Source organism: Molothrus ater, chromosome 28, assembly GCF_012460135.2.
Source record: "Molothrus ater isolate BHLD 08-10-18 breed brown headed cowbird chromosome 28, BPBGC_Mater_1.1, whole genome shotgun sequence".
Classification (NCBI taxonomy): Eukaryota; Metazoa; Chordata; class Aves; order Passeriformes; family Icteridae; genus Molothrus; species Molothrus ater.
In genome coordinates this window covers 593,617-734,741 of record NC_050505.2, presented here as the reverse complement: position 1 = coordinate 734,741, position 141,125 = coordinate 593,617, and the positions used below count along the sequence as shown (strand labels likewise).

At 48.7% G+C, this 141,125-nt stretch overlaps 2 protein-coding genes across 2 annotated transcripts; one reads left to right on the top strand and one right to left on the bottom strand.

Annotated features, from left to right (window-relative positions):
• Positions 1 to 4,301: 4,301 nt before the first annotated feature.
• Positions 4,302 to 8,974, bottom strand: NEFL (neurofilament light chain). Its single transcript, XM_036396651.2, has 4 exons — positions 7,909 to 8,974; positions 6,651 to 6,775; positions 5,587 to 5,903; positions 4,302 to 4,868 (listed from the first exon to the last, which is right to left on the bottom strand). The coding sequence occupies exons 1-4, from the start codon at positions 8,956 to 8,958 to the stop codon at positions 4,681 to 4,683; spliced, it is 1,680 nt and encodes a 559-aa protein (XP_036252544.1). The 5' UTR covers positions 8,959 to 8,974; the 3' UTR covers positions 4,302 to 4,680.
• A 45,176-nt stretch (positions 8,975 to 54,150) lies between these two features.
• Positions 54,151 to 137,115, top strand: DOCK5 (dedicator of cytokinesis 5). Its single transcript, XM_036396555.1, has 52 exons — positions 54,151 to 54,223; positions 69,867 to 69,950; positions 77,024 to 77,064; positions 77,941 to 77,996; positions 78,777 to 78,873; positions 82,858 to 83,006; positions 83,772 to 83,907; positions 84,058 to 84,215; positions 84,857 to 84,938; positions 85,873 to 86,002; positions 86,860 to 86,932; positions 88,391 to 88,533; positions 89,135 to 89,260; positions 89,787 to 89,911; positions 90,000 to 90,098; positions 91,272 to 91,344; positions 92,146 to 92,249; positions 92,525 to 92,717; positions 93,487 to 93,584; positions 95,225 to 95,314; positions 95,663 to 95,763; positions 96,564 to 96,698; positions 97,400 to 97,511; positions 97,798 to 97,868; positions 99,164 to 99,270; positions 99,915 to 100,051; positions 100,724 to 100,819; positions 102,394 to 102,492; positions 104,639 to 104,733; positions 105,541 to 105,619; positions 106,647 to 106,747; positions 107,526 to 107,584; positions 108,049 to 108,203; positions 109,736 to 109,821; positions 111,371 to 111,527; positions 112,756 to 112,796; positions 112,880 to 112,970; positions 113,437 to 113,556; positions 114,577 to 114,666; positions 115,420 to 115,524; positions 116,806 to 116,947; positions 119,806 to 119,887; positions 120,071 to 120,155; positions 121,255 to 121,341; positions 121,774 to 121,950; positions 124,464 to 124,547; positions 124,949 to 125,086; positions 126,192 to 126,358; positions 128,568 to 128,745; positions 132,163 to 132,301; positions 134,224 to 134,321; positions 137,014 to 137,115. Exons 1-52 carry the CDS (start codon positions 54,181 to 54,183, stop codon positions 137,113 to 137,115), a joined length of 5,616 nt encoding a protein of 1,871 aa, XP_036252448.1. The 5' UTR covers positions 54,151 to 54,180.
• Positions 137,116 to 141,125: the final 4,010 nt, after the last annotated feature.

Sequence of the window (141,125 nt, the reverse complement as noted above, 5' to 3'; positions counted from 1 at the left end):
AAAGGAAAATGAAGATTGCAGCTGCTGCCCCACCTCCCATAACTCCCAAAGAAATGCAAATAATTTTCATGCCTGGATTCAGGCCGTGGACTACCCTGAAATCTGTTGCCTGACTGAGGGTCTGATCAAAATCTAGAACTTCCATGTGCCTTCACCCCATCAATAATTGAAGATCAAGGAGTTTTTAATTGAAAGTGTTCAGCACATTCTTCACTGGAGAAGTGGTGGAGAGCCCACAGCAGATAAGGCTTCCAAATAAATCTGTGTGTCTTTGTGGAGCAAACCAATGGATGTTTCTCCTGCTGCTATCAATAATGGGAATCTGTGCTCAGCAGCTTGGCTGCTGAGTGATGTTTAATTAAAGCAGAATTAACAAATTAAACAGCAGCTTCTCTGTAGTCCTGTGTGGGTGTGACACAAAAATAACTTTACCTTTAGGGATAAGGAGTTCAGCACTCCCCTGTTTTTTGGTATCTACATCAAATTGTGTCAAAACACAAAGTGCCCAAAGGTTTGTGCAAATTGAAGGTGTTTTCCCCTTAGATTTAAACACAATTTTCAAGAGAACACCAGCATTAAACCAGAGACCAATATTTAACATGGAATTATGTGTATGTGCTTCCAAATAAGTTCTAGAAGCCACTGAAATGTCCAGAACTGCCAAGCCCATCCCTCACAGTGGAAACGGGGACTGCAGCACGGAGAGGAGGGGTCACCCTGCACGGGGATTCCGTGTTGGTGTCAGCAGGAGACTGGGGAACATCGAACCCGTGCAGCTGGGATCCCAGCCAGGCTGCTTCTCATGCTGGGATTCCTTTCCAGCTTCTTCCTCCCCAGTCCTGGCAGGACACAGCTCCAGGGACCCCAAAATAATGATTTGTGTGGGTTTGGTCCCGTTTGCACTCGGGCAATCCAGGATTGCTCCTGGGATGAGGGGCTGGGCTAACCCAGGGTACATCCATCCCCTCGGTGGTTTGGGGAGGCAGACCCTTGGCATGATGTCTTTCACAACATCCTCATTTCACCTCTTTCCCACCCAAAACATCTCACAGCTTTCAGTTATTACCCACAAGTGTATTTTTCCCCCTGCTCCAACACACTGGATTTGTGTGTTTAGCCCATTCCCCACTGCAGATGTTCCCAGCAAGTCCTAAGAGGAACAAGCAAGTGGTTAACACATTTCTAAATGTTTATAAAACTGTAAGAACTGATTAATATTTAGTAGTACCAAGAGGTTTTGTCTACTGACATCTGCAATCAAACAGTTTCAAAGGAGAGCACCATTCCCAGGCAGAGAGGCATAAATAGGATGTTATTTGCCTGTTCTGCACCAATTACTCCTCCAGACTGCACAGAACCAGTGATGGGAATAATTATTTTCAGACAGAGAAGTTCATTAAACAATAGGGAAAAAATCCATGCAGGGAAAAATAATAATTAAAGGAATTTACAGTGAAGATTTCTGCATCTTTTTTAAGGTGGGATATTTAGACCACCGTGGCTTCAAGAGCTGGAGGGCTCTAAACAGGATCTTTCTCCTGTGCTGGGTTGTGGAGATGCCAGAGTTATTTTTCAGCATCCCAGAACAAAATTCCAGGTGGGAACAAACTGAGAAGCGTTACAAAACACAAACAGGATGCATTTGCCAGGGAGCTGAGTCAGACACCAGAATTTTCTCCAGCCCTCAGGGTTTGTGCTCTCCTGATACACACTTGGGCTTTATTGCTGCTTTTTCAGGATTAAAGTATCCTTAATTAATCTGGGGTGGCAGGAAATGCTGGACTGTTAATTGTTGAGTTATTAAAGGTGAATTTCTGGGCTGTGGGTGTTCTGTACAGGTGTTCCCCTTGTGAGGGGGTGTGTGTGAGGGGGTGTGTGTGCATCTCAGGGAAAGCATCCAGCACCTCCCTGGGCGTTCCCTGCCATGAGAACTCAGCCTGATCCACACCCAAAGAGCAGGAACGACCCTCAGGACACTTCTGGCTTCACTTGCAGCTGCAACTGGGGTGAAAGTTTCTCCTGAGCCTCCCAGTGCCAGCTTTTACTGCATTGCGTCAAAGGCAGCGCCTGGGTTCTCCAAGGTAAGGAAAGTGCTGGCAGCAGGATCCATCCCCAGCCCTGGGAGCTGCTGGGGCACGGGAGCCCAGCCCAGGCTGCCCCCTCCAGGCTGGGCTGCAGGGCAGGAGTGGGGGCCCAGCCTTGTGGCCCCTGCAGAGTCAGCCCTGCTGCAGCTCCTGCTGGGGCTGACTCAGCCCTGCGGAGCTGCAACGCATTAAAAATAACCCAGGGAGCAGGGACCAGCCTGGGAACGCTGCAGGAGAGAGGGGAGAGCTGCTGGGGTTCTGTGGGTGCTGCTCTGAAACAGCCCTGGCTGCACAGGGAGCTTCACTTCCCAAAACCAAGAGGGATGCAGAGGGCTGAGGGAAGGAGGAGTTTGTCAGCAAAAAAAACACCATGAAAGGGGATGAAAATTTGGGGTTGGAAGAGTTAAGGAGCTCAGAGTGCTTGGAGAAAGGCAGGATTTGATAAATATGGAATGGTTTGGGTTGGAAGGGGCCTTAAAGCCCATCCAGTCCCACCTGCCCATGGGCAGGGACTCCTCCCACTGTCCCAGGCTGCTCCAAGCCCTGTCCAGCCTGGCCTTGGGATCCAGGGGCAGCCCCAGCTTCTCTGGGAATTCCATCCCAGCCCCTCAAGACCCTCTGAATAAGGAATTCCTTCCCAATATCCCACCTAAACCTCCTCCCTGTCCGTTTGAAGCCATTCCCCCCTGTCCTGTCCCTCCAGCCCTGGTCTGTGCTCTCTCCAGCCGAGCTGTCCAGCTCTGCTCTGCCTTTGATGCTCCTGGTGGGCTCTGACCAGGGCTGGAACGGGATTTTCCTCCTCAGGAGCAGCCCCTCTCCCCCAGCTGAGTGCCAGGTGTCCCTTCCTGCACTTGGGCAGTTCCCAGAAGCAGCTGCCATTTCTGAGAAGCTGCTCCCATTTCTTATCTCTGAGCAGCAGCCCCAACAGTCTGCCGGGGGAGCTGGGGCTGTCACACCCCCAGAACAGCTCCCTCCATCCCCTCACGGCTCTGAAAGCTCTCTCTGAAGAGCTCTGCAGGTTCCCCCAGTTCTCCTCACCCCCGTCCTGCAGAGGGAAAATAAAATCTGCTTTGTAACAAATGCTCTGCATAAACACAGGGAGAAAAATCTCCATGAAAATGATACTGGAACCAGAGATACTGGATGAGTTACTGGAATTACTGCTTTTCTGAATGGTTTGACCAACCTTCTTTTTCTTTCTCTTGCTGTTTGTCTTGGGAATGTGGAAGAAAATAATAATCTTAAGAGCTTGCTTCATCCATCATAATCTTTTTCATCACCCTTTAAACATGGAAAAGGGAGATGCTTTTGGTACTCCCCTAAGACTTGTATAAAAAAGAGATTTCCTTTCTCTCTGAACAAAGCCATTGAGGAGAACCAATGCAAACCAACTGATACCACATCACCAGTGCATAAAATCAAGTTACCCCAAAATCCTGTGCAAAACCTCATCCAGACAAATTTATCTGCAAAGTTTAGTGCAGCCATTAATGCCTATTTTAACTCAAATTTCCTTGGGTTTAGTTTATTTAAACTGGTTTTATTTGCAGCATTGGCCCAGTGCTTGTCCTTTGCAAGGTTTAATTTTCTCTATCAGCTGTAGGCAATTGAACATTGACAGGCTCAGAGCACAGGACATGGCTTGTGGAACTGCCAGGCTGTGCTGCTCTTGAGATGCTCCTTTTTTTGTGCCTTTTTTTAGCTCAGTCAAAACTTTAAAAGGCCCTGGGAAGTTCTCAGAAGAAAATGAGACAGGGCCTTCAGCCAGGGCTGAGTTCAGACAGCGCCTGGGGGAGAGGCAGCTCCTCCCCCTGCACCATCCACCCTTCTCACTGCTCATCATGTTCTGATTTTAATGTGATTTTTGAAGATAGGCTTTGCTCCAAGCCTCACCTACACCCTGAAATTGTTCTTCCCCCTCCTCACTGACCCTGCAGACACTGAACAACCTCCTGCCACAATTTAACTGCCACATTTGCTTTTCCCCTCTCTGTTGGTTTGGTAAAATTCCCCTTTTTCAGAAGGGAGCTCGTGCTTGTTGCACCCTCAGCCAGTGAGACCCATCCCAGCCACCACCACACCCCAGGGCATTGCTATAAAATGTGTGAAATTTTACACCCCCAAGAGATTTTTCCCACTTCTCATTCACAAGAAGAGTGGGATAAAGCCTTTATCAACCTTTTAAGGGCATCAGTGACACAGGACATGCACGAGGAATCCGTGTAAGCATTTCTGAACTTTATTGACAGCTTTATTGCACGTACTTAATGAAGCCTCCATCATTTCCCCCACCCACCGTTTCCAGAATTAATTTAAATGCAAGTTAAAGGTAACCTTTCATTCCCAGCACTTCTTTCCCCCCCATTTGAAATGTTAAGGTTCTGGGTCACCCAGGAAGGACAGAAGCCCTGAACTCATACGTGGAACCATGCGGCACTCGGGGAGCAAGCCTTGGGTGCTCTGCAAGCAAACTCAGACTCTGCACAGGGAGAAACATCATAATCATGAACTGGAACTCAGTGGTCACTGAATTAAATAGGTGAGACTGCAGCTGGAGCTCAGTCAGTCGTTGTTCTGATGGAAAGCTGCCCTCAGATCAAGCCTTCTTCTTGCCTTCGCTCTCTTCCTTTCCTGCTGCTTCCTTCTCTTCCTTCTCCTCCTTCTCCTCCTCAGCAGCTTCCTCAGCAGCTTCCTGGGACTCCTCCCCTTCTTCTGCTGCTGTTTCTTCCCCTTCTCCTTCCTCTTCCTCGCCCTCTTTGGCTTCTTCTGATTCCTCCTTAGCACCTGTGAAGGACACAAAGATATTTCACATCCAGGTACAATTCCTGATGCCAGTTCAGTGGGAATCCCCTTCAACCCCACCCATTTTGGCAGCTACAGCAGAACTGCACAAGCAGCTTCTCCTGGATTTCAGGGGGACTGAAACACTTCATAAAAACAAATCATGGCTTTGAAAAATATCAGTTCTGGACTCACTCAGTGCTTAAAGCCTTATCCACAGACCTGAATTATCTTTCACTGCTCTCCAATTGGTTCTTTAATTAGCTGTAATTTCACTATAATCAAACTTTACAGTAATGAACCCCTCACAGTTCAATGGCCACCAATGCCTGGCAGAGCAGTGATGGTGCCATGTACTGAACCCAGTGATTCCAGCCCCACACATCAGCTGATGTTCCCATTATCTCGGGCTGCTCTCTGGAAATTCATATTTAGCTCAGCATGTCCTTGGTCCTTCTTTCTGAGGATGTCTGTAACACCTGAGCGTTATCATAGGGGGTTTTGGAAACCTATAATCTGCCTGATTTGAACATTTGACCTTATCTCCCATTCAATATTCACTTTTAAATTCCATGTGCTTAACCCCACCATCCTTTGGCTCACAGGAGTTGGAAGGGAAAGAGCTTTAATCATTAGATTTAATCATTGGGATTTCTGGGGTTTATCCCATAGGAGCAGGGTGCAGCATGAATAAAAGGGATTTAAAAGTAACCCTAAGTACCTTCCTCCTCTTCTTCAGCCTCTTCTCCTGCTTCTTCCTCTCCTTCCTCTTTCTCCTCCTCCTCACCCTCTTCTGCAGGAGCTGCCTTGGCCTCTCCTGCTTTAGCAGCCTCGATGGTTTCCTCGATTTCAATCTGCTCCTCCTGCACGTGGCTGGAGTAGTAGGTGGGGAAGGAGCGGGCGCTCATCAGGTAGGAGCTGGCCTGGAGGCCGCTGTAGGCAGACCTGCCAAAGGTGGGGGCACTCTGGCTGTAGCCACTGGTGATGCTGCCCACGCTGGTGAAGCTCAGCCGGGTCTCCTCCCCCTCCAGCAGTTTCCTGGCAGGGAGAAATAAAAGTGAGGGCAAATGAGTTGGTTGTGCTGCAGCAGGAGCCCTGCAGACTGCACATGTGCTTATTAATGCAGGGCTGGTTGTGCACATTGTGCCAATGCCTCCCTATTCTCTTGGAATAATTTCTCCCGACGTGCACATTGTGGGGGAATTAATGCCTTTCTTTAAAATACCTTTCCTTAAAACCTCTCTAGAACCAGGTGCCCTCTGGCAAGTGAAACTAGAGGTGTGTTTTGCCACCCTGCAGCTGTAACCATTTGCTGCTGAGCTGTCAGACAAGGCTTGGAGCTGCTCTCTCAGTATTCCCCCTTGTGGCTTCCACAGAAATTCTGTTCCAGCATCAAAATCGCTCAGTATCTGAGACAAAATATCACAGTTATTTAGCAGCAACTCTACTGGAAAATATTTAATTTGTAGATTTACAAGTTAGAAAAAATCCCTATTCTTGAGGGTATTTGAGGGATTTCCCATTTTGAGAATGAGCCAATGGTATTGAGGAGTTCCACTGATATAAAACCTCTTCCCCGAGTACAGAACAGGTACTTTTATCTGTCAGGATGGACAACTGAGATAAATTATTGCCAAACTAAAAATTCTGTGTGCACATAGAGAGGAACTGATTAAACTCTGCCACAGATCTCTGAAAATTTCTGCTGGGGGAATGATAAATACCCTGAATTCTCCTGAAGAGAATGGGAACAGCTCTGGCTCATTAGAACATCCCCCACCATACCTATAAGCTGCAATTTCGATGTCCAGGGCCATTTTCACATTGAGCAGGTCCTGATATTCCTTCAAGTACCGAGCCATCTCACTCTTTGTGGTTCTCAGCTCATTCTCCAATTTGTTGATTGTATCCTGTTGGATGGAACAATATTGACAGCATAAAATTCTGGTCTCTCAAGTCTAGCAATAATCACAAGGAATTTCTCCAATCCTTTTAATTTAATCTTGCTCTAGCAGACAGAAACTGCACAGCTCCCACTCCAGCCTCAGCCAAAAAGCATCATTTAACACCTTCCTGGCAGGTTTTCTTCTCCACATTATTCCAGTCCTATTTAACACAGAGCCCAATTTTCTGGTACCCAAGTGCTAAAGCATCCGTGAAATCTGTGTATTGTTTAATTTTGATTTTGGCCTCTATGAGCTTTCTCTCATTTTAGCTTAGGGATATCCATTGATGATCCTTGTGGGTCCTTTCCAAGTCGGGATATTCCATGATATTTTAGGCTGAATCAGAACATGGACACATGGATACTGGGCTTTATCAGGGGCATTTTGCATTCTGATTTTATAACACCTCACATTTTAGATAAGCAGTGTCCCTGGTATGATTTTGGTCATTCAGATCCTGATTTGGGTCTGTATTTCCACACCGCATGCTGCTTTAGAGCTCTGTGCCATTCTGCACTGTGATTGCAGGATGCCTTATCTGCAGCACAGGCACAGCATGAACCAGGAGTGATGCCCCAGACAACCCCCCCAACCTGATCCCCTCATCTGGGAGACTGCAGACCCCAACTCCCCTCACCTGCAGAGCCCAGCAAACCCTGAGCCCCCTCACCTGCAGAACCCTTCAAACCCCGACATCCATCCCTTCACACCCCAATGTCCATCCCTTCACCTGCAGAGCCCAGAAAACCCTGAAACCCCTCACCAGCAGAACCCTGTAAAAACTGACCCCTGTTGCCTGCAGAGCCCTGCAAACCCCACCATCCCTCACCTGCAGAGCCCTTCAAACCCCACCATCCCTCACCTGCAGAACCCTTCAAACCCCACCATCCCCACATCTTCAGAACCCTTCAAACCCCACCATCCCCACATCTTCAGAACCCTTCAAACCCCAGCTTCTCCTGACCTGCAGAGCCGCCCAAACCCCATCATCCCCGCATCCTCAGGACTCTTCAAACCCCAACTTCTCCCGACCTGCAGAACTCTGCACACCCCATCATCCCCTCTCCTGCGGGACCCTTCCAGCCCCCACCCCTCACCTGCAGGGCGGAGATATCCGCGCTCTGCTTCTCTTCCAGCTCCTGCAGCTGCTTCTCCAGCGCCTCGTTCATGCCGCGGGTGGCCTCGATCTCCAGGGTCTTGGCTTTGAGCAGGCGGCGGCTCTCGGACACCTCGTCCTTGGCGGCTCGCACGGCGTCCGTGTTCTTGGCGGCGCTCTCGCTGAGCACGGTGAAGCGGCTGCGGAACCACTCCTCGGCGTTCTGCATGTTGCGCGCCGCCAGCTTCTCGTACTGGGCGCGGATGTCGCGCAGCGCGGCCGACAGGTCGGGCTTGGCCGACACGTCCATCTCCACGGACAGGTGCGCGTACTGGATCTGCGCCTGCAGCTCGGCCAGCTCCTCCTCGTGCACCTTCTTGAGGAAGGCCAGCTCGTCCAGCAGGCTGTCCACGCGCTTCTCCAGCTCCGCCCGCGCCAGCGCCGCCTCGTCCGCGCCCTTGCGCACCTCGAGCAGCCGCGCCTCGGCGTCCTCGCGGCTCAGCACCTCCTCCTCGTAGCGCGCCTGCAGCCCGCGCAGCGTCTCCTCCAGGCTCTCCCGCTCGCCCTGCAGCGCCTGCTTCTCGCTCGTCGCCTCCTCCGCGGCCAGGCGCAGCTCGCGGATCTCCTGCTCGTACAGCGCTCGGAAGCGGGAGGGCTCGGCGTGCTTCTGCCGCAGCACCAGCAGCTCGGCCTCCAGCACCTTGTTCTGCTGCTCCAGCTCGTGGACGCGCTCGATGAAGCAGGCGAAGCGGTCGTTGAGGTCCTGCAGCTGCGCTCGCTCCTGGCTGCGGATGGACTTGAGGTCGTTGCTGATGGCGGCCACCTGGCTCAGGTCCAGGCTGTCCACGGAGTGCAGCAGCGAGCTGGAGGCGCTGGAGGTGGCGTAGCTGCGGCGCACGGACACGGAGGACACGGGCGCGGACAGGCTGGAGTACGCGGAGCGCGCCGAGCCGAAGCCGCCGCCGCTGCGCACCGACACATGGATGCGCGGGCTGTCCGCGTAGCGCCGCTTGTAGGACGGGAAGAACGGATCGTAGCCGTACGAGCTCATGGCTGCGGGGGCTCCGGCGACGGCTCTGCGGCGGGCACCGCCCGCAGCCCGGTATTTATGCGCGGGGAGGGCGGGCGGAGCGGGGACGGGGCGGGGCGCGGCGACATCGCCAGGGGTGGCGACGCCCGGACTGGTCCAGCTCCGCCGCGGGGAGGGGATGCCCGGAGTGATCCAGCCATTCATTCCCTCTCTCACTGCTGCGATGCCCTGAGCGGCACGGGCCGGACCTCGCCCCGGTGATGCCTGGACAGCTGCGTGCATGAACGCAGGGAACGGATGCCTGGACAGCTCCAGGCGTGACGGCAGGGAAGGGATGTCTGGACAGCTCCAGGCATGAACGCATCAAAGGGATGCCTGGACAGCTCCGGGCATGAACGCAGGGAAGGGATGCCTGGACAGCTCCGGGCATGAACGCAGGGAAGGGATGTCTGGACAGCTCCGGGCATGAACGCAGGGAAGGGATGTCTGGACAGCTCCGGGCACGACCACAGGGAAGGGATGTCTGGACAGCTCCAGGCATGAACGCATCAAAGGGATGTCTGGACAGCTCCGGGCATGCCCGCGGGTGTGGGGGCTGTGACCGGCCCGCTCTGGACCAGCCCTGGCTCGGCCCTGCCTCATCGGCTCAGGCCCGGCTCAGCCCTGTCTCAGCCCCCCTTGGGCACAGCCTCAGGCCCTCCTGGGGCATCTCCCGGCCCCCCTTCGGGCCCACCTCTGCCCTTTCAGATCCAGCTCCCCTCAGGTCTATCTGCACCCCCCAGGCTGTGTTTAACACCCTGCTCTGCCTCTCCACAGCTGCCCTGGCAGAAGCTTCAGGAATGTACTGAAAGCCCCAGCCTGTGGCTGAGGTTGCCTCGGTGAGGCTGGGGGACACCCAACCCTGGCTGCAGCTCAGAACCTCCAGACATGTAAATAGTATATTAGTATATATTTTTTTCCCTTCAGTTTTTAGTTAGCACAAGGCATGAGTGCTTTCTGAGCCCCTGCATCCTCCCCACATCCTTTGTTATAAGTGGTCCATAATAACCAGGTCCCTAATAACAGCAGCACGGAATTGTTTGGGTTGGAAGGGACCTTAAAGCCCATCCAGTCCCACCCTGCCATGGGCATGGACACCTCCCACTGTCCCAGGTTGCTCCAAGCCCTCTCCAACCTGGCCTTGGACACTTCAGGGGAAGCCTGGCAGTGTCATTTGTCCTTTCATTACATGAAAGCAGCAGCAGCAGGCACAGGTGGTTCTCAGTCCTGGCAGAACATGCTGAGACCTTCTTCCTTGAGATTCCCTGGAGCTGAGTCTGTCTGAGACATGGATCACAGGGACAGGATATTTATCCTTGTCTAATCTGGCTAATACAGAGATTAGATTGGACAGCTGCATTGCAGCTACCTCTGGGCCAGGCTATTACCACTGGTTGATTAAAACAAAGCAGCATTTATGTAGTAGAGATTTATCAGAGCTAAATTAGAGATGTATTGAGCACAGATTGCATGGGAGGCTCAAAAAGACAATGAGAATCCATCTCTTGGAGTCAGAAGGGAAAATATATCACAAAAAAAAAGTTTTCTCAAGGAAGGAATAAAAGTCAGTAAAGACTGGGGGACATCTATTAGACAGATACCACGAAAGGCTGAGGTGCGTCCCAAAGAAAGGGGAAGGACTTATTAATGTGTATGAATTAATGTGGCTGTCAGTAATTGCAGTGCTAATTGGGTATTTCTGGCACAAATAAATGTTTATTTAATAGCAACCTTTTAGGAAAGGTAGAGCAGGGTGGATTTAATGTATTTCCTGCTATTTTCCAGTGACCTCACACAGAACATCACCTGTTGTGTGACAGCTTCTCCCTAAGTCCATAAGTTTCAGGGAATTTAAACACAAGAATCATTGAGCTGTGAAGGGCAACAGCTTCTCAGAGGTACAGAGCTGCAGTCCCTGCTCATTCTGGGTGGAATGAACTGCACCAAGAGCTCATCAAGGCTGAAGTGTCTCTTATATCCCAGCAGAGCTGCTGGGAGACTTTATTCTGCAAATCTGCAGAGTCCTCCTGAAGATCAGTGCAGCTGCTCTCAGCAGCCAGCACTGCACACTCGGCTTCTGCCTGAATTTTTATTCACCATTTGTTTTTAAATTGAGTCCTGGCTGCTTTCATGCATGTCAGAGCAGCCATTTATTATTCAGAACATGCAGAGGTAGAGTCTTCTGTGCTAATCTATTTAATCTTTAGCAGAGATTGGGCTTGAAAGGGTGAGAAATGAGGAATAGAGACACTGTAGAGAGGAGGATTCCCAGCATGTTGGTCAGGGATTCAGCGAGCTGATATTTTCTGGGATATTTTCTCAGCTCCTGCAAACTGAAATACCTTGTTTCATGCCAATGGATTTATGCTAATCTGCCCTACAGCAACCTGAGCACAAGATTTAATTATTAATGCTATCATTTCTTATGCCATGTATTAATAAAGGAATGTACCTCAGCTTGTAAAAACCACTGTGCCTCAGATCCCAGCAAAACAAGCCTTGTAAATGGGGGCAGTTAATATTCCTTCTCACATCTTTTTGAGTGGAAAATCCTTTGCTGTGTGCCAGGAGCATGGGGAGGAGGATGGGTGTCTGCAGCCAGCCCTGCAGTGTGGAACCTCCGTAGAACTCAGGGTGAGGATGGAGCTTTGGTACTCCAAGGAAAAGAAAGGCACTCCTGAAGTGCATTCCAGGCACAGGGCAGTGCTGCCAGATTCCACCATTCCCTTTGTGTCCCTTTTGCTGCTTTCTGACTTAATGCAGAGGATAATGAAGCCCCTGGACGTGTGTTAGAAAAATCAATATTGTGAGCAGAGGAAGGGGATCAAGCAGGGCTGGTTCCAGCCAGGATGGAGTGGCCTGTGCCACTTGTCTCACCTGCAGCAGCTCAGCACTGTCCTCCTTTGCCCTGGTGGACATGAAGATGTTCCCTTACTGCTTGTGAGTGTCCCCAGGTCACCAACACTTCAGGCAGAGAATCCCAAACCCAGCTTCACCTCTTGAAAACTTTCCCTGAAATAATAATGCAAATTATACTGAGGGATGATGCAGAAATGGAAAGGCAGCTGTGCCCCATCCCTGGAAGTGTCCAAGGTCAGGTTGGAGCAGCCTGGGACAGTGGGAGGATGTTGGGACCCAGGACATTGCTCTGGCTGCCCTGGGTGATTCCAGACCCTGGCAGGGGCTCAGAGACCTTGGCACAGAGTCACAAACACCTGTGCCTTGGATTTTAGCCCATGGAAACAATTCCCAACTTTGGGTGAAGGTTTACAAGCCACAAGGGTTTGAGTAGAATGATAGTGAATTTATCACTGGGTGAAAAAGTAGAATTTTGGGGATTTAGAATGAGAAGAGGCAAGATGGAGGAATCTGGCCATGTCCTGTCCTTTTCCTTCTTCTTCTTCTTCTTCTTCTTCTTCTTCTTCTTCTTCTTCTTCTTCTTCTTCTTGACACTTTTGGATTGGTTTAGAGCAGAGACAGACTGTCTAACACAGGTGATGGGTATTGGGAAGTTATTGTAAATAAAGCACAGGCAGTTCTTAGTATGAAAAGCCAACACCACCCCAAGGGCAGGGACTGTGCCACAGCCCGACCTGCTGGACAGATCTCAGCAGGTCAGAGAAGGAATGGGAAAGATGAGAGAAAATAAACAACCTTGAAAAACAGAACCGACCAATCTCGACTTCTTCTTTGGTTGTGGGGCTGGGATAAAAGACTCTTTAATACCACAGGAGCCATTTCAGCAACACAAAACCCAAGAGGAGGTGTCCCTGCTCATGGTAGGGGATGGCACTGCATGAATTTTGAGGTCCCTCCCAACCCAACCCATTCCGTGATTCTAAATCCCACTGCTGCCCGAGGAAAAGCAGCAACTCTCCAGCAAAGCATCCCTGTTCATTCCTTTTCCTCTGCTGCATCCAAAAATAGCACATCCCCACCTGCAGCTGGCATTTCCTCAAGGAACAGCTCAGACCTGAGCCCTGGGCTGGGCCTCACTGAGCACCAGGAAATTACCTGAATGCCCCCAGTGAACTCTGGGGGGTTTGCCTTTTTATCCTTTTATAAACAAAGAATTTCCCATCAGAAACTGCAACAGGGGCATTTCAGGTAGAGTCTTCATTGCTGCTCCTTTTATTGCAGAAGCACAGAAGGAGCTGAGCCTGCTTAGCTGGGATTTACACAGAGATCAAGCAGTCCTGAGTATAAAAAAAAGCAAAAACATTGGTTTTCCTTTTTTAAAATATTATTTCTACCTCATAAAAGCTCTGAGGGAGTGAAGAATCAGGCACTTCCACAGCTAAATATGATCAATAGCTCTGATGTCAGGTCTCATGTATATATCTAAAATTATATCAAAGTGTCTGGATGAGTTGAATTAAAACAGGCAAAAGAAATTGCTCTGATCTATCTTGATGAATTGGAACAAAATCTCACATTTTAGGAACTCCTCTTCCTGTATTCCAAGCAGTCCTTTTAATACGAGGCAACACTCACAGGAATTTCCAAACCAAAGCAGAATTTTGTCTGCAAGGACTGAACTACAGTCTCTGGGAGACTCAGAAGAAATGCAAATAAGTGTTTAATTTATCTCCTTTGAACCACTATTTGCTTTGTTGGTGCCAGATATAGCAAATGCCTGGGCAGCTTTCATTATTTTATTATTATTTACAGCAATTTCTGCACACAGTAGCAGCAATTTGCTCACTTTGAGTTTGTTCTGTCTCTTGATTACAGGAGCTGGAGGAAGCAGGCAGCCAATCCTTTCATCTGAGCTGTATCAGGGAACACTTAATTAGAAGATTCATTAATTAGCTTTGTTTACTTGTTGGATCAGGCCTCCAAACTAGGCCTCAACATCTGATGGCAGCTCCCAGGGCTGGTTCTTATCTCCCAGAATCAATTAAATTGATGTTCTGCTTTTGCTTCTAGCAATTAATCATCAACTGAGTGGGGTTTTGGCCAAATCCTGGAGTGCTTTGGGTGGAAAGGACCTTAAAAAAGATCTTTATTCCACCCCCTGCCATGGGCCCTTCCTGCAGGCCAAGCCCGGCCTTGGGCACTGCCAGGGATGGGGCAGCTTCTCCAGACAAATCAAACTCCTGACAAAAACCTCCCAGCCCATTTGGAAGGAGAGTTTAGAAATTTGCAGTCTCGTTGCTTTAATTGCATTTCTGCCCATGTGAGGAAACAGCCCCAGGGCAGCACCAGGAGCTGGGTTTTAGCTGGTCCTGACTTTAGGCCTCACTGCAGTCCCCACTTAAGGCCACCTGATGATCTCAGCTGAGCTGAGCTTTATTGGACCCTAAAAAGCTGCTCTGGGAACCCTGCAAAGATATAAGTGGTCTTTTACAATAATTCTGGTTACAATTGGTGTTGGTTGAGGGCTGGCTGCTGAAGGAACATGTGCTTGAACAACTACAACTGGTTCAACAGGAGAAATTTCATCTCCTTCATGTTTTGGGAGTTGCATCCTCATAGCAGCAGCAATATCCAGACTGAAACAGTGAAATATTTCCTATTTTCCCATTTTTGCTGTGTCAGCTTAAGTAAGTCCTGTTGGTGACAGGGTGAAGAGAGAAAACTGCATTTACAACACAGCTGAGAGCACATGAAGGCTCATAATGACTCCATTTCCTTCCCAAAAATTTCCAGGATGAATGAAAATGAAGATAAAACACAGGTCCAAAAGAGCATTTATTTGTGGGCTGCATGGACAATTAAAAAGCAGAGAGATTTCAGAGTTGTGGTTTTGTCTGCATGGAGCTGAAGCAGAGAATTCCAGGATGTTCTTCCTTTGGTCACAGAAAGGGGATGAACAGCTCAGGAATTCATTCCCTATAATTCAGTTATTTCAGTCTTTGGATATTTTTTCCTCTTGCTGCAGAGGCAGCAGTAAAATCCATGTAGGGTGTTCACAAAGGCACCCTGGAGTGAGTGAATCATATCCCCACAGGCACAAGTCAAAAGCATTTCTTGGGAAGATGTAAAAATCCCTTTATTTCCCAGTCTGGCACGAGCTGCTGCCCATAAAACACAGATCCCAGGGAGAAATAAAGGTGGGAGAGCTTTGCTGCAGTGAGGTGGCTCAAGGCAGCTGAATGTGCTCAGCTCTGCAGTCTGTGAATAAAAATCCCTGAATTCTGCAGCCAAAGCAGCTCACCTGTCACCCCAGCCCTCCCTGCAGGCTGCACACTCCTGTGCTGTCCTCAGGGACGGGAGCCCAGGATTTCTGTGGGATGGAAGAGGAACCACCCCCATCACTCTGTGTTTATTTTAATAGCATCACTTAATTGGAAGGTTTGCAGAGGTCTGCAAATACTCATCTCCATTCCAGCTATTTCATCCCTGGCACTTCTCCTCCTGGAAAGAAAAGGGCTTTGCACCACTCTGAGGCAGAGATTAAATTATAAATTACCCAGCCTGCATGAGAGGTTACTGGGAGAATCAGGGTTTTTATTGGCACTACTGATAAGTGAAGATAAGGAGTTGCTGGTTTTAAATTTTGCAAATTTTTTTTTGAGGGAAATATTTTTGTCTATTTTTCTCTGTGCAATTTTTTTGACAAATACTTCACTTCCATTTAAACTGCAGCTGGGTTTTCCTTTTTTTCTCTCTTTAACATCTCTATCTCTTAGTCCTTTCTATAGCCCTCGATAAAACTATAAATGGTAAAATCTTGAGTATTAAACCTTCTGTTTCAGACATTTCATTTGGATCCTTAAATCATGTTCACATGAATAAATCTTTACCAATTCTTTTCAGTTGGTTTCATCATCATAATAATATTTTTTCTGGTTTGTTAAATATACATTTATTATTCTTCCCACAATTTTTCTTCTGTCCAATCTCATTCCCAAGGTGTTTTCTCTAGACTTAATTGATGCCAAAAGGAGTTCAGAGCCTGTTTTTCTGGACAAGAATTTAAGGATATTCAGTATATTTTAGTATTCCAGCATTTGCATTGTGACAATTTCAGACCCTTTAAAAGCCTTCAGCTTGGTAGAAATTACAGCATCAATTTGGCTTTTATAGAAAAGAAATGTATTATTGAAATTGGTGCCAGTAATTAACTAACAGGGAAGTGGGACATTAATTGTGGGACATTTCCCAGGCTGGCCCATGGCACTGGGGTGAAATTCCCCCAGCAGTGCAAGGGCTGCAGTTTTGAGGCCTCCACAGCAAAAAAATCAGAGCTAAATCTTCAAGGCTCTGCTGATTCCTGAACAGGGCTATCAGAACTGCTTGGAAATGCTTTAACTCTGCTTTTCTGGGAGAACAACCTTTGACTCTGCTTTTCCAGAACAACCTTTGACTCTGCTTTTCCAGAACAGCCTCTAACTCTGCTATTCCAGAAAATCTAATTCTGCTTTTCCAGAAAATCTTTAATTCTGCTTTTCCAGAACAGCCTTTGACTCTGCTTTTCCAGAGCAACCTTTAACTCTGCTTTTCCAGGAGAACAGCCTTTGATGCTGCCTTTCCAGAAGAACCTTTGACCTTCCAGAGCAACCTTTGCTGCTGCTTTTCCAGGAGAACAGCCTTTAACCCTACTTTTCCAGAACAGCCTTTAACTCTGCTTTTCCAGAACAACCTTTAACTCTGCTTCTCCAGAACCTTGAATTCTGCTTTTCCAGGAGAACAACCTGGCCATTTGTCCTGTTCCTCCAGGACAAGGCACCTGAGCTGGGGCTGCAGAGGGTAGGCAGGGGATTGGGAAGGAAGAGGCAGATTTCTCCTTTATTTCCCATTTTCCTACTTCTCCCCTGGGATCCATGAGAGGCTGTTTGTACGGCTGTAAAAAGGACATTTCAAAGGCTGAGGGAAGCAGGGAAGGTCCTGTTTCACCTTCCACTACACAATAAAGCAGCTGGGCAGCATTGTTGGTTTGCAGGGGAAGTTTTGGGGTGGATTCTCCCTGGTTTGTGCCTGGTGCAGCTGCAATGACCTTTGGGAAAGCTGAGAGAGCTCCCTGACCCACAGCACTGAACTGCAGCGTTCCAGTGGCCCTGGAACAAAGCTCTTTTGGGAGGATAAAGGTACCAAAGTGATAAAGCAATGGGAGCAAGAAATAACCAGGAGAGAAGAGATGGCAGCAAAGGGTTTTCAAGTGATGAATTCACTGAATATCAAACCAGGAGGGTTTGTGCCGCGGTCTGAGTTGCTACATGTGCATTATATATCCAGCCAAGGTCCTCTCTCCCAGTTCTGTGCCTTGGACTGGAATTCCTGGAAATCTTCAGCTGGTAAAGGATAAAACACCTGAAGATTTTTGAGTTGTTGAGAAGGAGAGGTTTGCATCTCTCTGTGACACTACAGAAGGGCTGGGGAGGGTCATGAGCTGGCTCTGTGTTAGAGGAAAATCCTGTGTGGTTTGGGAAATGTTTCCTTGGTGTTCAGAGGCTCAGGAGGCCTCTCATACCCTGAAAAAAGCAGATGTGAGTTCACAGACACCCCAGAAATGGCTGTGAGCAGATTGAAGGAGAACTTTGGGCGAGTCAGTCACTCCTCACACACGTTCACAGCTGCTCTGCAAAGCAGCAGTGTCAGAGCCCAGGACATTGCTCTGGCTGCCCTGGGTGATTCCAGACCCTGGCAGGGGCTCAGAGCCCTTGGCACAGAGTCACAAACACCTGTGCCTTGGATTTTAGCCCATGGAAACAATTCCCAACTTTGGGTGAGGATGTACAAGCCACAAGAGTTTGAGTAGAATGACAGTGAATTTATCACAGGGTGAAAAAGTAGAATTTTGGGGATTTAGAATGAGAAGAGGCAAGATGGAGGAATCTGGGCATGTCCTGTCCTCCTCCTCCTCCTCCTCCTTCTTCTTCGTCTTCTTCTTCTTCTTCTTCTTCTTCTTCTTCTTCTTCTTCTTCTTCTTCTTCTTCTTCTTCTTCTTCTTCTTCTTCTTCTTCTTCTTCTTCTTCTTCTTCTCCTTCTCCTTCTCCTTCTCCTCCATCCTCTGCTGTGTTGGTGCCACTTTTATACAGGTTTAGAGCAGAGACAGACTGTCTAACATAGGTGATGGGTATTGGGAAGTTATTGTAAATAAAGCACAGGTAATTCTTAGTATAAAAAGCCAACACCACCCCAAGGGCAGGGACTGTGCCACAGCCCGACCTGCTGGACAGATCTCAGCAGGTCAGAGAAGGAATGGGATAGATGAGAGAAAATAAACAACCTTGAAAAACAGAACCGACCAATCTCGACTTCTTCTTTGGTTGTGGGGCTGAGAAAAAGAGACTTTCTAACACCTTAGGGTCATCCCAACCACAGAAACCCGAGGCAGCAGCTCTGCTGTCTCTGTTTTCTGGTGAACATTTCCCCTTCCCAGCTTCTCCTTCCCTAACTCCACTGCAGGCTCTCTATCAGAATTTGTGCCCCCACAGTCTCCACATGACTGACATGGCCCTGCAGTGTGTGGCAGTAACAATGAGCATGGAGGTGGCATCCATGGCCAGTTGGGACAGAGGTTTGGCATCCTGAGGGGAAATGCTATTTAGGAGGTGTCAGGGAAGATTTTGTACAGGCTGCAGTTTTGAAGTACTGGGAAAAAGATTTCAAAATTGCTTCTTATGATTTCAAGCTAAATTTTTAGATTTCAGGAAAAGAGGCTTTGCTTTTTATGACAGTAGCACAACATGGAAAGCAATTTCTTGAATACTTTTTGGGGGTTGATTTGTTTGATTTTACTTTGGTTACAAGCAACTTGTTTTCCATCTCCCCTTCACTTTTCAGTGTGCAGGTGAAGAGAGAAAAGAGGAAATGTTCCCATTCTCCTGACACATCTCTGTGAGGTTGTGTTGCTCTTTCTGCTGGATTTATTGGTTTGGGAGTGTGGCAGAGCTTCTTCCCAGGGATCTGAGCACACAGGTGGCACAACCTGGGCTGCTCCTGTCACTAAAATCACCTTTCATTTAGGGAACACCTGAATGTTTGTTTGAAGGCCACAAAGCTGGGTGGAGGCTCTGAGTCTGCAGATTTGGCTGCAGAAGGAGGAGGTGTTTGGGCAGCTCCTGCACAGCCAGGAGGGAGCAAAGGCCCAGCCAGAGGCAGGTGCAGGTGCCTTTTGGGGCTGTTTCCTCCAGGGGTGTGTGGAAGAGCTGGGGGTGAGCCAAGGGGAAGGGAGGAGTTATTCCTGACAGAAATGCAGCTGCTGAATAAAGCAGGAGGCAGCCACTGAGCTCAGAGGAGGAGAAAAAAGCCCAACCAAAAACCTCCTGCAGATTTCATTTGGGCTGGACAAGAGTGTCCAAATCTGGAGCTGCCATCCCTCTCTCCTGACCCAAATCAGCCCTCGGGAGCTCCTTGCCCCTGGAGCAGCCTGCACGGAACTGGGAGGTGCTGGGGGAGGGAAAGGAAAAGGATGCAGCAAGGGTTAATCCTGGATTTGCAGGTCCCTGGGGAAAAACTTGGGGAATCTGGGGCTCCTCCAGCGCCTCCTTCTGGGAATTCAGCCCCTGGCAGTTGCGGTTTGGGGGATAAGGGAGGGCAGAGAGAGCAGAAACTCCTTGTGCTGGACTTCTGGAGGGGAAAAGCTCCTGCAGGAGGTGCGGGGTGTCAGGAGAGCATCAGAAACAGCCCCAGGGCAAACCTGGAGCCGAGCAATGTCTCTGCGTCCTTGGGGAGGAACGGGATGTGGCAGAGAGGGATTTGGCCTTTTCCAGGGGCAGAGGAGGGGAAGCTCCCTTGCAGGAGCCCTTGGCAGTGCCCTGTGCTTTTTCCAAACACAGGGGTGGGAGCCAGGGATTTGTGAATGTTCTGAGGAGGAGGAGAAGGGGCTGTGTGAGCCCTGCTGTCAAGAGGAGCCCAGGGCGAGCATTTACTGCACCTGCCTGCTCCCTCCTCCCTCTGCAAAGCTGCTGCTGCTTCTGCAGCAGGTCCAGCTCCTGGCAAAGGTTCAACGCTGCACCAGCCTGGGAGGAGAGAGGAGGAGAGAGGAGGAGAGTCCCGCAGAAAGGAGGAGCTCCAGGCCACCTTTGGCCAGCAGCAGAACTGCTGCAAGCCAGGCAAGGGCTGCAAAGAGCCCGTTTCACTTTTCCATCAGCAATTCCTGCTGTGCCCCAACTTCCAGAGGGTTAAACAGGCTTTTAGCACCTCCAGGCGTCACCCTGAGAGCTGCAGTTTGTGTTTTATACCGCATAAAACTCACCCCAACGAGCCAAAAATGCTGCAGCAGAGAATTGGGATGTCCATGGAAGCAGAACAGATTTGTCCCAGGGAAGGTGGTTTGGTTTTTAATGAGGCCAGGTAAAACTGGCTGAGAAGGGGGAAAATGTCCATTTACACCCCAAATCAACAACAGTCAGGAGGAAGGTGTTCAATAAGGAATAGAGAGGTAGGATGGGAACAGATGGAAACCCCAAGGTTTGTACCAGCCTTGGGGCTCTTCTCCCTCACTCCTGCCACCATTCCCAAGCCCTGGCACATGGCAGAGCCTGTGGGCACCACGTCCAGGCTGCAGGAACCAGGCCCAGTCCTGCAGGGGTGGGAAGAGCCCAGTTCCCCACTGTGGGATTGGGTTCCCCACTGTGGGATTGGGTTCCCCACTGTGGGATGGGGTTCCCCACCTGCCCTCAGCCCCCTGACAAAACAAACCCAGGTGTTTGTCCCTTGTGCACCTTCCCGTGCAGCTGCTGCAGGAGAGCAGCCTCAGCTCTGTGGGTCTGGCAGTTTGTCCCCCTTCCCCCCTTTTTTTGCTCCCATCACAATTATTAAATCAATTACAGTTCTGTGAGAGTTTGGAGGGGTGTAGGGCAAAGGGATCAGCTGCTCTTGGTGAGTGGGAGGTGAAATGGCAGAGTAGGAGTGAACAGCAATTCCTGCAGATCCCAGGGAGGGTGCTGGTCTGCCTGGATTGCACAGGGAGCTGGGAACGTCCCAGCTCTGCTGATGCTGGCCCTGCAGGAAGGGGGAACATCCCAGCTCTGTCCCTGCAAGAAGGGGGGAACATCCCAGCTCTGTCCCTGCAGGAAGATGATGGGACCATCCCAGCTCTGTCCCTGCAGGAAGGGGGACCATCCCAGCTCTGTCCCTGCAGGAAGATGGGACCATCCCAGCTCTGTCCCTGCAGGAAGATGGGACCATCCCAGCTCTGCTGATGCTCCTCCTAGAGCCAGGCCCTGGGAAGGGAGTTTAGGGGGGTAGGGGTTGTTTTTATGGGTTTTCTTCCATTATGATCATACAGTAAATAATTGTAAAATGCTTAAAATGGTGAAAGAGATGCAAAAAGAAACATTTTACCATTTGACAAACCATTAAAATCCAGTTTGTGGATTTTAAAATCCAGAATCCTCAATTTCAGGACCAGCCAAGGCCAGGGGGGCTTTGGAGGGTGCTGGTTTGGGCAGGGAGGGTTTGGGGCAGGGGGGAGCAGCTGCAGGGAGGGGTCTGGCATGGCCGGGGTCTGTCCCACAGGGATTGCCACAGGAGGAGGATGCTGAGGAGGAGGAGGAGGATGCTGAGGAGGAAGATGCTGAGGAGGAAGATGCTGAGGAGGAAGATGCTGAGGAGGAAGATGCTGAGGAGGAGGAGGATGCTGAGGAGGAAGATGCTGAGTCACTCCCCAGCTCCTCCACCCGAGCCTCTCCCGCAGTGGCAGTGATGGAGACAGCTCACGCTGCTCCCACAACCTGACTTTTGTTTCTCTTTTCTCTCTTCCTCTCTCGCTTCCCTCCCCTCTCCCAGCCCCAGTCAAAGGGAATCTTTATTTTAAATTGCTTTAAAATAAAGATCCACGGCTGCAGCTGCCATGAGATGCTGCTGAATCCTTTCTCATGTGGTCATGGATCTTCCTCCAAGAGCAGCAATAATCTTTGATGCACACAGAGAATGCTGCAGCAATTTTCTTCTTTAAAGGAGCCCTCCCGGGGCTGAGTGAGTCAGCAACGATTTTCCATCTCTGGCACTTCTTGGAAGAAGGGCCAGATTGGGGAAAATGTGAATTTTTTTTTCCATTTCTTGCAGGAATTGGCAGCAATAAAAGCTCTTTGCTGCTGCTTTGCACTGCCTGCTGTACAAGCTACTCCTTTAACCTCTTTTTCCTCCGGGATTCCCACAGAAGAGCTCAGTAAAACTCTCAGAAATTGTCCAATGTGCAGCTTTGGGGAAATGGGAAGGGGAAGATGCAGCAGGGCCAGGCTGGGTGGAGCAGCCTGGCCCAGGGGAAGGTTCCTGCCCATGGCAGGGGCTGAAACGAGGTGGGATTAAGGTCCCTTCAAACCCAAACCAGCCTGGGATTCTGTGCATCATCCATTGCCTCCAGATCTATTTTCTAATCCTACTTTCATTTGTTCAGAATGTTTATATATAATATTAAAAAGAAAAAAAAATCCTAAATTTTGCTTTAGAATCTCTTTTGCCTTCCCATATTTTATTTTAAAATGCCATAATGGTGAGCATTATTGCTCAGTTGCCCTGTTTCCCTATGACAGTTTTTAATTAAGTGATAATGCATATTTTTTTCCAGAGTACTTGTAGATTTATACAATGAACTGAAGTTTAGATATTGATGTTTTTATCTTCTTTCTGTAATGTTTAACCCCAGTTAAACTCTGTAGTGTTTAGAAAATTCTGTATGTAACACCTTTAGCTTTTATGGGGTTTTTTCCATTATGATCACACGGTAAATAATTGTAAAATGCTTAAAATGGTGAAATAGATGCAAAATGAAACATTTTACCATTTGGCAAACCATTAAAATCCAGTTCATCTTCAATTTCAGGACCAGCCAAGGCCACTTGTGGGTAGTCCCACAGTGAATCTGCCTCGTTAGCAAATCCTGGCCTGAAATCTCCCTACAGAATGAAAAACTCCATGGGAGCAGCAGGGCACCAGGACTGCACATGAAAAATCCCCATCCCTGCTCCTGGCATCTGTTACTCTTTATTTTGGCTTTTATTTCACTTTGGTGGCCACAAATCCAAATGTCACCCATTGTCCTTGGCTCTAAATCTCACTCAGCCCAACTCCTGACTCCTTTGGGAACACAACTTCCAGAATTTTCTACAAGGAGTGAACTTGAACATTTGTTCCTGAGCCCTGAAGTCCTGGATTTTTGTGAGCTGCTGATGAGGTGCAGGAAAAACCTTTTCCTTTTTCCTTGGAATCTGCTGGCATAGTCATTGCTCCCTATTTCACACCCATGCAGACATGCTCAGCTGGGGGATGTGGGGGTGGAGGGTGAGCATTGGAGTTCAGAGCCTCACTGGGGGCTTGGAATTAGGAAATCCCTTTTCTCCAGCCCTGTAATTTCCATCGAGCTGTTTCTGCAGACAGAACTGTCTGTGTGACACCAGGTACAGCAGGATTTCATCTGAGCAGCCTGAGGGGGGTGGATCCAACTCCCAAGGAGTGGGAAAGTGCAGGTCCTCCCTTCTCTCCCTCCTCCCACGCTGCTCAGCAAAGTCTCCAGGGCTGACAAGCTCCTCAGGAACACTTGGAACTGATCCCTCAGAGCTTCCTCTGTGAGCAGCTCCCTCCTACCACACTAAGGAGCATTAAAACCCAGGCTCCTGAAATGTAAGGGTTCATCAAAGAAACAGAACTAAAGGATGGAGGAAAATGAAGAGGAGAGGAGAGGAAGCATTGAGGTTTTCCCAGTGATTTCATTTCAGTGGGTGTTTCTATAGATGATAATAACAATTATATATGATAATATTCATATATATAACATTCATCTATAATAGTAACATTATATAGAATATAATAAAAATATATAATATACACTAGAAACAATATAATATATAAATATTATATATTATACATGGCATGTTATATATTATACATTATACATGGCATGTTATATATTATATATTATATATTATATATTATATATTATATATTATATATTATATATTATATATTATATATTATATATTATATATTATATATTTTTATATATTTTATATATTTTTATATATTTTATATATTATATTTTATATTATATATGGCATATTATACATTATGGATATATATAACATGAATGTATAATAATAATAATATATTTCTATACATGATAGTAGCAATAATAATGTCTTGTTCTGGAGCTTTTCATCTGCAGATCTCAAGAAGCATCAGAACCATGAATCAGCTTCAAAGGAGATTTGGATTGTCCCAGCTAAATATGGAGTTCAGATTATTTCAGTGGCCCTGGCAATGGTTCCCAAGGATGTTCCTGTTGCATTTGCTCATTAAAACACCCCACACACCCACTGGCTCCTCCTGAGCTGCTCCAAAATTAGAGCCTGCAAAATGAACCCCAGCTGGGGACATTTCCCTCAGTGCCTTGTGTGGATGCTGTGATGTTGATCCTCTGCAGAATGGAGCTGTGTCTCTCCAAAAGGGAATTGCTGTGTGTGCCCTGTCCTGGGCCAGCCTGTGCAGGGACAGCTCCTCTTACCCCAGCCCTGCACCACCTGCTACAGGAGGAATTTCCACATCCAGGCACAAAATTGGCTGTGCATGCTCAGGATCATTGGGATGCAGATTTGTCACCTGAGCCCTGCTGCAGCCAGGGCTGCACGTGGGACTGGGCTGGGCACTAAAACCTCCCCATGGACTGACCAAGCTGGGCTTTGGGCTGGGAGCTGCAGGTGGGGCCCAGTTAAAGCCCTGAGCACTCCCAGTGCCCTGCATGGGGAGCAGGAGGTGGAACAGGCTGTGTTTGTCCCAGCCTTTTAGGAAAAGGCTGGAATTTATATTTTATATTTATATAAATATATATTTTTATAATATATTCTTTATATTCTCTTTGGGTGTTTTGTGGTAAAGGTTATCAATGGTGAGTTTATTAATGAGTTAATTGATTAATTACTGCACTGTGAAGGAGGGAACATGGGCTGAAATACAGAGTCAGGGCTGGCTATCAGAATGTTAAAGAAAATGTGAAATTTATTAACATTTAAGGGCATCTCTGTTATGGGCATGACACTGTCTGTCACTACCTGTGCCTTGCTCAGGGCTATTTTATTTTAAAATAAAATCTCTGGCAGTTTTGAGGTGTCAGAGCAAGGTTGGTCCCAAGGTTGGTGTCACTGGGGTTTATTTCTGTGGACCTGACCCTCCCTGGACAACGTTACAGCTTTGACACAGGAGCAAATCTTCACCTGCTCCAGAAAACCCAGGCAGGAACAGCTTTAGGAGCAGCACCTGAGATGTCTGAAGGTGATTTCCTGAGCACTTCCACAGCAGGGTAGGGACCTGAATTCAGCCCCACTGTTACCCCAGAAATCCCCAGTTCTCATGGAACATAAACAATGACTGCAATAAAAATGAGAGAGGACAAAAATCTGCCCAGCTGCACCCACACAGAGCCCAGGCCTGTGATTTCCCTGGATTTATTCCTGGTTGTGGTGCAAGGCAGGTGGGCTCTGAGTCAGGAACAGCAGCGAGGCACGCACAGACTCTGGCTGTCTCCAGCAGATTTATCTGAGTTTATCAGAAACCCATTCCTTTATCCACCCTTCTGATCCAGGTGCACCTGATTGGTCATTTAATCAACACCCCAACACCACTGGCTAATGAAGAAAACACCCTTTGGTAAACATCTTAGGAGAAAACAACTGTTCACAACACCAGCTGCAAGATAGTTTCAATTCTTTCTCTCAGCCTTCTCAAAACTCCCCAGAACAACTCCTGGGAAAGTTTATCTGGCTTCTCTCTCTGACCAGGCTGGCACATCCACACTCCCATCCACTGCCCCAGATCTGCACCTGCCTGGAACAGCCAGGAATAAAGAAATAAATTACTGCTGAACAGCTGGAGATTCTATTCCACGTGCAGCTGCTGCAACCTTTTTAATTCAATTTATTAAAGGATATAGACATCAGCTCTATTAAATTACCTGCCCATGAGGAATGGGGGGATGGAGGGACCATTAGCAAATGCCATTTGCTGACCTCAGCCTTGGCCACGGGGGGAATGAATTATGAACAAAGGCACATCCCCCTTTTGTGGATACCCAGAAGGAAGAGGCTCAAAGGGTCAGCAATCCATTATTGCCAGAGGCCAGGGATGGGCAGATGTGAGATGTGATGGATGTTCCTGATTTCAGCCCCAACCAGGGTGAGCAGAGGATCCTGCTGGGCTCACCCTGGGTTTCCTGAGGCTGATCTGCCCCCTTTGCACCAGCAGGAATGGTGGCAGGATTGCAAGGAGCAGGATAAGGCTGGGTTGGATTTTGGGGGGTGCTGTTAGGGAACAGTTTTGGTGCTGTCCTCAAAGGGGCAGAGCCCCCAGCCCTGCCCAGGCTCCTGTCACTCTCTGGGGAGGGCGGCACGTTTGGTGCTGTACAGTGGCAGCCCCACACTGGACAAAACCCATCAGCTGTCCTGGCTCCAGTTCTCTTCCCTCACACAGTCCCTTCCTGCCCAGAGAGCAAAACATCAACTGAGGCTGCTTGAGTTAATCCTTACCTCCCAAAAGCTGGGAGTCAAATCCAGACTTACTGAGATTTTTTTTTTAGATAATTCAGATTTTGGTTTTTTACCCGCACACCCATATTCCAGCTATTTGATGATACATTTTCTTCCAAATGCTTTTATTGGAGCGTTTCAGGCTTGCCCAGAGCCCTGACCTTGCTTTGCTTTTCAGAGCTGTTGCGTAGCTCCCATTATGTTTTCCTGGATTAGAACTGAAGCCCAGCGTGCCTCCAGAGGATAAATAATGTATAGAATCAAGCTGGAAGCTGGCTAGAAGATAATTGCCTGCAGTCCAGTCATTTGGAGCCCCATTTAAAGTTCCATTTAAGGAAGCCAATCCACCAGCAGGGCTTTGGGGATCAGATCACTGCTGCTGCTCCTTGCCCATTTTTGGTCCATTGATGGAGTGTGCAGCTGCAGGCCCCAATCAATCAATCAATCAATAGGAGCAGGCTCTGCAGCTGATCAATGCAGCTTTAAAAGCCTGCAGATCACATTACAAGGGCACCTGCTCCTGCAGGCTCAGCAGATGTGGCTGCAGGCTGGGATTTGGCACGGAAATTATCACAGCAAGGCGACCCCCAGCCAGGGAATGAGAGGTTCGACTCCATGACTTCAGGAGGCTGATGAATTGCTTTATTAAGCTGTACTATGTTATACTAAACCATCCTAATTCTATTCTATACTACTACAGTATGTGAAAAAACCCAAGATCCTTTACAGACAGCCACAACACAGCTTTGACATAATTGGTCAATTGTCCCAGTTTGGAAAGCTAAGGAAGGGAGGAGCCTCCTGTGAAATGGAAAATGTTAACCCCTCCCTCCAAATTGTTATAAATTTGAAATTAAAGGGGGCTTTCAGGCAAAAATATGGTGTGGTATTTGCTGGGTCCCCAGGATGAAGGGAGGAATTGAGAATCTGACTCCATGTTCTTAGAAGGCTAATTTATTATTTTATGTATTTATATTATGTTAAAGAACACTAAACTAAAACTATACTAAAGAATAGAGAAAGGATAAAGACAGAAGGCTTAACAAGAATGATAATGAAAAACTCGTGACTGACCCCTCAGAGTCTGACACAGCTGATGGTGATTGGTCATTAAGTAAAAACAATTCACATGAAACCAATCAAACATGCACCTGCTGGTAAATAATCTCCAGCCACATTCCAAAGCAGCAAAACAGGAAGAAGTAAATGAGATAATATTGTTTTTTCTCTAAGGCTTCTCATCTTCCCAAGAGAAGAAAGCCTGGCAAAGGGATTTTTCAGAAAATATGACAATGACAATATGGGAGCAGGAATAACAGTTCTTTAATAATGAAGAAAATGAAAGGATAAAATAAACAATGCAGTGAACTAAACCAACACTGCCAGAGTCAGAACCCAGCCTGACACCCTGTGGGTCAGGCTGTGGGCAGCAGAACCATTGGAATTGTGGCTCAGCCCTCCTGCAGTGCCAGGGCTGGTTCTGCTGGAGCAGGGATCCTGGAGAAGGGTGGAGTCTCTTCCTCTGAAGATCCAGGGGAAGGAGAGGCAGCTGCTGCTCCTCTGGGAAATCCAGTGGAGAAGCCGTGCTGGTGTTCCAGAATCTCCAGATTATATCCAGGTAGGAATGCTTGGCTGGTGTTCCAGAATCTCCAGATTATATCCAGGTAGGAATGCTTGGCTGGTGTTCCAGAATCTCCAGATTATATCCAGGTAGGAATGCTTGGCTGGTGTTCCAGAATCTCCAGGTTATATCCAGGTAGGAATGCTTGGCTGGTGTTCCAGAATCTCCAGATTCTATCCGGATAGGAATGCTTGGCTCCTCCCTCTGGGCTCACATCTCCCAATGGGATGCTGTAGTTCTTATCAGCCATGCAGGGACATTCAATGGCCTCTTATCAGCAGATGTCTCCCTGGCTGTGGAAGAGATAAGGAGAACTGCCCCCTGAACAGAAGCCAGCTGCCATGCAGATGGGGAATAGAACACAATTTGCTTGGCAACCCAGGACATCAATCAATCCAAACACCATCACCAGTGCCCAATTAACAAATCCCTTTTGGTAAACAATCTCCGTAACATATTCCCCGTGTGCCAAACAACAGATGTAGCAGGTGAAGATAAAAATTGTTTTTCTTCTTCTCTGAGTTTTCTCACAAATTTTCAGCTTCCCAGGAAAATCCTGGGAGAGAGAATTATGTCTCTGTTCAAAGTTTTATGTGAATACCATACAGAAATGGGATTGAGAATGAGCCAGGCTCCCCTGCACCCCACCCTGCTCCCTTTTCCTGGGGGGCCTCTGTTTAAAGCCCTGTTTGTGCCCTGGCTCTGGCATAACCAGAAATTTTCTTGGGTTTTGTCCTTCTGTTCCGTTCTTTGCTCAAAGCAAGAGGAATTTCACCTCAGAAAAGCTCCTCCAGCCCTGCCTTCACTGATCACATCACTGCCCACAGTGACAATATCCAGTGGGTGGAATTAACTCCAAGTGTTGTGCCTGACTCCCATCCTGGAGGCACCAAGCAGTGCTGAGGATGTGCAGCTGTGATGGAGCTGAGCAGGTCAGGGGATCTTTTACCAGGATTTATTTATTTCCTTCCATTTCATGTGCAAAAATGTGTGTTTTATCTTTGTCAATCAGCCTTTTGTCACTTATTCCCACTCTCATCCGTGACATTATGACATATCAATAACATTCTGGAGGCTCATCCCAGTGCGAGATGATATTAAAAAGCTGAGGATGAAATACCCAGGTTTGTAGAAATTTTGGAGGAGAACTCTACAAGCACTGATTCCCCCTGAGATACTGAGAATTTAAGAGGCAAGTAAATAATGGAAGATTTGCCCAAAGTGACTCAAAGCAGTGAGGAAGAGCAATTTGAACCTGGACATTATTCACAGTTATCCACTAATTACTGTCCCTCCTTAAATCTCACATAATAATAAAGGAAATTCCACAGAATTCCACACAAGAAAACCTCTCCAGTGCTGTGACCTCACCCACCAAGTGCTTCTCTCCACCTTTATCACAGCATGCCCTAATAAATACCTGCATCCTAAAGCACCTGAAGAAATCTGGACTCTTTTCTTGAATTCTCTGGACTTTTAATTAGGGACCCACCTTTAATTAGGGCCACAAAGGTGCCTGAGTCTGTTACAATTCCAGCCAGTTCAGGAGAAGATTCTTGCTCCTGATTTCTCAAGCCAGCAGGAGTTTTCTGTGGGCTGGGGGCAGCCCTGTGCACCCCCATCTCCTCTGGGAGGGGCAGAAATGCAGAGAAAGTTTTGGGGGTTAATGCCAAGTGCTTTTAAATCCATGACAGCCGTGGCTGGGCCCCACAGACATTAAAATAACCTAAATATCGGTTTACTTACACCTTGTTACAGCTCAGGGATCCTTTTTCCTCCAACCCAGTGCCCTCCCCCTGTTCCACAGCTGATGCTCCCTCCAGATCCCTCTTGCCCATTTCTAACAAATTTGTTCTTTTGAAATGCAGAACAGAGGCAGGAACTGTGGTAGAGGGAGAATCCTGAGTCTGTAGCTGAAGAATCTTTATTTTAAAACCAGGAGGTTCACAAACATGAAGAGAAAAGCTTTGAGGAAGAGGGGTTGGAAATTCCTTCCCAGGCTGCTGATAATTCCTGTTCTCACCCAGAACTGCTTGGGGCCATCCCATTCCAGTGTACATTGAATTCCAGCCTGATTTTTTATTGATCCTGGGATTAAAGCAAGGGAATATCAGACCCTGGACCACAGGAACACTGCAAAGCTAGAAAATGTTACAGGAAAAATCAAGAATCCTGGAATGGGTGGGGCTGAAAGGGACCTGAAATCCCACCCAGTGCCACCCCTGCCATGGCAGGGACAGCTCCCACTGTCCCAGGGGGCTCCAGCCTGGCCTTGGGCACTGCCAGGGATCCAGGGGCAGCCACAGCTCCCTGGGAATTCCATCCCAGCCCCTCCCCACCCTCACAGGGAGGAATTTCTTGCAATATAAGAATCCTCCTATACAATTTAAAGTTTTGTTACCAAGCACCAAATCCTGCTATTTTTCCTTCTATTTTAGCCCCAGAATGTTGTGTAAGGGGAGATTCAGGATGGATTTTGCCTTTTATCTTTCCTGAGACCATTTCTGCCCAGCCTGGCTTGGCACAGCTGCACAGTGCCAGTGCCTGAGCTGTCTGGAGATCAGCAGTGACAGCAGAACATGACACAGATCAGCAGCCAAACTGACCCCGTGGATCCTGTGTGGCACTGCCCCAAACCACTCTGTTCTGCTGGCCTTTCCCTGCTTTTCCTCCTCTTCCTCCTTTTTTCCTCCCCACTGTTCTTTAAATATTTTATTCCTCTCCAAAAGACTCCCAGCAAAGATTATTTATTTAATGCAGTGCAGATTCACTCTTTCCCTACCACACTCTGTTTGTCCTTGTCCTGTGTGCTCCACATTCCTGTTCCAGCCACCTCAGGATCCTGCCCTCATCCAGTTCCCATTTTAAATCAAATTACATCATGCCACGACATTTCTTTGGGAATGTTTGCTTCTTTGGGTACTGGAAGGCCACAATGAGCTCACCCCAAAGCTTCTCCTCTCCAGGTGAACATTCCAAACTCTCACAGCCTTTCCTTCCAGCAGAGCTGTCCCATCCCTCTGATCATCCTGGAGCCTCCTCTGGACTCTCTTCAGCAGCTCCAGCTCCTTCTCTCCAGCAGCTCCTGCGTGCAGGGCTTGGCCAGCTCTGCAGGTGCTTCTCAGCTGGGTGGGACAGGATGGAAGAACCTGGGAACGTTTCCATGGCTCCTCTGGCCTGGCTGGGACATTCCTGCAGCAGCCCCAGCACCCCCTGACTCAGCAGTGACTCCAGGCTCACCCAGGGAGCCAAAACCCCAACCCAAACCCAGGAGCTGCTGTGGGCACAGCAGAGCTCACACTCCCCCAGTTTGCTGCACCAGGCTCCTGAGCCTGCCCCGTCCCAGGGGGCTCAGGGTCACTCCTGCCTTGAGTGGGGGCTCAGGGTCTCTCCTGCCCCGTCCCAGGAGGCTCAGGGTCACTCCTGCCCCATCCCAGGGGGCTCAGGGTCACTCCTGCCCCATCCCAAGGGGCTCAGGGTCACTCCTGCCTCGTCCCAGGGGGCTCAGGGTCACTCCTGCTTTGGGCTGGGGGGCTCAGGGTCCCAGGGGCCTCAGGGTCACTCCTGCCTCATTCCAGGGGGCTCAGGGTCACTCCTGCCTCGTCCCAGGGGGCTCAGGGTCACTCCTGCTTTGGGCTGGGGGGCTCAGGGTCCCAGGGGCCTCAGGGTCACTCCTGCCTCATTCCAGGGGGCTCAGGGTCACTCCTGCCCCATCCCAGGGGCCTCAGGGTCACTCCTGCCCCATCCCAGGGCATTTGTTGGGCTCCTTCCCCTCTGGCTGGGGGTGTCTCACCCTGCCCTCACCCTGCCCTCACCCTGCCCTGCTTTCCCCCTGCTCTCCCCCTGGTGCAGCCTCAGGCTGGGGGCAGCAGGGCTGGCAGGGCCCTGGGCTGTCTCTGCAGTGCATCCTCCTGGCCCTGCTGCAGAGGCATCAATAAACCCCAGAGCTTCCTCAGCACACCCAGATCTGGGCTGCCCTTCACAGGGGACTCAGGAGAATGCTGCTCTGGCTCTTGCCAGATTCCAGCCGGTTCTGACCTCGGGAACTGCTCTCATTTGTGCTCTGGGGCAGCTCTCCTGCACACCAGTGACACATCAAATGTAGGGAACCGCAGAATATCCTGTCCAGGTACTCAGATCCTGGCACTGAGGTGTATCCAGGGAAAAGCAGCAATCCAAGTGAAATATTTGTGTGGAACAGATGGATTTATTTGGTTATCTGACACAGATTCTTATCCTGGAAAGCAATTCAGGTCAGTTGTGAAAGGAAAAGTCAAAGACATTCCCTTAGGAGATGTTTCTCTGATTAACTTCAGCAAAGTTCCACTTTTGCTTCATCCTTCTGGCCAAAAATCTTTTCTGAGCAGAGTTGGATTTACAAATAGTGAATTTTTCACCAAAATCAGAGCCTGTGAGAGAGTTAGTGTGGAGCCTGTGCCTCAGTTTACCAGATAAACCAGCTGGGCTTGGGAAAACTGCAAAACTGCAGTGTCATCCCTGCCTTGTAGTGGAGCTTTGCAGGGAGGATCCAGGAGCTTGGATTCCCAGGCAGGCACTTCAAACCCTGCTCCTGCAGCAAGGAGAGAAAAGGAACAAACAAAAATATCCTTTCCATGCCCACATGCACAGGAATATCCACTGGAACTTTGTTAGGAGGAAAGGGGCAATTGCAGCAAACACAGATCACTCCTACCTGGACTTTCTGGCTCCGACCCCGCATTTTCCTGCTCTTTTTTTTGTTTGTTTTTTTTGAGGCAGTTTGTTCTGTAAAGAGTTAAGCTCTGGGTTTGGTGCCAGCATTGCAGCAAGGGGATGGAGCAAAGCTGAAGGGCAGCAGGATGGATGTGCTGCATCTTTAACTGGGTGTGCCCAGCACTTGCTGCAGTCTCTGCTGCAGTGAGGGCTCTGCTGCCTCGTTAACGCTCTGCAGTTAATGACAATCGCAGCTGCTGGCACACCCAGACAGACAATCTGTCTGCACCTCGATGGGAAACAAAAATTAGCCCAAGAAGGGTGGGAAACCTCCCCCAGCACATCCCCAGCTCTGCCAGCACCCAGCCCAGGGGTCTGTCCTTGATCCTGTGCTATGGGGAGTTAAAGGGAACTGTCCCTGATCCTGTGCTTTGGGGAGCTAAAGGGAACTGCCCCTGATCCTGTGCTTTGGGGAGTTAAAGGGAACTGCCCCTGATCCTGTGCTTTGGGGAGTTACAGGGAACTGCCCTGATCCTGTGCTTTGGGGAGCTAAAGGGAACTGCCCCTGATCCTGTGCTTTGGGGAGCTAAAGGGAACTGTCCCTGATCCTGTGCTTTGGGGAGTCAAAGGGAACTGTCCCTGATCCTGTGCTTTGGGGAGTCAAAGGGAACTGTCCCTGATCCTGTGCTTTGGGGAGTTAAAGGGAATTGCCCCTGATCCTGTGCTTTGGGGAGTCAAAGGGAACTGCCCCTGATCCTGTGCTTTGGGGAGCTAAAGGGAACTGTCCCTGATCCTGTGCTTTGGGGAGTCAAAGGGAACTGTCCCTGATCCTGTGCTTTGGGGAGTTACAGGGAACTGCCCCTGATCCTGTGCTTTGGGGAGTTGCAAGGAGCTGCTGGGCACAAAAAGGAGCCAGGCAGGGATTTCAGCACCTGCAGCATCTCCCTGTTAGAGCCTCACACTCACCAAACACTTCTGCAGAACCTGCTGGTGTGGCACTTACACAGAGATCATGGGGCTGCTGAGCTTCCTTTGCAGTTTTAAGTCCCTTAAACTCATCTATGTGTGGCCATGGAAGATGCTGGCTCCTTAAACTCCTGAGAAGCAGCTTTTAGAGGATTAGGACAGAAATTATTTTGAAAGTGTGTGTTATGCCTTCACAACTACAGTGGCAGCTGGGCTGTGTCCACTGGTGCTGGGAGGGTTGGTGATCCAAAGCTTTCCATGGGATGCTCTGGGGATCCAAAGCTTTCCCAGCCTCCTTGAGGGCTTGTTCTCTTTATATAAAAACAGCCATTTGTGACAGAAGTATCATTAAAATCCTGGGGAATTTGTTTGTTCTAAACTTGGTAGACAGTGTTTGCAGCTATTTTAGAGACATTTCTCAGCACACCTGGCAGCTCCTCTCTGTGCAGACACAAAGTGCTGCTCTCAGAACAATCCCAGTGTCACAGCTGCACTCACTGCTCCAAACCTCATCCTTTTTTAATTGAGGTTTTGATCACAAAATGCATCTGAGACTTCATCTTCCTTCTGAGAAGCTGGAGATGTATTTTTTTTAACCTAAATCCGAGAGTGATACTTTACCACAATAAAACTATAATTTCATTGCTGCTTTAATAGCAGCTTGCTCACACAGTCACGACTGGGGCTCATGGGTATGGATGAGCTCCTGCAGGATGTGTGGGATTCAGATAAACCTGCCTGCTCCTGCCGAGGGCTGATTGAGGGATCAATGCCTGCAGTCAGGGGAGGGCAGACACCATCCCTGCCCTCCCGAGGAGGGCTCGCTGTGCTTTTGGCACTGCAAACGGCAGAAGTTGTTCTGCTCCCACCGATGCTGTGAAAATTCCCCATTCTGAAACCCCGCGGAGACTTCAGGGGCTGCAGGAAGCAGAGACATTTCCCTCGGGATTAGACAGCGCTGACATTTCCCGAGGAATGGCAGAGCCAGGCTGGGCAGCTCGGGGCGGGCTGGAACGGAGGGAACCGTTCGGGAGCCAGGAGCAGCATCAGCACAGCAGCGCTGCTGACTCACCTGAGCGAGCGCTCCCCGCTGCCCGCCCTCCGTCCGGACGGGCTCTGGTGCCACCAAGTGCCAGCTCCCGGTGCCACCAAGTGCCAGCCCCCGGTGCCACCAGCTCCCGGTGCCACCAAGTGCCAGCTCCCGGTGCCATCCGGTGCCAGCTCCCGGTGCCACCCGGTGCGGGCCCCCGGTGCCACCAAGTGCCAGCTCCCAGTGACACCAAGTGCCAGCTCCCGGTGCCACCAGGTACCAGCTCCTGGTGCCACCAAGGGCCAGCTCCCAGTGCCACCCGGTGCCAGCTGCCGGTGCTAGCTCCTGGTGCCACCAAGGGCCAGCTCCCAGTGCCACCAAGTGCCAGCTCCCGGTGCCAGCTCCTGGTGCCACCAAGGGCCAGCTCCCAGTGCCACCAAGTGCCAGCTCCCGGTGCCAGCTCCTGGTGCCACCAAGGGCCAGCTCCCGGTGCCACCCGGTGCCAGCTCCTGGTGCCATCCGGTGCCAGCCCCCAGTGCCACCAAGTGCCAGCTCCCAGAACCACCAAGTGCCAGCTCCCGGTGCCACCCAGTGCCACCAAGTGCCAGCTCCCGGTGCTACCAAGTGCCAGCCCCCAGTGCCACCAAGTGCCAGCTCCCAGTGCCACCAAGTGCCAGCTCCCGATGCCACCAGATACCAGCTCCCGGTGCCACCCGGTGCCAGCTCCCGGTGCCAGCCCTGCCTGCCCCAGCTCCCTTCCATCCTTCCCAGGGAATGCAGTGGGACCATGACGGGGTCTCTGGGGTGACCCCGAGGTGTCAGAAATTCTCTTTTTCCCAGCCCCGAGACCAAAGAAGGAGACAGAATTCCTTGGCTCTATTCCCAAAGTTGTTTATTTTTCCTTATCTTTCCCATTCCTTCTCTGACCTGCTGAGATCTGTCCAGCAGGTCGGGTTGGGGCACAGTCCCTGCCCTTGGGGTGGTGTTGGCTTTTTATACTAAGAACTGCCTGTGCTTTATTTACAATAACTTCCCAATACCCATCACCTGTGTTAGACAGTCTGTCTCTGCTCTAAACCAATCCAAAAGTGTCACCAACACAGCAGAGGATGGAGGACAAGAAGAAGAAGGAGGAGGACAGGACACACCCAGATTCCTCCATCTTGCCTCCTGAACCCCCATTCTAAATCCCCAAAATTCTGCATTTTCACCCTGTGATAAATTCACTGTCATTCTACTCAAACTCTTGTGGCTTGTAAACCTTCACACAAAGTTGGGAATTGTTTCCATGGGCTAAAATCCAAGGCACAGGTGTTTGTGACTCCATGCCAGGGTCTGGAATCACCCAGGGCAGCCAGAGCAATGTCCTGGGTTCTGATAGGACCAGAGCTCAAATAATCCTGAAACAGCACAAGAAAGGCTTGAAGTGGACATTTCCACCATGGGCCTTCAACCTGATTGCAAATTGGCTGTTAATAAGTGATTTAGCCCCGTTCTCAGCTTAAATGTGGTGACTGAAATGTCAGAAACAACAGCCCAGGAGCTGACCCAGCAGATGTCGGTCCTGCAGCACAGTTTAGACCCAAAGAAGCAGCAGATGCTTCATTCCTGAGCATGTCCTTCTCCTCCCCAGCTAGAGCCCAGGCAGGTTACTCAGCAAAATGTGCAGGGGTGGCCTGAGAGCCAACCTGGTGGTGCTGGGCTGGGTTTTGCATCCAGGGAAAGGGCTGGGAAAAGATTATTTTGAAAAATATTATTTATTCTGAAAAAGATTCTTTATTTTCCAGGGAAAGAACTGGAAAATAAATTGAAAAAGATCATTTATTTTGAAAAAAGATCATTTATTTTGAAAAAGATCATTTATTTTCCAGGGAAAGAGCTGGAAAAAGATTATTTTTTTGGCCTCTGAAATCCAAATCGAAACAGAAGAGGAGGGAAGGTACAGCCTTAAACTGAGGGAGCTTTAAAGCTCTGATGGTGAGACAAAGGCACATCCTGGGGATGCACTGATCTTATGTAATGGCAGATGTAAGAGTGCCAGCACTGACGTAAACTGGGAGCTGGGACATTTTTAGGTCTTCACTCCTGAGGCTCAAGTGGACTGGCTCTGCCAGCACTCCCTGTGCTGCCTGGCTTTTGTTCTCAGCCACTCAAGGTGATTCAGGCTTGTCCTGCATTCCTTCTGGGAAGGGAATAATGCCTGGGCTTCAGAGCTCAGCTAACAGAGAATCAGAAGCTCCTGCTGCTCTTTTCCCATCAGCAGAGCTGTGCTGAGCTGCACCATCTCCAGCAGCTGGGTCTTGGTTCAGCCCCTGATTTCTTTAGAACAAAAGGTGGAATATTTTATACTGGCTAAGGATGGTGTGCTACTACAGCAGTGCTGTTCATAAGACTGGAATGATTTATAATTATAAAATAAATTTATAATTTATAATTCTAATATATGAAATTAAACCAATGTTAGCAGACAGCTCTGAGTCTTTGCAGCACATCCCTGCTGGAATGGGGACTCAGTGGAGATTTTCCCCCACAGTGGATTTTCTAATCACTATTTTCACTGACATTTCCCAAATCAGTGAAGATGGGAAGCAGCCAGAGGACAGATAATGCTCTCTGCATTTTTCTTTTCTGCTGTAGAAGAAAGGACAGAGTCCCTCAGCCTTGGCAAAGTGGATCACAAACCTCCCCAGGAGCTCAGCCTGCTCCTGCAGTGCTGAAGAAAACCTTTCCATGTTCACAGGGCTGGGATCATCAAACACCAGCTCCACTCTGCTCTGCCTCCCTGCCCTGAACCCATCCATTGATGTGCCTGAGCTGGGGCTCACTGGGAGCTGAGTCACAGCCCTGAGCTGTCACAGCTGGGCTGCAGCTGATGGATTTGTGCTTGTGAGGAGCATTCAGAGCAGCAGAGGTGTCAGAGCAGGCAGAGAGCGGGGCTGACTCACAGCAGGTCAGCCCCTCCACCCTCCTTGGCTCTGCAGTGCACACTTTGGATCAGTAATTAGGGACTGATGGAAGAAATGTGCTTATTTTCTCTTAGCACAAAAGGCTCCATCCTTCTTGTGCAGTTTTTCCTCTGCTTCTTAAGTAGTGTGTTTGTGATTCATCTCTGAGCCCTGAGTTAATATTCTGGGCTGAAAGCTCTCATCTCTCCTCTCACAGGCATTGAAGGATGTGCCTGATCTGGAATCTCACAGAGGTTAATCCTCCACCCTGAGAGCTGCTGCTGGGTCAGGCACTTCTGTCTTACACTGATCAGACTTGGATTAGGGAAGCAATAATAAAATCCAGCCTTCCTGCCTTTCTCTGCAGCTTTGGTGAAATGAGGCTGCTGTGTTAGAGATAACTCTGATTTGGGCTGAATTCCTGGGGCAGGGTATTGACAAGCTGCTCCTCGTCCATATCTACACTAAACTCAATAATTAAAATCCCAACAAATAGGAGGACACAGAGAAGCTTTTCCTCACCCACTACAATGAGTTACAAGTTGCCAGCAAGTAATTCTATTTTCCTTTGCTTTCTGGGTTGATTCCCTGCTCCAGGCAGTGGGTGCAGCGCTGAATGCCTGGCACAGGGAGCCCAGCACTCCTGAGCCTCAGGAACTGAGCTTTGTCAGGAATTCTCCTTGGCCAGAGCCACATCCAGCCCCTGCAGGCAGAGGCTGCCATTGGAAAATCAGGGTGACCCCGATGAAGGAAGTGATTGGAATCTGACTGCAAGGCTTTGGAATGCTGAACACTCACTTTATTAAAACGATATTATATTACATTATACTGTACTATATCTATATACAAAGAACCACTCACTTCTAACTACTGAGAAACTCATGACTGTCTGCCAACAGTCAGGACACAGCTTAGACCTGACCGGCTAATTAACATAAATAATTCCACCAGAATCCAATCAAGCAATTCCTCCAGGTAAATAATCTTCCAGCACATTCCACAGGAGCACAAACACAGCAGCAGCAAATGAGATAAGAATTGTTTTGATCATTCTTTTCCCGGTTTCTCTCACAGCTTCCCTCTGCTCAGAGGGGATGTGAATCCCTCGGGCTGGCTCTGGTTCCCTGGAGCAGAGAGTGGGAGCAGCGTGCTGGCTCTGCCTGCATGGGGGGATAAATCACTGCTGCTGCTGGGCTGGGAGCAGCAAGAGCCGCTTCCCTGCCGGAGAAAGTCTCTGCTTGTCACACGATGCCACCTTCTGTGCACGGCAGAGTGGCACAGCCACTGCTCTCCGCAATCTGTGCGAGACAGAGTTCCCAGCTCCACCCTCCCGGCTGGCACTGCCCCCTCCCAGTGCCCCCTCCCAGTGCCCCCTGCCCTCCTGGGCTCCCACAGGGACTCGGAACAGGTGATTTTACTAAAAAAACCATAAATATCCGTGTATGACGCCCTCAAACCCAAGCGGAGCTGGGATGGGAGGGGAGCCCCTGCCGAGGGGATTTGTCCCAGGGCTGGGAAGCTTGGGGGTTAAAACCCCAGAGTTTTGTGACTCCTAATGCTTCAGACAGGCGCTGGAGGTTTGGGGACGTGAGGGTGCTGGGGTTGTACTCGATGTCCCCAGCTCTGAAGGATCGTGACAGAGCATCACTGCAGAGTGCTTTCCGTCCCTGTCCCGGTGCTGCAGGGCTGCATTCCCTGCAGGAGAACACCAAACCTCTGCTCGTTCTTCTGTTCGCTGCAGAAACCTCCGGGGCCAGCAGAGACTCAGAAACCCCTGCAGGAACCCAAGCACCGCTCCCTGCCCGCAAACTGCTTTTCCCGGGGGCTTCCAGAGCTTTTCCCGGGGGCTTCCAGAGCTTTTCCCGGAGATTCACGGAGCTTTTCCCGTGCCCCTGGCGGTGCTGCTGGCAGGGAACCAGCCCGTGGCCGGGCCGGGGCTCTGCCCTCTGCCAGCCCCGCTCGGGCTGTGGGGTGTGCGGAGCATCTTCTGTGGGGCTGGGGACAGGGGAGCGTCCTCTGTGGGGCTGGGGACAGGGCTGGGGACAGGGGAGCATCCTCTGTGGGGCTGGGGACAGGGGAGCGTCCTCTGCAGGGTTGGGGACAGCGGAGCATCCTCTGTGGGGCCAGGGACAGGGGAGCATCCTCTGTGGGGCTGGGGACAGGGGAGCATCCTCTGTGGGGCTGGGGACAGGGCTGGGGACAGGGGAGCATCCTCTGTGGGGCCAGGGACAGGGGAGCATCCTCTGCAGGGCCGGGGACAGGGGAGCGTCCTCTGTGGGGCTGGGGACAGGGGAGCATCCTCTGCAGGGCTGGGGAAAGGGGAGCATCCTCTGTGGGGCTGGGGACAGGGGAGCATCCTCTGTGGGGCTGGGGACAGGGGAGCATCCTCCGTGGGGCCAGGGACAGGGGAGCATTCTCTATGGGGCTGGGGACAGGGGAGCATCCTCTATGGGGCTGGGGACAGGGGAGCATCCTCTGCGGGGCCGGGCTCCTCCGGCTGTTCCCGGTGTGTGGAGCATCCTCTGCGGGGCCGGGCTCCTCTGGCTGTTCCCGGTGGGAGGCAGAGTGGAAATTTTCCAGAGTAAGAAATCCATTTTGATTTAGGTGAAATGTACATCTTTGAGTTAAGTCTGTAGGTTGCTGTTTAGTCTGACTGCCTGTTCTCGCAAAAAACCGAGGTTCTAAGAAACTGCTTCAGCCGAAGGACAGAGATAAGGGGAGGCCCTTGAACTCTGAAACAGAGAGGCTGCTAAGGAAAGCAGGGTCAAAGTGACCCAGGAATTCGTTCTGATAAAGAAGAATTAGCAGCAAAGGTCACAGGAAATCAGTAGAATGAATATGTATGAACCTGTTGTGAAATTGCATGCATATGTATTTGAGAGGGAGCTAAAAAGGATCTGGAGTTCCCAGAGGCACACCTGTCATGTTAGGGGAAATGATTCCCACATGTGTCCAGCGCTGTAATAAACACACCGGGTTTACAACTTCCACAAAAGTTTGGAGTTTATTTATTTCCCAAATCAGGTGTGCGGAGCATCCTCCGCCGGGCCGGGCTGTCCGCCTGCCCCTGCCCATGCCGAGCTCCTGGTGGCGCCTGGCACCGGCAGCAGCGGCTCCTCCCGGCCTCGGGGCAGCAGCAAGGGCTGAGATAAAGGGTTTGGGGCTCTCTGTACAGGGAATATCCAGCCCCAGCAGCGGGATGGATAAAACCTCGGAAAAAGCAGCTGAAGGATGAGGGGGAATGGCCCTTATTAGATTTAGATGAGATTTTAGGGAAGGAATTCCTCCCTGTGAGCGTGGGGAGGGGCTGGGATGGAATTCCAGAGCAGCTGTGGCTGCCCCTGGATCCTGGAAGGGCCCAAGGCCAGGTCGGACAGGGTTTGGAGCACCCGGGACAGTGGGAGGCAGGACTGCCCATGGCAGGGTGGCACTGGATGGGATTTAAAATCCCTCTCAAGCCAAACATTCCCTCATTCCTGATTCTCTTCTCCTCCCTACGTCCTTTGATTTTGGTATTTAATGAGTCCTTTGTTAAATTCTGTTCATTAATTCTCACTCTCAGGGCTGTGGGATCTCTGCTGCCCTCAGCTCTGCTCTCCCTGGCCCCACAGCTGAGATTTCCCTGCCCGACGCAGCTGAAAAAGCTCTGCAAGCAGGGAGCACCAGCATCGCCCAGTACTGCCCAGTATCAGCCAGTACTGCCCAGTATCCTCACCCAGTACTGCCCAGTATCACCCAGTATCCTCACCCAATATCCTCACCCAGTACTGCCCAGTTTCACCTGGTATCACCCAGTATCACCACCCAGTATCACCCAATACCACCCAGTATCACCCAGTATGACCCAATATCATCCAGTATCACCCAGTATCATCCAATACCATCACCCAGTACAGCCCAGTATCACCCAGTACTGCCCAATATCATCATCCAGTATCACCCAATATCACCCAATATCACCCAGTATTGCCCAATATCATCCAGTATCACCCAATACCATCACCCAGTACAGCCCAGTATCACCCAGTACTGCCCAATATCATCACCCAGTATCACCCAGTATCACCCTGTATTGCCCAGTATCACCATCACTGGTAATGCTCAGTATCTATCACCCAGTATCACCCAGTATGGCCCAGTATCACTAAATATCACCCAGTATCACCCAGTATCACCCTGTATTGCCCAGTATCACCATCACTGGTAATGCTCAGTATCTATCACCCACTATCACCCAGTATCACCCAGTATGGCCCAGTATCACTAAATATCACCCAGTATCACCCAGTATCACCCTGTATTGCCCAGTATCACCCAGTATCACCATCACTGGTAATGCTCAGTATCTATCACCCAGTATCACCCAGTATGGCCCAGTATCACTAAATATCACCCAGAATCACCCAGTACCACCCAGTATCGCCCAGTATCACCCAATATCCCCCAGTATCACTGGGTGTCACCCAATATCATCACCCAGTATTGCCAAATATTGCCTAATGTCAGCCAGTATTGCCCAAAATCAGCCAAAATCACCCAATATCACCCAGTAATGGCCAGTATTAGCCAGTATCACCCAGTATCACCCAATATCAGCCAAAATCAGCCAAAACCGCCCAGTACCAGCCAATATCACCCACTATCACCTAATATCACCCAGTATCACCCAATATCAGCCAATATCAGCCAAAACCACCCCGTATCAGCCAATATCACCCAGTATCATCACCCAATATCACCTAATATCAGCAAATATCACCCAGTAACTTCCAGTATCACTCAATATCAGCCAATATCACCCTGTACCACCCAGTATCACCCAAACTTGGATTTCTGGAATGGAGGAGTTCCCATGAGAATCCAGCCTCTGGAGAATCAAACCTGGATGTGCCTGTACAATCAATTTCCTTTAAAATTTAAAGCCTTTTCCAAGCCAGAGGGAACTGATTTATGGAGGACACTGAAAGCTCTCAAGTCTCTTATCAGCAGCACTGCAAGCAGCAGCATCCTGGAAAAGAGATTATTGTGTTGCTTTTGTTTCTCTGTTGTGGTCCTCTGTATTGGGAATATGTCTCTTTCCTCTTTCTCAATGGGACAAAAGGGAAATAAAGTTAAATGAAGAAAATTTAGAAAGATAAAACTCATAAAAAGAGCCAGCATTGGATGAATGGAGAAATTCTTAGGGCTCTGAATGTATCATTGATGTGCTCACTTATTCCTATGCAAATGCAGTTGAGTCATAAAAGCAGACAGACTTTATTGTTTTAATTCTAAAATGTGTTTCTGCTTTTTTTTTAGAGCATTTCTTATAAAGATCTCTAAGCTGCTTATGCAAATCAATCAAACCCTGCAAGCAAATAGAGAATTTGTGTTTAGAGAGGATGCAAAGAAGAGGCTGCCCTTAAGTTGTAAATTAGTGCTTCTGAAGAATTGCACAGAACCACTCTTTATTTGCAGTAAAATCAATCCCATCTGAGCTTTGTAGCTCCATCCCAAGGGGAGATCAGTCTGAGAGACAAAATCTGGTTTTTGAGTGGTTTTTTGGGTCCTTTATTGTCTGTGATTAGATCTAGAAATTGCTTGAGCTCATCAGCTCTAAGATCTGGATTTTATTTTTCTTTTTATTAGCATTGATTCGTTACTGAAGCAATAATTAAATGTGACAGCAGAGATAAGGAAGCAGCAAATCCTGGGAGAACACTCAGGTCCTTCCCTGCTTTGCTCTGTCCACAGAATCTAAAATTCCCATTCCAAACCAAAAGTCAGTGACTTTTTGTGAGAAGCAGCCCCTAAACCAAGGCTGAACAATCATTTTTTGGCACAAATTTCCTGAATTCCTTAGGAAAAACCCTTTACTCCTGCATGAGGCTGGAAAGGGACTTTGGGTGCATGGCAGGCGTGGCACTGGATGATCTGTAAGGTCTCTTCCATGATCCCAAACACATTTCCAGTTTAAATGTGGGATTTTGGCTCTCTGCTCTCCTGACTGCCACAATCAGAGGCTTCATTTTATAGCAACACTTTTCACATAAACCTCCCAGGAGCACAGGAGAAAAAAAATAAAATAAAAAATTACTGCTTTTTAAAAAGGGACTCATTAATTGCCATCTGCTGAAGACACGTCCCAAGAATTATTGGGAGCTCATTTCCAGCCTTGGAAATGTTGATTAAATCTGACCACACCACCCCCCTGCTGAGGACACTTTCGGGAACAAGGCATTAAAGATGTAAGAGCTGCATTAAATATAAAATAATCAATATCCAGGACCCAGCTGTGATGGATGGACACACAGAGGGCTCCTCCTAACAGGCACTTCAGAATTAGCCTGGGGTTATTAATGAAAATCCTGCCAGAACTTCCTCCTTTTAATCTTCCCCGTGGTCTGGGAAGGGAGGGAGGAAGGGAGGGAGAGAGGAAGGGAGGGAGGAGCAGAATTACTGGCCCAGAAAGGAAAATGTGAATTCAGAGTCTGGAATTCTCGTGGCACCCCCGGGTTTAGGGCAGTTCTGTAACCCTGGCTCTGGTTGAGGGTTCAGAGGTGCAGGAATAAGGGGGGAACTGGAAAAACCCCACCTGAATTCACAGTGGTGTAAATTAAAGGAGTTTCTGCCTAAGATGCCAAAAAATCTCACTGAATTTTCATCCTATTAGCCCGAACATCACTCCTGATCATCTCAGCTCCTCAAGTGTTGCAAAATACCTTTTTGCTCTTAGTGCTAGGCCCAAACCCACTCCAGCTCTCCTTGCTGTGCAGTAATTAGGAATTCCCTCATCTTGTCCTTCATCCTTCAGCCTTTTTTTCCAGGGAAATTCCTCCCACAGGTGGGTGAGAAGTGCCACAAGAGCAGAGTTTATTCCTCCATCAGGAAACAAACTGAGCCCTGCCCTATGGCTCTGATTACAAACTCAGTTTAATTTCCAAGGTAAATGGGAACAGTAGAACAGAAGAAGCCCCTCAGCACTGAAATTCAGTATTTGATCAGCAATACCTTCCTACAGAACATTCATTTCCCCAGGAATTACTGAGGCAGAGAGCACAGCGGGCTCAGGCCCATTCTCAGTGTCATAAATGTCACCTTGCCCTGGGGACACTTGTTGTATATTTGGGGCAGGAAGAAAATGATGAATCTGACTCCATGTTCTTAGAAGGCTTATATTATATTATATTATATTATATTATATTATATTATATTATATTATATTATATTATATTATATTATATTATATTATATTATATTATATTATATTATATTATGCTAAAGAATAGAGAAAGGATAGAGCAGAAGGTTTAACAAAATACTAATGAAAAACTCATGACTCTCCAGAGTCCCAACCCAGCCTGACCATGATTGGTCATTAAGCAAAACAATTCACATGAAACCAATGAAACAATCAACTGTTGGATAAACAATCCCCAACCACATTCCAAAGCAGCAAAACACAGGAGAAGCAAATGAGATAATATTGTTTTCCTTTTCTCTGAGGCTTCTCAGCTTTCCAGGAGACAAATCCTGGCAAAGAGGATTTTTCAGAAAATGTGATGGTGACAGACACTTTGCTGCTGTTCCAAACCCAGCAGAATTCCCTGCTTCCTTTGCTTCTGCATAGCTCCCAACCATCCATAGAGCTGCTCTGTGGAATTACCTGCACAGAAAAAAATATTAGCTAATGGGTGAATGTGGGATTTTTAATATGGTTGGAAACAAGGGGCCAAACCCAAGCCTGTGACCTTTTAGTTCTCTAGAAATTGTGAGCTGGAGGAAAGAAAAGAGGGAAGGGGAATGGGAAGTGAAGATGTGACAGAGATCTTTGTCTCCAAACATTTTGTAGTAAAAGCTGGGAGTACTAAAAGTCTGTATCTGCTCAGTTTGTTCACTCTTTTATTTCCTAGAAATAGTCACAACTTCCAGCCCAAGAGTTTTGATGATGAGATTTTACCCAAGGCCACTGACTTGCAAAACCTTCCACCAAACCCTCAGCAGCCTTCCAGACAGAGGAGCTGCAGCACAGCCTTTGCTGACCTGTTTGGGGGATGCTTGAAAGGAAGATAAAACAATTCTGCTGTAGGGAAGGATCTTGGCATCACTACATGGAACTCACATCACAGCCCTCCCCAGCACTGCTGAGACCAAGGTTTGGTGTGTGAAGTGTGGAAGGAAGGCAAAATGATTCCCTTCAGTGAAGCTGTGCTGATTTCCACCCCCTGATCTGAGGAACTAAGCCTGGCTTCCAGCAGGGGCTCAGGCAGGAGCCCCAGGGCTCCTCTGCTGCTGCTCTGGAGACTCTTCCTCAGTGCTTGGGGCACAACACACAGAGAAAATGCACAGCTGGGATCCCTGCATGCTCCACCACCGGAGGGATCCTTTCCCATCGTTTCCCTGTGGCATTCACATTCTCTGAAAAATCCCTTCACCCAGGATTCTTCTCCTGGGAAGCTGAGAAGCCTCAGAGAAAAAGGAAAACAATTCCTATCTCATTTGTTTCCCCTGTGTTGTGCTCACATGTGGAATGTGTTTGGAGATTGTTTACCCACAGGTGATTGTTCCACTGGACTCTGGTGTGAGCTGTTTCCACTCTTTGGCCAATCAGGGCCAAACTGTGTCAGGACTCTCTCCACAGTCAGGAGTTTTCATTATTATCTTTATAGCCTTCTATAAGTATCCTTTCTGTATTCTTTAGTATAGTATTCTTTAATATAATATAGTATCATAAAGTAATAAATTAGCCTTCTGAGAACATGCAGTCAGATTCATCATTCCTGCCTTTGTCTGGGGGCAACCCAAATACAGCATTTCCCTTCAGGAACATTGATTTGGGATTTACACCTTCCTCCTGTACTCGCTGCTCTCTCCCTGAAGGAAGCTCAGGCATTTATCTGGCTGGCAGTGCAGCACAGGACGTGCTCTGCAGGGCTGCACATGAGCTGGGCCACCTTCAAACACTGCCCAGCCTTGCTGCCACAGCAAAAACTGATTTGTGTCATTGATGCTTTGATCTGCACAGCCAGAGCTGCCTGAACAAAGGGAAATCTCCAGCTGGGGAAAGTGCTGACTGAATGGGAGCTTCTTCTGTCTCTCCTTAGAAAGAAGCCGAGGGAGGAGTGTTGTATTTGCAGGGTGCCAGACAAAGGCAGGAATGATGAATCTGACTCCATGTTCTCACAAGGCTAATTTATTATTTTGTGACACTATATTATATTAAAGAATACTATACTAAACTACACTAAAGAATACAGAAAGGATACTTACAGAAGGCTAAAAAGATAATAATGAAAACTGGTGACTCTCTCCTGAGTCCCTATGCAGCTTGGCCCTGATTGGCCAAAGAGTGAAAACAACTCCCAGCAGAATCCAATGAGTCACCTGTGGATAAACAATCTCCAAACACATTCCACATGAGCAAAACACAGGAGAAGCAAATGAGATAAGAATTGTTTTCCTTTTCTCTGAGGCTTCTCAGCTTCCCAGAGGAATCCTGAGTGAAGGGATTTTTTCAGACTGCCACAGAGGAGGGGCAGGGAAGCCAAGCTTTTAAATTTTAATAAAATAGAAAGCAATGAAAATGGAAACAGCAACTGCCAGCTCCTGTGACTGCAGGGTACATCAAGGCAGAAACTCCCCCCTGCCCCAGGGCTGCTGCAGCCCCCATTCCTGTTTCATGGAGAGGAGGCAGCTTTCAGCAGTCAGGTGGCTCTGAAAAGATTTGCAGGGAATCACAGAATGGCAAAGATGACATTGCAGGGAATATTCCTCCAGAGAAAAAGCCATAAACCTGTCTGACAAATCATTGCCCTGCTCAGCTCTGTGTTACCCAATTTAACATGGGCAAAATTGTCCTGAATCAACAGCTCTGCTATAGGAATGTGCCCTCTGTTGATGGAGTGACCAAACTATCCTTTGTCTCCTTAAAAAGGAAAAAAGCCCAGAAGTTTCTCTCCTCAGTTAGTGAAAAAGACACCTCATAGGACCTGGGGGACTTCACCTCAAACTTAAGGATAACTAATTGGACAGCCAGCCTGAGTAATTCACTAGAAAAAGAAGAGAACAAAGAAACTCATCACTTTGGTGAGGTGTTTTACCAGGGGCAAGGACCTCTTGCACCTGGCTCAGTTTTTCTCTGTAAAGAGTTTTGTTATTTTGCCCTTTATTAAAACCTTTTTGTTTCCAACACTGCCACAGAAGCCATCCTGCTGATTTTATGCCTTCTGAGGCAGCTGAGCGATCTTGGGTGTGAAACAGATCTCCAAGAGCTTATGAGACCTGGCTTGAGGAGACGCATATTTCACTGTGCCCCACTCGGGCTGAGGGAATGCAGGGCTGATGGGGATCCAGGAATTCCGTGGCAAAAATTCCATGCCAGGTCCTGCTGAAAAAGGGAATTAAAACCCTCTGGAGCTCTCCAAGGAGTCTGTGCCTGTCTATTGTTGGAATTCAGATCCCAGAGTCACTGGAACTGGGAGGTTTTGGACATTGCTGAACCCAGCTGAGTGAGCTGTGGGGGAGTCCCCACGCCTGGCAGTGTCCAAAGGCAGGGTGGGATCTGGAGATTTGGGGATGTGCTGGGCTGGGCACGCTGGCACTGGCTGGGGTTGGCTTTGGTGGGTTTTTCCCAACCTTGGAGGTTTTCCCAACCTTGGAGGCCTTTCCCAACCTCAGTGGTTCCGTGCCAGGGTCTCTGCAGCTGCTGGGTTTGAGCTGGGAGTGCTGGGGAGGTGCAAAGCCAGGTCATTATTGACTCTGACACTCACTAACAAACCCAGACCTGAGTGACTCCTGGGGAATTCACTGCTCCTGGATTCCTTTCAGCAGGAATCTGAGGCACTTCTGAACTCCTACAAGGTGCCTTTCAGCATCATTAAGCACCTAAACACCTTTACAGATCTGTCCCCAGGAAAGCTCCTGTCCAAATCCTGCAATGTTTGGTAGTTTTACACAAAAGCAACAACTTTTTCAGGAGCACAAATCCTATTTCCAGCCGAGGAACAGGCAGGGGACAGTGTAACCCACAGCAGCTCATGCATTGCTGCAAGGTTTGTGTCTCCTGCAAACCCACTTCAGTGTGTTTCACCTTCCTGCAGGGATGGAAAGAAATCATTTCTTTACTGCACAAAACAACAGTTTTTCTCTCCCCCGTCCAGCTGCAGGTGGGAATAAGTTTGTCACACCTTGGCTCCATCAGAGCTGGGTTCTGGTGCCTGTAAATTCAGTTTAATTCATGAACTCTGCCCTTTCTCAGAGCATGGCTGGAGCCACAGGGACTGGTGGCAGGTGAAGAGAGGTTTTGCTGAAAAAAGGTTTAGAAATACACCTGACACCTGAACAGAACACAGAATGAACTGCCAAGAGGGCAATGCAGACCAAGGGACAAAATCAACATTATCAGACAATTTGGTAACAAACTGCAGTAGAATAATCAGACAGAAAGTATCTGGGCAATGGGATTGTCAGACAATATCTTAAACATTGTTCCATGTTAAAACATGTTCAGGCAGATGGATAAACCCACTGCTTTCCTCCTTTTTGTGGGGTATTTACATATTTAATTATCCACCCTACTCTGCTGCTTTTTCTGTATGGTTTCTGCTGGGGACTGAAAATCAAGAGTTCAACTCTTACCAGACCTGATCATTCATCTTCCAGAGGAACTGACTTATTACACTAATGAACAGATGGCTTTTGTTGTATGAGGTTTTTCGTTGTGTTCATTTTTTTTTCTCCAGTTTCCATGTCCTTTCTCTTGCTAAAATATAACCTGGTTTATTCAAGGGCCCTCTTTGCTGTTTGTACATGCACAGAACCTGGCTTGAGAGGATCCAGACTGATCCAGGAGAGTTCTTAAGCATTATCCCAGAAAAAAAAAAACAACACTTTTTTCTTTCTTTTCCCATCATTTTAGCTGTAGTAACAGTTCAACTGCTGTAGTTTTGATTTGAACACAGGAGGGCACCAGAATTCCATTTCGTATACCTCAGTTGTGCCACAAAAAAAAAAGAGGAGAGGATTTCAGGAAAGTCTCTACAAACGGGGCTTCTTTTTAATGACTTTGACTTCAGATTTAAAAACTTAGAGACATTGAGAAATGTAGAGAAAGGCTCTGCTTTTGCAGCCTGATGGTTTGCAAATGTGCTGCTCTCTCAGCTATAAAGAGGTAACATGACTTTTGTGGAGCACTGAAAATGTGGGTGAACCTCAGTCACCCAAACTCTCCCAGCTCTGATCTGTTCCTCAGAATCAGGGGTCTGATGTGGCTGAGAGTTAATTTCTGCTGCAGCCTCAATTACAATTTAATGATTGATCCTGCTCCTGCTGGGGGCAGAGAAGAACAGGCTCCCACCAATGGCCCTGTGAAGCAATGGAGAAAATGAGCAGGAAAACATGGATTTGGTGATAAAAAATGAAATAAAAGACTTTCTGAAATAACTCCACCTTTCAGTGAGAGCTGAGCTCGCCCCCTGACATTGCAAATCCTGATATTTGATGGAGCATTCCCCAAGTTCCCCCACTTGGGTAAAACCAGCACTCCAGTTGCTACTTGCCTGCCTTTCATGCTTTGCTCTGGTTTTCATTTGCTGCCAAGAATTTGTTTCACCTGGGCTGGAAAAACACTGGCACAGCTCAGGCAGCTTATCTCAAAATCAGGAATCTTACAGTAAAATCAGAGCCTGGGCTGTCAGTTCCACTCCTGAGCAGAAAATTGGCAGCCAGAATTCAGCAGGCCTTGAAAAAGAGTCGGTGTCTCCATGAAAACTTTTCTTCTTTAATGATCTGGCCCAGATCTCAGCAGGTTCCTCAGTCCCCCTCCTGTCCCCTACAGGACACCTCTCATGGAGCTGTTTCTCCTCTTTTTTGGGGGTTGTGCTGCAGAAATCAATGCCCAGGCCAAGTAAAATAAAAGAAATAAAGAAAGAAATAAAACTGCCTTTCTAAGGAAAGAAACAGCTGGTTTTCCTCTGCTGAGGAAAAACATTTTAACTGATTTTGGGTGTTAGCACACAGAGGGCACCTTGAATTTCAGCAAGGAATATTCCATTCAAAGCATTGAAACTTTACAAGATTTAACCATCAGCCCTGGAGGGTGATGGATGGAGCATTCCCAGGAGGGAAGGGAATGCAGAGTGATCCAAAACCCCATTCCCCCCTGCTTCTCTTGTCGCCATACACTGCACAAAAAGGCCACAGAAAAGCCACATCCCGATCATAGCAGGGAATAGTTTGAAATCCAGGGAGTCCAAAATCAGACCTAGAAAATCACAGTTAATTGTCTTGACATCCCAGTGACCCTGCTCGTCACATGAAGGCCTCAAACATCCCAGTGACCCTGCTCGTCACATGAAGGCCTCAAACATCCCAGTGACCCTGCTCGTCACATGAAGGCCTCAAAGCCCTTTGCAAGATGAAGTTTCCATTTATAAAGCCTGGCTGAATCTTTCAGGATTTGCCAAAGCCATGAATGTTTTCTGTTCCCCCAGCTGGGACACCCCATCCCACCAGGAGGGGCCTCTCTGTGAGCCCCCACATCCAGGGAAACCCACCTGGCCCCACTCAGTCCTTAACCAGAGGAATTGCAGCTTTTTCTGCATGAGAACAAGGATTTTATGTGCCAGAACAATGTCTGAGTGAGGCTGGCTGTGCTGAGTTGGTGTTTTATAAATAACAAATCAGTTGAGCAGCTCCAGCTTGCAAATCTCGTCTCCTTTTCCTTCTGTCCCTCCCTCCACACTGTGCTGAGGCCTCAGGTGCTGCTGCAGTTCTCAGGAGCACCTTGAGCCTCTGGAGCATCTCCCCAGCAGCAGCCCTTGGACACGACCCAGACATCATTTCAGGGCAGGGTTTGGGTCAGGGTTATGAATTTTCTATAAATGGGGTTATGAATTTTCTGTTGGTTTCTTGACCTCTGAGCCTCAGGCTGAGCCCTCCCAGGGGCTCCCCTGTTGGGAGAGACTCTCCTGGAGCTGTTTTGTGTCAGGAAAGAGAGATGCACTGAATTTTTTTGGGTGTTCAGGTTCTTGTTTATTGTTATCTTATCTAAAGTTTTGCACTCTCTCCACACCAGGCTCAGTGCACTGGAAAAGCACCACAAAAATGGCCAACAATCTCTTGTTCCAAGGTCTTTCAAGATTAAACTATCCAATAAAGAACTGACACCTGGATTATTTCCCCTTTTAACCCAATAACTGATCCCAAAGAGCTGCAATGGAGACTTTTCTGCCCAATTACAAAATGCCACCCAAACCCATGGAGGAGAAGAAGAAGGAAGAAGAAGCATGAAGAAGAAACCCAGAACAGCACCCCGTGCTCCCCATCTTGCTTCCATCCACAACACACTAAAAACCCCAAAACCTCAATTTCTCCCCCAGTGACACTCCTACACTGCTCTCTATAATTATTTCACACTTTTGTGCGTTCCAGTCTATCTTGAAGTGCAGGCAACTTTCTCCACGAATGAGGGTCAAAGTCAGAGCTCCCGTGGGGGTCAGGGCACCCCAGAGCAGACAGAAAAACATTCCCTGTGGTGCCCTGGGTTTCCACAATTTTCTATAAATTAATTTTCCCCATTTGGCTGCCTGCTGCACACTGGGTGTGACAGGACTGCACATCCTGGGAGAGTAATGCTGTGTGTGTGTGTGTGTGTGTGTGTGTGTGTGTGTGTGTGTGAGACAAACCCAGCTCTGTCCTGGGGGTGCCAGAGCAGCACCACTGTTACAAAAACCAGGGCACTGTGCACTGAGACTGTGCCTAAGAGTGACATCGAGTGTCCTGAGTGCAGCTTTTGGCTTTTATTTGGGTTCATTTGTTAGAGCAAATTGCTGATAATTAATTCTTATTTAGGCTGCTCTGCCCTTCCAGGCGCCAGTGAAGAGGAAGGAAAACTGAACTTACTGGAAACACAGGTGAGAGAGGAGGGAGAATGGAAAACTTCCTGAACACGCCAGGCTGGGATCAGAGGGACCCAAAACGATCTGCCCAGGGCACCCTGAGAGCTGAGCAAGAACTCTGCCTGCTGCCTCTCACTTGCAGCGTAAAATAATCAAAAATGATTGAACTCTCCAGATCTTCGTGCTTTAATGAAGTTAAAGAAGTGGTCAGGTGTTAAAATACTCTGAATAATCACTGCTCTTTTTCACGAGAGACAGAGGTGTCCTGTCCATGGCAGGGGGCTGGAAGAGAGATAAGATTAAAGTCCCCTCCAGCCCCACAGGCACTAATACAGACCCCATCCAGTTACTACAGCCCTGGAGAGATGGGAACAACCTGGATCTCCTCAGTTTGGCCCTAAGGCTGGGTGAACAATGTGATTTAACACCTCTCTAGGTGTTACTGAGCACCCCTGCGCCGGGACCTTTGCCAGCCCAGTCCACACACCTGCAGGATGCAGCCAGCCCTGCTCTGGCCCTGCAGGACCCAGCCGTGCTCAGCTGGTCCCCGTGTCCCCAGCTCGAGGTGCTTCACCTCCAAGCCCTTCCTGGAGTGGCAGCTCCTGGCCCTGGAGTGGGGCTTTGCGTCACCGAGCGCCGAGTCAATCTCTAGAACATCGAGTCTCCTGTCAAGTGTGGCCCTGTGACATTTCCCAGATGCCTGGAGTGCTTTTCCAGTAACCTCGTTGTTTTCTTAGCTATTAATGAGTTACTTTGAACAGCACAGCAGCCTTGGAGCAGCCTGGGCTTGTGGAAGGGGGTGGGACAAGATGGGCACGAAGGTCCCTTCCCACCCAAACCATGCCGTGATTCTGTAGAACCCCAGAATATCCTGAGCTGGAAGGGACCCACTGGGATCACTGATCCAACCCAGGCCCTGCACACACCCCAAAATCCCACCCTGGGCACCCCTGGAGCAGTGTCCAAACTCTCCTGGAGCTCTGGCAGCCTCGGGGCCGTGCCCATTCCCTGGGGAGGCCTGGGCAGTGCCAGCACCCTCTGGGGGAAGAGCCTTTCCCAAAATCCAGCCTTTCCCTGATCCCCAATGTCTCCTGATCCCAACCTTTCCCTCACGTCCAACCTTTCCCTCACGTCCAACCTTTCCCTGACCCCCAGGCTCTCCCTGACCCCCAGGCTCTGGCTGACAGCAATCCCCTCATTTCCAGCGCCAGCGGGGCCATTTCTGCTCGCTCCCACTCCAGCCTCGAGGCAGCGATACCGAACCCAAACCCGCCCCAGTCCCGAGCGGGGCCGCTCGCGGCTCCGGCCGTGTCCCGGTGCCGGGGCGGGGCCGTGCGGGGCAGGTGATGCCGGGGGCGGGGAGAGCCGCCTCCTTCTCTTCTTCCTCCTCCTCCTCCTCCTCGTCCCGCCGCGCTCTCCCCGCCCTCTCGTCTCTCGGCGCGCTGAGGAGGCTGCGAAGTTGGGCGTGTGCCGGGGAGTTTGTGGAGCGTGTTTGGGATCGGCTTTGGGAGGCAGGAGCGGGGCCAGGAGCGGGGCATGGCTCAGCAGCCCGGGGCGCCCGGCCCGGGGCTCCAGCGCGGGGCTGCGGCGGGCGAGGCGCGGCGCTGAGGCAGCCCCGAACCCCCCGGTTCCCCCCGAACCCTCCGGGAGCTCCGGAGCCGCCGGCATGGCCCGCTGGATCCCCACCAAGCGCGAGAAGTACGGGGTCGGTGAGTGAGTGCCCGCCGGGATGCCCCGGACCTGTGCGCCCCTTCCCATCCCATTCCCCCCGTTCCGTGCCTTCCCTCTGTTCCGTGCCTTCCCTCCCACTCCGTCCCATCCCTTCTCTTCCATCCCGTCCCTTCCCCTCCTTTTCCTTCTCTCTCTCCTTTCCTTTCGCTCCCATCCCTCTCGGGCTCCTCTCCCTGTCCCGGTCGGGCAGTGACCGCTCCCTGAATCCCTCGGGGTGTGTGTCCAGCGCTGGCTTCCAGGAATCCCTCAAAGTTCAGGGCTGATTTTTATCATTTTGCCTCCTCCAGCACGTTTTACACTGAAAAAAGCTCTAGCACAGCAGAAAAAATTTGCCAGCTGGTGTGCCTGGAAGGAGATGTGGCTGGAAAAGGATGAAGAGGGTGTCATGGGCAGATTGAGGGCTCTGGGTGATGTCTGTGCCAGCGGCTGGAAATCTTGATTTAGGGTGAGGCATCGATGGGGAAAGCCTGACTGGAAGTGAGCCAAGCCAGGCTGGACGGGGCTTGGGCAACCTGGGGTAGTGGAAGGTGCCCCTGCCCATGGCAGAAGTGAAACTGGAGGAGCTTTAAGGACGTTCCAACCCAAACCATTCCATGATTCTGTGACTGACACCTTGTACCTCCTGCTCTGTCCCCTGTTTAAAAGGATTTTTCTGAGTGCTGGCTCACTTGTGTCTAACAGGAACAGAGCTCTGTGGTGTTGCTGATAAAATTCTGCTTTGCTTGAGAGTTTTAAACCCACAGTTTTGAGGTCGGTGGTGAGAATTGGGCAGGGAACAGTTGGCAGGAAGCCACTTATGACACAGCGAGCTTTTGATAATTTGTGTTAGTAAGACTGGTCTTCTGTGCCACTGGTGCTCAGTACTGGACTTCTCAATGTGGGAAAAAATTACTAATTTCGTGCTTGCAAAGTGTTCATCACCCCACTCCCCTGAGGGTGCTCAGCCTGTGAGCTTGAAGGTGAAAAACCTCACCCTGCATGATTTTCACAGCAAGTTGAGCTGGGTGACCCCTCCACTTGAGCGTGGCTGTGCAGGAGGCAGCTCAGCTCCTCGCAGGAGCTGCAGAGACATTTTACAGCCTTATCTGGTTTCTCCAGGTAACTGGCAGGGTGTGGAGTGCTGACACCCTGAACTTTGTTTCTTGCTGTTTATCCATGAAGTGTGCACATGGCCTGCTGAGATTGCTGTGGGCATCTGTAATTTCCAAACTTTGGTGGATGATCAGATAACCCATATCCTGCCGGGGTGATTGGCTCTGCTGGTGTTTTCTGAGCACACCTTTGAGCTGTTCCCCAGCTCTGAATGGCCTTGGGCAGCAGATGAATCAGAGGCACTCCTCTGACTTCCCTTTTATTTATTACCTTCCGGGGTGAGTTTTCCGTGCTGGCCTCAGCCAGCTGCTCCTTGTGACAGCTCCTCTCCCAGAAAGGCACTGGCCTGAGAGTAACCAGGGTGGAGGGAAAAAATGCGTCTTCCTGCATGTTTCCACCCAAAAGTGTGTGCTGGGATGTACCCTGTGACTCCTGGGTGATCAGCTGGGTGAAAAAGGTGTTTTCTTTGCCAAGTGCCATGGGGGCTGTCCTGCTGCAGCTCTGGGGTTTCATTTGCAGCCAGGACTGATAAGGTTGATCCACAGGCAGTGCCAGAATTATTGAGGTTTTGTCAGGCCATGTTTGACTCATTGCACTGTAATTTTGTCAATTTGGTGTTTGCAGACACTTGGTGAGTTTCTTATCTGTGTGTCCTGTGCTGTGCTCAAGGGCCCAGCTCTCGTGGTTTGGGGTTACCTGGGAGGGTTGATGGGGTTTGAGAGGGAGATTTGGGCTTTTGGGCTGGGACTGTACCAGTGCTGGAGTGGCTGCAAGGAGGGGAATGCCCTGGGTTGTGTGGGGTGGTGACACATCCCAGCCAGGCATGAAGTGTAACAACAGCTTTTATTCAGAAAGGAAAGAAAAGACTGAGGGGGGATCTCACCAATTCATATAAACACCTCCAAAGGATGCCAGGATGGTGCCAGAGCCTTCCCAGTCATGGCTATAAAATAAAACACAAGTTCCACCTCACCCTGAGGAAGAACTTTTTCCGTGTTCTGTGGAACGGCTCCAGGGAGGGCCTGGAATGTCCCTCTCTGGTGACATCCCAAAGCCACCTGGATGATTCCTGTGTCCTCTGCTCCAGCTGGCCCTGCCTGGGCAGGGGCTCGGGCTGGATGAACTCCAGAGGTCCCCTCCACCCCTAAATAGTCTGGGATCCTACAAAAGAACACCCAGATTGTAGCTGCTGGTGGTCTCTGCTTTGGAAACTTCTACAGAACTACTTGGATTTATTTAAAACGTGACCCTGGAAGCCATGGCAGTGTAGTGGGGAATTCCAGGAAGTCAGCTGTGTGATTCAGTGTCACTTGTCTGATTTCTGCCCTTCAGAAGGGTTTCTGTCCTGGGTTTGATTTTACAGATCCATGCATGGTGAGTTCCAGTGGATTTGCTGGTTTTATTCTGCCCTGAGCTGGTTGAAGCTGGGGGGGGCTCCCTTCCCCACAGATGGCAGAGGACTGAGTTGGGAGTGGCAGCAGCAGGGAGGGCAAAACTGGGAATTGCAGTTTTTAGGGAAGCAAAGGTGAGAGACAAGCAGCTTGCAGCTCTTGCAGCTTCTCCCTGGCAGTGAATTCCCAAGCAAGTGACAGATGGGGTTTGGGGAGGGACAGAAACACCACGGAGCAGCTCACAGGCAGCGTCTCCTCCCTGGCTCTGACACAGCCTCCTTGCCACAGGCTTCACCTCTGATGGCAGATTGAAAGAGCATCTCATGGGAAGCTGATCAGTTCTTGGGCCACACTGAACAAAAGAACCTCTTCTGGTCAGTGTTTCTCTCCAAAAGGAGTCGTTATTTGCAGAAATCCTTTCACAAAGTCTCCTTGCAGTCAAAGAACTCTGCTCTGAGGGAAGGAACACCTTAGTGAATTCCTAAGACTTTTAACTTTTCTTATCTATTTGTTTTAAAATTATTAACTTAGAGCATAAGGAGTCAATAATGTAATTACTTTCTTTTTCTGCTGGCAGTAACCTGGATTTGCACTTTACCTCCAGTGCTACACCTGGGTTGGGTTATAAAAGCAATGCTGTCATTGCTCATCAGCTGTGCCTCACTTTGTGGCCCGAAGCCTTAATGGAGTGAGAGAACCTGGAGTCTGTGGAATCCTAAATTAGTCTGTAATAAACCCATTATAAACAAGCAGCCAGGTCCCTTTTCCTGACCCTTTCTGCTGGAGCTGCCCCAGCTGCAGAGCAGTGCAGGGTGGCAGTGCTGCCTTTGGGCCAGGTGCTTTCCCGTGGCTGCAGTGATGATGGATCGGGCACACCAGGTTCTTGTGGCCCCTCTGACTATGAACCAACAGGATGTGAAGTGTTTATTCATCCTTGTGCAGCCTGAGCTGCAAATGCACCAATTGTTCAATGAATACACAAATCTGAGCTTCCAGAATCAGGAATTATTAACTCAGGTTTGCTTGGAAGAGCCCTGAGATGTGAAAACCAGAGTAATTTGCATTTTGGTGAGGGGGTGCCTTGCACCTGGATGCACTGGGAGGGCTGGGGGGATTCCACTGTCCTGAGGGAGCAGCTGGAGCTGGGCCAGGGGGTTTTAGGCTGGATTTTGGGAAAGGCTCCTCCCCCAGAGGGTGCTGGCACTGCCCAGGCTCCCCAGGGAATGGGCACAGCCCCGAGGCTGCCAGAGCTCCAGGAGGGTTTGGACACTGCTCCAGGGGTGCCCAGGGTGGGATTTTGGGGTGTGTGCAGGGCCTGGGTTGGATCAGTGATCCCAGTGGGTCCCTTCCAGCCCAGGACATTCCATGATTCCTTGACCCTCATTTTTGGGGCAGTGTGGCTGTTCCACAGAGTTTGTGTGGTGGGACTGGGGAGGGAGCTGGGAGATGATCCTGGAATCACCCTGCCAGGTTTTGGTGGCCTCTCCCACCCCTGGCACCTGTCCTGGCTGGCAGGAGCAGAGCTTGGGCTGCTTTATTTGAGGAGAATCGTTGAAGTCTTTCCTTTGTCCCATCCCACTGGTGGTTGGTTCCAGTCATGGCTCAGGAATGGCAGCAGCTCCCAAACACCAAGCAGGGCCTGGCAGCCCTGGGTGGCTGATGGAGCAGGACCAGCTCTGCTCACTGTGGTTTGGTTTGTGGTGACTCCTGTGATGCCTTGGAGTGGCTGCCTAGAACAGGGGCTAGGCAGAGTTAGATAATAAAGTGGGCATTTATTAATAATAAAAAATTATTATTAATATAATAATTAAAGATAAATAATAACAAATTAATAAATAATTATTAATAATAGAATAATTAAAGATAAATAATAGAAATTAATAAATAATTATTAATAATAGAATAATTAAAGATAAATAATAACAAATTAATAAATAATTATTAATAATATAATAAGTAAAGAGAAATAACAACAAATTAATAGATATTTATTAATAATATAATAATTAAAGTGCATTAATAACAAATTAATAAATATTTATTAATAATAAATAATATTAAAGGCCTCCAGTAGCTACACCTTGGGCAGTCAGCAGCAGCCTCCAGGATGCACAGGGGTCACGAGTTTTTCAGACAGGTATGAGTTTGGTTCATTTACATATCAGGGCTTAATTGTCCAATTACAGCTCCAGCTAATGAAGTCATTTCCCCCCAGTTTGCACCCCCCAATTCACTTTTCTTGATGCTTTTTGGGGCCTGAGGCAGCAGAGTGTCCCTGGATCTCAGGCCTGGAGGGATTGTTTGTGTGCCCAGAATGTGAAGCCAGGAACTGACACTCTCTGGAGTTCAGAGTGATGCACTGAGGCAGCACAGGATCTGCAAAATAGAAATGCTAAAACTTGAGGCATCACCTGGGGTGCTGGGCCATCAGCTCCTGGCCCCCTGTCCCGTTCCAGGCACCTGCAGAGCTCTCTCCTCATCAGTCTGGGATCAAAGCCCTTCTCAGTGCTGGGAGTTGTGCATTGTGTCAGGTTAGGGCAAAATCCATATTTGTCTCAACTTGCTCCTTGCTTTTCCCCCACCATTCCTGTTCTGGCTTGGAGCTCACATCCCCTGTTGTGCCTCTGGTTCCTTGCAGGGGCTCCAGAGGATGGAAAAGCCAATCCCCCCATTCCTGCTGCACAGCACCCACCTTCCTTCCTATGCCTGCAAACACTCTGCTCATTTCTCCTGCTTTATTATCATTTATGGCTAAAAATTGGCTGATGGCAATGCCAACAAAATTCCCAATGGGAAAAGCAAACCCTTGGCATTGTTAAGAGCAAAGAATTGAATCTTCCCAGCAGATGACACTTCATTTCTGACCTAGTTTCCAGCTTTTATTGCTGTGTCTGCAGTTGATTTGATGGGAAATTTGGCGGAACTGCTTCTTGCTTCCATAGTCCTTTCTATTTTTTTTAGAATCCATATTAGCCAGGGTCTGTCTTCTCTTATTTTTGGTGATTTCCCCTCTATTGCTGAAGTCATTCCCTGTGAAATTAATCCTGTGGACTTCAAAGGCTTCTCATTGCCATGAACAAGACTTGTCAATGTTCCTTATCTTACTCCTACTTTGAAAAGAAATATTTCCCCAAGTGTTTTGTGACTTGTGTTGAGTTTGTGACTGACATCACCTTCAGGAACTGTCCCACAGTTCATCTCTTTAAAAATTAAAACCCTTTGTGGAGGCTCTAAAGAGGTATCCGGAGCTGCTGGGTGCTTCTGGAGCTTGGGCTGAGCTCTGTCCTGCTGATTAGATGGGGGTGAATTGTTCTGAGGTGGCAAGAGATCATAGGAACCAACTTCCCCCAGAGCTGGGTGTGGGACCAGTGCTGAATTTCACACCAGTTCTTGATTGTTCTGGTGGTTCTTCCTCTGGCATCGGGACTGTATTTGCCAGCACAACTGCAAATGGGAGTTACAGGAGAGGAAAAGCAAAGTAAACACTCCTGAACTGAGAAAAACATAAATATATTGGTCAAGAAACAGTGACAGTGCATAATGTATAATATTCTTTATAATCATGTGTGATAATCCTTATTGTTCAGCTTTGAAAAATGCACACCCCTTCTACCTGCAAACTTCAGTTGGAAATGTACATTTATTGCTCTTCAAATTGCATTTACTTGACTGGTAGGACCTTTCTCTCAACTATTGCTTTTAAAGAAAAAAGCTCCTATTTCTGCCAGGACATTAAAGACACAGCCATGACCAAGCTTAGAACCACGTCAGCCCACAGCCATAAACACATTTCCCCCTTGCTGCTGGAGCTGAGGGGATGTTTCAGGTCCAGTGCATTTAACTGCTGATGCCTGAAATCCTGCCATGGACTTGGGTGCATTTGCCAGCAAACCTGTGCTAATAAAACCAGCCCATAAATACAAGTTACTGAACAGCTTTTTGGGCTGGCAGTCTGTGGTTGCCTTCATAAAGTGATGATGTTGCAGGGCTTTAGTTGGAGCAGTTGCTAAAATGATAAAAAAATGTCTTTTTGGTGCAGTACAGGCTGTTCTTCCCAGGGAGATCTCCCTGGGCTAGAGGGGGAAGCGCCATTTACAGGATTCATTCTCTGGCTCATTGTCACACAACACAGCCAAAGCCAGCAGTGCTGTGGGAGCATTCTGTGCTCACTGACACTGAATTTTGGGAGGTGGTGGTGCAATCCAAGCGCCCCTCATCCTGGAGGGTGCTGTGTCTGAGCCAAAAGTTCATTAAGGTGCAGTGGAGATAATGATTCCTGCTCTTGGGAAGTCTGGAACTTTGATCCTCCATGGCAATAAAGCCATTTATGGCTTCAGCTCCAAGGTTCTGAGAGTGGCTTAGAATGTCAGGGGCAGGTAGTGGCCAGTTAGTTCTGGAAAAGTGCGTTGTTTTTTTTTTTTTTTTAATTTTTTATTTTTTATTTCACCTGATTCTTCCAGCAGTTCCATTCTCCTGCTCTGACAATGCCATGGGGGCTTCAAGCTGCTGAGAGTTTGATGTAAAGGAATAAAGTAGGGAAGGCTTCAGTGCTTAATTCTTCGTCTCCTGGCATCTCAGGCAGTTTAATTAAAACTTACTGCAAATTTTGGAGCAGTTTGTTCTTCATTCTTCCTGGCAGCAAAGGGATCAATATTCTTGTTTGGCTTTTTGCTTCCAGTGTAAGACACCTCCCCCACCACCACCATTCCCTGCCAGAATTTCCTGCTCCTCATTTTAATCTTGTTCCCCCATTTCTTGTTACCTGGGATAGGTGGCAAGAGAAAAATGCCTTGGAATTCCCATTTCTGTGGAAATGAGGAGCTGTGACCCAGTCTGTGCAGTGCCAGTTCCCTGATGGGCTCTGTTCTGCAGAATGGGATCCGTGAGCCCCAGGCCATTCAGGGAAGGTCAGTCTGCCCCAAAGTCCACCTTGGCTGAGCAGAATTGCAATCCCATTGTTCTGCATGTCAGGATTCTCCTTGTGTTACCCCTGCCAGCTCAGAGAGCTCTGGGGTTTCTGAAACATAAAGGGCTTTCCCAGTGGAGCTAAAATCTTCCTCAGCACCCAATCCCCAATTTCTCCAAATGGGCTGAGTCTTCATGCTGTGAGTTCTTTTCCCAGACTGGGAGAGCTGCTCTGCCTCCTCCTGAGCCCTGGCTGGGCAGGGAGGGTGTTGGAGCCCTTGTTACAAATTCCCAGCTGTTACTGAGGTGGGTTTTGTTTGCAGCTGACAAGGGGGGGTTCCTCAGCTTTAGCCTGGATTTGCTGTTGGTTGTGTTGAAGTTTGAGCTCAGGGTTCCTTTCTGGTGCAGTTCAGCCCCCGGGCACAGCTGGACCCTGTGCCCAGATGTTTCCCTCCTTAACCCCCTCATCCCTGCCCCTGCAGTGTGCAAACAGCAGAGCTCAGCCTGGGAGCACTCACAGCTCCGGGCAGGGGCATTTCCAAGTTTTCCTCCTCCTGCTTTGATGTTTTGCCCAGTGAGAACTGGGACAGTCATTTCAAGCCAGTGGCAAATTCAATTAATTCTTTTGTAAGTGCCACACGCTTTCAAGTTGGAAACGAGCTGAGCAGTCCAATTTATGGAGTGCTGGGGTCTTGCTTTTACAAATCTGCCTGAAACTATTATTGGGAAAGTTACTGTGTTGTACTTAAAGTACCCAAGCACAAATTGCACTTTTAGCTCAGAGGAGAAAAGGTAATTACAGACAGACTTGGTGAAATCCAGTTGCAGTTGTGTGGGTGTTGTAAACAAACACTGCATCTTCACAGGCTGTAAAAATGAGAATTAAATCAGAGGTTGCTTTTGTGGAGTTGGATTTCAGAGCCCTGGTAGGGCTGTGCAGTTGTTAAATCAGAATTAGTGCCACAGTACTGTGGGGTATGAACTCCTTCTTGTGGAGGGCACAGCCCCAAGAATGGCTGTGTGTTCTCCCAGGTCTCTTTGTCCAAAGGAACAAAGGAAAACCATCACAGCTGAGGTGTGTTGAGTTGCAGTGAGGCCAGCAGGCTGGGCTGGACACAAACCAGGCTCTGCCCCTCGTAAACCAAAACCAGTGGCAAAACCCTTTGTGCTGTGGTCATGTTGGAGCAATTTCATGCGTCGGGGTGATTATTTTAAATGTTTTAATGTATTTTTGGGACCATACTGATCCTTCAGTCTGGGTGTTGGTGCTGGGATCCCAAAGAGGCAGAACAAAGCTGCAGGGCTTGGAGGACAGTAACACCTTTAACCCTGGCAGGGATCACCAGACCTGGAACACTGCAGCCTTCAAAACTGTTTGGTGCTCAGGCTAAGCTTCATTATTTATCTGCCCTTTTCATGTGCTGCTCTCACTGGGATGCACTGGGAGCAAAAGCTGGGGCATTCCCAAACCACAGCCTGGGGGAATCACAGGATCAGGGAGGATCAGATTGGAGGAGACCTCAAGGATCATCTGGCCCAACCTTTCCTGGCCAAACCTTGAAGAGCACCATAAAGAGATGCCTCAAACCTGCTAAAATGTGCAGAGGTGTGAAGAGAGGCCAGGCTGTTTTTCCAGCTGTGTCTCTGCAAAGGGAACATTTCCTGGTGTTCCAAGGGGACTGGAATTGCAGGTCTGGGTGTTTTGGTTGGTTTCTTTTTTCTGAAATCACGGCCTAGATCTGGTTGGGTGCTGTAAATTCAGGAGCAGCCTGGCTCCTCCACTGGCAGCACTGATTTATTTCTCCTCTGGCTCACAGCACTCACTCCAGACAGAAGCTGAGACAGCTCATGTAGATTAATTCCTTATCTGAGCTTAAAACCCCCAAGGGCCCTTCAGAGTGAAAATAATAAAGGAAATGGAGAGGCCAGTGAAGAAAATGACACAGCAAAAGGTTTGTGTGTGGGTATTCACTGGGTGGAAAATAAACCAGAGTGTCTGTGAGGGTCAGAGCACAGGAGCAGCTGAAGTTTGGCTCCTTCCACCCCAAGCACTCTCAGAGACAAAACAGTTTGTGCTGGGCCCAAGTCTGGGTGTTGAAGGTGTATCTGTGTCCTGTGTGCAGCTCAGATGCACTCTGAGAACTGAACATTCCTTATTTTTACACAGATACCGTGGTGTAAACACTTTGTGACAAATATTTGAGGGGAAGGTGACGAATGGGGATTCTGCAGACATGAAAATACAGATATTATCTCTTTTTTTCCTTACAATCAGGATATCTTGTGCTTCAGCAGTTCTGAGTGATCTCAGTTTGCCTGATTTGGATCTGAGAAGCTCTAATTAAAATCCAGGGACTCATTTGTCCCTGCTCCAGAGCACTGTTGTGGAGCTGCCTGTGGGTTTGGGGTGTTTAAAGCCATAAGAGGCCATGGGATCATCCCATGGGAGCCTTGTGTAACCTTGGGAAAGCCTCCTCATTCCCATGGGCTGGGCTGTGAGGTTGTTTTTCCTAAAGCAAGCCAGGCTTTAGGAGATTAAACCATCGAGCCCAGGATCTGATCCAGCCCCGGACGGGGAGTGAGACAGGATTAGCCCAGAGATGCTGAGGGCATGGCTGAAAGCCTTCCCTGCTCCCAGATCTGGGAATGGCCTCCATTTGGGCTCTTTGGGCAGGACAGTCTGTAAAACCTCTGATTGTTCGCCTGTCCCACTCCAAAATAATCCATTATTCAGAGAAATCAGGGAAGTCCTTCAGGCTTTGATCAAGTGTGCATCAAGTCCTTGTCCTGGGCAGGTGAGCAGGGCACACGCTCAGTTGGCTTTGGCTCCTGGAACAGTCTGAGGTTGGAAGTGTTGGAAGCCTCTGGAGGGCAGTGGCTCTTCCTGCTTTTCTCCTGGTTCCCAAAGAGGGGGTGAATGTAAAACCCCACAGTTACAGCATCCAGATTACAAAGGGCATGTCCCATCCTCCTGCAGAGGCAGCTGATGTCATTGCTCAGATGATTTCATGCTCATTTTTGAGATAACCCAGTTTGGAAATGTGGAGAGCATTCATTGGGTGAGGTCAGCCTGGACCAGGGAGTGCACAAGGTGCTGAAGTCATAAACCCCCAGAATTCCAGGGAGTTTGGGGCTGGAAAGGACCTTAAAGAGCCTCTCATTCCCTGGGCAGGGAGAGTCTACCTACAGCTCCTCACAGGCTGGACTCTGCTGTCTGAGGGTGGCTGTTAATGAAAGCATTTTCAGCTGCATAATCCCATTAAATCTGAGTTACTGACACCCCAGATGCTCAGCACTCACTCAGAACTTTTGGAATCGATCTGAATGGCAGCAACCACCATCCATCCAGGAGTGGGAATTTTTCTGTAACAGTGACTAAATGTCCATATTTCCCAGTGTTGAACCATGAATTACTTTTTTCTTTTTAAGCAGAAGAAGTAGCCTGACATCTAAATCTTAATTATGCCATTCTCAGTTTGTCAGACAGAAATTCCTGGGAAGTTACCAGAATGTTTTTGCTCCATACATAAAAAAGACTTTGTTCTTCTGAAGAATGAATTCCTGGGTAGTTCCTTGTTTTTTCAATAAAGCCACTGTGTTTTTGGCTGAATCTTGGCACTGGGGACCATCCCAGGCTCCTCCAAGCAGGGCTGTCCTGCAGAAAGGCCATTCCTGGGTGCTGCAGCAGAGCTCAAATCACTCTGGTTCTGGCTGTGGGCTTTGGCTGTGGGGCTGAGGGATGGAATGAGCTGGGGCTGGGTTCCTGCAGGGCCCTGAATGGGATCCTTTGTTCTGGGGAGCTGCCCCAGCCTCTGCTGGCAGATGGGGGGGCAGGATGTGGCATTTGGACAGGGTTGTTGTGTCTTTGTGCTGGGTGGGGCAGGGGGGTTCAGAGCCAACTCACAGATAATGGATCTTGCAGGGGCTCTGTTTTCCAGGCCAATAATTCACATTTCAAGTGCTCTCATGGAGGGAAAGATTCCATTTCCTTCTGATTTGAGTTACACAGAAATGGTGTGTGACAGTTGCTGCTTCCTTCTCTTTGCATTTTGAGGCATTTCAGCCCAGCTTGGCCTTTAGGGCAGTCTTGAAAAGGAATTAATCTGTGGGAAAAATGGGTCTAGGAATTAACAGAAACATGGAATCATGGAATGGTTGGGTTGGAAGAGACTTAACAGCTCATCCCACCCCACTCCTGCCATGGCAGGGACGCCTTCCCCTGTCCCGGGTGCTCCAGCCTGGCCTTGGGCACTGCCAGGGATCCGGGGGCAGCCACAGCTCCCTGGCAATTCCAGGGAGGAATTCCTTCCCAATATCCCATCTAACCTCCTCTCTGTCACTTTGAAACCATTCCCTCTGAAAATGCCACATCTGTCCTGGTTCCCCTGAGCCCCAGCTCAGGTTCCATGAGCTGCTCACAGACCTCTTGCAAACTGAGGCTTCTCCCTGGGCTCTTGCACCAAGAGGAGCCTGGTGGGGTTTAAAGTGTGTTTTGGGGTTTTTGCTTGCAGTAGAATTGGACTCTTGTTATTGTACTTGTTGTTTTTTGTGCCTGGTGCTGGGGCCCTGTCCTGTGAGTGCTGCTGGGTGGCCCTGGCTCGGGGGTGTGTGCTGGGGCTGCCCTGTGGCCAGGGCAGTGACAGGGCCACAGCTGCTCCCTGAGCCGCCCTCCTGAGCCCTGGGGAGCCCAGGCTCTGCCAGGTTTCCTGTGCCACTCCTGCAGTCCCTGTTTTGGGGTGACTTTGGGGCAGAGCAGCCCCAGGTTGTGCAATGCCCTCGGGGCTCCTCCTCCAGCCCCGCTGAGGAATCACCCTCTGCCCTGGAGCATGAAAATTGCTGCTCATCTTCAATTCTGGCCCTGGCTGTGCCGTAAAATCAACTGTTCACAGAATTATCTGCTGCCCTTTCCAATGCTGATGGATTCCATGGGCTGGGTGCCCTTGGAAAACACATTCTTCACCTTTTAACCAAACTGAAACATAAACCAAACACGAGACGTTGCCTCCAGTCGTGCTCGAAGAAATGATCATTAAACAAACCCAGGCTCATGTTTTCCACCTCTGCCTCCTTATTTGGATTAAATTTCCTCAATTTCAGTGCTGCTTTTCATCTGGGATGATGAAAGGAGCAGGATCAACACTCTGAAGTGAACTTCAAAGGACAAAATCACAGCTGAAGTTTAGCTCGGAGCAAAAAGACTTAACTTCAGATATTGCTGCAAATTGGAATACAGAAGTCTCTGTATTATTTTTCCTTCTTCCTTTCTTGCTGCTCTGTCAGGATTTAAGTGAAGGGGTTTTATTTTTCCACGCCATGCCCATGTTTGTGATGTGAAGCTTCCTTTTCCTTTCAAGTCAGTGAGAGGTCACAGAGGGGGCTCCCAGCACAAATCCCTGCAGATGGGATGGCTGGGGACAGCTCTGACTCCAGCAGCAGGAAACATCACTTGCAACCAGCAAAATTCCCAGGGAAAATATGCCAGCAATTTGTCTTTTATAATCTTGTACATAAGCATGAGGGAGGAGGTTTCAGACAGTGACCCTCTGTTCTGGCTTAGTTCAGTCTGGCGGGGCAAGGAAAGATAAAATTGACTTTTTTTGTTGGTTGTTTTGATGTGGGAGCTCCTCCAGGTTGTAAATGCTGCGTGTTGGGATGTGAAACCTGCCTGGTGGAGCAAGCAAGGGGAAGGGAAGGGGAGTGCAGGGGTTGGTTCTGTCTTGTGGCTGCTGTGATCTTCAGGAAGGGGAAGGGATGGCTGGGTCCTCCCTGGCGCTCTTTGGGCTGAATTAACTCTGTGTTCCCAGCAGGAAGGCTGGGCCTGTGTCCACCCACCTTTCCCTGGGCAGCAGTTGATGGGAAAAATGCTGCCTGGTATTTGTATAATGGGTGATTGTCCCAGAAAAACCCGGGGCATGTGGGGATTGTGTGTGGGAATCCCTGGGTGCAGCAGCCCTGCAGCACCACAGGGACCTGGAGGGGCCAGGCCAGGCCAGGCCAGGGGGAACTGGGGGTGCTCCAGGGCTGGAACCCCTCTGCAGGGCTGGGAGAGCTGGGAATGCTCACCTGGAGAGGGGAAATTCCAGAGACAGCTGGGAATGCTCACCTGGAGAGGGGAAATTCCAGAGAGAGCTGGGAATGCTCACCTGGAGAGGGGAAATTCCAGGGAGAGCTGGGAATGTTCACCTGGAGAGGGGAAATTCCAGGGAGAGCTGGGAATGTTCACCTGGAGAGGGGAAATTCCAGAGAGCTGGGAATGCTCACCTGGGGACAAGAGGGATCCAGGGGGAGCTGGGAATTCTCATCTGGATCCAGGGGGAGCTGGGAATGCTCATCTGGATCCAGGGAAAGCTGGGAATGGTCACCTGGAGAGGGAAAGGGTCCAAGGAGAGCTCAGAGCCCCTTGCAGGGCCTGAAGGGGCTCCAGGAGAGCTGCAGAGGGATTTGGGCAGGGGATGGAGGGACAGGACACAGGGAATGGCTCCCACTGCCAGAGGGCAGGGCTGGATGGGATACTGGGCAGGAATTGTTCCCTGGGAGGGTGGGAGGGAATTCCCAGGGAGCTGTGGCTGCCCCTGGATCCCTGGCAGTGCCCAAGGCCAGGCTGGAGCCTCTGGGACAGTGGGAGGTGTCCCTGCCATGGCAGGGGTGGCTCTGGGTAGGGATTTAAATCCCCTCCCAACCCAAACTACTCCACACTTCTCATTCACATTCAGCTTTGGCTATGAACATTATCCAGATTTTTCTATTAGAATGTGAATGGAATTTTTACTTCTGGGCCAGTTCTGGATCTTTAAGGTGTCTGAGCCACACACCCAGCTCACCAGTCAGCTTCAAAATCCTGATTTGCAGCCCCTTTGTGGGGAGGGAGAGGAAGGTGGGTGTGGAAGCAGCTCTTAGGAGCAGAAATCCAATAAAATTCCTGTGATCCTGTGGAAATCATGGGTTCAGAGCATTGTCCATGTGTCTGGGGCCCCAGGGAACAAACCCTGCCCTGCAGCAGAGGAAGCTGTCCCTGCCTGGGAGCAGGGATCCTGCAGGGATGCACATCCCCAGCCTGCTCCTGCTGGGATGTTTGTCACCACAACATTTGGAAGAAAGCTCTGATCTGGGAGAGAATTTCTGGTGGTGAAAGCCCCAGGCTGTGCTGGAGCCCCTCACCCCCATGGGAATGGGAGGCACTTCGTGGGAATTTCCTGGAGGAAGAGCTCTGATTTTCTGATTTTTATTTATTTATTTCATTTCCAGTCCAGAGCTCCTCAAATACAAACCTTGGGAAGTCTCAAGAATTCTCCTCTGAAAATGTTTGGGTGTTTTTGTTTTTTTTTTTCTTTCTTTAAAACAAATGTGGTTGTTCACCAATGGATTTCCTCAGGGATACATAAATATGGGAACTTTGTGTTTGGGAAGATTTCATTGCTGCATTTAGGATGTCATCTATTCTTAAATCAGTATTTTAAATAAATCAGGTGGTCTGGGTTTGGTCTGCTCTGACTTTGCTGACATTTCCTTGAACCACAGCAAAAAATGTCACTGATTTTATGTCTTTTTCCTTGGTTTGAAAGGAAATTCCATTTAAACTTTCTCACCTGGTGCCAGGGAGGGCTCTGCTTTGCCCAGTGAAGCTGCAGGAGTCCCAGGGAAAAGGCAATCCAGCACTTAATCCTATTCCCCCTGGAAATCCCATAAGCATCCAGCTTAACTTTGTCTTTGGGAGGGATTAAATTCACACAGAATCATCCCAAGCTTTGGTGCCAAAATTGGTTCTTGGCTGGGGAGAGTCTTTAGCAGCAAACAAGTGTGGTTTGGTTTGGAAAGGAGTGGTTTGGTCTGGAATGGGGTGGGGTTTCTTACAGCATCCCATTTCTGATGTTTTCTGATGCTGGAGTTACTCCTGAAAAAGGCTAAAAAATGAGAATTCCAGAAGTGATGTGCCTGAGGTGGTGGTGACTCTGTGGGCAGGTTTTTGGCAAGGCTGAACATTTTTGGGAATGTTCAGTTCCCCAGAAGGTCCCAGGCCTGTCTGGAAGGTAAAACCCCCCCTTTGTTGTCTGTTAGTGATGCTTCCTCGTGATAAAATCTGGAAATAGATACTTGCTGTCCTTTCCCAGTGTATTCCATACCCAGGGTGGCTTCATCCCTTTGTTCCTTTTCCCAAACCCTGCCCTGCCTTTTGAGAGCCCCTTCCCAAAGCTGATTCCCTCATGGTTTTGTCTCTTTTCTCCCCATTTTTCAGCCATCTACAACTATGAGGCCGTGCAGGACGTGGAGCTGTCCCTGCAGGTGGGGGACACTGTTCACATCCTGGAGATGTACGAAGGTAGGTGCAGCTCATAGGGGCTTGGAAAGAAAATAGCAACAAATCAAGATTATTTTTCAAATTTTAGATCTGTATTTTCAACTTCTGTTACACCCCAAAGCACAAATTTAGTGTGTAGTGGCTGCTGTAGCCTCTTAATTTTTAAAATAGTGTTAAAATGCAGAAATGCAGAGGGTTTCTCATCTCTGTGCTGTTCCAGGCAGAGTTTATCAAGGTCAGTTTTCACCCCAGTATCTCAAAGGCAGCACTAAAAGGGAAAGAAACATTTAATTCTGGCTGTTCACTGCTGTTTTCACCTCTTTGCTTTGGCTCCTCTTTGGGCCAGGCCAGGCACCTGTGCTCATCATGGGATGAACTGATCCTGCTGGAAAGTAAGAACAATAATTTAAAAAACCCCTAGCTTTTACCTGAGTTAGGTCTTGATCTGAGTGGATGACAGAAAAGGAGAGGGAAGGGCTGATTAGTTCATAGTTCATGTTGTTTTGAGTTGTAATATCACAAACTGGCATTAAATGTTCTTCAAATGCTCCAGTTGTGGAGCTTCCATGCCCTTTTTGGGCTGTTTCTCCTCATCCTTCACTGGGACATTTTTCATAATACCTTCATGTAAACCACAGAGTGAACAAAATTCTTAATTTAAAGATTAAGATGATGCTTGAGTGTTTCGACTCTCCCTATCAAATTTGACTCTTTGACAACGATTTCATTATTAAGACTGGAACAGAGCCATTCAATCATTTTAAGGAATGCTCTGGTCACTGCTTCCCTCTCCAAAACTCAAAGGTAAAATACAAATCCAATTCTTTTCAACAAGCAGCATCGATTTGAATGAAGATCCTGTGCTCAGGATCAGCGCTGAGAGCAGGGAGCTGCTCCTTTAGCCATTTGTTCTTGGCCCTTTGTTCCCTTCCCATCCTCAGCCCTGGGAGCAGCTCCCAGTCCTGGCAGGTTCTGCTGTGGTTTTACCCCTCTGAGGGTGATCATGGTGGGGGAGAGGGGAAAAAGGGAAATACCCTGTGGAAATCACTGATTTATGACATGGTTCTGCAAAAAGACACAGGGAAAGGGGAGGAGAACTCCCTCGGGAAGAGGAGGCATCTTGCACTTGCCAAAATTTGGGGGATTTACTTTTTTCTCCCTATTTTGAGCTTTTTTATAATTGTTTAACCCCTATTTCTTGTAATCAGTTCAACAGAGACAGGAACAGGGAATGAGTACATAAATGGCACCTCTTCTTTGGCCTGAAATCTCCCAGTTTGGAGCTTTGTCAGGAGAAAATTGCCTGTGAATAGTTTGGGAAAGATTTGAATGTTTTCATGTGTGGAGGGGAAAGTGATGGTTCCCAGATGCTGAGCCACCAGTGGGGAGCAGGAATCTGTGGCTGAGGCACCTCAGAATTCCTGCAGGGCACCAAAAATGCCTTTTCCCAGCAAGAGCAGCCAGAAATCCAGGCCAGACAGTTGGGAGTGTACAGGAGGAGATCAGAGATGGTGACTCTGCTGTGGGTCTGCTCTAATTTCCCATAAATTCACCTCAAACCCTCCCCTTTCTGATATTCTGCCTGCCTGGGAGGAGCTTCTTGTGTCTTCCTCAATCTCTGCTTTTGGGATAGCAGCTCTCAGCTGTGTTCCCAGCTCTCTGGGGGCCTGGTTTTGAGGGTAAATGTTCTCACAAGAGGCTTTTCCTGCTCCTTTTCATGCTAATGCTGCCTGCTCACCACTAGAGCTGATAAAAACTGGTTTTGTTCCTCTAATCACTGCTCTTATCTGGACACACAAGCCTGACTGAGGAAAAGTTTCCATGGAAGCAGGGCGGGGGCTCTGTGGGAGGAAAGGCTGGAGATGCCCTGTGGAGTCATTTTTGGGGCTGGGAGATTCCCCATGAAGTCATTTTTTGGAGGGTTGGGACATGCCCTGTGGTGTCATTTTTTGGAGCTGGAGATGCCCTGTGGTGTCATTTTTTGGAGGGTTGGGACATGCCCTGTGTTGTCATTTTTTGGGGCTGGAGATGCCCTGTGAAATAATGAAATATGGGAATATGTGAAATATGTGAAATAATTTTGGGGGGGTTGGAGCAAACCCTGTGAAATCACTTCTGGTAGTTGGAAGATGCCCTATAAAATAATTCTTTGGGGTGGGAGGAGGAAGCCCTGTGAAGGCACTTTGGGGCTGGGGGATTCCCCATGAAGTCATTTTTTGGGGCTGGAGATGCCCTGTGGAGTCATTTTTGGGGCTGGAGATGTCCTGTGAAATAATTTTGGGGGGTTGAAGCAAACTCTGTGAAATCATCTTTGGGGGTTGGGAGATACCCTATAGAATAATTCTTTGGGGTGGGAGGAGGAAACCCTGTGAAGGCATTTTTGGGGCTGGGAAATTCCCCATGAAGTCATTTTTTGGGGCTGGAGATGCCCTGTGGAGTCATTTTGGGGGGCTGGGAGGTTCCCCATGAAGTCATTTTTTAAGGGGTTGGGACATGCCCTTAAAGATGGTGTAATTTTTTTGGGGCTGGAGATGCCCTGTGAAACAATTTTTGGGGGTTGGAGCAAAGCCTGTGAAATCATTTTTGGGGGTTGAGAAATGCCCTATAAAATAATTGTTTGGGGCTTGGAGGAGGAAGCCCTGTGAAGGCATTTTTTGGGAGATTGCCTGGGTAGTTATTTTTTGGGGTGGAAGATGCCCTGTGGAGTCATTTTTGGGGTGGGAGGTGCCCTGTGGAGTCATTTTTGGGGTTGGGAGGTGCCCTGTGGAGTCATTTTTGGGGTTGGGAGGTGCCCTGTGGAGTCATTTTTGGGGTGGGGGATGCCCTGTGGAGTCATTTTTGGGGTGGAAGGTGCCCTGTGGAGTCATTTTTGGGGTGGAAGATGCCCTGTGGAGTCATTTTTGGGGTGGGGGGTGCCCTGTGGAGTCATTTTTGGGGTGGGGAGTGCCCTGTGGAGTCATTTTTGGGGTGGGAGGGGCCCTGTGGAGTCATTTTTGGGGTGGGGGATGCCCTGTGGAGTCATTTTTGGGGTGGGGGATGCCCTGTGGAGTCATTTTTGGGTCACCTCACCTTGCCCACAGCTGAGGGCATTCCAGGCTGTCAGTGCCATTCCTTAGGGGTTCAGGGGGGGTTTGGGGCTGTCCAGAGGCTCTGGGTGCAGCCCCTGGGTGTTGTCACTGTCACTGCCCAGCCCAGGATGCTCAGGAGCACATCCCACCGTGTCCCCAGGGCTGCTGCTCCTGGTGTTCCAGAACATTCCTGCATTTCCTGCTGTTGGCAGCAGCTGCAGTGCCTTCCTCAGCCACCTGGAGTTCTCTGTGCTCTGGGGCTCTGGTTCTGCAGGGATCCAGGTGGATCCATCCTGGGATGTGGCTGGGCTTTGGTGTTTGCAGTGAATGTTATCTGCTGCCAGACACAGCCCTGACAGAGCTCAGCTGCCCTGGGGCTCAGGCACAGGCAATAAAGGGGATTTTGGGTGCGCTTTGGGGCAGCTCTGAGCTGCACAAACCTCTCCTGAGGTGGCTCCCAAACCCTCTGGGCAGTCCCTGCAGTCAGGTGCTGCTCCTGTGCTGCCTCACAGTGCCAGGAAACTTCCTGAAATTGCAAAATCCCTGCTCAGTTGTGCTGTCACTGCAAAGGCTGGAATCACAAAATATCCTGAGTGTAAGGGACCCACAGGGATCATCCAGTCCAACCCCTGGCCCTGAACAGACACCCCAAAATCCCACCCAGACTGGGGCTGAGGCTCTGAACATGCTTTGCCTCTTGTTTTCCAAGCCCCAGTTTCCAAGTTAGGCTGATGCAGTTGGGGTGGATGGTGAGTGCACCTGGGAAGATTTGGGGGTGATAACAGAGGGGGTGATAAAACAGTGGGGATCACACAGGGGGATCAAGAAGCAGTGATAACATGGGGGGATCACACAGGGGGGATGACACAGGGGGGATCACACAAGGGGGATCACACAGGGGTTGATAACACAGGGGGGGATCACACAGGGAGTGAACACGGGAGGGATCACACAAGGAGTGATAACACAAGGGGGATCACACAGGTGTTGATAACACGGGGGGATCACACAGGGGATGATAACACAGGGGATGATACAGGAGGGATCACACAGGGGATGATAACACAGGGGATGATACAGGAGGGATCACACAGGGGTTGATAACACAGGGGTTGATAACACAGGGGGGATCACACAGGGGTTGATAACACAGGTGTTGATAACACGGGAGGATCACACAGGGGATGATAACACAGGGTATGATACAGGAGGGATCACACAGGGGATGATAACACAGGAGGGATCAAACAGGGGTTGATAACACAGGGGGGATCACACAGGGGATGATAACACAAGGGGGATCACACAGTGGGGATCACACACAGCAGGGATGATAACACAGGGGATGATACAGGAGGGATCACACAGGGGATGATACAGGAGGGATCACACAGGGGTTGATAACACAGGGGGGATCACACAAGGAGTGATAACACAAGGGGGATCACACAGTGGGGATCACACACAGCAGGGATAACATGGGAGGGAATAACAGAAGGGGGTAGCACAGGGAAGTTGATTCATTTTTCTGACCTGCAGCTCCCCTGTGCCAGGGATCCAGCAGGGGGTGACTTCCCTGGAAATGCAGCTCCAACTTGGACAAAGGACATAGGGAAGGAGGTCAGAGGGGAAACCACAGGCTGAGCAGTGTGAACTGAAGGTTCCAGATATTTCCAGTACAAGCTGTCCATGGAGTCATTGAATGCTTTGGGTTGGAAGGGACATTAAAATCATTCTGTCCCACCCCCTGCCATGGGCAGGGGCACCTCTCACTATCCCAGGTTGTTCCAGGGATGGAAACACTTCCAGGGATGCTTCTGTGTGCCAGTAACAATCTGTATAGGACACCTGAGAGCTCTCAGATCTCTTTTCTTGGATCCCTTTCCCTTTTACACACACAGAGCCAAACCCACTGTAGATCCCAGGGCTGTTAGTTCAGGTCCCACACTGCAGAGCAAGGTTTTGTTTTCCCCTCATGTCTCTGCCTGCACAGGGGCACGAGCTCTGGACAAGATTTCTCCTTCCCCTGAGAAGAAGACACTCAGTGCATGTTCCTGCTGCCTGCCAAGGGTTCAGCACTCTGCACATGCTGCAGAATGCAGGAAAAGCAGGGATTGGAAAAGGAACCTTGCTGCCTCCAGGACTTTGGAGGCTGCTCCGGTGCAGGGAGTCTGTCCTTGAGCAGGGAGCTGGGAGGACACTTTGCTGTTGAGGGGAATCTCTCCAATCTGCAGGATTTATCATTATTATTGCTAGCTGTAGGATTTCAGGGGAGCTGTGGGTGGAAGGAATGTGTGCTCACATGCTGTGACCCCTGGCAGGTTCTGCTCCTGCTGAAGAGAAGTTTACCTTGAATTGGTTCCTGGTTTCAGTCAGCCCTGGGGAGGGTGAAGCAATGCTCTGAGTGCTGTGGGGCAGGACAGGCCCCCAGGAGGAGGAACAGGGACCTTGTGGTCCCACATGTGACCTGGCCTTGCATCACTGGGGAGAGCTTGATCATCACTGGAGAGTTGTCATTAGATTTTTCTTTTCCATACTGCATAAAGTCCACTTAGTGAAGGGTAAAGTTGAGGACTTGATCAATAAAAAAAGCCCAACAAAACAACAACCCCAAACTTTGAGTCGTTTCTTTGCAAGTCTGCTTATATTTTTGTTTTCACTCAGATTTCAGTCTGAGTGTTGGAGCAGCTGAAATTTTCCATGTCATCATCAACTGCAAAACCTTTCTCCATTTTTAGCCCATCTCTGCTTGGGGAAAACACTCAAACACTTAAACAGTCTCATTCCTCTGAAGATTTAAGCAGATTTGGGTTTTTTTTTAAGAAGAAATCATGTAATTAATTGACCACTGCCCAAAGATTGATGTTCCTGTTAAAGTGATGGATAAAATTACTGAAGGTGGGAGCAGAATTCCGATAGAAGTTGCATGAGGTTCTTGCAGAAACAGCTTTGCACAACCAGGCCCAACGTGCTTTTATGCAATGATTGCAAAATATTTTACAGGAATGGGGGGAAGGCCAGGGGGCCCTTTGAAACAGGAGGAAGTTGTGCTGTCAAAGGGCTCAACGTGTTAAATGGGATTGAAATCCCTCCTGGTAAATTCCATGAGCTCTGTCTCCCACCCTGAGTAATTTGTGCTTTCCCCTTCAATTAATAACAACTTAGATAAAAATAGAACCTAAATCTTCTCATCCCTAATCCAGGACCTCATCCATGGCTCCATGAGCAATGGATAATCTTGTTTTCCTCCAGTGAAAATAAATGGAATTTCTTCTTTCCTCCTAACTTATTACTGGAATATTGGAGGTTTTGAGGTGGAGGTACCTCCCCATTGCTGGAGAAAGGGTACAAAGCTGAACTTCAGAAAATAAATAAATAGAAATACAACCACATGCATATAAAAATACTCCAAAAAACCTGAATTAAATCATTCTAGGCTCTAATTTATGATTGAGGAGTGTCAGATCCATGGTTCTTTATGGAACCTTCTTTGATAAATATAGGAATATTGGAGGGACCAACAATAAAACCACCAAAAAAAAAATCCACAAAAAAAAATTTAAAAACAATCCCAGAGAAACCAGCCTCCCCTCCTCTCTTCTTTGCCTGATTATTCCCTTAAACCCCTTTGCCTTCTTGATGCTGCCACTCAGCTGGACATAATCTCCTTGGATGGGCTTTAATGTCCCTCCCAACCCAACGCATTCCATGGAAATCCGGTTAAAACCCAGGTGCCAAAGAGAGGAGAAATGTTCTCTCAGAGACGTTTGCTCTTGAGGCCTGGGCAGCACAATTGTTGCTTCTGTCTCTCGATCTTTAGATCTTACCAAGGTAGGATTGATAAACAGGATTTGTGCCAGGGCAGGGAGCTCAGCTCCTACAAACAGAGCTGTCTTCCCAGGAGTGGATCCCAAATGAGAAGATCAATAGATTGGTGTTGTAGAAAGGTGGTGAGAATCACAATTTGTATTTCATTACTGTCAACAGGAAATAATTCAATACAGATATCTGTGTTTGCCTTGCCAGGGTGGTACCGAGGATACACACTCCGGAATAAATCCAAGAAGGTACGACCTGACTTTTGGGTGACTCCCATTTTAATTTCACACCTTGCCAGACCCCATCTGGTGCTGAAAGCTCTTGTATTTCTTGTCTTAACCTCAGGCAGGACTCCTGGTCATGGTGTCCTGTCCTCAGTGACAGAAATCAATGACCTTGAGCTGAAAGTTCAGAGCCATGTGTTAGGAATTCCTCCATGGAAGCATGAGGAATACAGTTGGAACTTCCAAAATTACCTGTTCCCATCTCCATACAGGAGATTATTGCTTTATTATGATGCTCTGGGACCTGTGCACATCCAGCATTAGTTCTAGTTAATGGGAACATCAGAGTTTTGACTGGAAAATATTCCAGAAATTACACATCCCTGGCTCTCAGCCAAGCTGCTGGAGCTGGGGCTGGAAGCTGCCTGGAAATCCAGGTTCCCCCAGGAATGCTGGCACCTCTCCTGTGGTAACATCCCCCACAGCTTCTGCTTTTAGGGGTAAAGAGGAGAGAAAAGGGAACAGAAAAGGATTCTAGCATTTCCAGAAGGTTTCTCTGTAACAACAAAAATTTGGGAATTTCTGCAGGTGCTGGTGGTGGGAGCTTTTCTAGAGAGCACAGGGTAGTCTGACAGAGGACTCCAGGAATATTTCATGGCAATGACTGGTAATTTTTAGGAATTTCCAGCATTTTCTGCAGGAAGGTGAGAATCATTGGTGTAAAACAAGGAATCAGCTTCTCTGAGTTGCCAGAGTGGAACCTGCTGCTCCTCTCTGTCCTTTTTTCTTGGCGTACTGGGACATTTCTTACTCCTTTCCCCTGTTTTTTGTTAAATATCTTCTTGTCACAGCCTATCCCACAGTCAGATTGATTTATTTCATTTCTCTCTTTATTTTTAGGGCATTTTCCCAGAAACTTACATCCATTTAAAAGAGGCCATCGTGAAGGACCGGGGGTAGGTTGGCACTTCTTTGGCAGCAAAACCCAGGGAATTTCATTCCATTTAAACCCCCAAAGAACCAGTTGAAATAGCTGTGGCTGTCACAAAGCCAGGGTGTACCTCCTGAGCTGGACTAGTGCTGCATAATTCCATTTTTCAGGCACTGACAAAGCAGAGCAGTCGGGAGTAGGGGCAGCGGGAGATGATTTGCAGAGTTAAGGAGGCTCTGCTGGACAAGTCACTGCTGGGGAGGATCAGCCCAGCTCCATCCAGCTCTCCTGGGGACTCCTGGAAGCCATAGCAGACTCCTGCTGGCAGCCAGGGCCCAGCAGGAGCGTGGATTCCTTCCTGTCTTGGAAAACACTGGAGGAAATGACTCCTCCTTGGATTCCTTGAGCTGGGTCTGTGCTCATAAAGTGAGAGCAAAACAGCGGCTGCAAAGGAAGGAACTTTATAAAACACTTCTTTTTCAACTCTCATTTTCAAGTAACTTTACCATTGCATGTGGGGATTCTTCCAAATTTAATTTCTGTCTCTTTATCCTGGGTTTGGAACAGATGCACAGGGAATAAGAGGGGTGAAAGGAGCTTGAAGCATTTTGCATTAAAAATGGATGATGAATGTGGATGTGTGTGTTGAGAACAGCTTAAGGGTCTTGACATCATGTGTGAGTGAATTGTGTGAACATCAACTCCTCTGGAGTTTCCATTTTTACATTTATCAAAAAAGGGTGTTTTGCATTAACTGTAAACCCTGAGTGTGAAACCTTTCTCTGGTTGTCTCCCTTCTCCCCAGGCAGCACGAGACAGTGATTCCCAGCGAGCTGCCCCTCGGCCAGGAGCTGACGGCCACGCTGCGGGAGTGGGCAGTGATCTGGCACAGGCTGTACGTGGTGAGTGCCAGGGCTGGGGCTGTGAGGGGAGCTCAGCCTGGGAATGGTGAGGGTGAGGGGAGCTCAGCCTGGGAATGGTGAGGGTGAGGGGAGATCAGCCTGGGAATGGTGAGGGTGAGGGGAGCTCAGCCTGGGAATGGTGGCTGTGAGGGGAGATCAGCTTGGGGCTGGGGCTGTGAGGGGAGCTCACCTGGGGCTGGGGCTGTGAGGGGAGCTCAGCTTGGGCTGCTGGCTATGGGGGAGTGGGCAGTGATCTGGCACAGGCTGTACGTGGTGAGTGCCAGGGCTGGGGCTGTGAGGGGAGCTTAGCCTGGGAATGGTGAGGGTGAGGGGAGCTCAGCCTGGGAATTGTGGCTGTGAGGGGAGCTCAGCCTGGGAATGGGGCTGTGAGGGGAGATCAGCCTGGGAATGGTGGCTGTGAGGGGAGATCAGCCTGGGAATGGTGAGGGTGAGGGGAGCTCAGCCTGGGAATGGTGAGGGTGAGGGGAGCTCAGCCTGGGGCTGGGGGCTGTGAGGGGGGCTCAGCCTGGGAATGGTGACTGTGAGGGGGGCTCAGCCTGGGAATGGTGACCTTGAGGGGAGCTCAGCCTGGGAATGGTGAGGGTGAGGGGAACTCAGCCTGGGAATGGTGGCTGTAAGGGGAGCTCAGCCTGGGAATGGTGAGGGTGAGGGGAGCTCAGCCTGGGAATGGTGACTGTGAGGGGAGCTCAGCCTGGGAATGGTGACCTTGAGGGGAGCTCACCTGGGGCTGGGGCTGTGAGGGGAGCTCAGCTTGGGCTGGGGGCTATGGGGGAAGTGGGCAGTGATCTGGCACAGGCTGTACGTGGTGAGTGCCAGGGCTGGGGCTGTGAGGGGAGCTCAGCCTGGGAATGGTGACTGTGAGGGGAGCTCAGCCTGGGAATGGTGACTGTGAGGGGAGCTCAGCTTGGGGCTGGTGGCTGAGGGGAGCTCACCTGGGGCTGAGGACTGTGAGGGGAGCTCACCTGGGCTGGTGGCTGAGGGGAGCTCAGCCTGGGCTCTGCAGGGGAGCTCATCCCAGGGCTGGGGGCTGTGAGGGGAGCTCAGCTTGTGAGGGGGGCTCCGCCTGGCAATGGTGGCTGTGAGGGGAGCTCAGCCTGGCAATGGTGGCTGTGAGGGGGGCTCAGCCTGGCAATGGTGGCTGTGAGGGGGGCTCAGCCTGTGAGGGGAGCTCAGCCTGGGCTCTGCAGGGAGCTCTGTGCCTCTGCCTGGGACAGAGCTGAGTGATGGAATGGGGGGCTCAGAGTGTTCAGCTGTGGGGTCTGACAGGCAGGGTGACACTGTGGGTGTCCCTGCCCTGGGGCAGAGCTGAGTGATGGAATGGGGGGCTCAGAGTGTTCAGCTGTGGGGTCTGTCACAGGCAGGGTGACACTGTGGGTCACACTGTCACCGTGTCAGGGCTGCCTGGGGGGCCCAGCTCACCTGGGGGATCCAGGCCCTGCTCTGCCTGTCCTTGCCAGCCCTGCATGAGGGCAGGAAAGCCTAGCTGGGCACAGAGCTGGAGTTTGATGCAGCTGTGGGCAGGGTGGGCTCTGCTGGGCTGGGAGAGTTGTAGGAACCCCATGGACTGGCTGATTCCCACCCAGAGCTCCCTTGGGAAACAGGGACAGAACCAGGGATGTGTCATGGGGGGAGACGTGACTTGTCAAAAATCCACATCATGGAATGTTCTGGGCTGGAAGGGATCACTGATCCAACCCAGGCCCTGCACAGACCCTGCAAAATCCCACCTTGGGCATCCCTGGCAGCACTGTCCAAACTGTCCTGGAGCTCTGGCACCCATTGCCTGGGGAGCCTGGGCAGCCTTTCCCAAAATCCAGCCTGACCCTCCCTGGCACAGCCCCAGCCATCCCTGCTCCCATCCCTGCCCCACAGAAGGAATTCCTCGGCTGCTCCAAGGCCTCCCATGTCTGGAGCTCTCAGTAGGGTGGGGAAGGAGCTCTCATGTCCCAAATCCCTGAGCACAGAGTCCCCTCAGCAGTGTCACAAGCCTGGCACTGCAGGGATCTGAGGGCTGTCCTGCAGCAGGTGCTTCTTGCTCAAAGAAATGAGTCCACAGGGACTTGCTTTATTTTAAAGGCACATTAAAGAGTCAAATTTGATTTTTCTCTGAGCAGGAACGACTTCAGCCTGCACAAAATGTGCTCCAAGACTTTAATTAAGAAGAGGGAGTGAGTTTAAATGAGCTCTAATCACCCAGTGCACTCAGAGCAAGTTTTCCTATTGGAAATTTCACCAGGCCACAAATAAGTTGTGTTTGTGTGCCACGAAACCACAAGAATTTATTCCACCCTCTCAATTTAATGAGAAGCTCTACATGATGGTATTACTGTGTGAAAAGAGAGTTTTGTTCCTGGCATTTTTTCTTTCTGAATAACTTTCAGGTCCCAGCCTCAGAATCTGTTTTTTTAACAAGCAGAAATCTTTCATGTTCCTGTGCTTAACCACTATAAGTCTTAAAATAGGTTTGGAAAATGTTGTGGTTTAAAATGGATTTGAGTTTATTTTATTTTCCCTGCAGTATGTATTAAAAGAATTTTTTAAAAAGCTAGAGGAGGAAGGAGGCATTTGAGGAGAAAAAGGAAACACGAGGGGATTTTTTATTTTGGCAGCATTTAATTTCACTTCTTTAATTTCTGTGGGTTTCATTGCAGCAGTGGCTTTATCTCCACTGCAAAATAAATACAGAAATGGGGAGAGTTTTTAATTGGTCTAGTTAATAGGAATTAGCTGTGGAGATAACTCAGGTCAAATTGAGGTCTGCTCTGAAAATTCACATGAATTGCCTTTCTTTGCAAGCTTTTTTATGCAAGAACATGGGGTGGTGGGGGGGTTGTTTATGAAATGTATCTCAAATATCTTTTCTATGGAGCTAAAAACTCAAGCAGCCCCTGTCAGCACCTAGGTATTCACCCAAATCGAAGGGAGGATTGTTTTCATACCTTTAAATTTGAGGGAAATATGAGTAGTTTATGTCATTCCTGTTCATTGCAGAGATGAGAATGGGGAGATAATTGCAATTAGGTTCTTTCTGTGCTGTGTGGGAGCAGGAGGGGTTCGTATGAACAGCTCCAGCCCCCAGGGAGCACCAGAAGGTGACAGGGGCTGTGGGGGAGATGTGACCCAAACCCAGCTCCTGGCCTTTGGGATCTCAAACCCCAGGGAAGGCTCTTAATGCAAAACCAGGCACTGAATTAGGCTTAAATTTCTCCTTTGGAGCTGAATGACCTCATCACTGTGCCAGTAACTCAAATCTGTGGCAAAAGAGTCAGAATCCTCCCAGGAGCTGCCCCACTGAGGTGGCAGAGAGAGAGGGAAGCCTGGGCTCCCTTTTTAATGGGTTAAATGTCATCCCTGACACTTTAAAAGCTTATTTACTTATCTAAGCACACACTGCCACAAACAGGGTGGGTTACCACATATCCATGTTTAATTACAGCCTTGGAGCTTGGAGGTGCAGGAACAAGGTGTGGGGATGGGACTGATTTTATGAGGGTGGAACCAGTGAAGGGCATGGGAAGTATTTTCATTAATTAGAGATGGTAACAGGAATGGCAGGAGGGGACTCTTCACCAGGCAGGTTTTGTTCAGTGTCCTTGTGCAGTTGTGATTCTTTAACATAATTTCTCTGTGCCTTTTATAAAAAACTCCATCAGAGTGGTCTGGAAGTGCTGGAAATCACCAGTGGTCTATTTTTAGTGGGTGAGGTTTTTCTGAAATAATGTCCCAGGGAAAGGTGAAGCCCTTAAAGACACTTAAAGATCTTAAAGGCACTTAAACCTTGGCAGTGCCAAGTGCTGCAGAATTTCCTGTGTGGCTCTGATCTTGTGGTGTCACAAAGTGCCACGTATTTTTAGTTCAATAAAACTTGTGTGGGTTCTGCAGCTGCACACATTTCAGAAAGGTTGCTGAGCTAAGGTTCCCAGGTTTTCCTTGATTAAAATTGCCTTTTTTTTTTTGCCTCAGAACAACAAAACCACGCAGTTCAGGCATGTCCAGCAGCTCACCTACAGCCTGATAGAGTGGAGATCCCAAATCCTCTCTGGGACCCTGCCCAAGGATGAACTGGCTGAGCTCAAGAAAAAAGTCACTGCCAAGATTGACTATGGCAACAGGTGAGCTCCAAACTCCACCTGCAGGGCAGAGGAGGCTCCCAAACCCCAGGGAAGGCTCTTAATGCCAAAGCAGGCACTGAGTTAGGCTGAAATTAGGTGAAATGGCAGCTTTGAGTCCCTGTGACATTGTGCCCACCTGGCAGGTGGAGATGGAGCAGTTGGTTCTTGATGTGCCACAGATCTCTGTGCCTTGCCAGGAATTCTCCTCTCTGAATTCTGCTCAAATCCTGGCACGGGGGGGCCTTTCCCTTGGTGTGTGCCTGGGTTTGGATGTGTGGGGAAATGCTCTGCTTTGTCAGCAGCTGTGGGGCAGGATTCCACAGACACCCCAGCCCTCAGTGGTTTGCAGTCCCCAGGACTCATTTATCTGCCTGTCAGCTGTGACTCAGGTCATAAGTGAATTAAGAAGAAGCTTATGGCAAAGAATAACAATGAGCTGCAATCTGGGAGCTTGGTAGACATTCATCCACCTTTGGAACAAAGCCATTGAAGCAGGAATAAGGGAGATGTCACCTTAGGATTGAATTGCCTGACAAATTCCTTCTCTCTTCAATGGGAAAATGGGAGGGAGGAGTTTTCTGAGGCAGGAAGAGCCTTCTCTCTTCAATGGGAAAATGGGAGGGAGGAGTTTTCTGAGGCAGGAAGAGCAGTAGTGAGTGAGGTTATTCCAAGGAGTGGGATGTCGAGCACTGGCAGCCTGGGCAGGGATTTGATCTTTGCTGCTGACACATTCTGGCTCTTTTTTTGTCTCCTGGGGCTGTCCAGGATCCTGGGTCTGGACCTGGTTGTCCGAGATGACAATGGGAACATCCTGGACCCAGATGAGACCAGCACAATCTCCCTCTTCAAGGCCCATGAAACTGCATCCAAGAGGATTGATGAGAGGATTCAGGAGGAGAAGGTACCTCTGCTGTCCCTGGTTTGTCCTCTGTGCCCACTGAGCTTTTATATTCCTCTTAATGTTGAGCTCCTCTGGCAACAGAACTAAATTCTCCTGTGTTTGTTTATCGTGGAAATAGAAAATGTAATGGAAATCTGGAATTCTTTGCAGTCCCTGCAGCAGAGTTTGGACCTCCGGGGACAGCCAATATTTAACTCCACACACACTTACAGCCTCTATGTGAACTTCAAGAACTTTGTCTGCAACATTGGGGAAGATGCAGAGCTGCTGATGAGCCTCTATGACCCTGACCTCTCCAAATTCATCAGGTAGGGGCTTTTTTGGAAATTCTTAAGCAATGTAGTCGTCAAGGTGATCATTCAAAGAAGTCAGCGGGTTAGAAAGGGACATCCAGCAGATGTTTTCCAGTTCTGTTGGTTGCTGCCCCAGTGGGGGAAGATGAATTCCAATTACTTTGGAATGAGTTTCAGAGAGATAGGAAGTCCAGGCACTGTCCCTCCTAAAGCTGGGTATTTCTTTGATCCCACATTGTCTTTTTATATTCTTAATTTTCCCTGCTGTGGCTGCAAGCCTTGGTTAAGCATTTTATTAATTGTTTCCCAGTAAATCATGGGTTTAAATGATGTTTGCTGTCCAGCCAGTGCCAGTTCACATCTGAAGAGTTGGGAGGATATGAGGAGCTTTATCAGGGAGGCAGTTCCGTGTCAGGAACACTCTGTGTCCATCACTGCAGTTATCAGGTGTGGCCATGCAGTGGGAATTGTCCAGGGAAGCAGCTGCCAGGGCTCACCCCATCCTGCCTCCATCAGTGAGTCACTTCAGAGGCATTTTGGGATAAAAGATTGGTCAAATATTCCTTAAAGGTTAAAATGCTGTTGGGCTTTTGCCAGGAAATGAGGATGTCAGGTGTTGATTTGTTAAAATTTACTTTTTCTTCCTTTCTTTGCAGTGAAAATTACCTGGTTCGTTGGGGCAGCAATGGGATGCCTAAAGAAATTGAGAAACTGAACAACCTCCAAGCAGTGTTTACTGTAAGTTCAGAGAATCCCAGAACAGGTTGGGTTGGGAGGGACCTGAATCCCATCCAGTGCCACCCCAGCCATGGGCAGGGACAGCTCCCACTGTCCCAGGGGGCTCCAGCCTGGCCCTGGACACTTCAGGGATTCAGAAGCAGCCACAGCTCCCTGGGGATTCCATCCCAGCCCATCCCCACCCTCACAGGGAAGGATTTCTCCCTATTATCCCATCACTCCCTCTGGCAGTGGGAAGCCATTCCCTATGTCCTGGCACTATCAGTATCTCCGTCCCCCTCACGGTCTCCCTCCAGATCCAGAAGGCCACAATTTTTACCTGTGTAGAACTCAACAAAACCCTCCTGTGGTATTCACATTCTCTGAACAGAGAGAGACATCATTCTCTCTCCCAGGATTTTTCCTGGGGATGGCAATGAGAAGCTCAGAGAAGAAGAGAAAACCATTCTTACCTCTGCTTGCTGCTGCTGTTTGGCACATGTGGAAGGTGTTATGGAGATTGTTTACCCAAAGTGATTTTACTTCGGGTAAACAGTTACTGCACACTGGTGAAGGTTGTTTTGTTTCCTTGACCAGTTGGGTCAAAGCTGTGTCCTGGCTGTCTCAGACAGTCATGGGTTTTACTTTAGTATCTCTTTGGGATGTAATTTAGTATAGTATTAGTGTAGTATTATAGTACAGTATATATACTATATATATATAGTATATAGTAATTATTATTATTACTATTTAGTATAGTATTACTATTTATTATAGTATTATATAGTATAGCTTAATAAAGCAATTGTTCAGCCTGCTGAATTCATGGAGTCAGAGCACATTATGCCCTGGCTGGGGGATTGCCCATTTCCCCTCCCTCCTTCCCTCCCTCCTTCTCTCTTCTTTTCCTCTCAGAAAGGACACTGATGGAAGTTGATGTGAGCTCTTTTTTCAGGACTTGAGCAGCTCAGACCTGATCAGGCCCAGGATCAGCCTGGTGTGCCAGATCGTGCGGGTGGGGCACATGGAGCTGAAGGATGGCAAGAAGCACACCTGCGGGCTGCGCAGGCCCTTCGGCGTGGCAGGTGGGCACTGCCCCCCTGGGGGCACCTGCAGGGCCCACTAAACCCCTGGGGGGCCTGGGACATGGGGCTGGGAACTGGGAGCTGTGTGCTGTAAGTGCCAGCACACACTGGGAGCTGCCAGGGCCAGCATTTCTGCTCCAGGGCGGATCAATTGTCCCTCTGAGATGTTTCATGAAGGTGGTAGCTGGAGATCAAACTCTGTCACTGCTCACTTTTGTCACTTTTGTCACCTCCCACAAATATAACAGGCTGCCAGGCTGCAGCAGACTTATCAGGGCTTTATCAGAGTGGGATTTGCTCTTCAGGACTCATGGGATAAAGCTGGAGGTTTTAAAGGAGCCTTGGTGAAAGAGACTGCCAATTCTTATTTTATTCCAGGGACTTCTTGTGAAGGGGCTTGCTTGAAATCCTTGGTGGGAATCAATATCCAAAGAAGCAGCATTTGAATACAAGTGGAATTTCTTTGCCTTGAAATGCCCCAGTGCCACCTGGTTTTCTCAAAGGGTGTATTTTATAAGAGTATTTTATCAGGGTGTATTCAACATGTTCACACTCACTGCTATGCAGAGCTGACAATGCACATCATTGTAAATGTGCTTTAAAAAAAGTTAAAACGAGAGCGATGCCCTCCATTGCTGTCACAGAATCCCAGATTTTTTGGGAGTTGGAAATAACCATAAATCCCATCCAGTTCCACCCCTGCCATGGCCAGGACTCCTTCCACTACCCCAGGTCGCTCAGAGCCCTTGTTTTGAATGACACTGGCCCAAAATAAACCCTTATTGTTTCCATTCTGAGAGGGCAGGGCTCTCTCTGGGTTCTTGGCAGCTCTGAGTGATGCTCTGGTGTCGTTGCAGTGATGGACATCACTGACATCATCCACGGGAAGGTGGACGACGAGGAGAAGCAGCATTTTATCCCCTTCCAGCAGTGAGTACTGGGCTCCAGGGCTCACCCACCCCTGGCCAAAGCAGGCATCCTCTGGGGAGGGACAGATGTGTCTGGGAGCCTGGCAGAGCCCCAGGGGCTCTACAAACAGATCAGCTGATAGCAGCAGGCAGCTCTTTGCAGGGAGAGGTTTCTGTCACCCTCAGGAGCCTTTGTTCCCCTTGGTTTTCGTGGCTCTGTCAGAGACTCAACTGCTTGGGGACTTCAGCCCTGCAGCTGGAATTTCTGGGTACCTGTGGGGTGAGGAAGAGGAACACAGAGTAAAATAATGTGGGGCTGGAGGAATGTGACTTACAAAATGTTGAGGGGTTGAAAGGCAGGATTTTCAGAGAGGCTCAGCAGAGACACAGCTTTTTGTCACTGCTGTGTGGGAGCCTCTGTGCCACTCCCTGCCCGCCTTTCCTGGTCAGGCTCAGTCATAGGGAGGGAAGGGGGTTCTCCCTCTTTCTGGGGAGGAAATTCCAACCCAAATGAGTTCTGCATTTCTGCACTGAGAGTTAGACTTGTGTGTTTGTTCTGTCTGCTCTGATTGCTCCCTTTTTTTGGCACATTGGAGTGACAAAAATGGAGCTTGTTTGGGTAGACCCAGCCTTGTTGTTACAGCCCTAAATAGAGCAAAGCATTGGCTGCAGCCATTTGTTTTTACAGGGTATTTTCAGGGGAGATTTGGGTTTGTTTCCCTGCCCTTTCAGGGCCTGGAAGGATGGCTTTCCCTTTGCAGAATAATGTTAGTCCGCTACTTTTTCTTTTTTTTTTTTTTTTTTTTTGGGAGTTTGATTGGTTATTTTTTATTTGTTTAGGGGTTTTTGTTTTGGTTTGGCTTTTTTGTTTGTTTGTTTGTTTGTTAATTGTTCTGGTTCGGGGTTTGTTTGGTTTTTCTAACTTGTTTGATTAGTTTTTTGTTTTGTTGGTTTGGGTTTTTTTCCCATTTTTTTTCTGCTCCAGTGAGGCTGAGTTCAGACTCCCAGCTGGACACCAGGGTGGGCAGCCTGTGGAGACCTCGTTTCTCCCTCATTGTTGGTGGTGTGGGTACAGGAGTGAAGTCAGGGTCAAGATCCAAACCTCACGAGTCTTGTTCGTGACTAGGGATGGGTTCATCACTTAGGTGTTGTCACAGCAGTCATTAATTTATATTAATTTATATTAGTTTACCAATAGTTAATCTGCATAGAGACAGCTCTGAGACAAACCTGAAGTCAGGGCTTAAATCCTGAGGTCAGTGTTACTTACCTTAGGCCTGAGGGATAGACTGTGGTGCGTTTCCTAGTGCGAAAGTTTAAATGGATTTTGTGCAGGTGAAGGAATGAAAATCCCCATGGAATCCTTAAAAAACCCCCATTGATTTGTAAACCAGCCAGCTGTTGGCCAGCCCTCTCTTGCATGTGATTGGTGTCAGCCTGTCCCAATTCCTGACCCCGTTTTTGTGGTCCCCCTGCCCAGGATTGCCATGGAAACCTACATCAGGCAGCGGCAGCTGATCATGTCCCCCCTGATCACCTCCCACGTCATCGGCGAGAACGAGCCCCTCACCTCTGTCTTCAACAAAGTCATCGCTGCCAAGGAGGTCAACCACAAGGGCCAAGGTGCAGCCTGGGGAAACCCAGCCTGGGGGAGGCTCCAGGGAATAAATGGGTGGTGAAAGTCTAGGGAGCAAGGTTTAGTGGAGTTTAATCCCTTCCCCAAGCCCAACAGTCTTTGCCGTGGTTCTCACTTTGTCCCTTTGTCCCATCGCACATGGAGGTGGAATCCAGATAAAACCAGACAAAACTTGCATGAGAACAGCTCCCCCAGCTCCTTGCTTGCTAGTCATACATTTAGGGTCAATACATTTTAACACCTTTAAAATAAAAGTGTGTTATAGGGCATGAAATACTTGTAAGTGGACATGGCTGCGTGTCCCAAATGGTTTTGGGGTTAAATCACATTATTCCAGATTTTTCTGGTCTTCCTTGTCTCAAAGACACTCAAGATTCATCTCTGAAAGTTTGGGGCTTGTTTCAGAGAATCTTCTTGCCAAGAAAAATCTTTCTCAGATTCAGGGACAGGAAGGACTGGGCAAGAGAGAACCAGATGGGGACATGGAATTGTCATGAAAACACAGATTTTTTTGGAAGCACAGGCTTAAATTTCACGGGTTTGTACCTGTTTATTTTCAGTAAACAAGTGTCATCTCCCTTTTCTTAGGTCTCTGGGTCTCCCTGAAGTTGCTCCCTGGGGATCTGGCTCAGGTTCAGAAGGATTTTTCCCACCTTGTAGACAGATCCACTGCAGTGGCTCGAAAAATGGGGTTCCCTGAGATCATCCTTCCTGGTAGGTCCTGTGTGCTTCTACATTCCATGGAGTGAAAGAGCCACCTGAAATGCTAGAATTTCAGTCACAAAAAGATTTATTAAAAAAAAAATCTGAAAACTTTATATTTCTCTTCAAATTTCCAGGTTATTTTCTTATTTTTTTGTCACAAGAAGTTGAAAACATGAGTTTCCTTTCTTATGGCAAAATGATGGTTTATGGAGCTTTTGGAAGAAAATGTCTCCTTAGTCGAAGGAATTTTTGTTGCATATGGCTTTGACCTACCCATTCCGAGTGGGTTTAACTCTAGAGAGCTCATTAAATTAAAAAACAAAACAAAACATAAGTACAGAGGTTTGTAGAAAGGAAAATGGTTCATTTTAGAAGATTTCATGTAATTTGAGACAGAGATGAAAATGGTGTGATGGGGGGTGTTGTTAATTAAAGGGTAAGAGGAAGTTAGGATAACGTGGTACCCAAGGGTGTTTAATTTCAAGCTGTCACAGTGGGAATGAGAATCCAGCTCATTAAACTCTGGGAATTGCAGGTGATGTCAGGAATGACATCTACGTCACCCTGATCCAGGGGGAGTTTGACAAAGGCAAGAAGAAAACCCCCAAGAACGTTGAGGTCACCATGTCTGTGCACGACGAGGACGGGAACCTGCAGGAGGTAGGACGGCCTCTGACACCCTCTGAAGATTTACACCCAAAATCCTCCAAATTTACCTTTTTTCCCCCTGCCTGTGTTTTGTCCAAAGAAAGCCATCCACCCTGGGGCTGGCTACGAGGGAGTCTCGGAGTACAAGTCTGTGGTTTATTACCAGGTCAAGCAGCCCTGCTGGTACGAGACTGTCAAGGTATGGCTCTGTCATCACTGCATGTGACCATGTTCACAGGGGTCTTAGGATGAGGGAAGAGATGAGAATGTTGACTCTATGTTTTAGAAAGCTTGATTTATTGTTTTTTGATATATATTATATTAAAACTGTACTAAAAGAATAGAAGAAAAGATTTCATCACAATGCTAACTAAGAATGGAACAAGAATGATAACAAATGTTTGTGACTGACTGAGACAGTCCAGACAGCTGGACTGTGATTGGCCATTAATTGAAAACAACTGCATGAGACCAATCCCAGATGCACCTGTTGCATTCCACAGCAGCAGATAACCATTGGTTACATTTTGTTCCTGAGGCCTCTCAGCTTCTCAGGAAAAAAAATCCTAAAGAAAAGATTTTTCATAAAACGTGTTTGTGACAACTGTGTGTCGCTGCTGAGTCAGGAAGGGAGTGAGGAGACACATAAACTCTAACTCACTTCAGCTGGTTAATCTGAGTTTATTAGAAACCCATTCTTTGATCCACCCTTCTGATAGAGGTGGACCTGATTGGTCATTTAATCAACACCCCTCACACCACTGGCTAGTTAAGAGGACACCCTTAGGTAAACATCTTATGAGAAAACAGCTGTTCAAAGCACCAGCTGCAAGATTGGTTTAATTCTTTCTCTGAGTTTCTCACAGCTTTGTCCAGAACAATTCCTAGGAAAGTGATCTATTTCTGTCTCTCTGACGACACTGCCACATCCACAGGTCCCCCTTTTTGTTTAAAGGAGGGGCAGTGTTTGTTATCCCCTGCAGGGCCCCTTGCAGGAAGGAGAACAAGCACAGCTCAAGAGTCTTTTCAGCAATTTGCCAGTTGTTAATCAGAACCTCAATCAGACGCTGATTTAGAAGGGTCAGAGACATTTCCAACATAGACCATTGAATTCTGTCCAGTCAAGCCTTGCTCTGTGTGTTTTTCTGATAAAAAGCCCTTGCTAATTCTGAGGCAGTGACACACATCATGAGTCTGCTCAAGGGTTGGGTAGTTGAACATGTCAACAGCCCTTTTCCAGAAACTTCTACATCTGCCTTCTTCTCTGTGTGCAAAGCAGGACTGATGTAGAACAGCAGCTGCATCAGCACCAGATTGTGCTGCAGAGTGCCTGGGGAAGGGACAATGCTGTTTTCATCCTTTCTCCATGCAGGTGGCCATTGCCATAGAAGAAGTCAGTCGCTGCCACCTGAGGTTCACCTTCCGTCACCGCTCGTCCCAGGAGTGTGAGTGCCAGGAAGGGGCACCTGCAGGACTGCTCTGCTTCTCCCACTCCCACTGAGTGTAGAACTTGCATTTCTGCTTATTCACAGTGTTACAGATTTTCTTCTTCCTCAGTTTACTTATTCCCAGTTTTGTGGCAAGCAAAAAACCAAAAATAATTCAATATTTTGCACCCAAAATTTGGTGCTGGTTTTGTCCTGAAACTAAAATTTTGTAAGGAGCAGCAGTTTATCCCCCTGGAAGACAATTGTGAATGTTTGTTATTGCTTTGGCTTCTGAGTGTAGGGTGTTGCTTTTAATTTATTTCCCAAAATTCACTGCAAGGCCTGGTGGGCTTCTAATGATCTTCCTATAGGAGGATTTGTAATTAGGCTGATGAAAGGCTAATGAGAGCATTAGAGCCAGAAGTTCCATCAGATCACTTCAGAGCCCTGAAATGAGATCAATAATGTGAGGCTCAGCCATTTAAAGGCTCTCAAAGGTGCCTGGTTCTGAGGGCAGTGACATCCTTCCATATCCACAGCTCACAAACCAAAATCCCAACCAAAAGTATCTATAGAATTCTATCTCAGAGGATCATTGAATTGTTAAGGTTAGAAAAGACCTGGAAGATCAAGGAGTCCAACCATTAATCTGTCCAGAAGAAACACTAAAATTGTGTCTGGGAGATGCTCCAGGAGGATGTGTTTGTGTAGCTGCAGTTACCTATTAAATAAAGCTGCTGATGAGGTTAGAGGGCTGCATTTGGGATTGTGTGGACATGAATAAGACAATGGCTAATGAAGATTTCTCCTGTTTTGCAGCCAGGGATAGATCTGAGAGGGCTTTTGGCATGGGCTTTGTGAAGCTGATGAATGCAGATGGAACGACGCTGCAGGATGGCAAACACAATTTGATTATTTACAAGGTAACCTGGGCATTTCCAGCCTTGTCTCATGTTTGACTCATCAAAACTCTCTCCTGGCTGATTTTCCAAGCAGTAGAAAGCTACAAAATGTGTGTGTGGGGTGGGAAATCCTCCTAAACTTTGTGGCTTTGGAAATAGCTCAGTTCATTGCAGTATGGGCAACTTATCCCTGAAATTAGGAACTCAAACAATGATAGAAATGAAAAAGTGTTTCAAACCCGTTCTGGCTGTCACTGTGGGCCATGACCCTTCTCCCTGCTGTGTCCAACCAACAGGGTGACAACAAGAAAATGGAAGATGCCAAGAGTTATTTGACTCTTCCTTACACCAAAACAGAGATGGAGGAGAAGGAGGCTCCCTCAGGGAAAAACCTGCACTCTCTGGCCAACTTCACCCCCACGAAAGACAGCACAAAGGACAGCTTCCAGATTGCCACTGTCATCTGCTCCACCAAACTCACCCAGAATGGTAGGGCTTCTGCTGGGCTCTGAATTACAGAGGGCATTTTCTCCATGTTCTCCAGGCAGCTTTTTGTGTGTGGCCAGAGAGCTTCAGCTTTCATTTTGCTGCTCATGTGTCAGTGGCAGCCCCGTCCCATCAAGCTGCCAGAAGAAGCTCCCAGAATGTTTGTGCAGCCCCTAGAAACCCTTTCACACAAATATTCGATCCAGACTGCCAGTGCTCTGCCCAACAAGTTTGCTGGTGCATGTGGAAATGTCACCTGTCAGTGACAGTGTCTGTGTTTTATCAGAATTTGAAGTATTTGGGGTTAATTGCCTTCTTTCCTCTGCCTGTTCAGAGAGCAGCAGTTAGGGCTGAGCTCTCCAGGGTGATGATGTGCATTAGCTCTGCCCTGTGCCAAGGGGTCACAATGAAGAGCAGTGTGTGCCTGAGTCCAGCCTGGGCTGGTCACTGATGGGAGACTTCCAGCAGCTCTGGAAGGGCCTGTGCTGAGTCGTGCTCTTCTTCCAGTAAAATTCCTGGCTTCAGATACCTGCTCTTGAGACCTTAAAAAAACCTGCAGAATGGTCTCCAAATGTGTTATCAGGCAGCCAGGTTTCCATTTATAGCAGAGCTTTGCTGTTTTGCCAAGACAAAAGCACCTCAAGGTAACATTCTGTACCTCAGGGTGATTGCTCTTTGTGCACTGACTAAAAATAGCCTCCAGCCCTGCTGTGGGCTGCTCTGCAGCCCTTCAGGCAGCTGTAATTGCTGATTGCTCTTTGTGTCCTTGCAGTTGACCTGCTGGGTTTGCTGAACTGGCGCTCCAACGCCAGCAACATCGCCCACAACCTCAGGAAGCTCATGGAGGTGGAAGGAGGAGAAATTGTGAAGGTATTCCCAGGGATCTGAGCCTCCTTGGTGCACACACTCTCGTGTGTCAGCCTGGTGTTGAACCCACCACCAACCCTGGTGTTGTCTGGGTAGGCTGGGAGGGCAGGTCTGAGTGCTGAAGAATGGGAGAATCATCAAATCATGGGATGGTTTGGCTTGGAAGGCACCTTAAAATCAGCTTTTTCCACCTTCCACTGTCCCAGCTTGCTCCAACCTGGCCTAGGACACTTGGACACCAGGGATGGAATAGCCACAGCTCCTCTGGGAACCTGTGCTCCACCTCTCATAAGTGGAATTCACCAGAATTACAGAAGTTGATTATTACAGGGATTAGGGAGAGAGCAGTGACTTTATTTTCCTCTTTATCCTTATGAAATAAGAGATACATCCAAAGCCTAACTTTTCATTTTCAACTCCTTTGTGAATGAGGAGGGGCTTGCTGTGAATCTGGGAGCAGAGACAGCCCAGAGATCTCATAGAATATTGTGGGGAGACCTGAAATGGGGGAATTCCCACAGAAAACCTGAAGGATTTAGGAGGAAGCCTTACCTGCAGAAAGGGGTCTCAAGAGTGAATGTGCTGGGATTTTGCAAGGTGATGGTTTTATGGAGCAGCTGAGCATGAAGTTAATGTGTCCCTGTGTCACTGCAGACAGGCTGAGTGCAGGGTCCTGCCTGGGACAGGGCCAGGCTGCTTTGGAGAGCTCAGGATCTTCATCCTGTGGGATGAAAAAGCAATGGAACAGCAAAGTAGGGCTATTTAGAGCTGAGAAGAAAGATCTTCCTTACTGTAGAGATGATCATGACAGTCATGTACATGAACACAGGGCTGGGATCCCTTCTGAGGTGTTTTCTCATGGACACAGGGCTGGGATCCCTTCTGAGATGTTTTCCTATGGACACAGGGCTGGGATCCCTTCTGAGATGTTTTCTCATGGACACAGGGCTGGGATCCTTTTTGAGGTGTTTTCTCAGGGACACAGGGCTGAAATCCCTTCTGAGGTGTTTTCTCAGGGACACAGGGCTGAAATCCCTTCTGAGATGTTTTCCTATGGACACAGGGCTGGGATCCCTTCTGAGGTGTTTTCCTATGGACACAGGGCTGAAATCCCTTCTGAGGTGTTTTCCTATGAACACAGGGCTGGGATCCTTTTTGAGATGTTTCCTCATGGACACAGGGCTGAAATCCCTTCTGAGATGTTTTCCTATGGACACAGGGCTGGGATCCCTTCTGAGATGTTTTCCTATGGACACAGGGCTGGGATCCCTTCTGAGGTGTTTTCCTATAGACACAGGGCTGGGATCCCTTCTGAGATGTTTTCTCATGGACACAGGGCTGGGATCCCTTCTGAGGTGTTTTCTCATGGACACAGGGCTGGGATCCTTTTTGAGATGTTTCCTCATGGACACAGGGCTGAAATCCCTTCTGAGATGTTTTCCTATGGACACAGGGCTGGGATCCCTTCTGAGATGTTTTCCTATGGACACAGGGCTGGGATCCCTTCTGAGGTGTTTTCTCAGGGACAGGATTTACAGTCCAGCCAGGCTGTAAGGGGAGGAATGATCCAACTCATGCTCCTGCGCAGGATGCCAGAAGCAGTTGCCTTTCCCTACCCTTTTACTGTTCCTTTTCCCCTCTAGTTTTTGCCAGACACCCTCGATGCACTTTTCAACATCATGATGGAAATGTCAGAAAATGAAACCTATGATTTCCTGGTGTTTGATGCTCTGGTGAGTGAATCTTCTATGGCTGCAGAGTTTGTTTTCAGCCACATTTCCTGGTGATTCCAATGAGCAATTGGTATTTTGCTCTAGAATTAAATTATATTTAAACACTTCTTAAGGCTTTTTCAGGAGCCAGGACTGAAATGCACATCAGGTTTTTAGTAGGCACAGTGGAAAGAGTAATAAATTGCACACACACAGTATTTAGTGACTGTTATAACGTTATTAACACTCTCTGTAGCATTAATGCTGTTGATAAAACAAAAATTATAACCCAGCAAAATAAATTAGAGACTGTTCTATTCAAGTTAGTGTGCAGCTCTGTGCATCTGTTTCCTTCTGGACTTTTGGCAGGTATTTATTATTTCTTTGATTGGAGACATCAAGTTCCAGCATTTCAACGCTGTGCTTGAGACTTACATCTACAAACACTTCAGTGCAACCCTGGCCTATGTGTGAGTATTGGCCCAGGCCTCGGGTGTCACCCAGCAGTGTCACTGAGGGCTTTGAGGATGACATCAGCTCTTGGTGATGTGTTTCATTAGGTCATTTTGATGATGTTAGTGGGATAAAGGCAGCAGGGAGCAGACTTCTATCCCTTCTCTGTGTTCAAGAGAGAAGGAATCCTTCTTATTGCTCTTTTTGTCCTCTAAAAAATTCTGTTGTGAGATTTTTTTTCTGTGAAAACAGACAGAAAAGACACTTCCCTCATAGATCTTGGCTTTCCAGCCCTTTGATCAAGAACCCCTCAGCCAAAGGTCACCACCCTTGTGGTAACAGAAGTGAAAAGTTCAAGCTGAGGCCAATAGGGAGGGCAAAACCAGAAACCAAATTGCTTTTCCTCTCTGAAAATCTCCTTTTGATTTTTACTGATCCACATTAACTGGCTGTCACCCTAAAATCAACACAACTTGAAGTCCCCCTCTCCTGGAGTGCCTCCTTCCCTGCCCTGCCACACAATCACTGCTTTCCTGTTCTCCTGCTCCCCTCCTGGGAATCCTCACACAGGGACAAAGCCTCAGTCCCTTCCCCTGGGAGTGGGGTTTGCATCTTCCTGCACAGCTCTTTTTAGGGCAAAGAGCAGGGCCAGAGGGTGGAATCTGTAGACTTTCAGCCCAAGGTTTGAGAAGGAGATGGGCTGTGAGGAGGAGCCCTGGGGTGTTCCTGGGCCTGCAGTTCCTCTCTGGGGTGAGGAAGCTGGGCTTGCACAGGAACTGAGCTGTACCTGTATTGGTTCCTTTTTCTATTTCCAAAGGAAACTCACCAAAGTCCTGAACTGCTACGTGGGGAATGCTGAGGACTCCAGCAAGACAGAGCTGCTCTTTGCAGCCCTGAAAGCCCTGAAGTACCTGTTCAGGTTCATCGTGCAGTCCCGGGTGCTGTACCTGAGGTGGGTCCAGCCCTTCCATCCCTGGGCCTCCTCTGGGAAACCCACTGGAGTTCCTTCAGTGAATATCACTAAAGCAGATACTCTTCACCAAATCCTCTATCACTGACTGATTAAGAGGATCTTTCTGCCCTTTGTCTGTGGCTGGAACAAATGAGTTGAGCAAAAATTGAAATACCTGATTAGAAGGGAGAAAAACCTTTTAGTCCCCCCTAACATGCAATAAGCAGCACGTGGTAGAGCTGAAAAGTAACCCAGTATTTATTTTTATAAAGTAAAACATGGAATTTCCTCCGCATTTTCAGAAACTTTAAGAAACCAATACACAGATTTCTTCAGTCATTAGATGAGGTGGGAGAAGACACATTCTCCAGTTGGAGTAAAATCAGAGTGGTTTAATTGCAGCCTCAAAAACATCTTTCCAGAGATTGACAGTGAGGGTTTGAAACCCTTTATTCCTGTCCATTCTGGATTTTTTTCCTGTTTAATACTCGGAACCCAAGTAGAATTTGCTGCAGTGGCAGCCTAAAAAGTGTGGGTTTTCCCCTATAACAGATTCCAGCAGGAAATGGCTGCAAAATCTCCAATTCCATTTTAACCCCCCTGGCTTTGTCGAGGGAGAGGGCATGGAGATGTTGTTCCACAGGATGAAATCCTGTTTCAGCTGCTGGATTTCTGTGTGTAACTGGCCCTGTTCTTTGCAGTGTGTATGGGAAAAGTGAGGATGGGAATGAATTCAATGATGCAATTCGCCAGCTCTTCCTCTCCTTCAATGTCCTCATGGACCGGCCCCTGGAGGAGGCTGTCAAGATCAAGGTGAGCAGAATTTCCAGGGAAAAGTGAAAAACTTCAGTTACATCAACTGGTGCAGTTGGGAAGGGGCTGGGCCAGAAAAAGGAATGAGAGAATTATCCATGAATCCCTTCTCTTCCATCTTTCCCACTCTGCACTGCAGATCTGGCGTGGCTGGAGGATCTTTGGATTCATAAATTTGATTTTTTTGATTTTAAAGCAGTTGTCTGCAGTTGTCCTCAGATTAGCTTTTGACAAAAACTGGATTTCCCACATGCATTTCATGTCCTTGGTTTCTTTCTTCTTTCAGGGGGCAGCTTTAAAGTATTTGCCAAGCATCATAAATGATGTCAAACTGGTCTTTGACCCTGTTGAGCTCAGGTAAGTGTATGAAGTTTGTTTGTCCTCTAAACCCAGTTTATCTGGTGGGGAGAATTTTGGAAACCTGGCTGAAAACAGCCACTCTGGTTATGATCTGATGGTGCAGATCCTGTGCATGGACTCAAGGAAGTGCTTGCTGGGCTTTAGAGGAAGTCAGTGGAGTTCAAAGGATTCTCTGCATCCCAGTTTTTCAGTCTGGGAGTGTCCAAGCCCAGACTGGAAGGGGCTTGGAGCAACCTGAGGTAGTGGGAGGTGGCAGCGGTGCAGCTGGGTGATTTTAGGGTTCCTTACTACCCAAATCATTCCAGGATTCTGGGATCCTTACAGGCACCTTGAGATTTTACTGAAAAGCAAAATCTGAGGGCAGTGAAGTGTTGAAATCTTAGGCAAGTTTCCACCAGTTCTTGGTGAATGCTCCTGTAAAGTGTGACAAAGGCTGAGCCTTGGCTGGGAAACCAAAAGTTATGTTTATCCAGGAAATTCTGAGCCCTGTGGGTTCCTGGTTGTGGTGCTCAGGGCTTTGCCCAGAGCTGCCCAGCCCTGTCTCCCTGTCCTGACACAAGTGATTTGCTGGGAAGCAGCAGACAGGCAGCAAATGTCTGTGGAATTTCATTAAAGGGAATCTGGGGTTGGAGTGAGTCACCACTGCTGATGGAAGGGGCATCTGGGAGGAGGCTGTGCCTTTGTGCTGGGGATGTTCCAGCTTCCTCCAGGCTGCTGAGTCTGTTCAAATGAGGCTTTCAAACTGTCCCTGGGTGTGACAGCCACTGTGATTAACCTGTGAGGGCACAGAGCACTGCCTGCTTATAGGGTTTGGGATGCACCTGGGCTGTCCTGGAATAAAAGCTTCAGTTAAACAGGTTTGAGCCTGCAGTTCCTGAACACTGCTCAGTTTTACCTTCACAGAATTCACAGAATTCTGTAACTAGGTTGGAAGAGACCTTAAAGATCATTGAGTCCAACCCATGCCCCAACACCTGAACAGGACTTCAAGTCCTGTGCTGAGTCCCTTGAAAATCACTCAGGGCTCTGTGGTAATGTGCCTGTTGGATGGAATTCCCAGAGGAGCTGTGCCTGTCCCATCCCTCCCACGCTGGAGCATCCTGGGGCAGTGGGAGGTGTCCCTGCCATGGCAGGGGCTGGAGTTGGTGAGCTTTGAGTCCCTTCCACCCCAGCCCGTTCTGGGGTGCTGTGGTTCCATGTGTGGCCCAGGTGCAGGGCAGTGTCTGTGGGGGATGGCTGGGCTGATGCTGGGTGGCAGTGCTGACCCCCTGCTCCCTCTGGGTTGCCCACAGTGTCCTCTTCTGCAAGTTCATCCAGAGCATCCCTGACAACCAGCTGGTCCGGCAGAAGCTGAACTGCCTGACCAAGATCGTGGAGAGTGACCTGTTCAAGCAGGCTGGTGAGTGCCACTTGGGAGGCTCTGGGCTCTGCCAGGGCCCACACAGCCTTCACAAGCAGCTCCCTGACAGTCATCAGGGGCAGTCCACCACTAAATCCAACTCTAGAAACATTTCTTGCCATGGAAGAACTGAGGGTTTTTGCTGTCCAGTCTTTATATAATGCCTAATGTGTGAGATCCTGATCCAGGGTGGTGATTCAGAAGGAGGGAGAAGCTGTGGGTGCTGTTTGATGGAATTTACAGAATTTATAAATGAAACAGTGGGGTTAGATGGGATATTGGGAAAGAATTCCTCCCTGTGAGGGTGGGGAGGGGCTGGGATGGAATTCCCAGAGCAGCTGTGGGTGCCCCTGGATCCTGGAAGTGTCCAAGGCCAGGCTGGAGCCCCCTGGGCCATAGTGGGAGGTGTTCCTGCCCATGGCAGGGGTAGGATGAGATGATCTTTTTGGTCCCTTCACCCCAACCTATTCTGAGATTCCATTATTCAAATACTGATCATTTATGACTCTCCAGCCCATTTGTCATAACTCCAGTGGCTTTAAGCAGGTTCTGGTGTCCCAGACGGGATCAGAGCAGGACCCTCCTGTGAGGTGCCCATACCCAGGGCATGCTGAGGCTCTGCTCTGTCCCTTGTCACTTTGCAGAGTGCAGAGATGCCCTCCTGCCCCTGCTCATCGATCAGCTGAGTGGGCAGCTGGATGACAACTCCAGCAAGCCCGACCACGAGGCCAGCTCCCAGCTCCTGAGCAGTGTCCTGGAGGTCCTGGACCGCAAAGATGTGGTGAGCACACGCTCTCAGGGCTGCCAGTTCAGCTCAGTTCTTATTTGAGAAGTCACAGTAAAGAAACATCCTCTACTTGTGCTTTAATGAGTCAGAATTGTGATATTTATAGAAACTGTGATGTCTTGCTGTGCAGTTCTTTGTAAGGGCTCTGTCTGAAGAGGAGCCAGGAAAGGTTGAATTAGTTGTTATCACTACTAGAAGCATTTACTTCCCTTTCTAGGGACCAAAATGTCATCTCAGCTGCTTTGGTGGCTTGTTCAGTAATTTGGAGCAAGTCAAAGTATTACATGGTATAAAAATGAGGAGGTTGCTCATTCTCTGTTATAGGGAATAGGGACAACAATCACTGTTCAGCCAGAAAAATGCACTTCCCACTCTGGCCATGGGAATTGTTCTGAGTGCCTGTGAACAGAGAGGTTTGAGCTGGTCAGAGAAGAGATGTCAAAGCCCCAGGATGAGCTGATGAAGCTGGGGCAGATCCATTAAGGGAATTCTCCACCCAGAGAATCCCAGAGTGCTTGAATCAATTGCTTGTGCACTTAAATCTCCTTTTTCTACTTCCCCTAATGAAATTCAGCCCTGCCAGGGCAGTCCTCCCACACAGGGAGCTGCCCCTGGAAGGCTGTGCCTGAGGAATGGTCTCCAGTGTCCCTTGCTGGCTGTCCCCAGGGTGCCACTGCTCTGCACATCCAGCAGATGATGGAGCGGCTGCTGCGCCGGATCAACCGCACGGTGATCGGGATGAGCCGCCAGAGCCCGCACATCGTGAGAGCCCTTCCCGCCTTCCCTGCCTCTGACTGAGGGGTTCCATCCCTGAGAGCCCTTCCCACCTTCCCTGCCTCTGACTGAGGGGTTCCATCCCTGAGAGCCCTTCCCACCTTCCCTGCCTCTGACTGAGGGGTTCAGTCCCTGAGAGCCCTTCCCACCTTCCCTGCCTCTGACTGAGGGGTTCCATCCCCGAGAGCCCTTCCCACCTTCCCTGCCTCTGACTGAGGGGTTCCATCCCCGAGAGCCCTTCCCACCTTCCCTGCCTCTGACTGAGGGGTTCCATCCCCTGAGAGCCCTTCCCCACCTTCCCTGCCTCTGACTGAGGGGTTCCATCCCCTGAGAGCCCTTCCCACCTTCCCTGCCTCTGACTGAGGGGTTCCATCCCCTGAGAGCCCTTCCCACCTTCCCTGCCTCCTCAGAGCTCTGACTGAGGGGTTCCATCCCCTGAGAGCCCTTCCTGCCTTCCCTGCCTCTGACTGAGGGGTTCCATCCCTGAGAGCCCTTCCCTGCCTCTGACTGAGGGGTTCAGTCCCTGAGAGCCCTTCCCCACCTTCCCTGCCTCCCCAGCAGCTCTGACTGAGGGGTTCCTCAGTCTCAGGGAGGCTTCCCTGCCTCCTCTGCCTCCTCAGAGCTCTGACTGAGGAGTTCATTCCCCTGGGAGCCCCCCCTGCTTCCCCAGCAGCTCTATGAGGGGTTCATCCCCTGGAGCCCTTCCCCAGGACCTTTAACTGTGAGGTTCATTCCCTAGGAGCCCTCCCTCCTTCCCCAGCACTCCCTGGCAGTGGGTTCATCCCCTGGGAGCTCTCAGTGGGCAGCAGTGCCTGCTGAACTCATCTGTCCCTGCCCTGCAGGGCTTCTGTGCCACCCAGCCGTGGCTCCTGGTGTTTTTCTGAGGATTAGGATTCAGGTTATCCCACTCCAGTTTGAGCTGAGTCACTGGGGGTGATTTCATTTCCTTTTGGCCCCTGTGCACAGAATTTTGTGTCAGTGCAGTGCCTGACACAGGATCTTTGCTGCATTTTGTCACCTGGGCTCAGCAGGATGAAATGCTGGGGGATGAGACCCCTCAGGGGCATTTCTGACCCCTGGGTGGCAGCTGAGGGGTGCAGGCAGCTCTGGGGTGTTTTAATTCACCCTGGAGTTCATGTACAGAAGGATGGGGAAGCCAGGAGCTGGGGATTTACCTGATTCTTGGTAAGTCTGGGATCACTTTTATGAGCCACCCATGAGAATTGCAGCTGGCCCTGCTAAATCTGAAAATCAGAGTCAGCTTGGAAAAGATCTTTAAGATCTGATGGAGTGGATCAATATATATAAAATAAAATTCTGTGTTTGTAGGATGTGTTTCTCTTGTGATCCATGGGGAGAAAGAAGGCAACACCCAGATTTCAAACTTGAATTTTAGGAATTCTTGACTGGTTTAGAGGAGCAGTCTCAGGTTGATGTCAGGACACAGATAAGGAGGATTCTGATCAGTGATATTTGATCAGGTCACACTGACATGCCACACTTAGCAGTTAGAGTGCTTAACCCAGGAGAATACCCAGTGATTTGTGGTTTTCCCTCTGCAGGGTATTTTCGTGGCCTGCATGACAGCCATCCTGAGGCAGATGGAAGATTTCCATTACAGCTATTACATCAACACTTTCAAAACCCGGCAGGACATCACTGTAAGTCAGCCTGGCTGGGAAGTGAGCTCAGCCCACCCAGCAGCAGCACTCTGCTCTGCAGGGTCATTGCTCTGCTCAGTTTGGGGGGAGCAAACCCTCAGCAGTGGCTCCTGGGGCCACAGTTTCTGGGAATTCATTCCTGCCACCCTTGCTGGGTATTGGGGGGTTGCTGACTCAACAGAGCCCAAGAGCAGCATTTGTGGCATTGAGGAAAAACATCTTTAATGGGTAAAAAATTATTTGAGTCAGGAACCAGAAGAGGGAATGAAGATAGAAAAGAAAAGCATTTCATTGTCTGGCTCTCACTTTGTGCCCCTGTTCTCTTATATCTCATTCTTTTCCCTCCTCTGAAGTTTAATTAAATGCTTGAATCTTGCTTTAGTGGCAGCAATGCAGAAAGTTCTCAGAATGTTAAAAATTCACATCCCCAAAAACTCCGGGTGTGAAACAAGGTGAAATACATTTCTGAGGGGTTTTCTGCTTAAAATTAGCAGAAAACAAACTCCCCACAATGGCCCAGACTAGTATCTCAGCAAGACTGGTGCAGAACACAAGAACTGTTGGAGCTTTTATGTCCCTTTATTCCTTATTTTGCAATTGGGAGGGGGCTGTTTATTGAAATACCAGCTGGAGAAGGGCCTGGAGTTGTGTTCTTCCTGTACCAAAACCCTCCAGAAGGTTTGGAACTCAGTTTGGGGAGCCAAGGTGATCCCTTTTTCCCCTGTGCAGTTGGAATTACAGAATTTCACAGAAAATCACTTGCAAAATCAGCTCTTGAGTCAGCGTGGAGCAACACAGCCATCTACAGGTCACTCACACTTCATGTAGGTTTGGGACTGCTTTTATCTTACCTGAATCATTTATTGGGAAGGAAGGAAGGAAAAAAAGCTCAAATCAGGCAGATTCAGGAATTCTGGAAGGGTTCATCCAGTGAGATTTTCAGGATGATCATGGGAAATAATAATTTCTAATCTGATTTTTCTACACCTTTAAATCTACAGGAGCAAACCTGCCTTTGTAGTGGTGTAGTAGTTGTTAATACCAACAGAAAATTTTGTTTTACTGCAATAACTGCTTTTATTTTTCTTGTTCTTTATTGGGTTTCTTTGTGCTGGTACTTCCAGCCCTGCCTTGGCATCATTCCCTGTTAGTTTGGCACTTTTAGGAGTTAATTCATGTCCTCAAGGTGCCCGTGTCAAGGCCAACCCTCTCATCAGGCTCTGATTTAATAATGCTGAAAGGATTTTTACTGAGGCAGCACCAAGTTCCCCATTTCTCCATCAATATCTTGCCAGTTCTTCAGCCCAAACTGTTCAGCTCAACAGATTTTTTGCTGGTGATCATTTTAAGGGGATGGTTCCTCCTGTGACCTTCTTTGTGTCCCTCTCACATTTGAATATTAACGTGCTGCTGCAGAGAATAGAATTGATTTAAGAGCTCAGAGTGGCTTTTGTACCTGCAGAGACCACAAGGAGGAGATCAATATTCCTGATACTCCCTTCTTTTGCTCATCTCTGTTCATTTTCCTTTTTTTTTCTCTTTCATTCTGCAATTCAACCTTGTTTGTTCCAAGTTTGAAGTCTTGTTTGGAGGGTGTTGGTGCAAAATGTGTCTTTTCTACAATCATGTAGGATAATTCTAAATCACATCTCTGATGTTATATTCACTGCCTCTCCTTAACTGTTCTTAAACAGGACCAGGAAAGATTTAACTCTAATTAGTGAGTGAAAATACATTGTAATTTCAGGCTTTCTAGACCATTCTGTTGCATTGTCACCACTCAGAGATTTGGGAACAAGCCCTGCAATATTGGTTTTGCTCTCTAATCCAGCTTGTGCACGGCTCCAGCACAGCTTAATGCAAAACAGCAAAGACAGATATCATTAAACAGACCAACATTCCGTGTAATTGTTTATCCTTGTGCCACTGGATGGATGAGATGTCAGGAATAATTTCATTATTGGGCTGTATCCACAGAATGAGAGGCCCCTGTTAGGCAGGGCTGGGCACTGATTGCCAATCAGCACGATCATTAATCAGTGCACTCCCAAACATTTGCATTTCATGAGGTCACAGCAGCCTCTCCTGTAATTCCGTGGACACAAACCCACCACGTGCAGCCTGATGGGTTTTATTTTTCCAACAGGACTTCCTGATGGAAACATTCATTATGTTCAAGGACCTGATTGGGAAGAACGTGTATGCACCTGACTGGATGGTCATGAACATGATGCAGAGCAGGTACAGGCTTAAGTCTGGGTTAAGTCTGGCTTTGGAGCATCCCTGACAGGAGGGTGACTCACACAAGGCAGTTTTCTTGTTTTTTAAAAAAAATTGTTTATTTTATTTATGCCCTTTTATTAATTTATTTCTTGTTATTTTTATTTATTTATTTTTATTTCTTAAGTCTGGTTTAAGTACAGGCTTAAGTCTGACTAAAGTCTGGCTTTGGAGCCTCCCTGGACCTGACAGGAGGGTGACTCAAATGTGGCAGTTTTCTTGTTATTTTTTTAAATTTATTGATTTCATTTATGTTTTTTCCTTTTCATTTATTTATTTATTGATATTTTTATATATTTTCTTCTTATTTTCTCCAGCCACTTCAGGTTGGTTTCAATCAGATTCCAGCTATTTTTAGTTCCTGTGCATTTCCACTGGTCGAATTGGAAATCTCTGTCCTGCCCAGAAGAATGAAATCAAACCCTGGGGTCTTTTTTCCAGTTTAAACCAGAGAAGCCTTTTTGGTCTCTGTTCTGGGGGAATCACATGGGAAACCTAAAGCCAGAACTGGCCAGTGCTTAACCACTTTTCCGGAGAGAAAATTTTCCCTGATATCCAATTTTCCCTGAGCCTCCCCAGTGCAACTTGAGGCTGTTGAACCAAGGGTTAACTTTGCCTGAATGTTCCCTGCTTTAGAGGAATTCCTGCCTTTTTGGGAGCATCTGTTGCTGTCTGCTGAGCTTACACATAGGAGCTGTGAGCCTAGAGCTGCAGTGTCATTGATTTTGGGTACAGAATCACCTTTATTTGATGGTTTTGTCTCTTCAGGGTTTTCCTCCGGGCAGTGAACCAATTCACCTCCGTCCTCAACCGCTTCTTCCTGGATCAAACTCATTTTGAACTCCAGGTGATTATCCTGTTTTCTCTGGATTTTCTTATGGATCCCAGTCCTGTTTTTTCTGCATTTTCTTATGGATCCCAGTCCTGTTTTCTCTGGATTTTCTTATGGATCCCAGTCCTGTTTTTGCTGGATTTTCTTATGGATCCCAGTCCTATTTTTTCTGCATTTTCTTATGGATCCCAGTCCTGTTTTTACTACATTTTCTTATGGATCCCAGTCCTGTTTTTTCTGCATTTTCTAATGGATCCCAGACCTTCTAGAACAGCTAAACCCCACTGTTAACAGGCTGTAGCTCACTGAGGTTCCCCCCCTCATGGAGGGAGCTCTACATTTGGGGCAGGGCAGCTTTTTTGTGCCTGTTGTTGTTTTTCCTTTGTTTCCTCCCCTCGGGTTTCTGTGGTTGGGATGACCCTGAGGTGTTAAAGTCTCTTTTTCCCAGCCCCGCGACCAAAGAAGTTGAGATTCATCAGTTCTGCTTTTCAAGGTTGTTTATTTTCTCTCATCTATCCCATTCCTTCTCTGACCTGCTGAGATCTGTCCAGCAGGTCAGGTTGGGGCACAGTCCCTGCCCTTGGGGTGGTGTTGGCTTTTTATACTAAGAACTACCTGTGCTTTATTTACAATAACTTCCCAATACCCATCACCCGTGTTAGACAGTCTGTCTCTGCTCTAAACCAATCCAAAAGTGTCACCAACACAGCAGAGGATGGAGGAGAAGGAGAAGAAGCAGGAGAAGGACAGGACACGCCCAGATTCCTCCATCTTGCTTCTTGAACCCCCATTCTAAATCCCCAAAATTCTACTTTTTCACCCTGTGACAAATTCACTATCATTCTACTCAAACTCTTGTGGCTTGTAAACCTTCACACAAAGTTGGGAATTGTTTCCATGGGCTAAAATCCAAGGCACAGGTGTTTGTGACTCTGTGCCAAGGGCTCTGAGCCCCTGCCAGGGTCTGGAATCACCCAGGGCAGCCAGAGCAATGTCCTGGGTCCCAACATCCTCCCATTTTAATCTCCTTTCTCCCCCCCAGCTCTGGAATAACTATTTCCACTTGGCCGTGGCCTTCCTCACTCACGAGTCCCTGCAGCTGGAGACCTTCTCCCAGGCCAAACGCAACAAAATCATCAAGAAGTGAGTTCCCATTTCCCTTTTTGCTGTCAGGAGGCTCCGTTTGGGCTGGTCAGACACCCCAGGGTGGGAGAGGGGCTGTGGAAATGCTGATTAGGGCACTGTGATAAAGGGGTGGCCAGGACAAGATGTCAGGGCTGTAAATTAGAGCTGGCTGAAGTTTGCTCAGGCAGATCTTGAGCTGTTGCAGCACCTCGCCAGGGGTCTCTCCCTCCACTGGAAGGTCTGTAATGGAAAGGTTGGCATGATTCCCAAAATTCCCTTATGCAACTCCTCAGCTTTTGTGGAAGGTGGGTCAGAGGAGTCCTAAAAGCCCTCCAGCTTTTTAGTCCCCCACCTTTTACTTTTCTTCATTTCAGAGCCATTCATAGCCCCAAAGCAGCAATTTTTAATTACTGAGCAGCTTTTACCTCTTCATTCCCTTGGAATTGGGTGCCTGGATATCTCTGAGGATCTTGACACAGACTTTTGTTAGGATTTGTCCCCTTTTTTTTGCAGAAGTGGCTTGAAGAAGCCTGATAATGAAATCTTTTTGCATTGCCTTGATGTCAGAGGTTAAAGCTTTAGGAAAAAACACCCAAACCCAACCAGAGTGGGGTGGAATTGCAGGAAGCAGAAGGGCTGCAGCTTTCAGGAAATCTGAATTCCCAGGAATTCTGCAGTGCCCTGGCAGAGTGAGCTGTGTCCATTTGTGGCTCTGCCATTCACTCCTCCAGGAGCATTCCCAGGATCATTGCAGTGCTTGGGCCTTTCTCATCTCTTCTTTCAATGCTTCATCTAGGTATGGGGACATGAGGAAAGAAATTGGCTTCAAAATCAGGGATATGTGGTATAACCTGGGTGAGTTCCAGCTAAAGAATTATCTTTATTCCAGCTCTCAAGCTGCCTTTCAAATCCTTTATTTCCTCATAAAAGCTGCACGTGTTCAATGTGAGGAAATGCACTTACAGTTCAGCTGTTTCAGCACACAAAAACCTCTTTTTTTCTGTGAATAACTTGGAAAAGCTGATTTTCTCCTCACATCAGCTGCTGAGATAATTTCTTAGATTCCTTCCAAAGGATGTTCTGCCATGTAAAGCATGAGTGGGATTTTTCAGTGAGCCATTTTTGTGATTTACAATTCAGCTCAATTATTCCTTGGGCTATTCCTGAATTTTGGAGCTGTAACCTGTTAATTCTTCCTTAAGTAACATGCACATAAAATCCACATTCTGAGCAGAGTGGTTGTTGTGTGAATAATGTGCTTAAACATTGGGAAATCCAAATCCTGCCACTGGATGTATTTGACTCTAAATTTTTTGCAGGTCCCCACAAAATCAAATTCATCCCAGCAATGGTGGGGCCAATCCTGGAGGTGACCCTGGTCCCAGAGCCTGAGCTGAGGAAAGCAACAATTCCCATTTTTTTTGACATGATGCAGTGTGAGTTCAACTTCAGTGGGAATGGGAACTTCCACATGGTAAGGGATGCCATATATAACCCAAATATATAATAATACAATATATAGAGATATTAAATGCAATATAATATGGAATATATATATAATGATGAAATAATTATATAATAACATATATCCTAATGAAATGTATATAATAAATTTAATATTAAATATATATACAATACGTAAAAAGACACAATATTTTAGTATATAATATTATATATACAGTATTATGCACAATGTAATTGTATATTCATTATATTATAAATAATTATATAATAATATATAATGAAATAATTATACAATAATGAATATAATATGAAATACATATACAATATGTAAGAAGACACAATATTGTAATATATAATATTATGTATACAGTACTATGCACAATGTGATTGTATATTCATTATATAATAATGAAATAATTATATAATAATATATAATGAAATAATTATACAATAATGAATATAATATGAAATACATATACAATATGTAAGAAGACACAATGTTGTAATATATAATATTATATATACAGTACTATGCACAATGTAATTGTATATTCATTATATAATAATGAAATAATTATATAATAATATATATAATAATTTAATATATAATATTGAATATAATATGAAATATATATACAATACATAAAAAGACACAATATTTTAGTATATAATATTATATATACAGTTTTATGCACAATGTAATTGTATATTCATTATATAATAATATATATAATTTAATATATAATAATTACTATAATATGAAATAGATATATACAATACGTAAAAAGAGACAATCTTTTAGTATATAATATTATATATACAGTATTATACACAATGTAATTGTATATTCATTATATAGGACTATAAATTAATATGTATATAAAAGTATATATATATAAAGACACTATAATACATGTATTTGCAATATATACACAATACTGCTATTTTCACTACAACTATTCTGCATTGTCCCTAGGGCAATAGAAAAATAGAATACTTAAAGAAAACAAAAAAATCCCTACCCAAAATTGTGCCAAGCCCCTTGGGAAGTCCCTGTGGTTTGTAGGGTTCAGGACTTTCCAGTTGTGTCCTGACTGAGCCTTTCCATGACATTGATGATCCCTGAATTCCCCTTTTTTCACCCTTCCCCGCATTTGCAGAGCTGTCAATGCTCACCTTTAACCTGGGAAGAGTTTGGAGACCCTCAGAGGGTCTAAAATGCAATTTTAGCTGTTTATTCACCTTTACAACAGCAACAGAAATCCCCGCACGGCGCTTTGGCAGTGAGTGCCTGCAGAGAGCTGCTGGGCAGTGGGGATCAGGGGTATCAGGGTTTCATTGCACCAGAACGTGCCTGGCTGGGCTCACACAGGGAGCACTTGCTCCAATCTCGGCATTTGGGAGTTTTATCCCTTTATTCTGCCTCAGCCCTGGGAACAGCCGGGGCCTGGCCTGCAAAGCCAGCGTGTGCTGGGGGCAGGCTCAGAGCCCCAGGCTGCTCCTCAGAGCTGCTCTGTTTCCCTGGGGGCTTTGTCCTTGCAGTTTGAGAACGAGCTGATCACCAGGCTGGACCAGGAGGTGGAGGGGGGCCGAGGGGATGAGCAGTACAAGGTCCTGCTGGAGAAGCTGTAAGTTTTATTTTGTATCTTTTAGATTATATACATTATTTTTATATATTTTTATTATTTAATATTTTATATTTTATATATTTTTATTTTTAAAAAATTATATTACATTTATTATTTTATACAAGTAATAAAATATTTAATAAATAATAAATTGATTATTTTATGTATTATATTACATTTATTATTTTATATTCTATATTATCTATATATTATATTTTAAACATTATCTTATATTTATATATATTATATATAATATAATATATATAAAAATATTATATATTTTTATTATCTTATATTTTATATATTATCTATATATTATATCTTTTACATTCTTTTATATTATATATATTATTTACATATTGCATATTTTTATATTATTTTCTATTTTATATATTTATGTATTATATATATTTTTACATTATTTTATATATATTATCTATATATTATACATATTATATCTTTCTATATTATTTTTAGTATATATATTATTTATATATTATATATTTTATATTATGTTATATTTTATATATTATATTTTACATTATTTTAATATATTATTTACATATTGCATATTTTTATTTTATTTTCTATTTTATATATTTATGTACGATATATTTTATATTATTTTATATTATATATATAATATAATATATATATATTATATCTTTATTATTTTTAGTATATATATTATTTTTATATTATATATTTTTATATTATATTTTATATATTATATTTTTACATTATTTTATATATTATTTACATATGTTTTTATATTAATTTATATTATAGATATTATTTAAACATTATATATTTTTTCACACTTTATTGGGCTGCTTTCCTAATGCAAAGAAGCCCTAATTCATTAATTATTCCATGAGCAGGAAGCTGCTGCAGCTGCAGTGACTTTAGTGCTGTGCAGGTGTTCTGGGGCTGATTGCCCAAAAATCAGGGGTTTATTCTGCACTTTTAACTGCCCTAAACTGGAGATGCAATTCAGAGTCAGCTGCCAAACTGGGGAGGGGGCTGCAAGTGGAAGTAATTGGGTAATTTTTGAAAATTATTGAGTAATGAATCTGGCATCCATTTTTTAAGATTGCTGTAAGATATTCCATGTAATCAGAAGACTTGTCGAATTCTAATAAAGAATTTTAGTGACAAGAAATGTATGAAATGTCTATTTGAGTCCAGTCTGCTTTAAGGTAGTCTGGAACTTCTGAGACAAATGGCTTTATGGCCAGGTACTGACTTCATTTCCTGTGTGTGGATCCAGAACCAGCAATAAAATCAAGATACAGAACAGATACTTAGTTCAGAGGATTCAAAGGCTCAAAGTTAAAGCAAAATTGGAGCTTTTAGCAACAAAAACTCCATTTTTTTGACCAGCAAGTGCTGTCCTGTCCTGCCTGAGTTGGCTGTCTCAGGTATGGGTGTCCAGCACTGAGTGTCCATCCAGGGAAATTGGGTAATTCACCCCCAAATTGGGTAATTCACACCAAAATCCCATTTACCAGTACTGGGAGGTGCAGCTGAGTGTCCTGGTGTCCTGCAGGCTGCTGGAGCACTGCAGGAAGCACAAGTACCTGGCAGCCCCAGGAGAGGTGTTTGCCCTGCTGGTCAGCAGCCTCCTGGAGAACCTGCTGGACTACAGGACCATCATGCACGATGAGAGCAAGGAGAACCGCATGAGCTGCACTGTCAACGTGCTGGTACGGCTGGGGACACGTCCCTGGGCTGGGGACACCTCCCTGGGCTGGGGACACCTCCCTTGGGCTGGGAACACGTTCCCTGGGCAAGGGACTCATCACCTGTGCTGGGGACACGTTCCCTGGGCTGGGGACACGTTCCCTGGGCTGGGGACACGTTCCCTGGGCTGGGGACACGTCCCTGGGACACCTCCCTGCGCTGGGGACACCTCCCTAGGCTGGGGACACCTCCCTGGGCTGGGGACACGTCCCTGGGACACCTCCCTGGGCTGGGGACACCTCCCTTGGGCTGGGGACACCTCCCTGGGCTGGGGACACGTCCCTGGGCTGGGGACACCTCCCTGGGCTGGGGACACGTCCCTGGGACACCTCCCTGCGCTGGGGACACCTCCCTGGGCTGGGGACACATTCCCTGGGCTGGGGACATGTCCCTGGGACACCTCCCTTGGGCTGGGGACACCTCCCTGGGACACCTCCTTGGGCTGGGGACACCTCCCTGGGACACCTCCCTGGGCTGGGGACACATTCCCTGGGCTGGGGACACCTCCCTTGGGCTGGGGACACCTCCCTGGGCTGGGGACACGTCCCTGGGACACCTCCCTGGGCTGGGGACACCTCCCTGGGCTGGGGACACTTCCCCTGGGCTGGGGACACGTTCCCTGGGCAAGGGACTCATCACCTGTGCTGGGGACACCTCCCCAGGCTGGGGACCCGTCCCCCAGGCTTTGGGCACCTCCCCTGGGCTGGAGACTCATCCCCTGGGCTTTGGGCACCTCTCTTGGGCTTTTCTAGACCCCCTTGGAATTATTTTTCATCTAGAGGAGGATTTTAATGAAATCCTCATGCCATTTTTGGTTAATGATGTGCTCAAGTTAGGCTCTGGAGCTACAATCACAAAAAGATGGGCAGTCCAAAATCAAGTCCTTGGCTGATCCTCCCAGTCTGGAACCTTGAGACACAGGCAGAGAAGGTGCCTGGTAAAGGCTGGGATCCCTGTTCCCCTGCAAAGAGCCTGTATCACTTTAGACAAGTGATTTCCCTGATTTGTCCCTTTTTGGAGGTGCTGGTGCCCCTCTGGTATGAAGGGATGGTCCCAGGGCTGAGCAGCCAAAATGACAGCAAATATCCCTGAAATGCCTAAAACTGCTGCTCAGGTTACTTGTCTGGAGATGATTCTGCAAATCTGGGCTGCTCTGCATTGCCAATGTTTGACTTTTTCTCTTGTTGGCAGAATTTCTACAAGGAGAAGAAGCGAGAGGACATTTACATCAGGTAGGCTGTGTCCTGGTGTTAGGGAACAAGGCTCCCTTGGCTGCAGGAGTCCTTCACACCAGGAATTGTTTTGCTTTGCCCAGGTATCTGTACAAGCTCAGGGACCTGCACACAGACTGTGAGAACTTCACAGAGGCTGCCTACACCCTGCTCCTGCACGCTGAGCTGCTCCAGGTATCCCAGGGCTTGGGCTTTAGTGAGGCACAAACAGCTCAGAATAACCAAAGCACTTCTTTTTCTGCTTTTAATGGGACTTGGAATCATCAAGGGGCTTCACAGTCTTGCAGATTACACAGCAAAATAGTTATAACTATGATATATGTAATGATAGATCTAAAATGGCATAGTTACATGTATAATGATAGAATGAGATCTAAATAATCATACATGATGTATAATAATTGTATATTATAAAATGATTAAATAAGTGATATAATTAAATAATAATGATAAAAGAAAAATCATTATTAGCATCAGTTTGTTGCATCCTCCTGCTGCAGTGAGCTGGGAGAGAATGTCTCAGGTTTGTGTCCCTGCCAAACTTCCTTTGCCTCCATGAGGGGTTTGTTTTGGGTCACCCTGGAAGGATTTCTCTGGAAGTGTTCCAGTTGTTTCACCTTTACTTTTTTCCCTGTCCCAGTGGTCAGAGAAGCCCTGTGCCCCTCACCTGCTGCAGAGAGACTCCTTCTGTGTGTACTCCCAGCAGGAGCTCAAGGAGAAACTCTACCAGGAGATCATCTCCTTCTTTGACAGGGGCAAGGTGAGTGTTCACCCTGGTCCTGCAGCAAACCCTGCCTTGGCAGATTCACTCTGGTGTGGATTTAGGGTTTGTGTGGTTGGGGCAGGCTGGGGTTGGTTAAAAGGGGAAAAGCAGAAGTGGTTCCACACCAGGCTGGGGTTCTGACAGGGATCCCCACACTGCCATCAGCAGGGCACCTGCCTGTCTGGAGACATTTAAATCCTGTTCCTGTGTTGGCCAGAGAGTGTCTGGAAGGTGAAGGGGTTCAAGGTTCTGGGTGGATGGGAGCAGGGCAGGTGTTTTCCTCCCTTCCTTCCCCTGGGGGGGGGCTCCTGTCAGGTTTTGGGCTTGCAGGGGGAGAGGTCAGTCCTTGCAGAGGTCAGTCCCTGCTTGGCACTGACCCTGGGAGCTGCACCCTGGAGAGAGGGTGCTGCCAGGGCTGAATGGCTTCCAGCTGAAATAAGGGGATTTCGATGGGATCCTGGGGAGGAATTCCTCCCTGTGAGGGGCTGGGATGGAATTCCCAGAGGAGCTGTGGCTGTCCCTGGATCCCTGGCAGTGCCCAAGGCCAGGCTGGAGCACCCTGGGACAGTGGGAGGTGTCCCTGCCCATGGCAGGGGTGGCACTGGGCTTTGAGGTCCCTTTCCACCCAAATTCCATGATCCCATGATGAGACAAACCCCAGGAGCCCCTGTCCAGGTGCTGCTGGAGGAGGAGACCCCTGGGCTTCTCTCTCTGCTGTTCAGACCTGTCCTTCCTCCTCCCAGTTTGTCCTGTCAGGATCTCAGTGGAGACCTGGCTTTGTAAATCACTCTCAGGTCTCCAAATCACAAGATCTGTATGACTGTAATAATCCCTGCAGAAAAAAAAAAAAAGCCCAGCAGAGTCTGAGAGAAACCTGGCAGAGCATGAAAGTAGTGCCTGAATTAAAATCAGCTGCATTTTTGTTTACCTATCTGTGCTAATGAAGGCTTTTAACTGAGTCTTTCATGTTGCTTGTGCTCTTCTCCCCCCTCCTGCCTGTCCTCACCCTCGGTGGAGATGTGGGAAAAAGCCATTCAGCTGAGCAAGGAGCTGGCTGACATGTATGAGAACAAGGTCTTTGACTACGAGGGACTGGGCAATCTCCTGGTGAGGCTTTTTCCTCCATATCCAACAGGCTGCTGACTGCTTCAGTTAATGCTGTTCAAGCAGGAGAAGCCTAAAATAAATGTATGTTAAAGACAAACAAACCAACTTAACCCCATGGCTTTGTAAAGGTTAGTAGTAGAATAAATATTTTCATGGTGTCTTTTCACCTCCTAATTAGCATGATAATACCATGTGCAGATGTTTAGAATTCTTGGTCTTAACCAAATGAAGTAACAACCAGGGTGTATTTTCAGGCTCCATAAATCTCATCACCTTGGTATTCCTGTGGTAAAAGTGCTGGGCATGAACACAGAGCTACAGAATCCTCTTGGCTCTGAATTCTGCTTTTTAGTGGTTAAGGATGGAACCAGATGGTCTTTATGTTCTTTCACAGCAGAATCATCTGCCCAGTTTTATTTCTGCCAGTTCTCTGACATTTGTCACCATTTGTGTCTTCTTCCATTCAGAATATATTTGTATTTCATTTGTTTTCCCACAGTGAAGGATTTCAAATCTCCTTCTGGAATCCTAAAGCCATGGCATTGTTCTCATGTCTGCAGAGCAGGAAATGAAGTTGGTGCTGGCCCAGACAAAGCAAATATTTAATCAAGTAAATGGATAAGGATGAGAGACTGCATCAAAAAGCAGTTGTGAAGTGTGTTCTGAGGGCAGAGCTCAGAGATCAGGAATTGTCCCTGGGAACGTGTCCTGGAGCATTCCAAAGTGAAAGTGTGGTGTTGTTTTCTTTTCCAGAAAAAAAGAGCTACTTTTTATGAGAACATCATGAAGGCCATGAGACCTCAGCCCGAGTACTTTGCTGTTGGATACTATGGACAGGGTTTTCCCTCTTTCCTCAGGGTAAGGATCCTTCCCCACTCAACTTCTGCACTGCTGGAGACCCTGAAAGTCACAACTTCTGCACAGCTCCCAAGAAAATTTGGTGCCAAACTCCTTTTGCTTCCAGTGGCACTGACAGATCTAAATCCCAGGAGTGTTTCAGAGCATTTCAGTGCCTAAAAAGAGTCAAGTCAGAGATGAAATTTTGTGTGTTACCAGCTCAAGTGGGGTCTGGGTGTTACAGTCGGTTTTTTAGATGATTGATAAGTTCTTCTATGGATTTAAGCAGAGTTTACCTTTTGTGTTTGTGCTCCCTCTGAAATGTGATTGTTGCTGTTAGGAAATGTTCAGCCTGTAAAGAATTTATCCCATTGCTTTTCAGCCTCAATCAGCCAAATTTTCATAACAGAGATTATTTCAGTGGTCAGGGAGAATTTGTCCCACACAGAAGAATTCAAGTGCAAAGGTGCTGCTGAGCATGCTGGATCTGTGTGGAGGACAGGAATGACTCAGATCCAGGGTCAGCAAGGCTGAAAATACTCCTGTTATTTAAAATTCAGGGCCATTTTACTTTCTCAGACTGGAGCTGTTTGAAGCTCTGGTCTTCAGTGGAAGCCAAGCTCAAAAAAGGAGAAGAATGTTAAGTTAGAACTGTGTGAGGAGATGGCATGGAGGGCTTTCAGCTCCAGGCCATGTTTTGGAATCCATCCCTTCCTGAAACCACTGCCAGGTGGACACTGATTGGCCATGGTCTGGTGTTGGGTGTGTGGAACAGACCTGCCAGGGGTGACATTGTGGGTGGTGGTGGCCAGGAGTGGGGCTGAGGTGAAATTCCTACCTGTGCCCAGGGATGTCCCTCAGGGAGCTCACAGCAGGGCTGGCAGGCAGGTCCCTGCAGTTAAGAATTTCCTGGTACATTTATTCAAAATCAGCTCCTGGCTGAGATTCCTGTGCTGAAGCTGGGAGGTGTGAGCAGGGCAGTGATCTGGGATGTGTTTCTGTGGACAGCAGCATCTGTTTGAGGGTGTCCCTGCTCATTGCAGGTGGCTTTAAAAGCTCCTTTTCAGCCCTCTTTGATGATTCTCTGTGCAGCAATGGATTTTTCAGACAAATCTGAGGTTGCCCTTGCCAGGCCTGGCTCCCAGGAGTTGCTGTGCCCTCATTCCAGCCCATGTTCCTTCTCTCACCTCTTCTGTCCAGCTGGGATCAACCCTTCCCATAAACCAGCTCTGGAGGGGTTTGGGAAGCTCTGTCCCTCTGCTTTGCTGAATTTGAATTCCCTTTTTCTTCTCCTGCCCCCAGAACAAGATTTTTATCTACCGTGGCAAGGAGTACGAGCGCAGGGAGGATTTCAACCTGAAGCTGCTGACCCAGTTCCCCAGTGCTGAGAAGATGACCAGCACAGCCCCTCCAGCAGAGGAGATCAAGGCTTCCCCCAAACAGTGTATCTTTTGGGTTTGGGGCATCTAGCACACCCAGAGCTCCCTGTTCCCTACAACAGCACAGCTGGTGAACAGCAGTGATGGGAACTGAGGGGGTTCTTGCTCCTGGGGGATGTGGGGGCAGGCCCTGGGCATGAAAATGTCACAATGGGGCTATCCAGAGCTGTAAGGGTGGATTTAAAGGCTGTCAGAGTTAAACAAGTTGCTGTCAGGGTGAGGAGCAGACTGCAGGGAGGGTTTCCTGTGCTCTCACTCAGGTGGTGCTGGCTGCTCTGGCCATGGTGGGACCAGCTGGGTATTTCTGGGTGATAGATGGGAAATGCAGGATGTGAAAAGTGAAGGGTACTCCCTTCTTCCTTGCAGTCCTTTAGCATTTATGAAGTGCTGGGGTTTGTGTGTTTTTCCCCTTTGTAAGAAGTGTGAAGTGATTATGTCACTAAAAGTTGTTGGGTGCAGAGCCCTTACTATTTTTAATTCTTATTTTTCTCCCTTGCTGGTGGGACTCCAAGCTGTGTCCCAGGCTCCCCACCAGGCTTAAGATCCTCTGAATTGGGAGTGTGAGCCAGTGGAGATGCTCCAGATTGCTGCCAGTGACTTCAGTCAGTGGCTCCTGGAGGATGCATGCCAGGAAAACCAAATCCTGGGCTTCCAGCCTGTGCTCACCAGGCCAGGCTGGAGAATCTGAAGGTCCATTTTGGCCCTCAAACCCTGTGCACAGAGGCCCAGCCCAGGCAGTGATAGCAGATGCTTCCTGTGCAATCCTCCTGCCAAGCACTGAATCCACAGAGGAAATTAAAATCCATTCAAGATCAAACTTGGTATCAAAAATGCCTCCTCTGCTGCTGCTTTGTTTCAGCTGCTTCCTCTGCATCTGTTTGTGTTTGTTCTGATGTTCCTGGCTCGGGATGAACCCGAGCTGCAGAGTTTGGAGGCAGATCTGAGCCATCCCCAGGGTTTGGGGGTGTTGGGTTCCGGGGCTCTGGCACAGCCCTGGGATGAGGGAGCAGCTGCAGGGCTTGGATGTGGGACAGGATCTCCCTGCACTCCCACAAACACCTCCTGACATGAGGAGTGCCCAGATCTCTGTTGTCTTAGGCAGACCTTGCTGCTCCTGGGCTTGGTTTTGCTTTCAGGCTCCTTTAACCTTCTTTGCCTCAGGCTGTTTTTTATTTCTTTAGTCTGTTTTTGCTCTTTTACGACAAAACACCTCATTCTTCTTTTGGTAGGGATGTGCTGGGGCCACCAGGTGAGCTGTGCTGAGCCTCAGGGTTCCCTGCAGCCCAGAGCAGCCCAGTCCCAGCAGCTGAGCCCAGGGAGCTGAGCAGGGCTCAGCCCAGGCTCAGGAGCTCTGCTGGGACACACAGCTGGGCTCAGAGCCTCAGCTAACCTGGCTCTGTGCTTCTGGGCTCAGCTCTGCCTGCTGGCTCCTCACACAGCAGGGTGACTTTGCTCTGCCTCTCAGAATGCCCTTCAGAGCTGCCTCAATGAGTTAAAGGATGTGTGGGGCTGCCTTAACCCCCACTGAAACACTGCTGAAATTTGGGTCTCCTCAGGCCAGGTCTCATAAGCTCTTGGAGATCTATTTCACACCCAGCATTGCTCAGCTACCTCAGAAGGCATAAAATCAGCAGAGATCTATTTCACACCCAAGATTGCTCAGCTCAGAAGGCATAAAATCAGCAGAGATCTATTTCACACCCAAGATAGCTCAGCTCAGAAGGCATAAAATCAGCAGGATGGCTTCTCTGGTAGTGTTGGAAACAAAAAGGTTTTAATAAAAGGCAAAATTACAAAACTCTTTATAGAGAGAAACCAAGCCAGGTATAAAAGGTCCTTACCCCCGGTAAAACACCTCACAAAAGTGATTAGTTTCTTTGTTCTCTTCTTTTTCTAGTAAATTGCTGAGGTGGGACTTTTTGCTCTTTTCCAATTAGCTATCCTTAAGTTTGAGGTGAAGTCCCCCAGGTCCTATGAAATGTCTTTTTGGCTAATTGAGAAGAGAAACTTTTAGGCTTATTTCCTTTCTAAAGGAACAAAAGATAATTTTGTCACTCTGTCAACAAGGAGCACATTCCTATACACTGCCACTCAGACAGCAGGGGATTCACAGAAGCCTTCTCCTCATGGGGCCAGGTTGGCTAAGCCTTGCTTTTCCAGCCAGCTTTTTGCTCCTGTAAAGCCTCAGCACAGTCCCTAAAGCAGAATTTTGGAGGAACACGATAGGCTGTTGTTCTTGGGGATACAGTTACTAAGATCTCTTTAATGTCTGTCATTATTCCCAGGTACAAAAGCTGAGTGTGAAGCCATTCCTTTGTTCAGTTGGCTTCACGAATCTGAAAGGTGGGAGGGAAGGAGCAGCAGCCTCTGGTGAATGACTGTGGGGTGAGAGAAGAGGCAGATGCAGCACAGAACCTCTGCAGAGCCCTGCTGCCCTTTTCTTCTCTCCCAAAGGAGAAATCAGTGGTGCCAAGGACTCCCAAGCATTTTCAGGGAATTTCAGCACCTGGAATTGTCCAGGGCCAGGCTGGAGCACCCTGGGGCAGTGGAAGGTGTCCCTGTCCGTGGCAGGGGTGGCACTGCATGAATCCCAAGGTCCTTTCCAACCCAAACCATTCTGGGATTATTATTTGTGAAGTCCTTTTCCTTTTGGGTTTTTAATTCATAAGGAGCCTTCAGACTGCAAGATGCAACATAATGCCTGTGATTTGTGATGAATTAGTCAGGTTTGAAGAAAAATACTTAATGAGAGCACAGGGATTTGTGGAAAAGTCTGACAATGAAAACAGGAAGGGTTTTTCTCTCCCTCTCCTGTTTTCCCAAAAGGGTTCCTCGTTTTCCATCCTTAACCAGAGCTGCTCAGATGTGCAGTGCTTCATTGTGAAGCCTGTGATGAACCTGCCACCTAATTACAAAGATAAACCTGTTCCTGAACAGATCTTAAAGTAATTAATTTTTCTTCTCCCTCAACATCTTGTGTGTGTTTTCCCCACTAACAAGGTGCTGTGCCTTGGTATTTTGTGTAAATTGTGTCAATTCCTCCCCACAAACTGTGAGGAAACACTTGAACATTTGAGTGAGGAGGATGGGAGGTGAGGAAATCACCTTTTTACTCTGCTTCTTCCCAGCTACTACAGAGCCAACGAGGTGCAGCAGTTCACTCACTCCAGACCTGTCAGGAAAGGAGAGAAGGATCCAGACAACGAGTTTGCTGTGAGTCCTTTGCCTTTGGTTTGGTTTCTTGGTGGCATTTTGACCAAACTGTCACTGTGTGGCCACAGGGCTTGGGAATGAAAAAGTAGGAGACACAAAGGGCATTGCAGCCTCCACCTGAGGCTGGGGGTGATGCCAAGGGGCTCCACAGCTGGAGTTGGAGCATTCAGCATCCATCAGAATCCATAAATTGGTGCTGTGAGAGCCCAGGCTCAGCAGAGCCCAGCGTGGGGCTCTGTCCCACTGAGGGGAGGTGGGAATGGCCGTGGGGAGGTGGACATGGCCATGGGGAGGTGGAAATGTGGCCATGGCCGTGGGGAGGTGGGAATGGCCATGGGGAGGTGGGAATATGGCCATGGGGAGGTGGCCATGGCTGAGGGGAGGTGGCCATGGCTGTGGGGAGGTGGGGAGGTGGCCATGGCCATGGGGAGGTGGGAATATGGCCTTGGGGAGGTCTCCATGGCCGTGGGGAGGTGGCCATGGCAGTGGGGAGGTGGCCATGGCCGTGGGGAGGTGGCCATGGCTGAGGGGAGGTGGCCATGGCTGTGGGGAGGTGGCCATGGCCGTGGGGAGGTGGCCATGGCTGTGGGGAGGTGGCCATGGCCGTGGGGAGGTCTCCATGGCTGTGGGGAGGTCTCCATGGCTGTGGGGAGGTCTCCATGGCCGTGGGGAGGTGGCCATGGCTGTGGGGAGGTGTCCATGGCTGTGGGGAGGTCTCCATGGCTGTGGGGAGGTCTCCATGGCTGTGGGGAGGTCTCCATGGCCGTGGGGAGGTGGCCATGGCTGTGTGGAGGTGGCCATGGCTGTGGGGAGGTGGCCATGGCTGTGTGGAGGTGGCCATGGCTGTGGGGAGGTGGCCATGGCTGTGGGGAGGTGGCCATGGCTGTGGGGAGGTGGCCATGGCTGAGGGGAGGTGGGAATATGGCCATGGGGAGGTGACCATGGCCATGGGGAGGTCTCCATGGCTGTGGGGAGGTGGCCATGGCTGTGGAGCTCTGCCAGCTCCTTCTGGGAGCCGCACTGCACACAGGAGAGAGTTCAGTTGCAAGGCCAGTATTTTCCTTACACCTCAGATGTCTTTTTTTCCTTCTCTGCCCAGAACATGTGGATAGAGAGGACAACCTACACGACAGCTTATTCATTTCCAGGCATCCTCAAGTGGTTTGAGGTCAAACAGGTCACAACGGTGAGTTCTCCACAGGGGCTGCCTCTCCTCCTCCTCAGTCCCTCATGGAATAAAGCCTTGAACACTTGGGAGTGCCAGTCCTTCCACTGCTGGATGTGGCACAGCTAAAAGCAAATTATTTCCTTTCTTACTCAGTGGAGAGGAATGAATCACAGAGCCATGGAATCCCAGAATGGTTTGGGTTAGGATTTACTTGAAATCATCCAGTGTCACCCCCTGCCATGGCAGAGACACCTCCCACTGTCCCAGGGGGCTCCAGCCTGGCCTTGGGCACTTCCAGGGATCCAGGGACAGCCACAGCTCCCTGGGAATTCCCTCCCAGCCCCTCCCCACCCTCATGGGGAGGAATTTCTCCCTAAAAATTGCGCGAAGGTTTGAAAGGTTTATTGTGTGACTCTGAAGGAAGTTCATTCTGTTTCCTCTGTCCCTCAGGAGGAGATCAGCCCCCTGGAGAATGCCATAGAAACCATGGAGCTGACCAATGAGAGGATCACCAACGTGGTGCAGCAGCAGGGCTGGGACCGCAGCCTCCCCGTGCACCCCCTGTCCATGCTGCTCAGTGGCATTGTGGACCCCGCCGTCATGGGCGGCTACACCAACTATGAGAAGGTCCTGGCACGTCCATGGAGCCCCTCTGCAGGCCTGGGACACCTGAGGGTGCTCACCTGGAGCAGGGAAAGCTCCAGGCAGAGCTCAGAGCCCCTGCCAGGGCCTGAAGGGGCTCCAGGAGAGCTGGAGAGGGACTGGGGACAAGGGATGGAGGGACAGGACCGAGGGAATGGCTCCCACTGCCAGAGGGCAGGGATGGGTGGGATATTGGGCAGGAATTCCTGGCTGGGGAGTAGGGAGGGGCTGGGCTGGAATTCCCAGAGCAGCTGTGGTTGCCCCTGGATCCCTGGCAGTGCCCAAGGCCAGGCTGGAGCCCCCTGGGACACTGGGAGGTGTCCCTGCCATGGCAGGGGTGGCACTGGGTGACTTTTAAGGTCCCTTCCAACACAAATCATTGCAGAATTCCCCGGAGAGGGACTGGGGACAAGGCCTGGAGGGACAGGACCCAGGGAATGGCTCCCACTGCCAGAGGGCAGGGCTGGATGGGATATTGGGAATTGGGAATTGTTCCCTGGGATGGAATTCCCAGAGCAGCTGTGGCTGCCCCTGGATCCCTGGCAGTGCCCAAGGCCAGGCTGGACAGGGCCCTGATCCCTGAAGTCCCTTCCAGCCCAAGCTCTGCAGACTCTGGGAGCTGCCCCTGGCCCCATGCAGTGTGCAAGGACCTGGCAGGACCTGGCAGGTCCAGTTCCATCTGCAGCTGTCCCAGCCCCGTGTGGGGCTCTGTGTGTGCAGAGCTCAGGCAGCAGGAGGAGAGGACAAAGAGCAGAGGTTTGCACTGACTGCAGGGTGGAAATGCTCAGCTTTAGAGCTGCAGGGTCCAGCTCTTATGGGCCCCCTTTGCAGTGGGATGAGAACCTCTCCTGCCTTGGGCAGCCCAGGTAGCAGAGAAAAGCCCAAACCTGGCCTTTCTGCCCTGGATTATTGGGGAATGAGCAGGCAGAAGAGGCTTTCTCTTGTCAGCAGCCTCTGTGTCTTTGGAGTCTTGCAACAGAGAAATGATTCAGGAAAAAAGCAGCATTTCCTGTGCAGGTTTACTCAGCTGACTTCACTTGAGCAGTGTAGGTTGTTCTTTTTGTGATGTTTAACTTAAGCTGTTGATTCCCTCCACCTAATGATGAAATGCCCAGCCCAGAATGCACTGCTTGTTTCCACAAAGGGGGTGGAATGTGGTAAAACACATTTAATTCTCCTCAGCTGTGTCCCAGCCCCATGAAATGAGGTGCACACGTTAATTGGGAGAGGGGCTGATTGATCTGGGGTCTGACTCTGCTGATTCCAGAGGAGTTTGGGTGCTTTGCCAGGGCTGAATTTGGCCCTGAATCCTCCCGTTTTATGAATTAAGGTTGACATCAAGTTTAGAATTACAGAAGTGGGAAAGCAGTTAAAACTAGAAAACACAAAATCTCTGCAGCCACATCTGGAAATACTCATTTCTGGTTCATATTTTCCTATTTCAGCTGCAGATCAGTGCAGAACATTTGGCTTTTGTGGGCGGCTAAAATCTGAGTTTTAATTGTTTCATTGTAGCCAAAACCCAAAGTTGGGGTTTTTAAACATCTTTCCTCTTGCAATAATTAGGCACTTTCAAGGAAAATCCTCTGGGACCAACCCAGCAGCCCTTTCCCAGGCTCACCTCCATCCTGTTCAGGATAAACCCCCAGCCCTATAAACCTGTACCACAGTCCAGTCTTAGAAAAGTAAAGAAAAATATACTCAGAGGCTGAAATAGCTCAAAGAAACAAATGAAAAACTTATTAGGGGGTTTATCTAGGGAAAAAAAATATTCTGAGCAGGAATTGGGATCCATTTTAATGGGATACATCATGGGAATTGGCACAAATTTAAGTTTTCAGTCCAGGAAAGTGGATTTGTGTTTGTTCAACTTCAAACCAAGACCAGATTGTGCTGATTAAAGGTAAACCCAGGAGAAGTGGAGACTAAAGGTGCTTTGTTGAAGGAAGCTGGGAGCCCAAATCCCAGCATGGTCTTTATTTCTACTGAATCTTTGTAACCAGCCCCAGGTGAAAACGAGGGATTTAGGGGCCGAAATAAGGAAATTGCAGCAGGAGCTGCTTTGCTGTCCTTGGGGCAGCTGTGCTCTGGGGCACTGACTGCTGGGAAAGAAAGAGGCTTTTTGAAGTCAGACTTGAGGTTTTGGGTCTGTCACTCGCATTTAAGTGAGAAGTAGAAGTGATGGAACCTCAGTTATTCAAATCAATGCTGGTTTGTGAGAAGGGGATCAGGACTGAGCAGAACCCTTCTGATGCAGTAACTGTTTTTCCATGTGTTTCACTAGAAAAAACATTACTTTTTTAAATTAAAAAGTGGGCTTTGTTCTCTCTTCCCAACAGATAACCCTGGTTCTTTGTCCCTCAGCTTGGTACCAGCACAATTTGAGTTTAATATGAGGAATAATGGCAGTGAATTGCTCTTAAAAGGATCTTCCCCTCAGAGCTGCCTGAGGAGGAAGTGTGTGTGTCACCTGTGTCACCTTCTCTCTTTGCTTCCAGGCCTTCTTCACAGACAAATATCTCCAAGAACATCCTGAAGATCAAGACAAAATTGAGCTGCTCAAGCAACAAATTGCTATACAGGTATGGAATTGGGAGAGCTGGAGGCACTGATGGAGTGGGGAAGAGGAAATCCTGGAATGGTTTGGGTGGGCAGGGACCTTAAAGCCCATCCTGCCATGGGCAGGGACACCTTCCACCATCCCAGGCTGCTCCAAATCCCATCCAGCCTGGCCTGGGGAAAATGTTGGGGTTTGTTCAACACCTGGAGCTGCAGCACTGACGTTCCCTCACTGGCAGCAGCTCTGAGGCAGCAGCTCAGCTCCCTTGCTGTGTCCCTGTTTATCTTCCCCTCTGCAAACACAAAACACATTGATTTCAATCCTTTAATTTTATCTGAGCTGCTGAACTCACCCTCTGGGGAGCAGGAGGGCTGGTTTGTGCTCCTGCAGCTCATTCTGCTCCTTCCTCCCTCCCCGCCTCAGATGCCTCTCCTGGCAGAGGGGATCCGGATCCACGGCGAGAAGCTGACGGAGCAGCTGAAGCCGCTGCACGAGAGGCTCACAGCCTGCTTCAGGGAGCTCAGGAGGAAGGTGGAGAAGCAGTACGGGGTCATTACTCTGGTGAGGGAACCTGGAATTCTTCCATGTTTTGCCCCAGAGGAACCCAACTCCCCCTTTTCCACCCGTGGGTGGGTGTGAGGTGGTGTCACAGAATCCCACAATCATCAGGGTTGGGAAAGAGCTTTGAGACCAGGGAGTCCCAGCTGTGCCCAGTGCCCACCCTGTCCCCAGCCCAGAGCTCTGAGTGCCAATCCAGGTGACCCCTCCAGGGATGGGCACTGCAACCCTCCCTGGGCAGTGCCAAGCCCTGAGCCCCCTTTCCATGGGGAAATTCCTGCTGTGCCCACCCTGAGCCTGCCCTGGCCCAGCCTGAGGCCGTTCCCTCTGCTCCTGTCCCTGTTCCCTGGAGCACAGCCCGGCCCCCCCGGCTGTGCCCTCCTGGCAGGAGCTGTGCAGAGCCACAAGGGCCCCCTGAGCCTCCTTTGCTCCAGGCTCAGCCCCTGCCCAGCTCCCTCAGCCTCTCCTGCGGCTCCAGACCCTTCCCAGCTCCCTCAGCCCCTCCTGGGGCTCCAGCCCCTTCCCCAGCTCTGTTCCTTTCCCTGGATTCTCTCCAGCCCCTCCATGTCCTTCTTCAATTGGGAGGCCCAGAACTGGACACAGCCCTCGAGGTGTGGCCTCCCCCATTGCCCAGGGGACAGTCCCTGCCCTGGTCCTGCTGGCCAGTCTGATCCCACCCAGGTGCCTTTGGCCTTTTTGGCCACGTGGGCACACCTGGGCTCATGTCCAGCTGTGTCCATCAGTGGCCCCAGGTCCTTTTGTGTCCAGCAGCTCTGTCCCCAAGCTGGGGGTTGTGGCCCAAGTGCAGGACCCTTGGTGTTGTTAACCCTTGTGTCCCTGGGGTCAGGCCCTGGGCCAGCCTGCCCAGCCCCCAGTGCAGAGCCAGCCCTGCTGCTGGGCCCAGCCTGCCCAGCCCCCAGTGCAGAGCCAGCCTTGCTGCTGGGCCCAGCTTGCCCAGGCCCCAGTGCAGAGCCAGCCCTGCTGCTGGGCCCAGGCCCCAGTGCAGAGCCAGCCCTGCTGCTGGGCCCAGCCTGCCCAGGCCCCAGTGCAGAGCCAGCCCTGCTGCAGATCTCCTGTTTGCTCACGGTGTCCCCTCTGGTCCCTGCAGCCCCCGGTGCTGGTGGACAGGAAGCCGAGCCGCTCGGGCTCCGTGGTGCTGCCCTACATCATGTCCTCCACCCTCAGGAGGCTCTCGGTCACCTCCGTGGCCTCCTCCGTGGCCTCCACCTCATCCACCTCGTCCGACAGCGCTTCCTCCAGGCCGGGCTCCGACGGGTCAGTGATGGCGGGGATGGCAGAGATTGAGAGGGACTGGCAGTGATGGCAGTGATGGCAGTGCCTGGAAAGGATTGGCAGTGATGGCAGTGATGGCAGTGACTGGAAAGGATTGGCAGTGACTGACAGGGACCAGCAGTGACTGGCAGTGATTGCAGTGATGACAGTGATTGGCAGTGATTGACAGGGACCAGCAGTGACTGGCAGTGACTGGCAGTGATGGCAGTGACTGGCAGTGATGGCAGTGATTGCAGTGACTGGCAGTGATTGCAGTGATGGCAGTGACTGGCAGTGATTGCAGTGATGACAGTGATTGGCAGTGATGACAGTGATGGCAGTGATGACAGTGATTGGCAGTGACTGGCAGTGATTGCAGTGACTGGCAGTGATTGCAGTGATGGCAGTGATTGCAGTGATTGCAGTGATGGCAGTGATTGCAGTGATGACAGTGATTGGCAGTGATGACAGTGATGGCAGTGATGGCAGTGATTGGCAGTGACTGGCAGTGATTGCAGTGACTGGCAGTGATTGCAGTGATGACAGTGATGGCAGTGATGACAGTGATTGCAGTGACTGGCAGTGACTGGCAGTGACTGGCAGTGATGACAGTGACTGGCAGTGATGGCAGTGATTGCAGTGATGGCAGTGATGGCAGTGATTGGCAGTGATTGCAGTGATGACAGTGATGGCAGTGACTGGCAGTGATTGCAGTGATGGCAGTGATGGCAGTGATGGCAGTGATGGCAGTGATTGGCAGTGATTGCAGTGATGACAGTGATGGCAGTGACTGGCAGTGATTGCAGTGATGGCAGTGATGGCAGTGACTGGCAGTGCCTGACTATAGTACTTGCAGGGATCCCCATGGCAGGGAGGAATGATGAGGAGGACTCCATCTTATCAGAAGGCTAATTAATTACTTTATTATACTATATTATACTATATTATATTATATTATATTACATCTAAACTGAATCTACCAAGCACTCAACTCTGCACACACTGCACAGAATCTCAGCCAACAGTCCCAACACACACACCTGGCCCTGACAGGCCAAGGAAACAAAACCCCATCACTGTGGGTAAACAATCTCCATATTGCATTCTACTTTTGCACAAACACAGGCACAGCAAATGATAAAAATTGTTTTTACTTTCTCTGAGGTTCTGAGGTTGTGAAACCCAGAAATATTCTTGGGAAGAATTGTGCCTTGCTTTTCTCTGTGAGGAGAAATGTGGCTACACCTGACAGTGACTGGCAGCAGGGGGAGGTGCCTTACACAGGATCAGGTGTCACCTGAGTCAGGAACAGCAGTGAGGCACACACAGACTCTGGCTGTCTCCAGCAGGTTAACCTGAGTTTATCAGAAACCCATTCCTTTATCCACCCTTCTGATCCAGGTGCACCTGATTGGTCATTTAATCAACACCCGAACACCACTGACTAATGAAGAAAACACCCTTTGGTAAACATCTTAGGAGAAAACAACTGTTCACAACACCAGCTGCAAGATGGTTTCAATTCTCTCTCTCTCTGACTAAACTGTCACATCCACAATCAGGTGCTCTGAAAATCAAGATTTACTCCATGGAAATACATTAAAATTGTTCCTGGAGGTCAGAGTTGTTGTTCCATTTTACAGACAGGGCTTTGGAGCACAAACAGTGGGAACTGACCCCAGCTGCTGCCTGTGGAGCCCCAGTTATCCCCAGTGCATTCCAGGCGCCCACTGCTTCTGTTTCCCAGGAAAACAGGGGTGTGAGGCACCACCAAGGGGCTTGTTTTGGTCAGCCAAGAGGGGAATCAGGCACACAGCACTTGTTTCACCCTGTTTGCAGCTGCATCCATGGTGTGGAAAGGAGCTGCCACACCTGGGGACATCCCCTGATGTCACTTGTCTGTACATTGGCTTTACACTGGGATAAGCAGAGTTCAGGTGATTTGGTGCAGGGCAGTGAGAAACAGGGCTGAGCAGGAACTGCAGCTCTGGCTCCCTCTGCAAGCAGATCACACTTTACCTTGGACAGAAACCACATCACACTCAGAATTCCAGGGGTAACAGCACAAATCCCACTGAAAAATCCATGGTCCTGCCTCACTTTTTCACAGTAATCCCCTACACGAACTGAGAGATCACAGCTTTTTAACAGACAGCCTTGCCATGTCTGATGGACTCGTGTTTCATGTTTTTCTCACTCTTTTGGGCCACAGATCTACCCTGGAGCCTCTCCTGGAGAGGAGAATATCCACATCTTCCAGGGCTGAGGAGCTGCCTGTGAAAGAAGATGGTGACAACAGGATTAGCAAACTCAAGAGGAAGGAGTGGAGCATTAGCAAGTCTCAGGTTATTGTGGAGAAGGAGCCAGAAACAGAACTGACTTCCAAAATGGTAAAAACCCCATCCCAGTAATGACAGCAGTAATAAAGCCACAGCAGGAGCTGAGTGTTTCCATTGCTCTCAGCCATGCTGCTCAGGGGGAGCTCATCAGACACTGGGAGGGGCTCAAATACCAGCAAGGCTCAGTCATCTGAGTAATTCTCTTCCATAATTTGGAAAATTCCTGTCACAGGCCCAAGTGCAGCTTGGCTGGAGGTGCAGCCTGGGAGCAGGAGGTGCTGAGCAGAGCTGAGCCCTGGGTGCTCTCAGCACCATGGCAAAGCCCTGTTTGGGTTGGAGCAAGGAGCCCCTGCTCAGCCAGGCAGGGATGCAGCTGCCCAGCCTCATGTGCAGCTGCTCTCAGGCAGCAGCACTGCACAAATCCAGTGTCCTGTGGGGTGCAGAGCCCTGGGATGGATCAGGCACTTGGGAAAAGATGCTCTGGTGGTTCAGTCAGCACCTCTGGAAGGCTGGATCTGCCAGGCTGGGCTCTGCTGCAGCCCCTGTGAGGGCAGGGTGGTCATTGATGAGGAATAAACCAGAATGTGCAGCCCCAGAGGGGGCTGGGATGAGGAGCAGACCAGAGGCTGCTGGGCTTTAAGGCTCACAGTGGGGTCAGAGTGGTCACCCAGAGCACAGGGAGGAGTTTCAGCCCACAAGCAGAGCTGTACAACCTTGGGATATTGTCCTGAAGGACATAAAAACTGTGTTACACCCTGGGATATTGTCCTGATAGATGTAAAAACTGTGCTACACCCTGGGATATTGTCCTGGTGCATGTAAAAACTGTGCTGCACCCTGGGATATTGTCCTGATAGATGTAAAAACTGTGTTACACCCTGGGATATTGTCCTGATAGATGTAAAAACTGTGTTACACCCTGGGATATTGTCCTGATAGATGTAAAAACTGTGTTGCACCCTGGGATATTGTCCTGATAGATGTAAAAACTGTGCTACACCCTGGGATATTGTCCTGATAGATGTAAAAACTGTGTTACACCCTGGGATATTGTCCTGGTGCATGTAAAAACTGTGTTACACGCTGGGATGTTGTCCTGGTGCATGTAAAAACTGTGCTACACTCTGAAGCTGAGAGAATTAGGCACCTGGGTATTTCAGTGCTCCTCATCTCACTGAAGTTGGTTGTTAATGTGATTTAACACAGGCTCATTTTTCACAGTAACAAGAAAACAGAAATTCCTGTTTCCCTTTCCTCTCCCAAGGCCCAGCTGAATCTGGCAGGGACAGGTGATGCTGATCCATTCTCAGGAATTCCCATCAGCTCTGGGGGATGCTGCCAGCACTTGGAGGCTGCAGAGTGTTTCTAAGAAGGGGATCTGTGGTGCCAGGGGGCTGTCACTGGTACTGACAGCATTTCCAGCCCAGGAAAATTGGGGTTGTGGATGTTGGAGCTGCAGGAGGCCTGGCCCTCTGCCTCTGGAATTGCTCTTGGATGAAATCCCCAATATCTCTGAAGGGAAGGAGCCATCCAGAGTTCCAGTCCTGCCTCAGGATGCTGCAAAGCCCAGGAAAAGCTGCTTTTATGGCTGCTCTGCTCCATGGCTCCACAGTGAGCACAGGAGTTGCACAGAGGGATTTTCTGGAGCTCTGGACTGAGCTGTCTGGGAGCTGGAAAGGCAGAGGGAGGCAAAGGCTGCCTGGGCCTTGTGTGTGTGGTCCCTTCTGTGCAGAGAGGAACCCTGAACTGCTCAGGGATGGAGAACTGACCTCTGAAAAAGAGATGAATGATGGGTTTGGGTGACAGCCTGCTCTGGGAAGCAATGAACTAATCCTGAAAAGGACCCCAGTATTATGCACTGCACTTTTGAGGCCACACTGAGGTGGCCTCTTTTGAGTGAAGAGCACAAAGGCTGTGACATTAGAAAGAGCTAGATGTAAATTCCCAAATGCAAAGGATTTGCTCTGTAAAGCCTAAAATACACTCATTTAACAGCCCTCAGGAGCTGGAGGACACCAGCAGCCCTGACCTGCACCCAGAATTTTATTTTTCTTTATTTCTTGGAAAGAGTTCACCCTCACTCCCCTCCAAAGTTTATTCACAGAACTGCAGCAATTTTTCAGTGTAACACATTCCCTCCTTAATTAATATATCTTAATTAATACAACTAATTAATACATTAATAATACCATTAAAAGCAGTTTAGTGCTGCTCAGGAAGGCCAGGGGAGGCTCCTCTGTGTCCTGGGAGCACAGAGGGTGCCTGTGACACAGCCAGGCCAGGGCAGGGCTTTACTCCTGTCCACCTCTTTGTGCCAGGTGTGCTGTCCCTGTCACAGCTCTGGGTTCCCTGGCTGTGCTCACCTCTGTGTTTGTGACACTGTGACAGCTCTGGGTCACCTGGCTGTGCTCACCTCTCTGTGCTTGTGACAGCTCTGGGTCACCTGGCTGTGCTCACCTCTGTGTTCCAGGTGTTTGTGACACTGTGACAGCTCTGGGTTCCCTGGCTGTTCTCACCTCTGTGCTTGTGACACTGTGACAGCTCTGGGTCACCTGGCTGTGCTCACCTCTGTGCTTGTGACACTGTCACAGCTCTGGGTTCCCTGGCTGTGCTCACCTCTGTGTTCCAGGTGTTTGTGACACTGTGACAGCTCTGGGTTCCCTGGCTGTGCTCACCTCTGTGTTCCAGGTGTTTGTGACACTGTGACAGCTCTGGGTCACCTGGCTGTGCTCACCTCTGTGCTTGTGACAGTTCTGGGTCACCTGGCTGTGCTCACCTCTCTGTGTCTGTGTTTGTGACACTGTGACAGCTCTGGGTTCCCTGGCTGTTCTCACCTCTGTGTGTCTGTGATTGTGACACTGTGACAGCTCTGGGTCACCTGGCTGTGCTCACCTCTCTGTGCTTGTGACAGCTCTGGGTCACCTGGCTGTGCTCACCTCTCTGTGTCTGTGTTTGTGACACTGTGACAGCTCTGGGTTCCCTGGCTGTTCTCACCTCTGTGTTCCAGGTGTTTGTGACAGTTCCCTGCCTGTTCCTGGCTGTTCTCACCTCTGTGCTTGTGACAGTTCTGGGTCCCTGGCTGTTCTCACCTCTGTGTTCCAGGTGTTTGTGACAGTTCCCTGCCTGTTCCTGGCTGTTCTCACCTCTGTGTTCCAGGTGTTTGTAACAGTTCTGGGTTCCCTGGCTGTTCTCACCTCTGTGTTCCAGTGTTTGTGACAGTTCCCTGGCTGTTCCCTGGCTGTTCTCACCTCCCTGTTCCAGGTGTTTGTGACAGTTCTGGGTCCCTGGCTGTTCTCACCTCTGTGTTCCAGGTGTTTGTGACAGTTCCCTGGCTGTTCCCTGGCTGTGCTCACCTCTGTGTTCCAGGTGTTTGTGGCAGTTCTGGGTCCCTGGCTGTTCTCACCTCTGTGTTCCAGGTGTTTGTGACAGTTCCCTGGCTGTTCTCACCTCTGTGTTCTCTGTTCCCAGCAGGGCCCAGCAGGGAGGGCCCAGAGGCCCAAGAGTCTGCAGCTGGGGGACTCCAGGCTGAGCCTGCTGCAGGGCCCCTCGCTGCAGCCGCCCGCCTGCAGCCCGCCCCCCATCACCCCCAAAACCCCCCGGACCCAGAGTAAGTCCTGGGGTGGGGTGGGGCAGGGTGGGAATGGCTCTGTGGGTGCTGGGGGAGGGAGGGAGGAGCTGCTCTGAGTTACAGCTCAGGGCTCTTGGAAATCTCGAAAGTGAAGATTTACTCCATGGGAGTACATGAAAAATGGTGCTGGAGGTCAGTGGTGTTGTTCCATTTTACAGACAGGGCTTTGGAGCACAAAGAGTGAGAACTGAACCCCAGCTGCTGCCTCTGGAGTGCAGTTATTATCACCAGTGCATGCCAGGTGCCCCCTGCCTCAGTTTCCCAGGAGGACAGGGGTTATCATCCTTGTCAGAGAACAGAATTTGGCTGTGCTATCAAAGAGCAGATCTGTGGCTTGCACATCACTTGCTGAAGCAGTGCAAAACAGGAACTCCAGGGAGCAGTTTCTGAGTTTCTCAGTTCCTTTCTTGTTTTTTCCTGTATTGACCTGGACAAGAAGGATGGGGAGGGACTTTTCACAGGGCTGTGGAGTGATGGGACAGGGGAACAGTTTTAAAGTGCCAGAGGGCAGGGTTAGATGGGATTTTGGGGGAAATCCCTCCCTGGGAGGGTGGGGAGGGGCTGGGATGGAATTCCCAGGGAGCTGTGGCTGCCCCTGGATCCCTGAAGTGCCCAAGGCCAGGCTGGAGCCCCCTGGGACAGAGGGAGGTGTCCCTGCCATGGCAGGGGTGGCACTGGGTGGGATTTAAGGTCCTTCCAACCCCACCTGTCCCATGACTCTGAATTTTGGGCAGGTTTTTAAACCCTGAAGCAAACAGCAGTGCAGTCAGTGCAGGTGGCTGTAAATCACCAGTCAGGTCTGCAGGAGCATCTCCAGTGGATCCCAGGAGGGCCCTGCAGGGATCCCAGGGTGTTTGTGATCTGTGCCTAAATTATCAATGCAAGCCCTGAGGGTTCTGTTCATTAATGAACAGTACCTCCCCTCACATGGCAGAGTTCTAGGAGAGCTTGCTGTGCAGCTTGGACAGTCAGCTGTAAATGGTGGAATTTATCTTCAAGAATTAACAAAAGGAATCATTTCAAAGGTTTCAAAAACATGCTGAATGTGAAACAGTAATAATCTGATCCTGGAAAAGAAGAGGGGAAAAAAACCCTTTCTTGTATATTCAGGAAATTCTGTAGTTAATTCTGAAGCACCTTTAAATGTGGCTTAAGGTAAAAATAAAAATCCTTGGGCAGTTCCACCCCTAGAAGTCCCTGGCTGCTGCATTTCTGTCTGCTGCTCTTTTTTGAGAGGAACAGAAGTTCCTGGGCAGGACCTGACTGTCTCTGTGTGGGTATCCAGTCAGAATCCAGTGCAGATAATGATCCAAACCAGCATAAAATTGTCATGAGAAGATGAAAACAAAAAAATCCTTACCAGGGCAGTTGGGGAGACAACCAGAAACAAATTCAGGAACTCTGTGAAGAAAGATCCATGAAAGGGATGTAAAGCCTCTCTCTTCTCCTTAGCAAGGCTTTAATTGCTGGAATCCTTCTGAAGTTTGGGTTTTATCTCCTCCATCAGCTGGAGCTAAAATCAAAGTGAGTTCTGAGGGGCAGCCCCAGGAGCTGCCCAGATGTGCTGATGGAAGCAGTTTGCTGCCCAGATGTGCTGATGGAAGCAGTTGGCTGCTCCCTGGGGCAGCTCAGAGCCTTCTGGGGAAGGGGAAACCCCTCAGGGCATTGGGAGCTGGAGGGGGACTCAGCTGGACCCAGCACGCCCAGGCAGGCTCAGTGCTGGAGCAGGAGCTGCTCACAGAGGGAAACCAGAGGGCACTGAATGAATCTCCCTTAAAGTCTGTGTGCAACCCCATTTCCCTTTCCCTTCTCTCCTTTCTTATTTGTCCTTTTTTTAAATTTTTCTTATTTGTTCTTAATTTTTCCTTATTTTGTGTTATGTCTTCTCTTGTTGTTCCCAGGCTCCCCCTCCTTGCAGGCTGATGGATTGGCCACACCACCCCCCCCACCCCCCAAAAGCAAACCCTACGAGAGCAGCACCCCCAGGAACTCTGTGGAGGTGAGGAAATGGGGGCTGACAGCTTCTGGAGAGCAGCTTTGGAGCAGGAGGCACCAGTGGAATGTTCCAAGCTGATCTTAGGCTGGTGCTGCTGGAAACCTGTCTCATCATTTCACTGCTTCACTCCCTGAAACCACAGAAGAAGGAAAAAAGGGTTTTTTCCTTCAGGAGAAGGCAGTGGAGGGCAGTGCCTTTATTATTTTTTTTTTTCCAAGTGGGAGTTGTGTTGTCCTTGGTCAGGAAAAAAGTGTGTGGGGGTGGGCAGAGACATGGAAAACACACCAGCAGCAAAATTTCAAAAACATGATCAGCCCAAAATACTGCAATGATTTGGGCTGAAAAAGAAGTGTGGGGGGAAAATCACAATTTTCAGAGGTCTCCAGTGTCTCCTTTTAAGCCTCAGCTCAGCAGAATCTGATTTTTCAAGCCATCAGTGACTTTTTTAAAAGCCTGTATTTAAACCCTGCCCTTTGTCTCAATTCCATGGAGTGATTTTCTTGTAGGGATATCAAACTGTCCCTGGTCAGTGCAGGGATATCAAACTGTCCCTGGTCAGTACAGGGATATCAAACTGTCCCTTATCACTATAGGGATATCAAACTGTCCCTCTGTCACTATAGGGATATCAAACTGTCCCTTATCACTATAGGGATATCAAACTGTCCCTGTGTCAGTGTAGGGATATCAAACTGTCCCTTATCACTATAGGGATATCAAACTGTCCCTGTGTCACTATAGGGATATCAAACTGTCCCTGTGTCACTATAGGGATATCAAACTGTCCCTGTGTCACTATAGGGATATCAAACTGTCCCTGTGTCACTATAGGGATATTAAACTGTCCCTGTGTCAGTGCAGGGATATCAAACTGTCCCTGGTCAGTGCAGGGATATCAAACTGTCCCTTATCACTATAGGGATATCAAACTGTCCCTGTGTCACTATAGGGATATCAAACTGTCCCTGTGTCAGTGCAGGGATATCAAACTGTCCCTCTGTCAGTGCAGGGATATCAAACTGTCCCTGTGTCACTATAGGGATATCAAACTGTCCCTGTGTCAGTGCAGGGATATCAAACTGTCCCTGTGTCACTATAGGGATATCAAACTGTCCCTGGTCAGTGCAGGGATATCAAACTGTCCCTGTGTCAGTGCAGGGATATCAAACTGTCCCTGTGTCAGTGCAGGGATATCAAACTGTCCCTTATCACTATAGGGATATCAAACTGTCCCTGTGTCACTATAGGGATATCAAACTGTCCCTGGTCAATGCAGGGATATCAAACTGCCCCTCTCTCAGTATAGGAATATCAAACTGCCCCTCTCTCAGTATAGGAATATCAAACTGCCCCTCTGTCAGTGCTGCATCACTGATGTTTCTCTCACACCTGGGTGTCTCCAGGCTGTTTGGAATCCCTGACATGCAAATCTTGTGTCAGAATCGTTTCACCTGCCCCTGGAATGAAGGTGCTGGTGGTGCCAGAGTAATTCCTTAGCAGTGGGAAGCAAAGAAAGGATCCTGTTGTGACTGAGAGAGGGATGGAGCCCTCCCAAAACCTGTCAGGAATTACATTTTGCAGTTGAAAGGGAGGGCTGTCTCCCCCAGTCCAGTTTACAGAGAGGATTTGGGGGTACCTGAGTGAGATAAACTGGGATTTGTCCAAAAAGAATTTGGAGATGGATCTCAACTACTTTAGCAGCACAGGAAGACAAGAAGACAGCCCATCACTTAATTCAGTGCTGTGACACTGGAATAAAGCCTTGAAATATGGGATCAGGGGGAAGTTTTTCTTCTTTGCCCTTGACTTGGCTGGAAGTGACTGTGACAGCAGAGAGATCCCAGCTCCAGGGATGCTGTGGGAATCACTGGAGCAAGAGGATTAAAAAAAGAGCCTCCTTCCCTTGGGTCTTGTAAGGAAACTAATTACTGCCATGTCCTGCCTGCAGCATCCCCTTGGCTGGCAGCCAGAGGGCAAGGATTCACAGGGCTGGAGACTGGGGAGGGTTTTCTGAAGGGGTTTGTTCGTTTGGTGCTGTAAAGTTGGGTCTGTCTTCCTTTGGTTAAAACAATCCTGAAATGTTGAGTTTTGGCTGAGGAGTGATGAACCACACAACCTCCTCCCTCTCCTGGCCTTTCCCATCTCCTTTATTTACAGGATGCCCCTTAAAACAGGCAGAGACCACATGAGCCCCCCCTCAGTGCAGTTTTCTGCAAGAGCAGGAAACGCCCTCCAAGCCCCTCTGCAGGCAGGCAGGATGTGCCTTGTTTAATTAGAGCTGCCCTTGCTTCCATTTTAGGGTGTAAAGTTCTGCCATTCTCATTTGAACACATTTTTCATCCTTTTGGGGCAGCTCACCCAGCCAGCAGGAGAAAAAAATCCTGAATTTTGAAACCTGGAAGGAAATGGGTTTGTAGCCATTTTACTGATCTCCAAAAGGAGGATAAATGCTGAAGTTGGGCTGCAGGTCAGGAGCAATTAAAGTCTGTCCTAGGCATGCTCTAGCAACTGAAACATTTCAGCTTCTGGTGTCTCCTGGGGTCTGTCCTTGCTTGGCCCTGTCACGTGGAGCTGAGGCTGAACTCCAAGCTTTGCTCCTGAAGGAGCCATCAGGACTTTTGGGTTTCTCATTTGGTGAAGCAGAATGCCTTCCACTCACCAGCAGTGATTTATTGTTGTGTTTCCATCTCCTCAGGTTGCTCCAGCGCTGCCCAGCAGGCGAGAGGCCAAACCTCCCCCTCCGCCCCCCAAAACCAGGAAATCCAGCGTGGTGTCCTCGGAGCAGGGGCTGCCCTGAGCATTTGGGGCCCCAGCAGTGCCCAGCCTGCAGTGGCTGCTTCATTCCCAGCCAGCTGGCATCTCCCCTGGCCCTGGAGCTTTCCTGGGAAATCCCACACAGGAAATGTGCTTGGGACGGGGCTCCCTCCCTGAGACACTGATCCAGACCTGTCCCTGCTGCAATTCCCCTCCCTCCTGGGCTTGTCTCTCCTGGGCTGGTCGCTGCTGCAATCCCAGCAGCTCCTTCCAGTGGCACTGGGAATCCTGGCTGATCTCACTGTGGCACCACTGCAGGGCTCAGGGTCTGTGCCCAGCTCTGGTGCTTTGGTACAAGATCTCATTTTGTGCTTTTAATGGGCTGGGAAAACCCCTCCTGTGAATGTTGGAGATGACAAAAGCTGCACTTTGGCCAGGGCTGGACTGGTACCACTGCACTGATACCAGAACTTTACTGGTACCACCTGTACTGGTACCAGAACTTTACTGGTACCACTGCACTGGTACCAGAACTTGACTGGTACCACCTGTACTGGTACCAGGGCTGGACTGGTACCACTGCATTGATACCAGAACTTTACTGGTACCACTGCACTGATACCAGGTCTTTACTGGTACCAGGACTTTACTGGTACCAGTTCCATAAACACCTTGTGGCGTCTTTATTTATCATCAATATTGATGAAGATTTTGCTTTCTCTTCCAGGAAATAATTTTGTTTGTTCATTCTGTCATTTTGCTTCTGATTATCTTGTAGAAGTTGGGAAGAGCCACTAAAACCCTGCTGAGGGTGTTGCTCACAGCAGGAAACACAATTATTGTTGGGCTGGGGGTTCAAGGGCCATTATTGTGCTCCCCTGACTGAAATGGGTTTCTGACCTTACTGAAAAACCAAAGTTTGTTAAACCTAATGAAAAGTTTCCTCAGCAAAATCTTTTTCAGGGAAAATCAAACCCAACAAAACCCAACCCAACAAAAACCACCCCCAGGAGGGTTTTGCTCAGACTGAAGTTGTCATTTTCTTTTGTCCTTCCCAATTCTTTTGACATCAGTGTGACTGCAGGGGCTGGAAGCAGATTGCCCTCATCCCAGAGTGATCCCAGAGTGCCATCAGCTGCAGCCTGGAGCTGCTCTGGAGGTGGCACTGCAGTCACATCCCATCCATCCCCAGCCTGACTGCTGCACACACTTCCAGCTGGCTCCAGGCTGCTGCTCCTCAGGGGAGCTCTTGGGAGCCTCCCTGGACACCCTGGGCAGCTTTTCCCCTCTCTGGGGCACTGTCAGCTCCTCCTTGTGTTCCTGGACACAGACACTGCTTGACTTGAAGACCTCTGGGTTTTCCTGCCCTTCCATTTCCTGTGCACTCTCCGTCCCTGGCTCTGCACCACCCCGGGATCCTCTGAAAGCTCCCCTCAAAGCAGCTTTTTGTCTGAGGGTTCTGCTTCAGGCAGAACAGCAGGATGTGCTCTGAGCTGGCTGAAGTGCATCCTGACAGCACCTGTGGTCAATTCAGTGCCTTTCCTGCCTCTGCCCTCAGTGCTGGGTGCGTTTCAGACAGGGTGGGTTCAACTCTGAGTGAATCAGCAGGAGCAGGGCAGGCTGAGCAGGGATCCCAGGAATGGTTTCCCTGATGTGGACAAACAGACTGAGCTGTCAGGTTTGGGTGTTTTGGTTCTAAGTGACTTTGGAGTCCTCTTTTCCAGCCTTTTTGTTCTGCTTTAACAACCTTAACATATGGAGGTAGCTTTTGCATCCAGGTTTTTTCCTGGAGAAGGAAAACTCCGTGCAGAAAACACTCACAGGAGGAGATCTGACCTTGGGAAGAATTTTTCAGCTGATTTTTAACAGCTATTTGCTCTCAGATTTGCCTCTGGCTGCATTTTTTTGCAGTTACAGACCAGGATTTTGAGCAGAATCTTTGGCATGTCAGTGGTGAATTATCCCTCCCTCTCTGCCTTTCCTTGGGCAGTGCAGCTGCCACCTTCAGCTCTGCCCTGCCTTGAAACTGCTCCTCTCACCTTAAACCTGCCCTGGCTTTGCTGCTCACAAGGTCAGGATTCTCCTGTCCCTCCCTGTGCCTGCCCAGTTTGGGATGGGCACCCCCTGACTGGGAGGAGAGGAGCAGCTCACACCAAAGAGTTCAGAACAAGTTTTCCCTTCTCAGGGCATTTTGGGCATTTCACTGGCAAATTTGCCAGGAAGGGCTCTAAATTTGGTTCTTTTTTCCCTTCTCAGCATTATTTATGTTCTAGAGTTTTAAGCTTGTCCCACTCCTGCTCCTTTTAGCAATGTCCCCAAAGTGGTGTCCAGTTCTCTTACCTGGCTGATAAAAGTTGGCATCACTGGGCTCAGAGGTGCAGATGGAATTTCTGTTCTGTGCCCAGATGATTCAGGGCTTTGGGTCAGTTTTGGGGGAAAAAAAATCATCCAAGTGTCAGATTTTTAAAGGCAATTGGGCATTTAAGTGTGTGAGGGCATTCAACTGATTTTAAATGAGTGGAATTAAGTGCCCACTCTTAGGAGAAATCCCACTGGAATCCTCATTTATGAAGTGTTTGCTCTTTGCTCGGGTACCTGCCTGACTTGAGTTGGGAGATTTAATTTTCAGAGGCAATTTAAGGTGTCTCTACCTTTGTTTTTAAATGAGAATCATCTCTTCAGGTTAATTAGGTGCTTTAGGAAATGCCTCTAATGTGTTTTCAGCTGCAGGGTTTCAAATGGGAAGAGGACATTCCATAATGATGATCTCTGCACACCACAAATTACAGCAATTTCTGCCCAGTTCATGGTTTTGAATCAAATCTCAAAGTTAAAACAGCCACTCTGCAGAGGAGACAAAACCTAATCCCATTTCAGAGCTGCTGTGAAATTTCGAGTCTTTGAGGATTTCAGTTTTTCTCCTTTGGAGAAATGTGCTCAACACTTGTTTTCTGGAGCTTTTAATTAAAATTTGTCGTGCTGTGATAAATTCCTTGAAAATTGTGACAGGCTCTAATCCACATCAGGGCCAGAGGGGAGCAGGCAGCTTTGCCTGCCATGGATTATTGGGTTAGGAAAGGACAGGGATTCCAGGGGGAGCAGCTCTGTGGCTGCAGTGGCTCCGAGCTCCAGCATGGACGTGCAGGGGCTTTCTGGGCTCCTGCATCCATAAAGCCCCTGCTCCCAGCCCCTGTTTGCTCCAGACTCACACTGAGTTGGACTTGCAGTGACAGTGCCCCAGATTTTCCTCTCCTTATTTATTTTTACCATTGTAAATGGAAATAATAACTTTAAATCTGTAATTTAACTGATTTTTTTTTATAGTGAAAATATTCCTGACCTGCTTCTGCTACCTTCTTTTGATGATTTTTATTTTAATTAAAAACTTGACCTTATTTTTACTGTTGCAGACCAAATCCTGCGGTGGACCAGGGTAAGCTTTTCCAAAGTGTACAGCAGGGAGGAAAAATAAACAAATAATGGGATTTTCTGGCTGTTCAAAAGCACGAGGTTCCCCTGATTCTTCTCTCTGAACATTAATTAAATCACTTCTAGGATGCTTTGGGCACTACAGGGTTACTCAAAGGAGGTTCACACCTTAACCCATTTTTCAGGTCCATGTGGTGCTGGTTTGTATTTTTAGGCAGAGTTCACCCCAAAGTACATTTGATTCATTTTTCTTACTGTGGTATTACAAAGGTTTCATCACTCTAAACCCTGGGATGTGTTTGCTGGGAGTTCAGGAGGATTTGGGTGTTGTGGAAGGAGTTTTTGTGTTCTGGGATCCTGGGTTGGTGGTTTCAGTGCAAATCCACTTTTGCAGACTGCAAATAAAATGTTTGGGTTTTTTTTTTCAGTCCTTTGCAACTGAATCAGTAAAAAATTCAGCTTTAAAGTGGCTCTGGAGAGCGCTTTGGGAAGGGACTGCAGCTCTCTGGGTAAATGCCACGTGATTCACTGAATCTGTAAAGCAAGGTGTACACATCTTTGTGGGGTTTTTAAATGTAATGATTGTTGTAAAGTTTGTAAATACATTTTTCAAATAAATGTAGT

What these genes read in the sequence shown, in the direction of transcription:
- DOCK5 (XM_036396555.1), top strand. Translation starts at nt 54,181, where the DNA reads ATGGCCCGCTGGATCCCCACCAAGCGCGAGAAGTACGGGGTCG. An exon ending in GCCGCCAGAGCCCGCACATC is followed by an intron (nt 100,820 to 102,393) that starts GTGAGAGCCCTT and finishes TTCCCTCTGCAG; the next exon opens with GGTATTTTCGTGGCCTGCAT. An exon ending in AAACCCGGCAGGACATCACT is followed by an intron (nt 102,493 to 104,638) that starts GTAAGTCAGCCT and finishes TTTTTCCAACAG; the next exon opens with GACTTCCTGATGGAAACATT.
- NEFL (XM_036396651.2), bottom strand. Translation starts at nt 8,958, where the DNA reads ATGAGCTCGTACGGCTACGATCCGTTCTTCCCGTCCTACAAGCGGCGC. An exon ending in CGGATATCTCCGCCCTGCAG is followed by an intron (nt 6,776 to 7,908) that starts GTGAGGGGTGGG and finishes TCCATCCAACAG; the next exon opens with GATACAATCAACAAATTGGA. An exon ending in ATCGAAATTGCAGCTTATAG is followed by an intron (nt 5,904 to 6,650) that starts GTATGGTGGGGG and finishes TCTCCCTGCCAG; the next exon opens with GAAACTGCTGGAGGGGGAGG.